The 135,661-nt window shown below is 37.6% G+C and overlaps 3 protein-coding genes across 9 annotated transcripts; all 3 read left to right on the forward strand.

The window, feature by feature from the left end:
• The first annotated feature begins 9,812 nt into the window (after window positions 1-9,812).
• Window positions 9,813-46,217, forward strand: Nhe1 (Na[+]/H[+] hydrogen exchanger 1). Its single transcript, XM_083144192.1, has 15 exons — window positions 9,813-10,529; window positions 11,839-11,975; window positions 15,545-15,625; window positions 19,147-19,205; window positions 21,557-21,640; window positions 23,618-23,719; window positions 24,619-24,797; window positions 27,385-27,523; window positions 28,376-28,481; window positions 32,018-32,134; window positions 34,353-34,547; window positions 35,530-35,672; window positions 37,797-37,877; window positions 39,532-39,675; window positions 42,337-46,217. The coding sequence occupies exons 1-15, from the start codon at window positions 10,117-10,119 to the stop codon at window positions 42,445-42,447; spliced, it is 2,091 nt and encodes a 696-aa protein (XP_083000318.1). The 5' UTR covers window positions 9,813-10,116; the 3' UTR covers window positions 42,448-46,217.
• Window positions 46,218-55,134: 8,917 nt separating this feature from the next.
• LOC146004619 (uncharacterized) lies at window positions 55,135-99,180 on the forward strand. Of its 7 annotated transcripts, none has more exons than XM_083143494.1 (4): window positions 55,135-55,266; window positions 56,720-56,771; window positions 61,677-61,749; window positions 97,956-99,180. In XM_083143494.1, the coding sequence occupies exons 3-4, from the start codon at window positions 61,735-61,737 to the stop codon at window positions 98,985-98,987; spliced, it is 1,047 nt and encodes a 348-aa protein (XP_082999620.1). In that variant the 5' UTR covers window positions 55,135-55,266; window positions 56,720-56,771; window positions 61,677-61,734; the 3' UTR covers window positions 98,988-99,180. The 7 variants fall into 7 exon arrangements, with proteins under 7 accessions (XP_082999620.1, XP_082999622.1, XP_082999621.1 ...); XM_083143496.1 differs by having other exon boundaries at window positions 97,962-99,180; XM_083143495.1 differs by lacking the exon at window positions 97,956-99,180 and adding an exon at window positions 87,996-89,256.
• On the forward strand, window positions 80,444-81,265 carry TORIP (Torsin interacting protein). Its single transcript, XM_083143499.1, has one exon. The coding sequence runs from the start codon at window positions 80,520-80,522 to the stop codon at window positions 81,159-81,161; it is 642 nt and encodes a 213-aa protein (XP_082999625.1). The 5' UTR covers window positions 80,444-80,519; the 3' UTR covers window positions 81,162-81,265.
• Window positions 99,181-135,661: the final 36,481 nt, after the last annotated feature.

The raw sequence follows: 135,661 nt of genomic DNA on the forward strand, positions 1-135,661 counted from the left end.
TTGGTCAGTTGTGATATTTCTTCCAGAGTTCCGCAGTGTGTAGCACAGTTTCTTCACGACGTTGCTGACGAGGTTCTTTTGAACTGGCTTTCCTGGCTGTCATCCCAAGTAGATTAGACCGTCTTTGGCGTAAAAGTTATCAGCATCGCACAACCAGAAGATCTTGATGCCGTATTTGGCCGGTTTACTTGGTATGTATTGCACAAACTTGCATCTCCCACGGAAAGGCACTAACTGTTCATCAATCGTAAGAAAGGCGCCGGGTACCGTGATTCTGCGACAGGTTTTGATAAATAGTGTCCAAATATATCGAAATGCAGCCATGTGATCAGTCTCCAAACGTGCAGCGCCAGTACGTTTGTCATCAGATCAGAGCAGCCTTCTGATGTCTTCGAAACGATTTACTCCAAAGGTTGCTTTGTATTGTTACTTCGGGTTGGAAAATTTGTTGAGAAAAAGTTCATGAACAGGAACATCCCAACTTCTCTCAGTTGGCCTCGAACCGCGCCAAATACATCTGCGCATGCGCACTTTGCAGTGAGTCATGGCAGGGTGGGTGGTTGACCTTGAGATGATTTAGTTTATTTTTTTCCGTAATTGATCATAATATGTTAGATCAATTTCCCTTTATGAATGTTTTCCTGCTGTTTTCAGGCTGGGGTCAAAATGACCCCACACATGGAAAGGATGGGTATTGTTAAAAAAACGTTAAAAATATAATTTAAAATAAATTGTAAGAAATTTATTTATACATGTTCCTATAGCTGAAGTAGCATGGTAAGATGTCACAGAAAATCAGAATTATGTATTTAGATTTTATTATAATACCAGGAAATAAACAGACAGTGGGGTCAAAATGACCCCACACATGCATCCGAGGGTTAATTGTTGCGACAGCAGTTATGAAACAAAATTATGATGCATATCGTACATCAATGTAAAGATGAGATTTCGGAGAATACAACTATATATATCACATAACTTACAGAGAATAAGGTAGCGAATAACCAGAGTAAGAAAATCATGCACTTTCATAACATTCCAGTTTCGAGCACAGCCGAAGCCGACCCGATCTCAAGTCGGCCACGCTGCCGCTATGGATGTTGGGAAACCAGCAGCCTCAGGCGATTGAACCGACGGCGCCCATTGGCTGAGATTTCTTTTGGAGCATTCGCTTTACTCGATTTTCTACTCCATTTATTCTTTACATTTTCATCTGTAAGGTATATGTTATATATAGACGTATTCTCCGAAATCTCATCTTTACACTGATGTACGATGCACACACAATTTTGTTTCGTAATTGCTTTCACAATAATTAAAGCTACCTGTTCCGAAGGAAAACAGCATTGAATTGGATAGGAAAAAAAAGTACGTGTTTATTTGTTTACTCAGTCCCAGCGCGTCGCCTGCTGTAACATCACACTATTGGACTCCATACTCCTGTAAAACTTCAGAAAAATTATTAAACAAACAGAACCACTACCAATATTGTAATCATGCAATCAAAACTTGGGCCAATAAACCTCTCAAGTTATAAAAATTAGAGGTAAAAAAATCGAAGGTGGACATTTATCAAGGTGAAGTGTTTTTTTTTTCGTGATATCAACTAGGTGATTTCCAGATAGGCTTCTGAGAGCTAAGGTCACTCTCATCTTCAGGGATTGAAGCCTATCCGAAAAACACCTAAGGTCTAAATCACCATCCCTGAGACCTTCTGTAAACAAACGGTCTCACCGATTCGATGTATCACTCCGCGTCAGCTGATCCATGACCGCAATCATCTGCTGTTACACTCATAGTTCGCCGCACCTATTCGTTTTATATAAGAGCCTCTGAATGTGAGAACCCGTTCTCAAAACATCAGATGAATATGCATCCGCATACATTGGTACTCTCCCGGTCATTCTCTCTTTCATAACCCTTAAAACTGCAGACACTGACACACCACTGCACTGGGATACCAACTTAACCACTTCATTTACTGGTTTCTCAGGATAATACTGACAGAACGTTACATAAATATTGAGCAGAATCTGTTTCTCACCCCTTTTCAAAGGCTGTCCTTGCTGCTGTTTTGAAAACAAGCTCGGAGTAAACGGAGACTTTCCCTCACGCATAGAACTCTGCATGTTATTTTTCTAAGGCTAAGTCAGGCAATATTACTAAGTTGCACTACTTCCTTGCTGTTCACATGATTATTTTTAGAAAAGAACCAATGTTATAAAATATCATTATGTACACAAATCTCTAAGCTCATTGAAAGTTATATTACTACAAATTGTTCACACTTATCTTGCCTTGCCATGTCACCAAGTTATTTTACGAAGTGCACTATATTTGGCGGAACAAAAATCGTTATTAGGATGCTTGTCAAAGTTTCCAACCGCAATTAATTTTACGAACGTTTTGTCTTGTTTTCATCATCATCAATATATTTATTGGACTTACAGCAATGCATATGGCTGTTTATGCCCATTATATATTTTATTTACATAAGATACAATTTACATAAAATGTACAAACAAATTTCAAATACACTCCTATCTATATCAAACCTTAGAAATCAGCGGCGTGCATTCTGGGTACGCAAGGTACGCACTGAGTACCCACAACACCGTAAGAAAAAAAAAAATTTCCCCACCTTCTCGGAGCATGAAAATTCAACTATCGTCTCTCCGAAACCCCTTCCACTGCCAGAAATTCTATCTTCCGTACGAGAACGCTGCTGCCTTGCCCTAGTAGCCTGGCCCTCCAGGCAGTCCCGAACGTCTGCCCGAATGATCCCGATTGTGCCTTCGGTGTTGCCCGCACCCACCCCATCCACCGTGGCTTCTGCCGATTTCCACGAGCAAAAGCTGCTGCCTCTGTTGGGTACCCTAGAAATTCAGAGGGCAATACCCATTGGCTCCGATCAGCCCCCAACATATGTTTGGGTCTTCCCGCGCTCGTCCCACGCTGCATTTTCCTGTTCAAAGCACATGGTTCTAAGAAGCCAGGGTACCTAAGATTTTGGCAGCGTCTGCAGTGTTGGTAGTAGTCAACATATATTTTTTCTTTAATGTTTAGTTTACTAACATTGTACAGACACGCTTATTTTATTTTATTGCAACCAAAGCTGTGCTTTGGTTGCAATAAAAATGCGTTATAAAAATTTATTACTGACATAGAAATCGGAGCGGAAGGCAAGAACATGTTTATCGGGAGGTGAGGGAAATGGAGTGATCGACTGAGCATTGCGTTTAACCTGAAACCCTTTTCGGCGTCGTCATGTCAGTGTATCAGAGGGAAATTATATGGACAATTTGTATGTTTCACACCATTCTCATTATCTGTCTTTCTCATTCTAGAGATCAAAATTGTATTCGTGTCACTTTGCATTTCAGCTTATGATAAGGATGGGTGTTGACTGTTGACCCGACGATATAAATGAACGAAAGAAAGAAACATAAACACAATGCTTACTATGGGATTCGAATGTACCCCCGCTCCCTTACGTTGCAAAGTTATGTAAATGGACGTTCTATTGTGCCGAACATAAGGGTGCAAAATCATATTGGTGGTTGGGGAATATCTCAACCTACACACACGCGCGCATATTGTACATATATAAATAATATTATTATCATATACATATTTATAATGTCATTCAATATAAAAAAATAATGAATTTCTAAATATTTAAAAATGCATTATTAATAAATACATAGAAAGAAATCAATTTGTTACTTTTATATACATCAGATATTTAAAAAGTATCAAACTAATTCATTTACTAACTGGTTAAAGAATAAAGATGTCAATAAATTACAAAAATAGTTGGAATCGTTTTATTATGCAATAGTTTTTCTATTAACATCATATATATATTTGTCTTGCATTCTTGTTTTACTTCTATTGTGCATATTTTGCTATTGGTGTGGATCTGTTAAAGATCTCTTGAAGAGGTGGTGTAAGTTTTTAATATTATCCTTCATCTTTCATTGTTATAACAAAAACTCTCCCTCCCCCCGGGAAATTTTGGTGTGGGGATTTTTGAGGCCAAGATTATTGGTAGGGGGAAATCCCTCCCTTTCCCCTCAGGACTTCGAACCCTGCCCAACATTTATTTGAGCTTTTGACGTGTGTTGGGATTAATACCATTCTATTCTGATGCATTTTTTACGAGAGTCCGTAATTTCTTCATTCTACAAAATATCTCGTCGACTGACAACCCTGATCCATTCGTCTACAAATGTGAGTGGCTATTTCGAGGGAGGAGACACTTGTTATCGCGAGAGGTTGACGTTTTTTGTATCTTCCGTCTTGCGTGTGAAATTTGCGGTGTTTCGTTCTTATTATTGTTTTGTCAGTGCGGTGAAGAGGTGAAATAGAAATAATATGGAATCGGGAGTTGTTGATGACGATCTGGAGAGAGTTTTTTCGTCATATAGTTATGAAAAGAAAGTGGAAATAATCCGAAATGGAAGGCCTGTTCCTGAATTGAAGGACTTGTCTCCGGCAGGAGTTACGAAGAATGGTAAGCAATATGTTAGGCATTTTCAGGAAAAAACTTACTTATGTGTGTATTTCTTCCTCAACCCTTAACTAAGATATTACTTATTTAAACATTTGACTGTCCTTTCGTTCCCGTTCAAGGTGCATCGCGCTGCATGAAGAAACTAATCAAGGTTGAATTGTTGGACTGCACGTTTTTTGAGAATATATTCGCGAAGCAGGTATATAAAATATAAAATATCGTGTTACATCTGAATCTCTCCAGTAGCGTTTTAAGGTTATATCTTTATATAAAAAAAATCCTGAATTAGATCCCATTTCAATTCAACTAACTTCAATCAGCTTTAGTGTGCATGTTACGCGCTGAAACAGGATCAACTCAACTCAACTGGACTAAGCAACGCAACAACGCAGAATCTCTCCCGTGACACCTGTCACGCGGATTAAACATTACATGAATTATAATACCGTCAGGATAAGTGCCTACAGTCGGAGTTACCGAGAATAAACCTAGGAGGATTTGATTTTAGTACCTGAAATGACGTTACATAATACTACGGTGGTTCTGAATATACACATATATTAAAGCACAGATAAATACACAGTACATCTTGCCCTCTTTCACTCGATCTCACATTCATACACTCATTCCATGGCATATTGCGACAATATGATAATTACAAAGGTTAGATTAATTAATATTTTGACTGTACTCATGCTATTTCTTGGCTATATTGCCGTTTACAATTTACCGTTTAGGATTTTAAGTATAAAGTGAATAATTGTTCCTTGTGCGAACTCCTTTTATCTTTTCTGAAGGTATAAATATATTTCAATGAACTTTTGTTTGCTGTTAACATAAACTCTGATCTACAACATTGATTGTCAGCCGGAATACCGATGTCTAGTTATGCCCCAGCACTGATTTAAGTTATGCAATGATTTGATTTACGCAGATTCGCAGTAGATTGGCGTCATCTCTCTCACACACGCACATGGTTGGATCTTACCTTCGCTGCATTCCCTCTGACCTGGGTAGGGTGAAAGTGGTCCTACAGTTTTGGAAGACGTCTGCACTCCATTGTTGCACTTCGCGGTCATACTGGTTGGCAAAAATGGGTCTCCCGGCAGTTCCGTATGGCATCATCGGATCCTGACTTCACTCGTTCACTTCTCGCGGTTTCCGATGGACACACGTGGATATTAAATGTTATTAACTTCTGCTAACTTAGGACGTTGTTTCGGACGATTGACACAGGTGGACGTGTCTGGCGTTATTCTCACATATCACGCGTATGTGCACGAATGCGTTGACGGTGAGGGGGAAACGACCCCCCTGGGTCTACTGCTCTACTCCATGGCTCTAAAACACTCACTCGAGGAAAAAACAAATCCAGACCACGGGTCTGATCGCGACTCCTAGCTAGGTCGCACGTAGCTCACACTCCGGTGGCGATTGTAGGCAAACTGTTTTCTCGCTATTCCGAATCATCCCTTTTATTCCAGATTTGAACGAAGTAACGCTCTAGCCTCTGTGTTTAGGTATTCATTTATTGTTTCTGGTGCTTTGACCGTTGTCCTTCTATCCTGGTCAACGCTCACTCCGGTACTTAACCTCTGGTAGCAGCCCCTCGTGCAGAGATTAGGCTAAATCCTCGGCTATTGTATTCGACACGTTCAGTAAGGCCAACTCACCAGGATACCGTCTCCCATTGAATCCAGCGATGAATCTTTAATAATTCATAACTCCTGTATTTCTGTTCTGATTAGGCTCAATTCTTGGAATCAGTACTTTCATGATGTGGTCTTCCGCTGGTTAAAATCTCATCCAATTCGGTCCATTGGTTTAGAAGTTGCTCTTTTCCTGCTATTCCCCATTTGAATGCATGTAAATCCGAATTCGGGCGAAAAACGGTGGTTGAGCAAGTTAGTGTTGGCTAAGACAGTCGCTAGACACCTTTATTCGCGACGAATTTTAATATTACCAATTGTAATTAATTCTTAATAACGGGCAATTAGATTAATTACCTGTTACTCAATATTTGACCGTTATATGCATAAAGTAAGCTTAAATTCTGCTTCCTTTAACATACCAAAAAATTCGGCAAAAATCTCTTTTTTTTCGTATGAATGCATTTGATACAGCCACTAGTATTGTTTTCAAAGTTTGGTAAATTATCCACTAAGGATTTCACTTACGTATTTCTCTTGCGTACCCTAGTCTAAATGCCACCGCACGCCACTGTTAGAAATATACATTACCATGTTATATCATTTTGTCTAAAAATTGCAAGTAAAATATATTCAAAGAAAGAAGCCAAATTTATGGGAAATGATTACTGGTGCAAAGAGTTAACCATAAAGGTGAAGCAATAAGTAAAAAAAGAAAGAGCATTGGGTTTAAAGTGAGACGTCATTTGCGGCAGCGTATCCCATACTACAAATTTGCCATTGTTTTACCTTACGTAATGAATCCTGTAACAACGCTGGATTTTCTTGCGGATTATTTTACTTCTATGAGTTGCAATGCTTTCTGCATACAGGTGGTTTTGTTTACAGAAGGTGTCAGGGTTTGTGATTTGAACTATAGTTGATATGCCAAGAAAACCTTTCATCATAAATAACATTTTTTTCGAAATCCAAACAGTGCACATTACTTTAAGGAAGATTCAAATTTTGTGTGACAATGATTGCCAAAATTCTACGATAAATAGTCTTCCTGCTAGGAGAATTTGAAAAAAAAATCATAAAACAATCGGAACCCTTACCGAGGAAAGTTGTGAAAAAGAAAACATCGGCAATTTTATTATACCTTCTTTATCTTTCCAAGATCTTCTCAGAAAAATAGTTGTGAGTGATACAACTCATTAAAATATATGCTAGGAGATGTAAAAACGTAAAGTGGGAACTGGAAGTGATTAGGGGTGGGTTCGCTTTGGGTCCAGTGTTGCCACAATCTGTAAGCACAATTTCCCTTTCCAAGGGGTAAAATTTCCCTTTTTCACCCATTTTTTCCCTTCATCTAAAGAATTATTTAGTGTATTTATATATATTTAGTATATTATTTAGTATATATTATGTATTTAGTATATTATTTATTTAATTATTATTATTAAATACTAGCGTTGACCCATGTTCGTATGTATGTATAAAATGTTAATCAATTTAACTTTTAAATGCTACGACGCCAGGGGTACCGGGTTCGAATCCTGGCCTGGGCATGGCTGTTTGTGAGTGTAAATTCATAAATTTAATCATATCATTACTCATCCCCATCTTTGCAATTAGTCAAAAGAGGCAGAAAAGCGAAGTAAAATAAACCAAATCAATAAACAATAAATTCAATAACTTTTAAATGTTTTTTTGGAAGATTTAGATTTTATTTCTAAACCAAGTTAATTTTTTTGTTTTGAGATGAAAGCTAAAACTATGTTATAGTTGGCAACTGAAAATTATCATCATTAAAAATCAAAACACACAAACAGAGATTGGATTTAGGGAGGCCAATGCCCCTTGTCTTCATCACACCATCAGAAGAAAATTAAAAATATTCTACACAAAATGCTGTTCTAGTAAGGCGCACATATGAAGAGTTTCTGTGGAAAATCACATTTTTGCCTCCCCATAAAAATGTTAAGTTCGGCGCACGGATATACGCGTCTTATTAAAAAAAGATATATAGTACATACCTGAGCAAATGTTCTATTCTGGTAAATTTCACATATTAGGTGGAAACTTCTAAAACACAGCAAGTTTCTTATTAAAATTTAATCCATTGTTGGTCACTTCTTGCCACTCTGCATGGAATTTTTTAACTTGTTTCTGCGGTGCTTTTTCGTCTTCCGATAATTCTCCACGACGTTTTCTAATATATTCTGGAGTTGCAGATAGTTTCCTTTGCTTCCCTTGTTCTCGCGTCGTCCAAGACGGGCACAGCCTTCCAGCAAACACTCGTACACGACGAATAACCCACCCAGTGTCCAATGAAGGTTTGCGACAAAGATAACTTTATGGTTTGCACGTGTAGTGTTTGAGGCAAAATTCAGAGAACCGGGGAAAGCTTAAATAAACAATACCCTCGGACTCCCACTCCCATAAGGGTGAATGGCCAATGACCTCCGGCCCCAAACGGTAGACAGATGCGGGTCAACCCAAATTCCACCCTTCCTCTCAGAACAAAGTATACGACAAAATAAAAAATAAAAAAATTCTCATTTTCAAAACTGGAATCTGTTATAATGTTTAGTCTGTCTTAAAATTTCCCTGAAAATTCGCTATTTTTCATCGAATTTCCCTTTTCCCTTAAAATTAGCTCCAAATTTCCCTTCAAAAAGGGAAATTTCCCTTCATGTGGCAACACTGTTTGGGTCAGTGGGATGGTTCTCACTTATCGCACAACATTTGAGCAACCTAATGTTCTGACGTCACGCGAGACCGTTTTTAATTTTAGGCTAAATGCCTACGTTGTTAGGTTAGGCTAGCTATAGTTAGTTATCTTGCCCTAAATAATAATTTTTCATTGTATTTATGCTAATGGAACCTAACCTAACCTCATAGGCCACAGATTTAGGCATTCCTCGTCCGACGTCGGAAAAACAAGATAGCAATACTGTTGTGCGACAAGGCAGACCCCGCCGTGGGAAATCGTCAAATTGTCCATTATTACCATTATTGTGCGATAAGGGAGACCCCGCATCGAAAGGAGTTTCTTCATTGCACAACGCGAGGCTAACTTCGTGTTCTGACGTGAGTATTTTTTAGGTTTGGTACCCTTTAACATAAATATACGGCAAATATATTACTTATGCTCTAACAAGCCTAACTTAACAACCTAGGCAAACACTGAAATCTAATATAGCATAACAATGAAAAGCATTATGCGATGACGTCAGAACGTAAGGTGCTCCCGCGTTGTGCGATGGGAGAGAATCCTTATCTAATTGTAGTTTCACTGCACTATTAGTTTTATTTGCATTTCCTTTAAATATTATTAATATACATATATTAGCATAAAATCTCCCCATTACATAATTTATGGCATAAGATGCACTTGAAGAGAGAATAAATTACAACAGTTACCCCAGTTGTGGTACTGATAGCAACACTGTTCAAGTATTACTTTATAGATTCGTCCCACACCACGGTAACTTAAGCGAGGAACAAACGAATTACATAGTTTTATTCATTATACATCATAATTTGTTGCATTTTAGTTAGGTTACATCGTATGAAGTTCATGTAAATAAGATATGTTTATTCCCCCTCAGAAGGAAATATTTATGATTTTCTAGCAACTACTTCTTTGCTCTTTGCTTTCTCCACGGGACAATCGGTAGCTTTCTCAGCTGTTATGAGTGAACTATAAACTATTTTTTTTGTTGTACAGAACCAATCACTTTTTTACAGTTCATGTAGTAATTCAGGCTGAGTGCAGATAAACAATAGTTTTATGCTTTTTGACGTGCAGTGTGGATTAGGTGAAAGAACCGGACAATATGCAAATGCTGAAGTAGAATCAAACATATTGCATTATATAAACTGTTCTGTTATTAACAGTCTGTCAGCTGACAACTTTCATCAAGTAGAATCTGTAAAATATATACGTATATATATTTAGCAATGATTAAGTTATTACGTTGGACTTACAGATACTATAAACTATACATTTTAATTTTCTACATAAGCATAATTTCTGTACAGATTGTCTCTGCATCTACTGAATGTACAGACTCATCACATTTGTCAAATCATAAGAATTGTGCTGGAGGAATTGACAGTGACAGTTCTGAAGTAGTGTTGCTTCGTTCTCGTAGAGAAACCAATTCGAAGGAATTGCCAAAACTTCAAAGTGATACATACCAAAGCACTGGAAATAAAGTAACTGGAAATTTGCAGCTTCAAATATCCACACCCAAAAAGGAAAGTGATTCAAGTGCTAGTCCATCTAGTGTGAATCAGAATGCACCAGAAGTAATCAGCAATGCAACGAAATCCACAAAAAGCAATGTTACAGAATCTTTGTCAATGACAGAGTAAGTTGTATTTCTAGTTTGGTTATTTTACGTCACTTTTCCACTCCTTGGATTAATCGCTAAGATGATATGAATGATGAAGTAACAAAAAGGCGATTAGACAAACACGACAATGCACATTTGCCTGACTAGGATTTGAAACTGGGACATCTGGTATCACAATGTGTTTTGCTGACCACTCTGCCACAGAGGCAGAGTAAATGTCAATAGATAATACTGTTTCGGCATGAGTTTACAATACCAGACCACTCTCCAATTTCTATAAAATTTCGTCTACTTACTAATTTCGGTGTCCTAATGACGTATCTGTAGTTCATATTTGGCAGTCACTTGTTGAAATTGTACATTTATGTGTAGAACTTGTAAAATAACCTTGCGATTTACCACGGTGATTGTCCATACACAGCAATTCAGAACCATCTTTCTTTCGCAATTCATTAATGGTCTTCCTTTACGCACAACAATCTGGCTATCTTGAATATTGACGTCAGACGAGGAATGCCTACGAGGTTAGGTTAGGCATGTTAGGTTAGGTTCCATTAGCATAAATACAAAGAAAAAATAATATTTTTGCTAAGAGAACTATACCTTGTCTTTCCTAACATGAAAAAGCTCTCTCCCGTGACATCAGAACACAATGTTGCTAAAGTGTTGTGCGATAAGTGACACCCATTTGGGGAAAATGGTGTGTTCCGTGGAGCTACTGTTCTTATGATAGGGTTACGTTACGTTAACAAAACATAGTTTATTTTGTTTTTTCTCGATTTCCATACTCGACCGCCAATTATTACATGCAGATTCGTGATTAGGATGTCTCAATTAGTGAGTAGGCGAAATTTCATAGAAATGGAGTGGTGCAGTATTGTAAACTCGTTCCACTGTTTCCATACCATGCAGGTAGTACTGGGGCCAATGACCAACTTCACACTCTTGAAAATTTCAACTTTTCATTTTATTGAATCAGCAGATTTTAGTGTTTTAATGTACAGGTAACAATAACATTTATTTCAAGATGTAGTACCACAAGTAACCAAGGTATTTAGTTCTGAAATGTGACAAGCATTCATCCAATTCTTCATATCCCAGAACAGTTTTACTGGTAATGGTTACATTTGTTTAATGATTTTCACAAGTTTTATGGGAGAAATAAGGAAGTCTTGCAGAATATGATTTATGAAAGTAATTTTGAACATTCAATTTCGATTACTGATGCATTTTCATGCTGGCTTGTGTGACAGCCACCAACAACAATTGCACTTTAAATTAAAAGGTGATAAAATTGGTTGTAATTCTTGTATTGATTTTTCAGTGTTCCTAAAACAAACACAACCAATGAGACAACTGTTACGACTCCAATTTCTCTGGACCCAGTGTTGCCTGAAAAAGGCTCGGCTGAACAAGAACACAACAGTTCCATGGCAATCTTCTTTGTACTTTGTGTGTTAGGTAAGTTTGATCAATCTTACAAACCTAAAAATATTTGCATTCAACTGTCTGTGGGTATGATATTTACTTTCTTTTTTAAATCTTGAACTCTTCTGGGTACTAATTTACTATTCCACAACAAGATTTCTTCATTTTTACACAAGAAACTACTTACGGTAATAAGTTCCTGTAGCATTGTCTAACATCTGGAAGATGTTTTCTGTCATGTGGGAATGTATCATAGCGGAAATTCATTATTTTTGTTGAAAATTAATTCTCCGATGCACAATAACCTTTGGCGCATACACCTCCGTAGATTATCGCACGTCGTTGTTGTGTTTTGTCGATTGCAGGGTTTCCAACCACGCCATTGTTTTCCGAAAAGATGACGTGTCGTGAATGCATGGTGAAATTCATACCGGGTGCGGAAGATCCACTGGATTTTGTAATTGGGTACTTGAAAAATGGGTAGCCTCACAAACCATTGACGGATAGCCCCAAAAACCATTCATGCATAGCCCCATGAACCATTTTCTGCTAGGCTAGGTTAGGCAAGCATAGTTAAAATTTTCTTTGTAAAATAATGCGAAGAAGCTTTAAAAAAAAAATTACTTGAGTATTTTTTGGGTTACAAAGGTTGGAAACTCTGCATCGACAAAACACAAGCACGGCGTGTGATGATCTGCGAAGGTGTACGTGCAATACTGTTTGTTATGGAAACGAAACAATGGAAATAAAGAAGTACTTGTAATGTGAAAAATTTACACTACTTTCATAAAAAAATGTGAATACACCTTCAAGAATGTTCCGCGAAGCAGATAGGTAAGTTCGTATGTTAAAAGTGACGAAACGAAGAAGTTACAAGTGTTCGTGTAATAGTAAATTTTTACCCTCTTCTGTACATAGCTAGAGGATAAATGTAACTCTTGACACCTGCTCAGAAGTGTGATTGTGAGACCACTACTCCTAAACGTGTTTTGACTATCCGTAGACATGAAAGGTTTAACTAGACATAAGTTCCCTTATGTTTATATTGTTATTTTATTTTATTTGCAATGACAGGGTGTCTACCAGTCAAGAAAGTCAAGAGAAAGTAAAGAAATCAAAAGGTAGGTTAAGAAGTTAATAAAATAAATTATATTTGTCGTCAAGAATTTTTGCTATCACAATGACAGATCAATTGATTTTGTTTGTTTTACTTCAATTTTCTATCTCTTTTGACTAATCTCAAAGATGAGAATGAATGGTGGTGATATAAGATGAATGAAGGGATGGTCATGAATATATAGCGACAACAACACCAGTCCCACACAAGATTATACTGGCTGTGGGTAACTGTTTCATACATCGGACACACATTTCTTCAATTTTACACAAGAAACTACTTACGGAAATGAGTTTCTCCAAGGTTTACAACGTTCGTTGAGGTATTTTCTTTCATCGTGGTATATATTTGACCGGGAAATCATGTATTTCCAAGAGAAATATCTCACGGACGCACAATTGCCATTGCTTTCATTTGCTTGCCCTACGACAACCGGATGCTGCGTACGTTTGATGACATAAGCCCCTGTCAGTGTTTCAAACCCCTTTTTTTTTACTATGCTTGCCTAAAGTAACCAAACCTTACCTAACCTTATCGGAAATGGTTCGTGGGGCTATCCGTTAGCTACCCGTGCATAATGTATAATTTCCACCGATGACGAACACGATAGTAGGTATTTTTTGGTGAAGAAGGTTGAAACACTGCATACCCACAACGTGAGTCAAGATGTGCCCACCATATTGTGTGTTCCGGAAGCGAAGAAAGGAAAAAAAATAGCACTAAGAATGTGAAAAATTGTGTTTGTTTTCGTGTAAATAGCATAATGGCACCTTGAAATACGAGGTGTGGCTAGAAAAAAACCGGATTGATGTTGCTGTTGACAAACTGCAAGCGCCTCAAGGTCAAGCAGTGCATGAGTGTATAACGTGATATCCTGCCTATCGACTGTGTGATTTCCCAGGGTGCGCGGCGCTCAGTTCGCTGTAGCTTGTGGACGAAGTGAACCGTACATCTGTGCTCCGTTGGAAAAATGTTAAGTATGAAAGTGGAACAGCGTATCAATGTGAAGTTTCTTATGAAACTCGGAAAATCCGCCACAGAAACTTACGGAGATGAGTGTTTATCACGCACGCAAGTATTTGAGTTGTTTCAAAGGTTTAAAGAGGGACGAGAAGTGATCGCGGACGACTCGCGTCCTGGATGGCCTTCCATGTCTAAAACGGAATCAAACATTGCAAATGTCGGTGAATTGATTCGGAAAGGTCGTCGCTTGAGTATTCGAGCTATTGCAAAACAACCAACATTATTAAATTACGGTGCTGACGACTCTTCGTGAGCGAGTAAGAAGATGACGACCTGATTTGTGGAAAAGCAAGTCATGGATTCTTCATCAGGACAATGTTTCTGCCCACACGGCATTGTCAGTCAAGGGTTTATTGGCCAAGTATGGGATCCCAGTGTTAGAACATCCACCCTATTCGTCTGATCTCGCTCCGTGTGATTTTTTTTTATTCCATAAGGTCAAATCAGCACTAAAAGGAACCTGATTTACGATCGTAGAATCTGTGAAAACAAAAGCGACGGAGATCATGAACATGGTTTCAGAAAATGATTTCCATCACTGCTTCCAGCAATGGAAGATTCGTATGGAGCGGTGGATCGATAGTTCAGGGGAGTACTTTGAAGAGGATAATGTTCGTATTGTACAAAATAACCAATAAAAGATTTTGTAGCAACAGTCCGGATTTCTTCTAGCCACACCTCGTATGTTCCGCAATACACAATTGGTAAGTACGAACCATGCGAAACACAAAATATGTGATTTTAATATGTCTCTGATCTATGAAACTGGTACCCTGGCTGTGAGTCCAGACGCCAGAGCCTTGTTAGTCTGCCAAATGCAGCCCATGATGCATTAATAGGTAAAAGAAGTCTAATTCCTCTGTTAAATACAGCTTCAGTTTTCATCTTAACTGATCTTTTGGTAGGGATTTTTCATTAAATAAATATTTATTTTCTTAATTGCTAATTTCTAACTTTAAATTGCTAATTTTTAACTTTACCTAGTAGGGGTCGAATAAATAAAGATTAGAAAAATGAGAAGAAGGTAAAAAGTCAAGAATTTTGTATTTGTTATTTTGGTTGACATCCTGAATGATAAAAAATAATTAAAAGTTTATTTCTTGTTATAATTTAGTACAGAACAGTATAGTTAGCTAAAATTGCTTTTGAAATGTTTAATTTTCAGGCAGTAACATGTACAACAAGAAAAGTTAATACCTTCATAAATCGACAGTTAAAAATAGTAAAGAGTTACCATATGTTTTTAAAGAGAATCTGATTTGATTCAGTGATATTACTTGCTTAACATTTTCCCACATACATCATATTGGCAGAGGGGATATACAACCCATTGTTGCTTTGTGCAATATTACCTCCCCATTCAATTAACAATATTAATGAAGTTTCCACATTTTAGCAATTTCTATTTCAGATATTTATGCATAATGATAATGTTTTTTTAAACTCTTACCTTTCTTTTCAGCATTATGTATTCTGTTGATTCATTTGATGCTCCAGACGAACTTTCAGTATCTGCCGGAAAGTGTGGTTATTGTATTTTTAGGTATGTGTGCATTTTTTCTATGCAGTTGTCTTTTACTCAAATCATTCACTCCTTATATGTGATTATGAAGTTTGGCCAAATATTTTTAATTTGTGCTTAACTCGTGCATATTTGAGAAGAAAATAAAACAATAAGGTAACGTTAAACTTTTCTTGTTTGCCAAACACTAAAAGGTTACATTTTTATGAACTGTTTTGTTTCGTAACAGTCCTAGAGGAATGTTACGGTTTATCCTATTAAATTACCTGATGATATTTTATAGGCCAGTATTGATATTTATATTGTGCAGTAACATTAGTTCTAGTTCATTAGTTATCACTGCTAAATTTTGGAGCATTTAAATTACTATCTCCATGAAATATATGGCTCAAGAGAAATGTACGAGGGTGGTTCAGCATGCTCCGCCCCTGACATAGAAGGAACCCTCGTAGGAAAACCAAATCACTGTCACTTTTCAACATAGTCCCCTGCAACATTAACACACTTTTCCAATCGGCCTTCCAGTGCTTCAATCCCAGCAGAAAAAAAAATATTTTTGTTGGTAGTGCAACCAAGCATTCACAACATCCATAACCTCGGAATCACTGGCAAAATGTTTTCCACGAAGGTGTTTCTTCATGTTCGGGAACAGGTGGAAGTCACTGGGGGCCACATCTGGAGAATATGGGGCATGAGGGACAATTTCGAACCCTGCTGCGTGAATTGCAGCCACCGCAACTTGGGATGTGTGGGCGGGAGCATTGTCACAATGGTACAACACACCATGGGTCAACATTCCGCGGCGTTTCTCCTTGATGGCAGTACGTAATTCTTCAATTAGGGTTGCAAAATAAACACCTGTGATTGTCTTTCCCTGTTGGAGATAATCTATCAAAGAAATTCCTTTTGCATTCCAGAACACTTTGCCCTTTGATGGTTGAACCTTGAATTTCTTTGGGGGTGGAGAATGGGGGTGTTTCCATTGCATGCTTTGGCGTTTACTTTCAGGATCGAAGTGGTGAACCCACGTTTCATTCATTGTAACAAATCTCTTCAGAAACTTTGGCTTGTTATCCTTTATTGTCCGTAACAGGTTCTGACTTGTCACACAACGTGTCCTCTTTTGGTCGACCGTCAGCATTCTCGGGACCCAACGTGCAGAGATCTCTTTCATTAGCAAATGATTATGAATAATTGAATCCACACTGCCAGTTGAGATACCACATGTGTCTGCTATATGGCGGACAGTCACTCGCCGGTCTGCCAAAATCATGTCATGCACTTTTGTAATCATTTCTGGTGTGGTCACCGTTGCAGATGGGCCACCACCATGCTCATCTTCACAGGTCTGCCGACCACATTTAAATTCACGGCACCATCTCTTCACTGGATCATATGAGGGGCTAGAGTCTCCAAGAGTTCCCACCATATCTGCATGGATGTCTTTCGGCGTTAGATTTTTCTTGAGTAAATATTTTATCACTGCTCGGACCTCAGATTTTTCCATTTTTTCACATGTGGCTACACTTCTTACTGATCATCAACCAGTAACAAAATGAGAAATTATTGTAAATTCTTGAAACTTTGTGGATATTAGTCTAAAGAATGAACAATGTTACATATAAAATTACAGTCTCTACTATCACTGGAAATGGGTCAGGGGCGGAGCATGCTGAACCATCCTCGTATAGGTGTCACATGGGATAACCCAAAGCAAACAAGACCCTATAATTTGTGGTTCCTGTGCACATTGTGGCAGCATTCATCATATAGTGTTGTGTGATCCAAGTGCCAACCCTGATCTTTCCAACAAATTGTACACTGAACTCCAAGGGGACACGAAAAATGTTTGAATTAACAGACACATTTATCGTTAAAGATGGTTTCAAGGGGAATAAACTTTTTTTTGAATTAGCAAGTAATTTGAGTTATCCAACTTCAAATTAAGAAAAGTCCACTGTATCATGAAATTACAAAGACGCGTTTCAAATTGAGAATGCATATTATTGCAACCCACCGAACAAATTCTGTTGTGGGCAGGTGAACCAACATTGAAGCAGAACCATGTACGTGTTGCTGACATTAATAACGGTTTATTTGCAATACTGTAGTATAACAATTGTTCAATTTAAACCCTTTTATACACCAACAGCATAATTAACACTGAAATATGCCCCTGATTGGAATTAGATTTGAGCCTTGTATTATGTTTTGTTCCAAGGTGTTTACCAATCAAGAAAAAGTAAAGAAATCAAGAAGTTAAACTTTAAGATTTTTTTTAAGAATTTTAAGATAAAATTAAGAATTTTTGCTATCTTATGACTGAATTTTTTATTTAGTTTATTTTACTTCACTTTTCGGCCCCTTTTGGTTAATCGCGAAGATGAGAATGAATGGTGGTATGATAAGATGGATGAAGGGACAGTCACAAATATGTAGGGATGACAACTCAAGCCCCACATAAGATTATACTGGCTGAGAGTCCAGACGCCAGAGCCTCGTTAGTCTGCCAAATTCAGTCCAGGCCACATTAATAGATAAAGCAAATCTAATTCTCTTGTTAAATACAGCTTCAGTTTTCATCTTAACTAGCCTTTTTGTAGGAATTTTTCATTAAATAAATATGTATTTCCTTAATTGCTGATTTCCAACTTTACCTAAGTAGGGTTCGTATAAATAAAGGTTAAGAAAAATGAAAAAAAAAAAAAAAACTCAGCAAAGTCTTGAAAAATTCAAGAATTTTGGATTCGTACATCCTGTGTTCAGATACTATAGAGTCTTAAACACCACCTTACGAACACACTGTATGTAAATTGTTCTACACCTGGTGGAAAGAATTAAAAATATGTACAGTAGACTTACGATTATCCGAGCTAATTGGGACAGAGACAAACTCTGATAATATGGAGATAATGTGCTAATAGGTCTTAAATGACGAAACAACACTTAAAACTGTATAGTATTTTTTTATTACCAGTACAGCATAAATGAGAAGATTACTTTTTCAAAAAGTCTTTCATAGTTTTTTGGACTGCTCATATTCACTTTCTTCATCGTTTTCCACACTAAACCCCGCTCCCACTTTGACTCACCCACTTTTCAATGTCCTTCCGCTTACGTCTCCAATCTCCAACAGTCACTTCCCCGACTCCAAAAATCAGCAGCAACCTTTTTAATAGACTCACCTTTATCCAACCTTTTTATTGCTTGGAATTTTGTTTCCATAGAAACAACACACCTTTTCCGTTTGCCACTCATACTACATTACTGGCTTAGAATAGGCCTATACACAGATTTAAACACCACCGTAACAATCGGATACACCGACAATGTAACGAACACGTGCATCGCGGACGGTGACTTGACTCCAACTTACTAGTAGTAAACAAACAGGGGGTGCGTTATGAAGTGCAATGTTTTCCAACCACTCCCTCGGTTAACCTGGAGCCTCGGTTAATCGTGAGTCTACTGTATGTACATTATCTTACAGTGTCATTTTCCCATTATTGATGTACTAATGCCTGCCTGCATTTTTCCAACAGGTGCTTTGATTGGTCTAGTCATAAACTTGATGTCCAATCAGAATATTGCAAATTGGAGGGTAGGTAACATTTTTCTCCCTTTTTATAAATCAGTTTTTAGCGAGTTGTACATATATTAATAAACCTGACATTGGATTGCTAAACCAATGCTGATGTAGGCTTCACTGCAAGATTTATGTATGTACATTCTATTCACTATAATTTTTTACTTGTGGGGAGGGAGGAGTGTTGTTTCTGTATTGTAATTGCAGGTGCCAAATTTTACAGTTTGTTGTCATTCATCTAATGTTTCAAATAAAGTTGGTTCAATGGGATTGGATTGGATTGATTTGTTGTTTTAAGTCCACTTTATGCACAGTAAGGCTAATGGGGACTGGACCTACAGTTTAAAGTGAGATCCGAACCACTATGTGCCTTCACCAGGAATCGAATCCGGGACCCCTTGCTTACAAGGCGACGACGCTACCACTGCACCATCGGGGAGGCCTTTTGGTTCAATGGGGGAAGGGGTTATGATCTCTCATGTCATCCCTTTGAACTGGTTCAACTGTTAATATTGTTATTGTTGGCCAGGAACAAATTTAAAACTTAGGAATTGCAATGTTGCCAGATTAATTGAAATGAATATGTTATAATGTAGCTTTGTTAAACAAAAACAGAAATCCAAATTATTAATAACATTGTACAGTAGTGTTGGGCGATATATCGTGATATTGAAAAAATATAGTCCGGGCGATTTCAACTAGACCAGTTGTTCTCAAACTGTGGTACGCGTACCCCCAGGAGTACATAAATAACTTGAAAGGGATACGCGATCAGCTTGGAAGAGAAATGTTGAGAATACCTACACAACAACATTTTTACTGAGAGTGTGTCTAGAGTGGACTTCATTGTTTCACTTCATGGCCTTAACACTCAACAGAAAAGTAAGGCTTATTTTGTCACTGACACACTTATCTTTATCCGTATGTTTTGAAATATAATACTTGTTCGAAATCTATAATAGACTAAATTTAGAGCTGAATCTCCGCTCGAAAGTTTTCAAGTCCAGAACCAGACATCAAGAAACTGTCAGGCTATGCAGGCACACCCTTCTCACTAGAAACTCTGAGGATTTACAATAAAAACTCCAAAATTGTGCTTCACTGTTTGTTTACAAATTTATTTTTGATCTTTACTTTTTCTTTTTCAACAACTCTGGAAATAATATACGAAAATTAAAGTTCGTTACATACTTGTTAGCATACATGTGTTGCACATTTTTATTCTTGTAACTAAATATAAAGATTTTAAACATAGGAACACCCAATAAAATAATAAACTAGGATTGTAATGTTTATTTGTTTAACATCTTTCCACATACAGCCCGAATGCCATTTGTATCTATTTGCAGATACACGCCTCCAACGCATCAAGAACGTCCCACCAATCAGGCAGCCAAAAAAATTCCACATAACCCACTATTCGGAAAAAAATCCTATGATGGGGTTACATTAGACGTTTAGTTAAGACTAAAGTGTACAATGAGGAAAAAGTTTGAGAACCATTGAACTAAACTATATATTGTCATGATATTATATAATGGATAAAAGCAAGGAGGGCCAAAAGGGCTAAGTAAAAATCAAAGAAGGTAAAAGGAAACACTCCCTGGACTTCCGGTTCCGTCTATTTCTTCTCACACCGATGATGCTATGAAATTAGCAAAAATTTTGAATTTTTCTACTGTCCGGTGAGTGTTTCCTTTTACCTTCTTTGATTTTTATATATATATATATATATATATATATATATATATATATATATATATATCGTGCCGGTGATATATTGTCATGACAGTGGCAATATATCTTGTGTAGATGATACATTGCCAATATCACAATATGGAAAAAATATTGTATCGTATCATCTGTGACGATATCGTCCATCCCTAGTGTACATTGATTGACTTGGTGTTTTAAGTCCACTTTATGCACAGTAAGGCTAATTGGGGCTGGACCTACAGTTTATAGTGGGATCCGAACCACTATGTGCTTCCGCTGGGTATCAAACCCAGGACCCATTGATTACAAGGTGATGATGATACCACTGGGCCATCAGTAAGGCCCCCTAGTGTACAGCGGAACCCTAATGTTACGTTCCTGGATTTTACACTTTCCAACATTATACGTTCGATGTTCATGGCCCCATTATTTATAAAATACGATAAAGTTGTGGTTCCCCCTCCCCTCTGTTTGTGTGTATGTTTGCATTTGCATTTGTGATTTTATTTCTTATTCTCAAAATGTTCACACCATGCCTGTAATTTTGTTGATAAATTCACCAAACTGTGAAACTAGTGTAATTTAAAAATATACTTTGATAACTTATTGCTGTAATAGTTAATCATTGTAATGGAACTTTTATTTTGCAGAAGGAAGAGTCATTTTCACCCACGGCATTTTTTCTTGTTCTTCTGCCACCAATTATATTTGAGTCAGGATATAATCTTCACAAGGTAGGTAATGCAATTAATGTAATTTTGTAGAATCATTTTGGTACCAAATCTTGCCAGAATGGCATCTCCAAATGCTGGATGGTGTCAAACAACTTATTCATTATAAATTACTGATGTATCTGAATCAGGGATAAAACCTGTGTCTTTGGCATTTTGAGCTGCCATCGAGCTACCAGGCAAATCTTTGGTCTTCCCACAGTTTCCACCACACAAACTCCCAGTTGTCGTCGTAGCTTTTCTATCTCTCCAATTTCCTAACGATGGTGGATGACCTCCAGTCCTATACACACCCCAAAATCTCTGGAAAGCTGTTACGTTTCTCCCAGGAGAATCAAACCTGCACGTGTCCCATAGCCGGAGCGCAAAGCATGATGCCGTAGACCGCATGGCCACGGTGCAGGACATTGTGGTTTACAGTGGTCCATAAGTGTAGACTCCTGTGTAAGAATGCAAGGTGGTCCATAAGTGTAGACTCCTGTGTAAGCATGCAAGGTGGTCCATAAGTGTAGACTCCTGTGTAAGCATGCAAGGTGGTCCATAAGTGTAGACTCCTGTGTAAGAATGCAAGGTGGTCCATAAGTGTAGACTCCTGTGTAAGAATGCAAGGTGGTCCATAAGTGTAGACTCCTGTGTAAGCATGCAAGGTGGTCCATAAGTGTAGACTCCTGTGTAAGAATGCAAGGTGGTCCATAAGTGTAGACTCCTGTGTAAGCATGGAAGGTGGTCCATAAGTGTAGACTCCTGTGTAAGCAAGGAAGGTGGTCCATAAGTGTAGACTCCTGTGTAAGCAAGGAAGGTGGTCCATAAGTGTAGACTCCTGTGTAAGCATGCAAGGTGGTCCATAAGTGTAGACTCCTGTGTAAGCATGCAAGGTGGTCCATAAGTGTAGACTCTTGTGTAAGGATGCAAGGTGGTCCATAAGTGTAGACTCCTGTGTAAGGATGCAAGGTGGTCCATAAGTGTAGACTCCTGTGTAAGGATGCAAGGTGGTCCATAAGTGTAGACTCCTGTGTAAGAATGCAAGGTGGTCCATAAGTGTAGACTCCTGTGTAAGAATGCAAGGTGGTCCATAAGTGTAGACTCCTGTGCAAGTATGCAAGGTGGTCCATAAGTGTAGACTCCTGTGTAAGCATACAAGGTGGTCCATAAGTGTAGACTCCTGTGTAAGAATGCAAGGTGGTCCATAAGTGTAGACTCCTGTGTAAGCAAGGAAGGTGGTCCATAAGTGTAGACTCCTGTGTAAGAATGCAAGGTGGTCCATAAGTGTAGACTCCTGTGTAAGAATGCAAGGTGGTCCATAAGTGTAGACTCCTGTGCAGGTATGCAAGGTGGTCCATAAGTGTAGACTCCTGTATAAGCATACAAGTTTTTCCATAAGTGTAGACTCCTGTGTAAGCATACAAGGTGTTCCATAAGTGTAGATTCCTGTGTAAGTATACAGGGTGGTCTATAATTGTGTTAATACCAGTTTTACAGATTGGGGAAACATGAATTGAACATCTCAGTACATGATATAGGAAAGGGGCTGGGGTGTATTTTAAGGTGTGTTACCAACTTGGAGGCCTTCTTCGAGTCAATTTAATTTTCTTAAAGGGAAAGGTGGTAATCTGAAGTATCAAAATGGACTAGAATGCCACATTGATACACATAATTTCAGCCCCTATGCTGCTGGGCCGAATAGTGTTTTTCATGGTCCATGAGTACTCATTCCGATGTTGATAGCTTTCATTTTGTAAGGATATTAAGTGAATTAATGAGGGTTTGGAACACATCTCAACTAAAGTTCAGGAATTTTTTATCAATTTTCCTTTGACGTGTGCCATATCTTATTTTGGTTTTATTCCAATGGGATCGTACACCATTTTAAGGCAAAGTAAAGCAAACAGGATAAATTTTAATGTGAAATCTTATGAATATACCCACATGTTTCATCGGCAATAATTGAAATTAAGTTTGTATTTATTTCTTTTTTTCCAGGGTAACTTCTTTCAAAATATAGGCTCCATTCTTGTTTTTGCTATTGTGGGGACCGTGATCTCTGCATTGGTGATTGGGGGTGGAGTGTACCTGTTGGGTCTGGTAGGTTTCTTTCAGTTGTTGTTATTATTAATATTGCATGCAGTTATGAACTAGCTAGCTTTCAAAAAGAATCCAGATTATATACATTTTTTTGCGTGGAAACATTACCACTAAATTTTTTTTCAATATATTTTTTAATGCTCTTTTGCTGTTGTTTAAAACAAAAATTGAAAGCAAAATCTGGCCAAGTGTCTGAATTGTAAAATGTACACTGTCCCAGCTATCTTTGGAGCAAGTGAACGAAAAGAAGTCTCTGCGCAGACGTGAGATGGCTCCACCAATGAACACGTGAGACGGAATGGGATTGGGTGGAGGGGGAAAAGCAACTGCAGTTATCAGCCTTCGAAACAGCATGTACTGCTTTGCTCTATCTACTCGATTCCCTCCCTTCTCAGCTGCTATGCACGGCCTTTCTCCAGAGATAGGCTGGACAGAGTATAGTTCACAACATACCCTGTTTTACTAGGATGGTAGTAGTAGTAGTTATATAAATAGTTTTATTTAGTAAAGTTTCTATTGTGTATTATTATACAGTGGTTACAAAGCGCAATTCTAAATTGTGGAATAGTATAATTGAAGTATACGGGTGTTGAACGACTCTCTTTGTGTGTGCTTTTTTTTAGTAATTGCAGTGATGATGATTAGACGAAAGAAATGAAGGAACATTAAGATACAGTGACTGTGCAATAAATGTGAAGCACTGAATAGTTAATGTTTGAATAATGAAAAGAGGATAACTATTGTATTCCTAACAAAATCCAATTTACTTTTTTATTATTTTTTTATGTATGGGATAACTTTTCAATGATTATCTTCAGATTTCTTCCCCGATATTGACGTGTAGTGAATGAGCATCGTGATTATTTGATGCAGATTTATGTCTAAGTTGTTTATTGCAGGCACAAGTTGCATATCATCTTAGTTTTGTGGAGAGTTTTGCCTTTGGGTCGCTCATCTCGGCTGTCGATCCAGTGGCCACCCTCGCCATCTTCCATGCCCTGGATGCAGATCCTGTTCTTAACATGTTGGTTTTCGGAGAAAGTATTCTGAATGATGCTGTCGCAATTGTGTTAACAACGTAAGTATTGATAATGTTTTAAGGATAATTGATCTGATGCAGTTTCTAGAATATGATATTCCTAATTTCCTGCAGTATTCTGTTGTTATAATTAGGGAACGGAACTTTATGTGCTAAAAAAAACTCAGAAATATTTATTTTTTTGTGTCTCGTAAATGTTGAAAATATGTGATAAAAACAGGAAAATATGTGACAAAAATAAAAAAAACATTTGGAAACAAAAACAAAGTATTACATGCATTTTAAACACCTGAAATCAGTTTCTAAATGCTTACCTCTTAGCGAGCTATTTTTTGGAAGAGTTGCAGTGGATCACCATAGTATTTTCCAAATTCTCCATTGTAAATCTGGGACGATTATGTCTAAAAAGGATCTTATATTGTGAGAAAGATCGCTCCATGTCACAAGAAACAATTCTTGCATATTTGAAGCACGAATTGTCACTAACGCTGAAGTCTTCGAAAGCTTCCTCTTCCTCTACTTCACCTCCTTCCAAAACACATTCAATTTGGCACAATGTTTGAAACCCTTGGTTTTTCCCAAAAATATCTGTACATTTAGACATTAGCACTTGTGCGTTAGATCCAGTGGGGGTAATATTTTCCCGCAATAGGATCGTAGGCGAGGCACCAGAAGTCTGGCAGCGAGCATGTTCAAAGAGAAAGTAAACCTAACACTCTCGATATGAAAAAGGTGCGGAGAATAAACATTTTTTCCTTCGAGGATTTCAAGATAGCTGAAGTCAATGAGCGATTTTATGTATTTAAAATGAAAATTCGCAAAATATGTATTTACATACGGAAAACTGTGTTTCATATAAGGCTATGAACAGAATTTTGGCAAATGTTCTGTTCCCTAGTTATAATAATTTGCAATTTTTAATTAATCTTAGTATAAAAAATGTTGCAGCAATATAGTGTATAGAACTGCTACAGTGGAGTCTTAATCATGTTTTTCAAGAGCCTGATATGGTTATAAAATCCTCCTCCGTGGCTGTGCAGTCTACTGCGTCGTGCTTTTGTACTCCAACTGCAGGATGGCATGGGTTCGAGTCTGCCTGGGGTTTCTCACAGGTACCCATTTCGTTGAGGCTGGTGAACCCTAGAGCTGCTTTATGCAGGGATAAGGCTGGAAACATTCCAACCTTAGATGACCCACTTGGGAATTGAACCTGGGTCTCTCATGTGTGCCGTCAAACACCCTACTCACTAGACCACCATGGCTCCAGGTTTCCACTATCCATTAATGAATGACAGTTTCTTTCTTGTTTGTTTCATTACATACTTTATGTTGCTTTTATTCCACTTTCAGCTAACATGAAGATGAGGATAAGTGATAAGAAGAACATCCATGGCCAGGCCAAGAGTCGAACCTGTAATTGAAAAACAAGCACTTAATTTGCTGGACCACCGAACCTTCAGTTCTTGTTTCCTATTGTATAAGGTATGCCCAAATGAAAAGAAGACTACGGTTATATCTAGGGAGCGGAAGTTGATGACCTAAAATATATAGGTATATGACCTATAGAATGTCCTAAAGAATGACGTAAAAAATGACCATTAATTTGTTAGTTTCAGGTTAAAAATTGAAATGAAAAGGAAATTAAACAAAATGCAATCTGGCTTTCAAAAAAAAAAGGCACCAAATGATACCACATGGACATTCAATTAAAATATGCAACAAGGATTTCCAATGGAAAAAACCGAATAATTTTAAAACAATTTAATGAAAAAGTCGTATACACTGCATGAATTGGTGTACAATGCATTAATTCACCTTGGTGAAAAGACAAGAATATTACCAAAATGAAAGAAGTGTTATGACAAAACAATACACCGAATATTGTGAAAAATGACTGAAAAATGCTGAAAATCGCGGAAAATTACCTAAAACCTGAAAATTGGCAAAAATGCAAAAAAAAATGCACTTTAAAATTGCCTTTTTTGAGTTCTAGACGAAGTGTAATATTGTGTATATTTAAAGGGCATCATGTCCGAGATGTCAGAAAAAAGATGACATTTCATCAACTTTCGCTCCCTAGTTATATCTGAAGAATATTATATTACAGAATATTTGCATTACATTTGAATTACAGTTAATGTGTAACATGATACCTACACATAATTGCCCTTGATATTGATGCACTGATCCCAGTGCATAGGAAGCGAGTGGATGGCTTCAATGTAGAAGCTCCTCGGTTGCTTACGGATCCAGTTTTCCACGGTGTTCTGCACTTCCTCGTCACAGGTGAACCGTTGACCTTTCAGTGATTGTTTTAAGGGGCCGAAGATATGGGAGTCACATTGGGAAATATCGGGGCTGTATGACGACGTGTGTGAGAATGTCACATTGAAATGATCTCAGCATGCATGAAGCATGCTCGCCTTCTGTGCACCCGTCTGTGCAAAACAACTCGCGCCATCTATCGGCAAACATATTTACCTTCTTCGATTAGATACAACGCCGCTACAGCAAAGGTCTCCTTTTCATTTGGGCATACCTTATATATCATGAACCTATAAGTATTGTCCTCCATTGTGTCTTTGTTCTGAGATAGAATTTATATTCATATCTTTCTTCCTCTAAGGACTGTCTTAGAATCAAACTCTCCCCAGATGGCAGCAATGTCCTCATCAGAAGCTGTCATTTCTGGCATCGGGAGATTCTGCTTGATGTTCTTCGCCTCGGCTGGGATTGGAGTGCTTTTCGCATTTACAAGTGCACTGATATCCTTTTTTGGTCATACATTGGTAAAAACAGCATTGTTACAAAACAATGACATATCCATTATAACTTTATAAATGGTTTGTTAAATTTGGAAACATTACATCAGACTTCTGGTGAATAAAATCATTAGATTTAGGTCATGTTATGATTAGTACTCTCATCAGTATTGGTATAAAATTAATTTCAGTCCATTCGTTCAAAATATATATTATACTAATTAAGTTCTAACATAAAATTTACCAATACCGACAACGAACATTCTAACGACCTGTTATAAATTTGCAAATGGTCCTTGAAGAACCTAAATGGTTTATTGATATTACTGGATGACTATAATGCAAAAGAAGTTACACATTTACACATTTACTTTAAAGAACTAGGGCATGTAGATTATGTTTATATCCATAAAAAGTATAACATAAAATAAAATTTAAATAAAATAGTATAAAAGCTATGGATAGAATACAGATTACTCTGCCCCATGCCTGCTACAAATATTGTGTAGATTTTAGAGTCTGACAATATTCTGACAGCATCATGATTGGCTAAGAAATAATACTTATTCATAGAATAGTATGTAATGTAGACATAATATGAACAATCTTGTAGACCTGCATTACATTTTCTAAAAGTGTGGTGTAAATTCCTTAAATATTTTAAGTGCAGTAGCTGACATAATTAACATAGTTTAGTTTTAGTACACTAAAGCATTAAAATTGAGTTGTTTTAGTTTTAACATTTAGTTCTAAATGTTAATTCAGAATATCAATTGAAGCTACGAAATTCTTGTTTCACAGAAGAATTTTGTCTTACATATACTTCACTCATGTATTTTTCTTAACTGGTTGTACTTGCTAAAGCATGCTGACTTGCGGAAGAACCCGTCGCTGGAATTTGGCATGATGTTGGTCTTCACGTATTGTCCATATGTGCTAGCTGAAGGATTACATCTATCAGGTAACATTAAAATGTTTGTACACGTCTTAGTGATTGTATTATATAATTATATTCATCATTGATGTCATGTTAGATAAGTTTCTGTTGGTTTTGAGTCATATGGCCTTTAACATTGAATTTTAAGTTAAACAGGGTGGCCACTCACCGGGAATTCTTTGAATTCTGGAAATTCTGCATGAATTATTGACTCCAGGTGTTCTGTGTGAATTTTTCTCCGTAGACGTGAAAAATTGCAAGTTTTAGTAATCCAAATCCCATTGAATTTATACATATTTATAAATGCCCTGAGCCACTTTTTTCAGTTTAGATTTTATTTTTATAGAGAAGGAAAAGAAATCTGTTTACGAGGAGGTACCCCAAAAAAAAAAAAAATGGAATTTTGTCACCTTGTTTTATTTTGACCATACATGTACATGTTGTAGGTACATTCAGGTAAGCATGTCTACTCTAGTCACCTTCAAAGTATTGCCCATATGCTTTAATGCAATTGTCCCAACGTTTTTCCCACTGTTGAATACAGTTTCGAAACTCCTCTGGTGCAATACTCTTCCAGGTTTTGTCCGTAATGTATTTGACCTCATTGACGTCATGGAATCGCTTCCCTTTCACATTCCTCTTCATCCGCGGGAACAAAAAAAGTCACGGTGCTAAATCGGGTGAGTATGGTGGATGGGGCACAAGCACCATGTTGTTCTTTGCCAAGAACTGTCACACTGACATGACCGTGTGGGCTGGGGCGTTGTCATGGTGCAGTAACCACATTAGCAGACACCAGTCTCATCTTCAAATCGTCACTTAAAATGTGCTGGCAGGTACTCCAGGACAACTCCACTTCTTCAGAAATTTGCTCGATGGTCTTTCGACGATCTTAATTAATGGCATCTCGAACTTTTCCAATGTTTTCATCATTTCTACCTGTCGAAGGACGGCCAGGCCTTGGCAAGTCTTCAGTTGACATGTCGCCATCTTTGAACCGGGAAAACCACTCATAGACTTGTGTCTTTCCCAAAGGTTCATTAAAAGTTTGGCGAAACATAGCAACGGTCTCAGCAGCCTTTTTTCCCAACAAGAAACGAAATTTAACACAGGTCCTTTGCTCCTTGTGGTCCGCCATCTCAACAATCACTCAAAAATTGCCACTCTTGCCGCAACACCACAAACGAACCTCTCAGCACAGAATAATGCCAACTTGCAGATTGATGCAAGATATCCCATACTAATGACACCTAGTGGCACAAGCCTTAACTACATCGGTAATCCACGCAACATTATGATTGTTTTTTTTTTGGGTACCTCCTTTTATGTTCTTAGGGTTCTTTGCAGAACAATCTATCTGACAAATGGAAGATTATTGCAAGATAAGATGCCTTGAAGTTGATTAGATAAATGTGAGTTTGAAATTCTTATACAATTGACAATTTTTATAGATGAGTATATCCTGTAAAATTTGTGACTTGTGTTTGTACATGTTTTTCAAGACTGAATAAGTGAAAAGCTAATTGTAAACTCCGCACCTGAAATTAAATCTTACAAATTTACAATTCATGATGGGTTAAAACAAGGAGATGCATTATCTCCATTGCTCTTTAATTTTGCCTTAGAATATGCTGTTAGGAAGGTAAAAGAAACTAAAGAAGGACTAAAATTAAATGGTGTGACTCAGTTGTTAGCATATGCAGATGATGTAGACTTACTGGGGGATGATGTGAATACAATTAAGAATAATGCTAAAATATTTTTCAAAACTGCTAGAGAGATAGGTTTGGAAGTTAACAAAGAGAAAACTAAATATATGCTTACAGGCCGAAACCAAGTGTTAGGTAATAATCAAAATCTAATTATTGATAACAACTCGTTTGAACCAGTTTCCAAATTCAAATACTTAGGAGTAATATTAACAAATGAAAATGATATTAAAGAGGAAATAAAAAGTAGGCTTAATTCAGGAAATGCATGTTACTTCTCTCTTCATAAACTTTTGTCTTCTCGTTTAATATCTAAGAAACTAAAAGTTAAAATATACAAAACAGTAATTTTGCCTGTAGTATTATATGGATGTGAAACTTGGTCCCTTACATTGAAAGAGGAACATAAATTGAGAGTATTTGAAAATAAGATCCTTAGGAAAATCTTTGGACCTAAAGGGGATGAGGAGACAGGTGAGTGGAGAAGGTTACATAATTTAGAACTACATAATTTGTATTCGTGTCCAGATATTATTAGAATAATTAAATCAAGAAGACTTAGGTGGGCAGGCCATGTGGCACGAATGGGAGAGGAAAGAGGAGTTTACAGGATTCTTGTTGGGAAACCTGATGGTAAGAGACCTGTAGGAAGGCCAAGACGAAGATGGAGGGACAACGTTGAGATGGACCTAAGGGAAATCGGTAGGGATGGAAAAGAGTATATAGATCTTGCTCAAGATAGGGAAACATGGAAGGCCTGTGTTGCTGCAGCCATGAACCTTCGGGTTTAAGAAGGCTAGAGAGTTAGTTAGTTAGTTATTTTCCTTTTCATCCTTTTCTTTCTCTTTCGGGTGTAAGGGGTGAACCCTCTCTTCTCTCTCTCTCTCTCTGCTCTCTCTCTCTCTCCCTCACTCTCTCTCACTCTCTGGAAAGATTGGTTGGGGCAGGAAGGAGGGGTATCTTTTTCCTTTTCTTTCTGCTATTCTTTTCTTCTAACCCAACCCACCACCAACCTCTTCCTCCCGGGTGAAGAAAAAGCAAAAGATACAGAAAAAAGTTGCTCTTTTTCTCTTTCCTTCTTTTCTTCTTTCTTCTCTCCTCTTTCTGAGAGGGGGGGGGGCAAAAAAATAAAGAAGAACAGAAGAGATGCAGAAAAGAAGAACGAATTTCTCTCTCTCCCTCTCTCTCTCTCTCTCTCTCCCTCCCCCCTCAGAGAGAGAGAGAGAGAGAGAGAGCATTTTCTTTCTTTTGATGCCCCCCCCTCTCTCTCTGCCTCTCTCTCTCTCTCTCTCTCTCTGCCTCTCTCTCTCTCTCTCTCTCTCTCTCTCTCTCTCTCTCTCTCTCTCTCTCTCTCTCTCTCTCTCTCTCTCTCTCTCTCTCTCTCTCTCTCTCTCTCTCCCCTCCCTCCCTCCCCCTCCCCTTTCCTTCATTTTATCCCTGATCCCTGTTTTTCTGTATAAAGAAAGAAAGACAAATAGGAAGAGAGAAGGAAAGGGCTTTCCTCCCCTTCTCCAATGGGGCACGAGTACAAGATAACATTTCATTGAATTGAATTGGAATTTTTTTGTACATTTGAATCATGCAAACCCTTTATATTGTTAATACATTTGTGTGTGTGTGTGTGGTGAGAGGCAGTAATATGTAAAGTTGAAGCAGAGAAAACATCTGCTTATGTGCTTGAATTTTTGGAAAGAGTGCCCACCCTGTTAAAACATGTGGGAATTATATTGTATTGATAAAATGATGCCCCATAATTCTGTTCATTGTGCTCATTGTGTTCCAAAAGAAACATTGTTGCAATGTGACAACATTGTGAATTTTAACAGCATAGACTAATTTTTACTTTCTCAGGAATCATGGCGATTCTGTTCTGCGGAATTGTTATGTCTCATTACGCTCACTTCAACCTGTCTCCTGTCACCCAGATAACAATGCAACAGACGATGAGGACTTTGGCCTTTATTGCAGGTAGGTTATTAAGCACCATTGACATTATCCATTATCATTATGCATTGTCTACCTGTTATACCGGGTGACCAGAATTAAAGTTACCCAACTCAGAGGCCTCTGTAGCCTGTTTGAGGCATCGTAGAACTCTGAAATTTGGTGAATCCACTATGCAGACCATGGGGAAGAGGATGGCGATAATAAAATATAGTTCAATTTTCTGCCACCAGGTTGAAATGTGGCACTGTAATAATGAATATTGAAAAACATAAATAATTTAGCTGAGTTATTAATTAGAAAGACGTTTGTTAGTGGCTGGAAGTTGCGAGAAAATAATCTCTCGTTTATTGCAAGATTGCAAGGTAAAGGCAAATCCATAACCAATTGGAGCAGTTTACGTCATTATTACAACCCATCATGGAAGTACAGCCCTTCATTTCAACCTGGTGGTAGAAAATTTGCCTGTTTCTTTATTATCGCCATTCTCTTCCCCATGGTCTGCATAGTGGATTCACCAAATTTCAGAGTTCTACGATGTCTCAAACAGGCTACAGAGGGCTCTGAGTTGGGTAACTTTAATTCTGGCCTCCCAATACCTATTCAAACACCATTCTAGACATTCTACGTTCTTGTGTTATTTTGGTAGTGGGGATCAAACCTATGACACATCTGTGATTTTGCCGACCCCCATGGCAGAGTGGTTAGCACATTGCGCTACAATGCCAGGGGTCCCAGGTTCGAATCCCAGCCTGGGCATGGATGTTTGTGAGTGTCTTTTTATCACAACGTCACTCATCCACATCTTCGCAAATTAGCCAAAAGTTACGCAACGAACGAAGTAAAATAGAGCAAATCAATCAATCAATCAGACGTCTGTGATTTTACTACAATGTGGTGGGCCTCCCCATTGGTGTAGTGGTAACATCACCTTGTAATCAAGAAGTCTAGAACACGAAACCTGGTGCATATTGCGTCTGATCCCAGTTTAAACTGTAGGTCTAGTCCCAATTGCCATATCTGTGCATAAAGTGGACTTAATTCAACTCCAAAATGATGCATCAACTAACTCTTCCACGGTGACACCTTTCCCGTCCATCCTTGAAATTCTGAATTACTTTTTGTCTCAATTAAGTTACTATTTTATTTACCTAATTGTTCACGTAAAGACGAGAAGAGGTGCTCTCTCGAGACATACTGTTAGACTAAGTATAAGAACAGCAGGATCACTAGAGAATGGTTAATGTCCAATTAACATTGCATGCTAATCAAGAACCAATCGGTGTCTTTAACATTTAGAGAATTCAGTTCTTAGATAACATGTATAGTGTTCATTAGCAACTTATCATAACCCTATTCTTTGCTGATTTTCCAGTGATGTTTTTATTTTTGGTCTTTTCATGAATTCGTTCATTGTTTTTTAGTGTTTTGACTTTTTAAAAACAAGGAAGGAAAATGTTCACTGTCCCCAACATGTATTTTGATTCAGATATTTGCCTTGCCTAGTTCTTTTTCCTTGTAACAGACTTTGCTTACGTATTGCATGTAACACACTCTATTTTACTCACTTCTTGCCCACTATTTGACTATTTTTGGTTTGTTATAGACAACTCAGAGTCACGGTGGTCTAGTTGGTAGGGCGTTTGACTGCCACGCAGGAGACCCAAGTTTTGGTGGGGGGGTGATCTAAGGTCGGAATTTTTCTGACTTTGTCCCCGCATAAAGTGGCTCTGGGACTCACCCAGCCTCAAATAATCAGTGGGTACCTGTGGCCAACTCTGAGGGGTAAAGGCAGTCAGAGCATGGTGCTGATCACATCACCTCCAAAATGGCCAAGATTGAGAACTCAATTGTCTTTAGACAACTCAAGGGAACTCCTGTTTTTAGACATCCAAAGGGAAGAGAGTCGTCATTTAGTCACATGTTAACTATTAATTTTCAACATCCCAGTATGGGAAAAAGTCTGTAAGTTATTCAAGTGCTTAATAAAAGAAACTGTTCATAAATATTTAGCATAAAATGTAAATGCATATTAATTTTTATAACAACAATTGTTAGTATTTTTCACCTGAAATTCGTGAATTTTTTCTGGGTCATGGAGTAGCTGCCCTTTGACTACACTACGACAAAGGATTTTGGGATCCTCAATTATCATATGTACAGTGAAAAAAATATTGTACCATATAGAAGTACATGAAAGACATGCTGGTGATTTTTTTTATCATGTTACTTTTCTTTTCAGAAACATGTGTCTTCGCGTACCTGGGCCTTGCCATATTTAGTTTCCGACATAGAGTAGAACCGGCGCTCGTGATCTGGAGTATTATCCTGTGTCTTTTGGGCCGAGCCCTTAACATATTCCCTCTGTCCATTCTTGTGAATCGCTTTCGAGAACACCAAATAACGAAGAAGATGATGTTCATCATGTGGTTCAGTGGTAATGATTTTTAGTTTTAATCTGCTGTTATTTTCGGCATTAAGTTATCACATAGCTTGCTTTGCAACCTACTCATTCCCATATAGGAGTAGCAGTACGGCAATTATAATATTAGACCTAGTTTTATGAACATTATATTCTATCACTTTTAGTCTGAGCCATTATGAATATTCTGAGACAGGGCAAACAAATATGAAATGTGTTTTCTTATTTATTTTTTTACTTTGTTTCCATACATATTTTCTATTTAATTATTGAGATTTGTTTCTCATCCTGGAAAAATATGATTTTGAAAATGTAATACACATCAACTTTTTCACCTGAAGTTTTTATTCATTTAATATCAACTATTTCACTTGTCATTTGTTATTCATGTGTAAAATGTCCATTTCGGATATGACACAGAAAAAGTTGTTTCAGCTATGAGTGCAATAAGTGTTTGGTTTAAGGCTTGGCTATGAAACTATTTATTTATTTATTTGATAGAAGATTCTAAATACAGCATTCACCATCTCATTTTGGAACGAATTAACAAAACATACGGACAAAAATAATAACATAGAATGAAATTACATGTGTTTACAAAACTTACATATTTTAGTTAACTTTCTTTTGAAACGGTCCAGATTTTCAAAAATGTCTATTTGGCTTCTATATTCACTGGGCAGTCTATGGAACAGAGAACACTATTGAGAATATATAGACGACGGCAAAAGCAAACCATATGAAGATTCATATAAATGCTCTAGAAGGAATTCTACATATGTTACTTTTCAGATTTTGGAATACCATACCTGTTTTTCGAAAGGAGAGGAAAATTCAAAAAAACTGCCCTCGCATCGGCCAAAGATCCAGCCGAGCCTTAAGGATGGGGTATGGAAGAAAGCAAGGAATTATGGGAAACGTTAGAGATACTCATAATCATAAATAGTGACCATCATAACATGAAGTATTAATTTGTAATATTTAGACCTCCTTCCAGGTTTGCGGGGAGCCATTGCATATGCGTTGTCACTGCATCTTGAATTTGGGGATGACACAAGACATGTCATAGTCACAACAACGTTAATCATAGTTTTGTTCACAATCTTGATTTTCGGAGGGTCAACAATGCCTCTGATGAAGGTAAGCTACATTGCAATTAAATATAAATTAGTGTTTCGTGAAATAATTATAATTTTTGTGTGCTACCCACTGTTGAGAGAACATTTTATGTGTTATGCTAAATGGAATAGCATTTGTTTGTGTTTTCCTTAAGTTCGGAATGCTTTTCTGTCCAGTGAGGCTATTTGTGATCATGAGGATGAATGATGAAGGATATTGATGAAGGTCAGGACCTGACAGAGTGGTTAGCACAGCATGCTACAGTGATGCTAGGTGTCCCGGGTTCAAATCCCAGCCTGGGCATGGGTGTTCTCTGTGGGTGTCCCCTTCATCTATTTCATCATATCATCACTCATCCTCATCTACGCGATAGCCAAAAGTTGCAGAAATGCAAAGGAAAATGAACCAAATTAATCAAGACTTGAGCACAGAACCTTCAGTGGTTCACAGAACTACCAATGGAGTATCATTTGCACGTTCCTTGTAAATTACAATCCTGTATTATTTGTATATACCGTATTTACGTGCACCCTGGTTTTTGATGGGGAAAAGTAACAATAAATTACATCTTGTGTATAATGCGCAGTATAATCCAGGTTCAAGAAATGGCTTTCTTAGTTGTAGGTCATAAAGCTGTTGCTATGCCATCATACCTATTCAATGAGTCACCTGTTGCTATGTGGACCAAGAGGAGAATATCCTCTTGTGTAAACAGTAAGTCACCAACCCAAGCCACCTTCCCCCTCTCCCTCCACTGTGTTTAACATCCCAAAGCTTTCACCCTTTAACCACCTTATTTATTCTGTAATAGTAGAAAGGGAGATCAAAATTACGTTATGGATTTGCAGTGCTCAGGAAGTTATTTTCTGTTATTTCTCGCCCAACAAATACCGCTGATATACATCCCATGTGATGGGAGGTGCATGCTCGAATTCTGCCAGAACAGCACTGCTTTTCTTGTGTATCAGAACATTGTATTACAAAGTGAAAAATCAAGGAAAATGGCCTTTAAAATTTTATGCGTGGTTTTGCTAATTTTGTCTTTACTTTTTATAAAAAAAACCTTCAAAATATATACTTTTTCCATGACTGATGTAAGAGGCCCATTCAGGACCCTCAAACTAGCAGTTAGCAGAACAAGATTTCTCTCATTAAGGCATTTACAATCCATGTATGTCATATTATTTGGCCAGTAATACATTTTAATTATTATTTTCTTTCTCCTTATCTTTTCTTTCATCCAAAGTACCACAAAAATCTGAACGTTCCTTCATTTTGTGATAAGTTTATTTCAACTGCATCCATATTAGCATCACCATCTTGAATGGAATACTGTTGCCATGTTCAGAAACTACAGAATTCAAGTTTTAGAATGATATATAACATGATAGGGTTCCGTAAACATGAAAAAATATTCCATGCATAATACGCACCAAAGTTTTTGGGTGCAAACATTTGGGAACAAAGTGCAAATTATACATGAGTAAATACGGTATATATATATATATATATATATATATATATATATATATATATATATATTTTGTTTGATGCACATTTATCACAAATGTTAAAAAAAGAATGTATTACTGGTAGTAACATTTCAGCATTACTTTTACCATAAGTGTGTTTCTTATAATCCTATCAGAAACCAGTGTTCGTACATAGAATTTTTAGCAGTGCTGATATAAAATTTTCTAATGCTGTAACATTTAATGTGCAGGCACAATATAAAATTAATAAAGTTTTGTGTTGAACATGAGTTGCTGTTCCGTATGTGTAATTTTGATTTTTAGTACTTCTCCCTTATCATAAGCTCCTTGTGCTATTTTCCTGTACAGTACGGTGAAAAAACTGCAAGAAACCAAATGTCCATAATGCTGTAAGTTTAATAAAAATAATATTTGTACTTTTATCTGAATGTCACAACTTGTTCATTCAATTTTATTAAATTCTTTAAGGGAGCATATCTGTAAATGTTTGTTGAGTTTGAACAGCAAATTGAATCTCACATTCTCCAGTGTTCAGGCAGACTATGTTTTGAAGTATCTTTACACTGTTCATTTACTTTGTAACAAATAAATGAAGTTTGTTGTGAATATTATTTCGACAACTATTTTGTTGAATGTAATTTTTGTGTTGCAGTTTCTTCAAGCAGACAAAAAGAAGAGAAGTCGAAGGAAGAGAAGAGAAAAGGAGATAACCTTGAGCAAGACAAGGGAAATGGTGAGTGTGTAGTACTCCAGGTTAACGATAAATAGTGCAGTGTCCACAATGTTTTGTTGGTAGACTTGTTGTTTTCTGTGAGTGAGCTAAATTTTAAGTTTTGTGTAAGTACAGTTTCATATTTCAGTGCTGGTGTGTTTTATATATTATTTGTCGGATTAATTTCTTAGAACTACGAGGGACGTTCCGAAAGTAAGATTCTTCTTTTTTTTCCACAGGGAAGCTTCATTACAAACAGAAGAACACAATGTCATAACAAAATACAATCTTTTGGCTATTTTTCCACATAGTCGCCACCGACATTGAAACATTTGTCGTACCGTGAAATCAATTTCAAGAAACCCTCCTAGTAAAAATCGGTGCCCAGCGATTTAAGGAAGTTCTTCACAGCCTGTTGCACCTTTTCGTTGCTTCCGAAGTGACGTCTCAAAAGTGCTGACTTCAGCACAGGAAAAAGGTGGAAGTCTGATGGGGCAAGATCGGGGCTGTAGGGTGGGTGATTCAATCTCTCCCATTCCAGACAACAAATGTGTTCTGCAGTGACCCTTGCTATGTGGGGTCTTGCATTGTCGTCCAAGAACAAAATCCCTCTACTCAGGAGCCATGGTCTCTTGCGTCAAATGGCGGACTTCACTTTGCTTGGTGTGTGGCAATAGCGTGCCACACTTCCATTTGTGACCACGTTTCCAGCACACGTCTTTCTGCCATACTGGTTTGCACTCGAATGAGCTCCTTCACGTCGGTCTGCTGCTTATCTCTATTCTTCGGCACACTGCGCATGCGCCATCGCTCCTCTGCTCTCGCTCCTCCCATCGTGAATACAGGAAAGATTGTATTTTGTTATGGCAATGTTTTTTCTCACTTTGTAATACAGCTTCCCTGTGAAAAAAAACTGACTAAACTTACTTTCGGAATGTCCCTTGTACTAGCTTCATGAACACAAGTTGCAGCATCTAGGATGGAGTTGGTAGCATATTAACATTACATTTTGCTGTTATAATATTTATAATAACTGTCACCACTATTATTATGATCATTAGGTATTTTTAGGATTGAGGGCTTACAGATTACTTTATGGTGAAGTAATTTGTGGTTCATATTTTTCCCACTAAGCTTTTAAACATAGTAGAGCCCCAAATTTACATTCCCAGATATTACAATTTTCCACATGATATATTCAATGTGGTCCCAATAGAGCATAATATTATAAAATATTCCTGCATCTTTCATTTTTCTGCAATCATTCTCTCTCTTTCTCTCCCCGACAACATACACGGAGAAAGACAAAATCAAAGCTCAGTGCAACGTGGAGCACTTGAAATGTAAATTTTGCATTTTCTCTGTGTTCTGATAGGTATTTTCAAGTTGTGTGGTTGTAATACTTAACCATTATATGTAGTATTCTCTATCTAGTGTAACATAACCATACTATTATCTTGTAAAATCCTGCAACAGAACTGGAGGTTGTAGACTAGAATGCTGGGATGATATCTCCAACAAAAATCACTGCTGTTTCTACTCTTTCCGTTATCAGACTTAATCCAAGTAACAGGAATAAGCAGCATTAAATGAACTATTGAGCTGTATACTGATCAGGTTAACATTTAGTACCATAAAGTTACAAAGCAGCTAAGAAGATTTGTATTTTGCACAGGGACAAACGATTGATTCGGAGCACTTATCGGAGATAACAGAGGAAGAACTGGAAGTTGGTTTCTTGCAGAATCGAATCCGAGGCTTTGCCAAGTGGGACTTGAAATACTTTATTCCTTTCTTCACTCGCAGATTTACACAGCAGGTAAGCCTTACAGAAATTCTTGGTTTTAATTATGGATTAAAATTATTTTTCATGCTGATTTCTTTTATCTTTATTATTTACTTGCTGAGTGACGAATTGGTGATCTTGTTGTTGAAACAGGAAAGCAAATGCAAATATTCATGTCATACGAGCAGTGAAAACAAAAGAATAGATTCAGGAAACTCGCCCTGGTTAGCGTATCGTGTACCATCACCACTGTTTTTTGTGACTTTCGAGACTGGGGTCTTGAATTTCTAATTTTCCTAATGATACTGGGTCAATTGAAATTTGGAGGATCCCAACTGGGGAGCACTAACCATTAGGCCTCATGCAAACCCTATATTGGCCGCACAGCGCTGACAGACTTTTGCAGCATGTAGAGAGCATCAAGATGAACAAATTTCGTTTGTTAATGCCTCATTTTGACACTTGAGTTCATGCAGCCGAGTGGTACAAGTTTTTTCTTGACATTAATTCATTTGATTTGTTTTATTTTTTGCTTTTCTGCAATTTTTGGATAATTGCAAATGAAAAGTGATGATGAAAGGACATTTTCATCTTATGGTGAAGTTTGTAGCCTAGTTGCGTCGTACTGCAGTGTAGCCAGACAATGGGAAAAGATAGCACCAGGTGTTGGACAAAACAGTGCTCTCACCAGTGTTGGACTGCTGGATGGCCGGCCTCCATGAAGCAGTCATTGTCACAGCATGCTACGATGCCAGGGGTCTTGGGTTTGAATCCTGGCATGGGTGTGTGTGCCTTCATCAACATCATCACTCATCCTTATCTTTGTGATTAACTAAAAGTGGCAGAGATATGAAGTAAAATATACCAAATCAGCGATAGAAAATACTTCTAGATGGTGGCCGAGTGTTATGGAATTGTCAGAAATATGTGGTTGAGATCGAAGGGTTGGGCATATGTTAGGGATTAGACTGATCGGCTAGGTTGTGTAACTGATATGTATGATCTTTCCCTTCATTTCTGAAAGGATGTGTTGGTTGAGTTTGTTTTTCAAGTTCATTTTATCCCCAATTGAGACTGAACCTACAGTTTAAAGTGGTCTCTGAGTCATTATGTGCCTCCACTGGGCACTAGGGGGCCTCCCCAATGGTGCAGTGGTAGCGTTGTCTCCTTGTAGTCGAGGGGTCCCGGGTTCGATACCTGGTGGAGGCACATAGTGATTCGGATCCCACATTAAACTGTAGGTCCAGTCCCGATTAGTCTTACTGTGCACAAAGTGGACTTAAAAACATCAAATCAAACCAAACCAGACTGAGCTACCGTGGCTCATACTTTATAAAAAAGTAAATCTCTAAAAAAACAACTTCTTTTGCATTGCAGTCACCTGGAAACACACATTTATTAAGGAAGTCAATTGGCTTAAACTTCATATCGACCCATCTCTAGCATATTATCGTTTTAGTTTATCATCTGACAGAAAAATACAACGTGACTACAAAAACATTCCGTGATTATAAACACACATAGCATTGCTCTCGGTACTCATATTTATATGAAATTGGTGCCATTAGAAGCAGAAATTCAAAAATTTTAATACCTAACTACCTACCTCAGTGGCACTCAATGTGTGAATAAATCAATTTTCCGAGAATTGCATAACTCTCAGGATAATTCAGACCTCAGAAGGTGCCGCGTCGGTGAATAAACCCTAAATTTCGTGTTTAAGAGTTAATTTCGCTTTTTGCAGTTCATTTCGCATTATTTCGTGACAAAACATGGCCACAAAATGCATCTCACACCTTTCAGAAACATGAAAATTTAACACTACAATGTGTTTTTTCAAATTTCGTTTTTTCATCAAAAACGAAATATGCATGCCCCTATTAATACATTAATGTATTTAATTGTCAAGTACATTTTTTTAATGGTAATTTTTTAGATTGTTTTGCGAGATGAATTCAATGTCTTTCCTTTACATTGGAATGACATCTCGTGAGAAAATTCAGAATCAGAACTGTTAATGATTGCGAGCTGGTGACACCTCTTGTGAACTTTCTTAATTAAGTGTGCATTCAATGGACAAAGCAACAATTGAGTTACAATATCAATATGCTGATAATTCGTAATAAGTTCAGTCACTGAATGCTTAAAAGAAAAGAATCTCCTCTCAGGAGAGTAATTATGACCCATACCGTCATAACTGCAGTTTGTAGGGATGAAACTCCAAACGAGTACGGAGGATTTAGGGATGATTAACTGTAGGCTAGCTCTATGCACAGACTTCATAGGATTACGTACAAATGTTTCCCGCACCTGTTCTACAAAATCTCTGTACTATCTCAGAATCTTCTTGTCAGTAGGTGCCGCATGTCTGAAGATCCGTCGGAAGGCACGCTGAACAGTCACTACACTCTGTGTGTTATGGTATTCCAGTACACACCAACTACGTTTTTGCTTCTAACAGCAATGCTATTTACAATACCACATTGACAATCTAAAAATTCATTCTTTTATTGTTATGCAATCTATTGTTGTAGTTAACGCCAACAATTACACATCAACTAAAATTCTCTGAGCTGTTCTTTCGAATGGTATCGGTATAAATTTTGTAATATACATAATTAAAATTTTGTGGTCGTTTATAATCACGGAATGTTTTTGTGGACATGCTGTATATCAACATATTTCTTTCTGCAGGAATTGAAGGACTGCAAAACCCAGATGACTGACTTAACCAACCAGTGGTACCAGGCAATTCGGGTTTCTCCAACTGAATCGGAAGAGGACATTGAAGTCCCTCATGAATGACAAATGGAGACGAGGAGTAGGTGGTCGCCAGTCAGCGTACAGGATTGATAGACGAGGAATCCATACATAAGAGACTGAACTTCTGAAGAAATTTACAAATGAAGATGCTTTTTTTTAATATTTGCTCGCTTATTTCATGGGCTTTCATGTTTATCTATTATATTTTTATATGTTGTATTTAACATTGTATAATATTTAAAGGTCTTTCAAGCTGAGATCCAATGTTGTCTAATGTACAATGTTTAATGTTAATAATGTACTTTAAGGTTAACTTTTCAACATTGGTTTCTTTCCTTTTTTATAACTTTATACTTTTATTGGGTAGCTTTCATAGCCTCCTTTCAGAGATTTTTAATATTGGTGTATTAATGTAAAGCTAATAATCTTTACCTTTCCTGTTCAAATGCTTCACCTGATTTGCACTACAGTAAAGATATTACCAATATTTTCAGTATTTTGCTTGTTGTAAACAAATTGGGTTTTTGTTTGAAATAATTTATTGTTCATATACTTTTATTTATCTAGACTATAAATCCTAAAATATAGGTCTATATATCTACGTCTACGGATTTTACATATATTACTCCCATAATATGCATTTGGTGGAACATTGTCATACATTTTTTTAATGTAACAGTTTTGCACTGTTACATCATAAAATTTTTCATTATATTCTGTGCTTATCCCACCTTTCTTGTAATATTTCTTCCATATTTCAAACCCAATTTTTGTTCATATTTCACTGTCCAAAATTTTGTCTGATAAGTTTTTTTTTTTGCTTGTTTACTTCTGACTGGTTTCAATTTTAACACTTTTTGTTTGTCAAAATTTTGGATGTAGTTTTATAGTAAAGAATAAAATATTCTTGTTAATCAACACACAAGACATATAAATAGCATGATACAAGACACTGTTTTGTGTATTGTTTGACAAGAATGTTGCCTGCACGTGACGTAAGAAGTTTTGTAACAAATTAAATATTGTTAGCATCGAAAGTCAATTTATAAGATAGTTAAAAAGTAAAACGTTTTGACATGTAAAATATGAGTGTATCGTACTAACAGAGAGGAGTCTTTAATATATTTATACTTGTGTAAGTTTATTGTGATGTACAGTTGATATAGCCAATGTGTGAATCTATTCTAGATGCATTTGTTAATAAAATACTATCAGTAGATACGCATGGAACATGCAAAATAATCTAACGCAGTTCTTTTTAGTGGTTCTTATTTCATTTTATCTGTGATGTTTCGTTTTGGTATCCCAAAACTTTTTCAAGCTACACATCTTTGCACCATTTCTGGTGACAGGTAATTACAGGTGCCACAGATCTTCTTTCTCGTCTGTTCATCAGGATGCTTGCTTGCACTGGTGTTCATTAGTTTCCATAAAGCCCCATTGGGAGAAAATTTTAAGACAAAAAAAACTGATTTCATCATGAAAGTAACGATAGAGTTATAAAATATTTGGATGCCTATTTGAAGAAGTCGTCTGTTTTCCGCAATTTTCACATACCGACAAAATCAAAATCGTAACATACAATTACTTCTGCAAATCGTCAAATGTTAAGCACTGATAATAATTCCATAGATTACGAAACTATTCATGTTAATTTTAAATACAAAAGGGGCTGTTACATTATTTTGCATGTACAAAAAGTAGTTATGCGAACCTTCAAGAACAACACTGATATTCTCGGATGGAACATTCCCAGTGTGTTGTATGCTGTTAATATTTTTTTAAAAAAGTATGTTTTCCAGCTTGCAGAATGGTGACATCTTTGCTTTAATTTTAGAAAGTTTTGTCTGCTTTAGACACACATCCTTCATATGTAAAATATATATTCACCAATTGACTAACTGTGCAAGTTCTGTATGTAGACAATAAGTTGGGAAACTTTTATTCATGTAAAGATGGTGGCTCACTAAAGTTAGCAAATTTGCTGATAATTTATGTACCTTTACCATTACAAACTCGACCCTTTGAGGTCAAGTGGCTTTACATTCGGTGATGTGTGGTCAGTGAGTTGAGTAGCATCACCATAATTTGCTGGCTTTCAAGACCAGATTTCAATACTGCTACTCTTCAAGTACCTCCATAATTATCCTCACAATTCTGGGTTAAATTTACATTTTAAGATAGTGCGTTTACTCACTTTATTATAATGAAAGAAAAAATATATAATAAACACTTACGTGAGTGAGTATCATTGTTAAGACAATCTTGTAAACGACGTTTCACAAGTTCATCACCTTACGAAGTATTTTATGTGCTGATAAAAAAGAAACCTGAAGAAGCGGAGCGTAGCTCTGCGAAACATCGTTTACAAGATTGTCTTAACAAAGATACTCACTCACGTAAGTGTTTATTATATATTTTTTTCTTTAATTCTGGGTTGAAGTCTTGAAGTATCAAAGAGAGGTCCCCTTGTACCGAAGGTGACAGCACTAACCATTGGAGTACATGGGAGCTATGAAAAGATGCCAACAGCATTTGCTGTTCACAGACAATCACCCATTCAATTTCCTACCAGGCCTGTAGCTGCATGACTTTGACGATCGAATGGCCATTGGCACCTTTGGCAATACAGTATTAGATATTATTACAGCACCCGTTTTCCACAGTACCTATTCAAGGTGCTGTAGATATTATACACTATCAACCAAAACCTCTTGGTGCAATTCTTCTCTTGGGATTTTCTGATGCGTGATCAGTATGCTGCAGTTATTTGGGTTTCCTGGATGGATATCCGCCACTATACTTTAAAATTACTGAAATAAGTAGTACAGTATAACTGTTTGAAGTAATTCTCCCAGAATATTAACAATATTAAAATACCAACATAGATTTAAAAGATATTTCAGTGTGCGATATGCGTTGAAAATGATTATGAGCCAGAAAGCTGTCGGCCACTTTGTGATTAAATTACCAAATAAGAAATTCCTAAATAAATTACTCTCAAGCACTTACATTCCAAAATATTATGCTTTTAGAAAAGATGAGTGCCCATTCACCAAATACAAAAGTCTTTATTTTTTCACTGACAGTGAAGGATCTGTCATTACATCTGTATTTTCCCTGACGGTTATTTAGTAAAGGTTTCATGTAAATTTTATACCTGTAAATAATAATCAAAAGCATACTATATATGAATAACTAGATCGACTAGATGTTAGCAGTAACTAAAGTTTGTAAAGAAATTACTAATTTGAAATTTATATTTAAATGCCTATTGCTCAAAGTTTTAAGTGTAAGTTAGCATATTTATTTGTTAATGAAAATTCCTACAAAATGTGTTTATGAAAACAGTTTATTTATTGCCTATTAATTTATCTCTGGAAATATTCCGTATGTTTGTCATTTGCCAAAATGCAAATGTGTTGCATAAAGGTAAGTAATGTTATTTTTCACTAAAAATGCCTAGTGGATTTGTATTTTAGCATCACCATTATTTTTTTTTATGAATTGGGAGTATTTTTCTACATGGTTGTGGAATATGGGGTCCAGTTTTTTTTTTCCAGATCTCATTAAAAAAAAAAAAGAAAACTGGGTTCACAAGTAACAAAATTACCATTTCATAATGACTGTACATAGTAAATGGTTATTTTTGTAAATTTTGTTTAGCCTTTCTTCTGAAGTGTAATGTAAATAAGTTGTTTGTATGATAAGATTTTAAATGATATTCCTAGTCGGTGAATTCTTAAAAATTGATGTTACTACATTTTGAATTCTGTACCTTTTTTTTCTTATAAAGTATTAAACAGATATGCTTCTTATGCTAGATGTACTTTCTTCTTCCCTTCCCGTCATCTGGTTTATTGTCACAATGAAGTATTGAATGTGTGGCTTAATTTTTTCAGGGTATCTACTGACCAGAAATTCCTTGAATTTTTGGAATTAATGGCACCGGGAGTTCTACTTGAATTTGCTTCACATAATGTTAAAAGATTGAGGCATGTAATAATTCATATCTTAAGAAATCTAGGCATTTGAAAATATTCTCATGCTTATTCATCATGGTAATGCTCCCATTGATGGAAGGCCAGGTGTGAAAGAAGAAGGGTTGGAGTGAGAAATACCTCATTTCAGAAAGCTTAAAGCTATGCAGACTTGTCAGGAGACAACTGTACTGTGGGGAACACTCCTCCAGAAAAGCAAGATTTGTTCAACTCTGTTTACTTTCATTCATTTAACCCTAGAATGGACGGACTGGGTCTGTGAGATCCAGGTGGTTATATTTCTCTGAATCCCCGATAAAGTTTTCAACGTACTGTCGCGCTCAGTACCTTCGGTCTATATTCTGTAGGTGTCAGTAGTTGTATCATCGAGACCATTCTGCTACATGTGTTGAAACTCTTCCCTAGGTCTAGGAAAAACAGCCTGTCCACCCATATAAGTTTTTGTGTGTGTGTGTGAATTTTGCAAGATCGACGTTGTTCTCAGCCCATTTGTTTTGTATGTTTTGTGAGTAGTACTTTGTAAACATTGTGTGCTGTAATCAGTGTTTACGAGATGAGTTTTCTCCACAATGGTGCATCACCTGACAGAATAAGAGATTGGTGATCTTTTGGGGAGTGATGTCTGGTGAAAAAAAGTCTCTAAAATGGACAGGTTGGACCTCACAGACCCAAAATGAAATTTTTGGTTCAGAGATACTAAAAACTTTATTTTATTAAAACACATATTTTAAAACAATATTATGCTCTAGTAGTATGCACTTGTAGTAATAAAATTGAAATAACCTCTGAACTGAATATTTTACTTTGGGTCTGAGAGACCCAAACCCATCCGCTTATGTTACTTTTTTTCACCCGCCCGAGTAACATTAAATACCTGTAATGCAACACCCACAGAGTATTTGCAGGCTACACTAGGCATGTCCCACCTAGTGGTTGCATGACCTTGTAGTTGGTGGTGGGGCTTGCATATTCTGATGATCCACTAGGCCATGGCTGTATTTAGAGAGGAGGTTTCTAGGGTTCAACCCCCCCCCCCCCCCCGAAACTTCTGACATGTTGGATTAATTGATGTTCAGAAACCAAAATCTGTAACAAATTTTCAATTTTTCTTTCGAAGCATCACAAAAATAAATGGAGACAATGTTGAAACGATCGAGCTAGAATTTTCATACATTTGGAATTCTGAAACTTGAGTGAAACAGGATTTATTCTCAGAATCGTAGCCCACCGGCGACCCCTCCATTATCACTTCTGCTGTCATCTTTCCAGTGTTGTTCCCGCATCACAAGGAATATAGACTGAAGATTCCCTTATGATTGTCCCAAAATTCCCTTTCCAGCTTTTAAATTCCCTGTCCGATAAAGTCAAAAATACCCCTTGATAGGAGTTCAAACCTATTATCTCCAGTTTTGTAGCGCATTACGTTCGCGATTGAGGTTACAATCCATGCACCAGGCTAAGTTTTTAAAAAGAATAACTGCTTCCACACTTTTCAAAATTCCAAAAATTTAATTTTAAAGTCAAACAACAAAAACTTTATGACTAAAATTTCCATCTAACTTTTAAAGCTTTTCTCTTGAAGGTATCTAAAGTTTAATGACGGAGTATAATAATTGTGCATTTCAGTACACACTGTATGAAACGTAATAAAAGCAAAAAGAAACTTGTGCTGGATATTCACTCATCTGCTTGATTGAGTAAGCCACCTCAAGGATATAACAATAATATAATAATTATTATTATTAGTATTATGGAATAAAATTGTTTTATTATGAAATTTTAATTATTATTGTACAATTATTGTTCTTATTTCTATTATTCAAATTTCTGGCGACACCCATGGGAACAATTATGAATGATCCCCCCGAAATTTTTTCCTGCCTACGGCCATGCACTAGGCTATACCAGCGGTAGCATAGCTACTGGTAGGTTCTCCCATGCTGGACAGGCTAGTGATAAAGAGTCAGACTAAGAAGAAACCTACTGGTAAATGGCGGAAGAAGATGGATGGCCATCTCAACTGCAAAGGAGGTGGAAAAACCAGGAACCAGGTGGAGTAACACCTCTTTAAAAAAACTTGGTTTAGCTGGCACCGGCTGGTAGTACCTTGTAAGGGCCCCTTGCCAGGGTTTTGGTAAAGACCTCAACGGCAACTATGGTGGAGAAGGAGACCTTCGGAACGGCATAGCTGGCGGAAGAGACACTTATTCTCATCGAGTATAAATATGAGAAAAAGCCACTTGTCTGTGGAGAGGAGGGATCCTCAAAGAAACGGGGAAAACACCCCGACAGAAAATTAGCCTGCTTTGAGGCTTGGCAGCCCCATCACCAAGCTCGGGTGCTGTGGGCCAATAACCCGCACACTTTAAATCGCACTATTAAAGAAACATCAACAAGAGGAAGCCGAACTGATTCTAAGACGATGACACTTGGCCTGAAAAGGACAACGAGAATTGGAATATGGAATGTAAGAACCCAGTGGGAGAGTGGAAAACTACAGCAGGCAGTGGCCTGCATGAAGAGCTATGGTCTGAACATCCTAGATATAAGTGAAGTCAGATGGTCAGAGTTTGGAGAGGTAAATAAATACCCATGAAGGAGTTACATTAATATATTCTGGAAGACCTGAGGGTGAAGCAGGCCCATAGCCAGGCAGGGGCCGAGCCCCCCCTGGCACTGACGTCAGCCCCCTTGACATTAGGTAAAACTATTTTGTGTAGTTTTTTGCAGTGAAAAGTGAAAATGTAGGCAGCAGATCCCGATTTCTCAGTCTGGTTCAAGAATTTAAGCACGAGTTCATAGAAAGTCATGGAACTGTTATTCGATGCACGGTTTGTGATACGGGAATCACATTAGATGAAAAACACCAGAGAGATCGCATTCAGCAACATATTACCAGCTCTAAGCATCAAAAGAACAAGAATCTGCAAGGAAGTAAATCTCGGCAGCCTCTCTTACGCAATTAATTTGAGCAGTGTTCTTCCAAGAACCAAAATTTAAAGGAATTTAATGTTGACTTGTGTGCATCGTTTACACACTCAACAAGGTGAACCATCCGGCCTTGAAAGGGTTCCTTGAAAAGTACACACGGTTGTCAGTGCCCGATGAGAGTACGTTAAAGAAAAACTATATTGAACCTGTGTATGAAAAAACTGTTCGTAAAATTAAGGTGATTTGATTTGAATTTAAAATTTTGGGAGCGTCAGCACTTAGGCTATTTTGCTCCCGTCACATTATACGGGGGCCAGCCCCTTACCATTACAAATGAACAACTCTAACGTTGCATAACTAAAAAATTTAAAATGTTCTGACTTCTGTTAAAAGCTGAGGCTGTAAAGAGGCACTCAGCACACATAAGGACAAAAGAACAGGACAATACAAACAAAATTATACTGGCCATGGGGCCAGTCGCCAGAGCCTCGTTAGTCTTTAGTCCAGGGTGCACTACGTGGAAGTGAGGTTGACATTTGGGTGTACTATGTGGAAAGTCACCCCTTACACCCCGTAAAATTAAGGTGAAAGTGTCAGATTGCGATATAGGTGTAATTCTGGATGAGACGACGGACTCAATGCAACAATATGTTTTGAACATTTTGTTTTTTTCTCTGACAGGTGAGGAAGTTAAGCCCATGTTACTAAACATGTATGAGTTGCAGAAAACCAATGCCAGTACAGTGATGCAGTCATTTCTGGATTTCTGTCAAAAACTGTGGCCTGGTGGAATTCAGTTCGAAAAAGTTGTTGTTGCAGTTACTGACCAGGCTCCCTACATGCTTTCGGCATTTAACCAATTGAAGCCATTGTTCCCTGAGTTAAAGCATGTAACCTGTTTGGCTCATGCCCTTCACAGGGTTTCTGAATCTATTAGGAACGAATACAATATTGTAAATGAGTTCATATCTGATGTGAAGAAAATACTCCTTAAGGCCCCGAGTCGCATTCTTGCCTACAGAGAAACTACCTGCCTGCGCCTGCCACATTTCCCCATCATTACTCGCTGGGGATCATGGATTGAGTTTGCTGCATTTCTATGTGAAAATCTTGAAAAAATTAAGGAGTTTTTGCTTTCCCTGTATTCAACCGACACAGGTGCAATTTCCAAGGCACAGCAACTTCTCCTCCCAGACAAGATAGATGATTTGCAAAAAGAACTATTTTGTGTACATTCCTACAAGTACCTGTCGACAGCCATCAAAAGCTTAGAAGAACAAGGCGTCGAAAAGGAAAAGCAATGGGATATCTTTACTACTGTGAGGGGGCAGTTAGATGGTTTTGCCAGAGACAAACTTGAGGCTAGTCTTGACAAGAATCCGGATGTTGTGGAATTTGCCACTTCCACAGAGTTGCCATTCTGAGTGAATACTAAGTTTGCTCCACTTGTTTCTGTGGATGTAGAGAGAAGCTTCAGCTTATATAAAGATATTTTATCTCCGAAGAGAAACAAACTCACTTTTAAAAATTTAGAAATGCTTAATGTTGTAAGGTACAACAGCTTTGTGTTTTTCCCCGACTCTGGTGAATAACTGTAACACAACCTATGTGTGTGATGTGTACACAGCTTCGAGTGAATAGCGTAGACTAATAAAATAGGAGGGAAAGTTTAAATAAGTATAATTATCAGCACCTTTTTTTGCCCCAATCAGCACCTTTTTGGTCCCTTTTTGGGTCTTATTTTTGCACCTTTTCCCTTCCTTTTTCCCAATGAAATTTTCCCCTAAAAATCCTAACTCTGGTTATGATACAGTGTTATGCACCCACAGAAGCAGCAGAGCCTGAAGATAAACAAGAGTTTTATAAGCAGCTCAATGACACAATAAAGAAACAAAAAAGGAAGCATATCATAATAATTTGAGGATATTTAACTCTTCAAGCCGGTTCGACGTACACATGTACGGACCCTCATAGTGCTTCTAGAGGTGGTTCGACGTACACGTATACGTCCCGTGTAGTAGTGAGGAAATTATGCTTATTCTGCCATCTGTTGTTTTCCCACATGAACGAAAACGTATGTAACTCAAGAGTAGACTGCAATGTAACTCAAGAGTAGATTGCAATGTGCTGCCATCTGTTGGTTTTCCTTCCAATTACATGAAATTATGTGCGATTGCATCACTTTATTACGTTAAAAAAAACAGCTGAGAAATGGCGTCGCACGAGCGGGTAAAGGCCATCGAAGCAGACGAAATTTGTGCGTTTTTAGAGGAAAGTGACAGTGAAGGTTCAATTTATTCATTTCTATCTACAACTGAAAGTGAAGTAAACTATGCAGAACAGGAAGTACATAGTGTCAGTGATAGTGAAAGCGAATTAGATGGCATTACATCCTCACCTGTTGCGTCATCGAATGTAACCTGGAACTGGAAAGAAGTTGAGGACTCTTTCAAAGCAAATAAACTTGCGTTTTGTGGATTGTGCGGAAAGAAAAGTATTTATTGGTGTTCAGATTGTGAAGTAGGACTGTGTTTCGAAGCATGTTTTAAACTGTACCACACAACGTTGGACTTCTAAACTAACAAGAACACAAGACAGAAGGAGTACTATGTAAGCCCAACATGTAAGTTTTTATTTTTATTATTATTTTCGTTATTATAGTATAAATGTCATTATTTATACATTTTTGCGTAGTGTGAAGTTTCGTTTACAAGTCGTGAAAAAATTCATTGTAATTGAGCAAATGGTTTTTAAGATATGTTCAATTTTGTGACATTATGCGAAAATTGCTGTTTTGGTGATTTAAAATTACCGCCTCTCGCAGCGGCTGATGGGTATTTAACTCCCGGCTTGAAGGGTTAAACGCAAAGGTTGGGCAGGACAAGGAAGGCCTTGAGCATGTCACGGGTGAACATGACTTAGGAGAGTGAAATGAGAATGGACAGCTTTTTGTGGACTTCTGTGCTAGCCATGACTTAGTTATTGGTGGCACTATATTTCCTCACAAGAAATGCCATAAGGTAACATAGGTGTCAACAGACCATAGAACAGGAAATCAGATAGACCATGTGGCAATTGGATGAAGGTGGCGATGTTCGCTACAGGTTGTAAGAAACAAGAGAGATGCAGATATTGGGAGTGATCATCATTTGGTAGTGGCTAACTTTAAAATGAAAATTCATGGACAGAAGAAGAGAACAGAACAGGCAAGAAAGCGGTATAATGTTAGTAAGTTGAAGGATAAGAATCTCCAGGAAACCTTCAGGATTGAATTGTAAAATCTGTTCCAAGTATTGACCGATGAAAGTGAGCAGAATGAAACAATTGAAAGAAAATGAACAAAAATCCGATCTGCTTCACAGAAGTAAGTGAAAAGGGTCTGGGCATTAAGGATAGGAGGCAAAAGGTTGGATGTCTCTGCAGACCTGGAAAAAAATTAATGAGCTAAAAATAATTAAGGAGGCAATGAACTGAAGCAGGACAAGGGCAAGGAAAGCAGTATTGCAAACAAAGTATACAGAAAAGGATTGAGAAGTAAAGAGTAGTGTCCGTAGGAATCAAAGATATTAGGTAGACAATCTGTCCCAAGAGGCGGAAGAAAGCAGCAAAAAAGATAAATCTTAAAGAACTATACAACATCACAAAAGTTCTGTCAAGGAAACAGATGCAAAGAAATCGACGAGTGAGAAGTAAAGATGGTATCCTCCTTACGAATACTGAGGGTCAACTGAAACGGAAGAAGCACTTCTCTGCAATCCTTAATCGCTCTGTGGATGCTCAGATAGACCACAGGGGGAAGAGGAAAATGATAATGATGGTGATGTTGACCACAGGTAAGAATTAGGAGTGATGTTCCAACAGTAGGAGAAATTAAACAGGCTCTGAAAGAGATACGTAATGGTAAAGCAGCAGGTGTTGACAACATACCACCGGATGTGATGAAAAGTGACATAAACACCACAGCAAATATGTTGCAGCCCTTATTTGATTTGATTGATGTTGTAAGTCCACTTTATGCACAGTAAGGCTAATCGGGACAGGACATACAGTTTAAAGTGGGATCCAAAACACTTGTCCCTCCACCAAACTTCGTATTTTTTGATTGAAGTAATGTTAAGTGTGTACTGTTATATGGGTCTGAGACATGGAAGGTAACAAAAATGATCACCTCTAAACTACATACCTTCATCAATCGCTGCCTGAGAAAAATTTTGAATATCTTTTGGCCAGAAATGATTCAAAACCAAGAACTTTGGAGAAACCGAGGTGTTCATACAAATGAAGCAGCAAAAATGGAATTGGATAGGGCATACGTTGAGGAAGGAAAATGAGGCTGTCGAGAGAGGTACTAGACTGGAACCCGCAGGGAAGAAGGAAAAGTGGGAGGGCTAGACAGACGTGGTGAAGACCTGTTCACGCTGAAGCATTCGAGGAAGGAAAGAGCTGGAATACAGTGAAGAGAATTGCCGTCAATAGGACCAGGTGGAGATGCTTTGTTGATGCCCTATTCCACAGGGAACAACAGGAATTAAGTCACACTAGGCATGGATCCATGGGAAAGGGGAAGCGATGATTTCCCTTTCCAAACTGCCCAGACCATGGGTGTATCTAGCAAGGAGCACTTGTCCCACCCCCTTGAATAACATTGATAATTGATAAGTGTTCCCCTGTACTTAGCACCACACCATGAAGGCATATAGGGGGTGAGGGGGTAACGCCCCACACTTTCTTGATCCGGTCGTGAGTGGGGGTGATGTGATCAGCACCACGCCCCTGACTGCCTTTACCGCCCCCCCCCCCCAGGGTTTCCCCCAGGTACCCATGTTATTCGACGCAGGGTGGACGCCGGGGCCACTTTCGTTAGAAAAGTTCCCGGATTTGAACCAGCCTGGGGATAGAACCCGGAACCTTTAGCATGGTAGTCAGACGCGTTGCCAACTTTTTATTTTTTTTATTATTAAAGGAATACCCCTACGCCGTGGTATCCCCCGTCATTCACACTTTTTTCCAACTTTTTACACTTTTCAATTTTTACAGTATTCTCAGTTTTTCACGTTTGGACAAACACAAATACCCATGCCTTACCCGGGACTCGAACCCGGAACCCCTGGCGTTTCAGTGCGCTATGCTAACCACCCTGCCACGGAGGTAGACGCTCAGCCACCGCGACCACAGAAAACAAGTGGTGACAAATTTAATATACACTTTATGTTGGAAAGTAAAATAACTGTTATTCACTTCTCAAATAATTCAAAATACAGCAGTGCCACAATTTCGGAGTGCATCTGTGTCATCCCTTCCTCCGAAATATGTCTTGGTACGCCCATGGCCCAGAGCAAGCTTTTATCGATTAATACTATCTACTATGAGATTTTTGGAGGCATTTACATAGCATTTATGGGAAATGCTTTAGTCTAAAGCGGACCTAACGAATGCACTTATGTTAAACGTATTCCACTTTCGGAACAAGCCTTTGTTTCATCGTTCGGCGATTCAGCGGAAGTTGGCAGGGACGTGTTTCCTTTCGGATATACGTATTTATAGGTATTTGCCGGGTCTCACTTATCGCACAACAGTGGAGCAACCTTGCGTTCTGACGTCATCGGAGAGTATTTTTAATGTTAGGTTAAATGCCAAAGTTGTTAGGTTAGGCTAGCTAGATTTAGTTCTCACAGCATAAATAAAAAATCAGCGTATTTATACTAATAGAACTAAATCTAACACAACTCAACAAAGTACAAATTCATCGTCTGACGTCAGAAATCAAGGTTGCTCTAGTGTTGTGCGATAAGGGAGATCCTGGCTCTTTGGTAGCGTAAAAGCGTGATGTACGCATTTGGTATTTTGCTAAATATTTTGATATCGTTTGAATAACATTATCTATGAAACGAAATGATCAAGTTTTGAGCACTGGTTAATAATTCTAATGGTAAGCATTGAAATATTGTCAGGAAAATGTTAGGGCTGAATATTGAAGTTCATAGACGTCCCTGCTACTCAAACAATTTATTCTGACACTGATTTTGGACTTAATGTAGTGGTATATTATTGTAACGTTGACTTGAAGATGAAAAGTACAATGTTGAATAATTTTGGAGGTAGGTGGATGATTCAAAACATTGCTTGCATGTCCTAGTGCAAAGTACGTACCAGCAACAACATTGTACACAAGAGACATTGTATTCTGTATGTCGTCTACAAACTTTTATAGGTTGATTGAAGGGTAATATTCTTTATTAATTGTATTATTGCTGTCGTTTTCCAAAAGCAAGCTCAAAATTCTTCGGAATTTTTGCCAAAAATGGGATTTTCCCGTTCCTCTTCACTGCACGGACGGTACGTGGACAATGTGACAATACAGTGTTTAGTTTTTATGTTCGTTTTTCCACATTATGCACCGTTATTATCTATTACAAAGGGTCTGTCGTTGCGTAAATTGTGTTTAGCCTATAAATAATGTGCATATTTCGATTGTCAAAAATGAGTGTTTTTGTTTAGTGTTCGTGCTGTTTCATGTACAGCATTTGGTAAGTTTCATAGATCGGAGACACATTAAAATCGGATGTTTTGTGTTTCGCATGGTTCGTACTTACCAATTGTTAGTAAAGTAGTATCCCAATGGTGTATTACGGAACATAGTTCAAGGTGCCATTATGCTTTTTACACGAAAACGAACGCAATTTTTCACATTCTGAGTTCTTTTTTTTTTTTACTTTCTTCGCGTCCGGAACACAATATTGAGGGCACATCTTGACTCAAGTTGTGGGTATGCAGTGTTTCAACCTTCTTCACCGAAAAATACCTACTATTGTGTTCGTCACCGGTGGATATTATACATGGGTAGCTGACGGATAGCCCCATGAACCATGCACGGATAGCCCCACGAACCATTACGCACGGTAACTGACTGATAGCCCCACGAACCATTATGTACGGTAGTTGACCGATAGCCCTACGAACCACTCACGGAAAGCCCCACGAACCATTTCCGATAAGGTTAGGTGAGGTTTGGTTACGTTAGGCAAGCATAGTAAAAAAAAGGGGTGGGTTGAAACACTGACTGGGGCTGACGTCATGAAACGTTCGAAGCATCCGGTTGTCGTAGGGCAAGCAAATGAAAGCAATAGCAATTGTGCGTCGGTGAGATATTTCTCTTGGAAAATACATGATTTCTCGGTCAAATATATTCCACGATGAAAGAAAATACCTTGACGAACGTTGTAAACCTTGGAGAAACTCATTTCCGTAAGTAGTTTCTTGTGTAAAATTGAAGAAATGTGTCTCCGATGTATGAAACTGTTACCCAGCATTTTTATTATTAATGTGTGTTGTTGTATGTCATTGTATGATAAGTTCATACTTTATTTTTCTATTATTTTTAGGTAATTGGAGTGCTTGTTTTTCATGAGGACTGTACCTTTGAATAGGTTACCGGTATGTATTATTTACAGCTTCTATAGGATTCTTGTAACATTTTTTCCTTCGTTATTGAGGGCTTTTGTTGCCATGTATTATCAAACACGATTTGCACACAAATTTCTCTTGTGAAGGAATTTGTTAATCCATTACTGGTGTATGTGTTCCAAAGTAACAAGGTTGGAATACGTTTGAGTATGGTACTCACGTTAGAGTTAAATTTTTTTTCCGGATTATCTTTACTTCGATCTCAATAGATAGTGTTTGGTAAGACTGTCAAAGCCGGGAATAGGATTTCTTCAAATTTACAGGAGAAAGTACTTACGGTTTTTTCACTATATTGCCCAATCTAAAGCAACCTAACCTAACCCTACTGTGATGGTGCGTGGGGCTATTATGAATGGTTTTTGGGGCTATATGGGAATGGTATTCAGGGCTATGCAGGAATTTTTCTGTTAAGAAGGTTGAAACACTGCTTTGCCATTTGAAACACAACGCTAGTCTAGATTTGCCCGCCATTTTGCATGTTCAGGAAGCGAGAAAACAACAAACAATAATTACTCGATATGTCGACAATAGATACTAATTCGTTAAAAAAAAAAAGCGAAATCCCTTGTTAAACAATCTTTTCTTTCGCAATGCTGAATAAGTAAGTACGAAAGTCAACAATTATAGAATAAATGAGTTACGTCCGATTCCTGGCTTTCACAGTTTTACCGATAGTTTATAAACATTTATTGTCTGAAATAATAACGTAAAGTTTCAATTTATCCTTGAGTGTATGAAAACAAAGGGGTATTGTTGTATTACATTTCACCTGTTGAGTTTCATCACGCTATTTTGAGAAGAAAGATCAAATAATTCTGGTTCATCTTCATCGAAGATTGATTCATTTTGCTATCTTGGTTACTGCTGAAGGACTCAAAATCACTACCTCCTGATCCTTGAGAATCAAACATTGTGTGCACAGCTTCTATTTCCTGATCAATTGGTTCAGCAAGCCAGCTAGGATCTGCTGTTCTTGATTCATGAGGAATATGCATAGTCAAAGACACAAAATGATGAGTTAACATGAATACCAGAGCTAAGCTGCGCGTCAGGCTAAGTTTGAAGCAGGTTTTATGTATCAATCCGCGCGAGAACTGAGCTCAGAATCTTCCGTGCCAGTCTTGCCTCAACCGCCAAGCTGCTTGCATCGCAGACACTGAGCAAATCCACAGTATTTGCCAACCGCACAACACATCAAAACCTGAATGCATGTCAAGCGGAATGTATTTTTGTTTCTTTTTGTCTCCTGAAACATAACATTTTAGAAGTACTTTCGGCGCATAAATTTTATTTAAAAAATGTGTCATTACTTAATATAAATGCGAAATATCTTCGAAACATGAGAGCATGTGCATGGACGTCTGCAGGATTTCTTCCAGGGAGGGGTAAGGGAGGCAATTTTTTCCAGGGGGCCAAACAAGTCACATTTTCCCCCAAAAGAGTGTAGTTTCCTAAAAAAACATTGCTTAAATTAGAATTTATGGTGTTAATGCAATAATTAACACATTATTGTGGCTAAAATTAAATTATATGTGTGAAACACCCCCTTGCCCCCCCCCCCTTTCCGGGCGCCCATGAGCATGTCTGTATATTTCGAGCACGCAAAAATAAAAATATAGGAAGATATAAGTAAACAGTGATAGGCCCTCTTGAATTTAATGACATTATTGTTTTTGGTTTATAAAAAAATAAATTGATGAAAAACTTTGTTACTGTAAGACACATGCACTTCAAGTTATACCAGCAAAAAAAAAAGCATGATTTGTTATTGGTGATATATACAATCAGGTGCATTGTCTGCTGCTATTACTCTGATTTCAATTTATGAATCACTTCACTAAACCAGAATTCAAATCTTGGTCTGTCCATTTGTTGCTAATCATCCTTCTCTTTCGTTGCGCGGAACAGTAAATATGCACCTTCAACAAAGACTTCATTGCTGCCAGTGGGTGAAACAATAAGCCTCCCCCTTCCCCTCTCCCTTTCTTGTCAGTTTCTTCAGTCTTGCGGTGGTTTTGCACGGTGGTATATAAAAAAAAATTCAATTTACACCCCTCCACTCACCGAGTTAAAGCACATCTGGTCCAAATAATAAACATGTTTTTTTTTTCTCACGGGGGTGGGGGTATCTTTTAATACCGTGGACATTCTTTTGTCGTCAAACAACAAACAATCGTTTCCTCTTCCTAAACTCAAACCGCAAATCATTCAACACCCGGGATACAGTTCGTGTGCACATTGACGGCAAATCACCTCACGCTCTGTTTTACTTTGATCTTGTTTCCGTAAGGAGGATTATGCATTTTAAACAACTTGCTTGATTTGAAGAGCTTTTCCCTTTGGATGAAGCCCACAATAACACTCGCTGAACAGGAGACCTCCATTCAGCCATTCTCACCACTGTATAGCACGATTATTAGCCACAATAAACATAGGGTTAAAATAGTGGGATGTGCAACACTGGTATCACAGATTCCATATTGGAATCAAGACGTATTCAGTCTTGCTCGACTAAAACTTGGTTTTCATCGATTCCTCAGCGCAATACAAACTCCAGTTGGCGAATCTGCGGATCCAGGTTCGTCTGCACAGTGATTGCAACGGATCAAGTCCACGCCTGCAAATGGATGTATTATGTTGTCTGTATTTTACAAATTAAATAACTGTTTTCTTGCAAGTATGCAGTTGTGTCTGAATAGAACCCGTCTCAGTGGAACTATATTCTGCATGCACGTTTGGATCTACATATGCAAAAACCTGCTGCAAAGTTAAACCTGACGCTTGGCTTAGGTTATAGCATTTGGTTATAAAGAAGAATGTGAAAAACCTATGTTGGTTGTTTTGCAGTTTTCCATGTTGGTAAATTTCTTATATCGGGCAAACGGCTGAAATTTGCTAGTTCATTTAATTTGAATATTCATACTTCTTATTCTGCATTGAGAAACATTGTTGAAGGTGGCATTTCGCTTATTTCACAGAAATAAGCTGTATTTGTGACATATCGAGTAAGTTTTCTTAGTTTCTTTTAGCCTTCGGTAACACACAAAATGGCGGCCACAGTTTCACTACCGTACTCGACATGCAGTGTTTCCACCCCACTGCACCCAAAAATACCATTTACCTTACCATTTCCGGTAAGGTAAGGTTAGGTTAGGTTGGGTCACGTTTAGGTTACAATAGTTAAAAATTGGTTCAGAAAAAACATGCATAGCCCCACACACCATTCTCGCATAGCCCCACGAACCATTGACACATAGCCCCACAAACCATTTGCAGAAACGTACCTTCTTCAGATACAAAAACATGTGTTTGGAAACATTGACCGGCATTAACCGTGATTACGTCATCACACACAGGCAACATCCTGCTGGAAGGAAATGGATGAAAGAGCTTTCGTGCATCGGTCACACATTTATATCGAAAAATGGATGATTTACTGGCAAAATTCAATGAACGATCTGATTAAACACTTCCCCTAACTTCCAAAACTATACAAAACAGTAATTGGTAATAATTTCTCCTGTAAGTTTGAAGAAATCCGTTTGTCCGATATAAGAAATTTACCTTTACCATATTTCATTTAACATTTTTGCAATCCCTACTCAAAAAATCATAAACTCTTCACAATAACGAAACTATTAAACTTTCTTAGTGAATACTTGGTATATTATCTTTAGTTTGAGTACACTTGTTCCAAATTATTAACTTAACTTGCAATCGCAAGATCAAACACTTAGTTTGTTTTCGAACACGCAGATCTTACCAGTATCAATGTCTGTGCCAGACTGTCTAACAGTGAACCCCAACAGACACAGAAGCAACAATTAGCTGATACAATTTAAGTTTATCGAAGAGTAAGTTGACTTTTGTAGGTTTCAGCTGTCCATATCCAGGTTCGGTTACATGCTGCCACCTGCAACTGATAGCATTTGGCACCAGACATGACAAAAGATAGCTTGACAAGACCAGTAAATGATCCCACAATTTCGAAATGAGTCTAGATTGAGCAATGTGCTTACACATATACCAATCATGTGTTTTTTATGGTTCACTCTGCTTTAACAAGGAAAAAGTTCTCCCATAATTGCAGCAAATGTGTGTTTATGTTTGTTTATTTACTTTAAATATACAGTATCATGTAAGATGCAAAAGAGACTTAATTTATTTTTAATTTGCATATCAATTTCAGGGACTTATTGTCATCATGCAAAAAGTGTCTTATTCAATGTAAACAAATAGGTGTAGCTTCGCAGTGCAAGGGGGCACTTGCCCCACCCCCTCAAATTTCGTGGTTTATAAAACTTGACATCTTTTCAACGCTAAGTTACGCTGCTAGCAGTGAGTCACCTAGGTTAATAGGAGAATGATCTTGCATTTTTAATCTGTCAATATGCACAAAGGGTAGTTTTTACATGTTAAAAATTTTCCAAGGACAGCCTTGTTCAACTCATTTGAATTATCTGGTTTACTATCTCTTTCATGCTTTTTTTCAATTCTTGGATCCCTAGTTTAAACATTATAGCTGCCTACCTCAATGCTGGAGTGGTTAGCACAGCATGCTACAATGGCAGGGGTCCCGGGTTTGAATCCCAGCCAATGGATGTTATTTGTGAGCATCCCTTCATCCATTTCATCTCATCATTACTTGTCCTCATCTTTGCAATTAGCCAAAATTGGCAGAGAAGCGAAGAAAAATAAACCAATCATTGTAGGTCAGGTTGGTGAAGCACTCTCGTGTGTACAGTGTCAAAATGCCCCAGGGAAAAGAAACTGTTATCTTTGTACATTAATTGTGACCCAAGGTGAATGGCACTATAGTTCAAATTGCGGAACTGTTACTATCATCGAAAAACTAAAATAGTATGAATTTTCCAGGACTTCATGTTACGAGGAATTTTATAAGAAAAAGGAATCTGGATCAGCAACTTTCACAATGTCACAGCCCCCGGTAAGACATTTGAGTTATTCATTGAATGCTTTGTGAATGCACCCTGCTCCACCCTATGCTTTCTTTGTTGCTTTGTGGGTATGTGAATGCAGTATTTCAACTAATTGCGTGTTTCACTGTGGTGTTCTTTGGCACTAATTCTCCATATTCAGCTCACTGCTTATGTGCTGGGTGTAGGGCAGAGTATATTGAGAGGAATAATATTTTGTGGTGATAATATTAACTAGAGCTGCATCCAAGGTGGCTTGATTTAAGTCACTTAATTTATAGAATAATGTACATAAGGATTTTGTAGATATCATAATCGCTTTTGGTGAAAGTACATTAATCTCGTTTAATGGTGTTTATTAGGGTGTAAGAAAGGAAACAAAATATGTGTAGTGATGGGGTGAAGCTCACATGAAAGGAAATGTAAAATTAAAATTCTATAATTTAGGCTATATAGGCAAAAATAGCAAACGTTTTGTGTAGAAGAATATACAAAATACTAATTTGTTAATCTGTAAGTAGTCATTATCATTAAGGGCATGCGAGACAGTCTCCCCCAGATTTCCCCTCTGAGTCACTGTTGCCAACTAAGCTGTCTTGGAGCCAGACTGCTCTTTCGTGCACTCGTTTGCCTGTGAACTGGGGCACCTGCCCCCGTGCCTCACTAGGATACCATCACTGGTTCCAGCCCACATAGACCAACTTTTGCCATGATTATACATTTTGCATGTGACGTGATATATTGGCTGTGTCGCCCCATCCCCTCTTATATCCCCAGCTATTTTTTTTTATAGTGCCTTGTTGACGTGAAATTGACATAATATTGTTATCAGGGAATACTTTATATTCGATTTCGTACGACCATGAGATCGGTGATGCTGCCAGATCTAGATGGTGAAAACTAAGAATAAATTGTCATCAATTTAGAGTTAACGGTAATAGCAGCACCCCACCCCTTTGACAACTAACATTACTCTAGGAAGCACTTCCTAAATCTGGCTTCTTGAAATTCAGTTTTAACTCCATTTAAGGTTAAATTTAGCTCATTGTGTACACCAGGGTTGGCAACACTGCAAGGAGAAATGCTTTGGGCATATAGGAGTACTTTTTGATTTGTTATCTTGGGAATATCAAACTTCCAATGGAATAGAGAATGAGATCAACGGGAAGAGCGCACTTTGAAGAAGTGATAGCCCCGCAGAAAAGTCGGAACTCCCATTTGATTGGCTGTAACTTGATGTTGATTCCCCATAAGGAATACATTGAATTCCGAAAATTCTTATTCGTCATATTTTTTACAGGTCGTATCTAGCTTAATAATCAACTTTGAAAAACGCTTCGACCTGCCACATGTGGAGAAATTCATACTCTCTCGTATCCCCACGTTTTTCTTCAGTAGCATTGCCCATTGCGACGATATTCAAATAAATGCACACATGGTGCGTAACTGTATCTCCTCGCTTTAAACAAAATAAACTTGACAGCTGATATTTTGCAAACTATAATTTTAAAAATTACCAAAATTCAGCTACAAAGACTTTAAAAAATATTTTAAGTTACAATTATAGAGTACATTCAGACTGTTTTATTTTCACTGGAAGAAAGGTTACTGAAATTATGTGTTTTAGTTTCATGAACACACTCAAAAGTATCTGAAGCAGAAAAAATTATATATATTTTTTTATTTGCTTTAACCCTACGTAACCCGCGCAGCGGCACTCAGTGCTGCCTTTTCTGAAATTTTGAATTATTTTCCTTATCAGTGCAACACTGGCCTAGAAAGCACTAGGTAACTTATCTACACTACTCCCACGAAAACAGAAAGGCGTTCGTTCCTTTTTCTGGCGTTCTTTCAGTTGTTTACATGCCTCAAAAGTGACCGGTCCCCCTTAGGTGGCACTCAGTACTGCGCGTGGGAACATTTCCTATCTTCAATCATAGCACTCCAGCCATGAATTTGGCGGATATAAGAAGAATAAAACGACTGTACGTTGTTCGGAATGAAAATTAATTGTATGCAGAAACCATTGCAGTACCCATACGAAATGTCAGAGTTGTGAAAATAACGATATTGAAAAGTGACAACATTCTGTCCGTTTCATTTGAGTTTGTATATCTCTTTTCACGTATATCTCGTAAAAGTAGAAGAAACATATTGAGATTTGAAAATTTTAATATTTTGTAAGTATCCTAGAGTTGTGTTTTACTCATTTGATTGCTTTTTCTGTGAGTCAGCAAGATTTTGACTGACAATTTTGAAAAAAAAAAATAGTTCCTTTCTAAGCTCATATAAGTTGTATGATTTCAATTCGATTTCAAAAGTTGAAAATTTTTGAAAAATACGTCGAAAATTTTGTGAATGATGAGTTCATTTTTTAGTTCCTTTATTATATGGCAAAATTTTAATTGCTTTGGGAATAATATTTTGGTGCATTTGCTTCAAGAGTCTAAGCGTGTACTTCTATGTGATATTTTCTCTACTGTTTTTAGTTTAGCTAATAAAAATGTCCGAAATGGACTGTTTGCGTTCATATATATATATCGCTTGATTTCCTGTAAGCGCCAAGATGCTTCAACATCAATTTGCTTCAATTATTCATGTAAATAAAGTTGGTTTTGATTGGGCGGCCCTGAGGGTTAATCAAACTTCAAATATTTTACAGGGCTGTTTACTACAAAAAGCCTTTGTTTAAAAAATGTATGTATATATCCATTGTGCCAAAAAACATGCAAGCAATTTTAAGTGTGTGGTTTTTTTTAAAAAAATCATGTTGTTTTTTTTATCCACTCTGGCCGTAACACTTGTTCTTATTTATTGCCAAACTTTGATTGGCTGGTTGCCAGTCTAGTCTCTTCACTACACATGAGCTGTGCAACGGCATATTAATTTGCTACATGTATATTGTGTAGGCACAATTAATACATACTGTGCCTTTCTTGCAGCATAAGATTTATATCCCATATGTTGATGAACTAATACTGCCATCTGTGCAGGCATGTTCACATCTGATGTGCAGAATTTTACAGATTTCGTAGATGTGTGTTACTTGTGTGAAAATACCTACATGAGAAGGTTAGGTAGGGTAGGCTGCCTTTCCCCCCTACCTTTTTTTTTAAAAAAAATTCCTTCTTTAATAAAACATTTCTTATAAGCAAAACACATCCATCAGCTAATATTTACAAGTGCAACCTACTTTTCTGCACAAAATGTGAACATGATTTGTGTAACTTAGAATTAACTACCGGTAATTGACATTCTCCAAACTCCAAACATTGCACACTCAATACCAAAGTTTTAAGTGCTTTCTTCATCCTCCAATACATTTTGCTAAAAATATCTAGCATATGGAAGTCAGACCTAAAACTCGGTTGTTGTCAAAAGCAGTCATTAAATTATATTCAACATTGTTTTGTACATGTATGAATTAAAATGGCATGATGGATATTAGGATAAAAACAAATGACTAAAGAAGGGAGGGAGTATGTATGTGGAAACATAAAATGGCCAATAAGAAAGAGCAGTGTGTGTGTGTGTGTGTTTTCCAAGTGCTTCACATGAATGTGTTTTTCTGAGAATGCATAGTTTTAAACAAAGATACGCTCTGTTTTGTCTCGCACTGGATATATTTGCACAGAATACTGATATGTACACTCACCTCGTTTAGTACTCTGGCAGTTTGTTTCTTTATGCAGCATATTTGCAGAAGATATAATTAAACCTACAAGTGTATCAACATACGCTGTATAAAACACACCTTGTAACCAGGGTTTCTGGGGTTCATTGTTGGTGTGGGCATATTTCACTTTTTCAAATTCACTTTTAAACTGTTAGGTCCAAATCTTCGTAGCCTTTATGAGCATAAATTAGACTGAAGACAAAGTTTGCCAAACTCTTTTATAGGTTAAACCTTTAATAAAAATCATTTTCTGTGACCTTAAAATGCTTAAACACAGATGATATAATGTGAAACAGGAAATGGAAGAAACCAAATGGAGCTCAGCTAATTATCTGCATTGGAATTCAATTCTGTGTAAGTACACTGTGCATTGTAATGCAGAAACAGACAGAGCTATATGCTTATCTTTGTGTTAGTGTACAAGTACAAAGGGTACTCTTATCTTTTAGGGTGGGGGTAATTGTACTCTTGACACGTATGCAATTCCATGCATATGCTGTTATTAGTACTTGAAAGATAGCTTTGTGCCTGTGCTGACTTATCTGAAAGATAGGACGGACAATGCATTTTCTGATAAAAGTACTTCAGTTTGGTGATATATAATTATGAAATCTTGCAATACACGTAGTTGCACATCATTTGGCTACATTAACTCCCAAGAAAGATGGCTATGGGAATGGGGCATGGCGAGGAGGGGAAAGATGTAAGTTTTTATTTTGTTGGAATAAACCAAGTAAAAGATTTTCTTTTCTTTCAAAATAACCTACATGGAAGAGCATGGTAGTGTTAAGCCTTAAAAAACATGTCACCTTCACATATCGTATACAACCAATCAACTCCCAATGTATGTAAAGCGGTACCAGCTCTGTGGTCGAGTACATTAAGTGGTCAACGTTGAAAGTTAGAATCCTGGGTGTTATTTGTGAATTCCGTTCATCAGTTTTTATCTAATGATCACTCATCCTCATCATGAAAAGTGGTAGAAATGCATCACTAAATATAAATACAAAAGCAAGTGCAATAGAAGTTTTTCAAGAATAGCTAGTAATAATAATCACAAAGTTCACCAATGACATACTAAATATAGCATTTCCGTATTTTTGCAGGCAAGTTGTTCTCAGTTGCACCTGTTCCAACAGTGATGTATATGTTAGTGCAAAGTGTAGTGATTTTTTTTTAATTGTGAGAAGTAAAATCAAGTGTACTCTTACTGGGTGCTTGCTTGTTCTTTGTGCAGTGATTAAAATGAATACGGAAGTGACAAACACAGATCTGAAGTCAAATTATTATAATCAGTGTAAGAAAGTGTGTTTTGTATTCTGATGATCAGAAAACTTATTTTATTTCTGTATAATTTTGTTGTACAAATTTCTTCACAGCATATAGAAAAATAAGTTGTGATGACCTTCTTTAGAACATATAGTAAATTATTTTCTCTCTTGATGTATTTTGCAATGTTGACTAGTGGCGTGGTTGTATTAGGGAAATCAAGTACTGGTAACTTACATTCAGTTGTATTGTCCAATATGCATGGAGAATACTTTCGACTGCAAGATGATTTCAGGAGGCATTCTGAAGAAAAGCAGTGCAGTATTCTTTTAAATGGTGAAGTACAGTTAATACCACTAGAAAAGTCCTTCATGAGGGATTCGAAGCATAAGATGGTGAGGATATTTGGACAGGATCTGCACCCAGCTTGTCCTCGATTTGTTGATTTTGATAAGAAAACAAAAGCGTGTAAGAAAGTAGATTGGCCGTACGAGCAGAGAAGATTCCGGAAACGCATCAAGCAGCTTCAGGAAAATTTTCCACTTCAACGAAAGGCATTGTGGATCAATGTTGTTTCGGCAGTTAATTCTGTACTTGTTGAGGAACCTGCTCAGCCGTCGGTTCTGTTGTTTTTGCACAAAGAATCTCCGTCCACTAGTTTATGCATAGCTGAAAGCGTTGCATACCAGTTTTCAGACGTTATGAACGATACCAGTCCCGACCCCCTTACAATTGATGCAAATATTGACACGACAGAATCCGTGAAAGATGTTTATTCCGGCATTTGGACTCATTTCGAATCTCGCCACTACTCGCTGGTGGTTCGTAACTTTCAAAGCATAATCAGAGAGTTTGCCATTCTCTTCCATGGCTTGTGTGATAATTTTTACGCGCCCTTCAAAAGAGCGGTTTATCTGTTACTGCTTGATTGCTCAGGCATTTGGGATGAGGATCTGTCGTGGGAGGATAGACCAGATAGAATTGCTGAATCAGTGCTTGAGAAATTATGGCAAGCAAATCTTAAGAAGGATACATACTTCTCAATAATCTCACGTGTAACCAACAATGTAGTAATAATTTCACCGGAGGATGATGATACTTTGTTAAAGTCTTGTACATAGATTTATATTCAATTTTCAGTGCTAGAATTTTATGATGCTTAATGCTTATTTCTTATTATTTGAAAGATCTGTAGTAAACTGAATTTGTAGAACTACTCTTTATAAATTAAAAAGAAAAATGGGAAAGTTAAATAGAACTCTGTTCAACAGCTCCAACAAACAAAATGTTTATATTTGTGTAATGAACCTGTTCATATTAACCCACTAGTGCCCAAAGTTGATTTTTTCATGAGATTTTAATCTTATTAGTAATTTGTGTTTGTTTGTGTATAAATCGACCCAACAACTGATATTTGATCCCAAGTTGCCAATCATTGTCTATATATAATGGGCACTCACCTTAGATAACTGTCATGTTTTTCAAGAAAGTCTGTATTTCTTTTTCCATCATTTTTTTTATTCTTTCCTAGACTTGGAACATCACAATAATTGTTTTACATACAACATGGACTGCTGTTTCTACTCTATACATGTCTAAAAACTTTTCATAAAATATATTTGAACAGAATATCATATCAACCTACGTATTTTTGTTACACTTGAAAGCAGATTCACAATGTAGAAAAAAGTGATAACTTTTTGTACTGCATTCACGTACATACATTATATATAAGAAATTATTTTAAGAGTACTCTCGGCATTTTTTCAATACCATTTTTTAAAAAACAAGACATATGCAGTATTTTTCATTGCTCCTTGCTACTCAGAATAGATATAGGCTAATGATACTCTCATCATTCTTATATAATGAAATCAAATTTTACTCCATTTCACAGATTATTGTGATTTCTTTGTGTTTTGTTATAACTTGTGATGATACTTCTTGAAGCATTCAGCATGGAGTCCAATATCACATTTTCACATTTATATTACGATTTCTTCCCACACAGTTGACATTTTCTTTGAGTTGCACCTTTGACGATCCAGTGATTCAGTCCATCAAAGCGACCATTTTGTTGAGGTGTTGCAGATCTCCTGTCTTGTCCAGAGGGACAACCATACTGTTTCAGTAAAGTAATGGCCAGCCCTCGGCGAAACTGGAACAAACTTTCATTTGATCCAGTTACTTTCTTCTTTAGGTACCAGCAGTTAACCACAGCTACATAAAAAAATACACGAAAATTCGCCACCAGCATTTCCTTTAACGGAGTCTTTTTCTGTAAGCTGCAACTTGCTGATCCATTTGATCAACACCTCGCATGCCATTATTGTAGAGTTTGAAAGGGCTGGGGCGAGATATTTGAATGCGCTATTTTCAGTACGTGACCACCTTGATACAGTGCCTTCCTCTACCTTTCCAAAGTTAGCAGCTATATTAGGAACATTATTGTCTAGCCATCAGACAATAACCACCCTTCCACTGGACATGCATTCATAGCTTCCTCTGGTTTTTCCTTGCTTTGTCAATGGACAAAGTGAAGTCCCATTGTCATGTATTGTTCCCATGGCTTGGTATCCTCCCTCTTGAAGATGTGCCAATACGTGGTACGAAGTGAAGTAATTATCGAAGTATAATATATGTCCATTATAACCTGGTACTGAAGCTTGGTCCACCAACCCTAAGACAACATCACCTGCCAGACCAAATTCCAGAGATGCATCTTCAGATTTCTTCATGTAAACATCAATTGCATACATGTTACCATCAGACGAACACAAAGCCCAAATCTTGTGTCCGAAATTTATTGGCTTTCCTCGTATAACCTGCTTAGCATAATGACGACCATAATATGGTATCATACTTTCGTCAATAGAAATATTCTTATCGAGGGTATTGTTTCTCAGAAACCGTTCCTGCAGCATGGTAAGGAATGGGCGTAGCTTATAGAGACGATCATTTGAATCTAGCATGCAATTATCAGCCAAATGAAAATTCTTGATTATATCGTCAAATCTGTTTCTCCTCATAGATTTTGACAGAAGTTTGTTACAGACAGCTGCTCATTTTTTTGTGAGGAGTACAAATTAGTTTGTGAAATAATCAGGTCCATCATTTCACTGGCAAAAAGCAACTGGAAGTATTCAACAGAAGTTTTTATATGATTTTCAGAAAACTTTGGTGTTGACAACTCTTTGACATTTATTTCCGGCATTTGTCTCTTTTGAATTCATCCATTTGGGGTGAGGAAAAGTTTTCCTTTTTTTGATACGTTAAGTGTAGTATCATTTCTTACATTATCAGTATCACATTCCTCAGGTTGCACACTGTCACAATATTCCTTACGAATCCTTACTTCACATTTTGCAATAAGTGTTTGACGAGGAAAGTGGTTGGGATTTTCCTTGCACTCGTCATTCGAATCATCGGAATCTGCATCTGTCACTCCACCAGACTCTTCTGTGGGCTCCTTGAAAATATCTAAACCACCATCACACTGTTCTTCTTCCTCCAGAATTTGCAGGATTTCTGCTACTGAGCTACAAAGTAAAGAAAAATATTGAGAGAATTAGGTACATCTATTATGTAGATATGCGCATGCGCAAAATATGTAGCTACTACTAAACGTTTTGTTAAGTAAACCTCTTTAAATTATTGTTCTTTTTCTGTCATAATTTAAATCAGAATTGAATTTATGGCTATGTTCTGCCCTCACTTTTATTCATCTGCAAAAAGAGAAAATAAAGGTTTTTTACTGGGTCAATGCCCAGCGTCCCTTTAAAGGGACACCTAAATTGTTGTTGTTGTTGTATTGACAGTGTTAAAAACTTTTTCACTTCCATGATTTTAGTTAACGGATGATCCATTTTACTGTCATTAGACGTAAAAAATATTTTAGAAAAATAATTAAAACTATTAAATATTCATAAATTACTTACCCATATCGCCCCATAGCTGCCATATTGCAGAATTCTAGACTTCAACTGCATGTAAAACACAAAAACTGGAATGAATAACAAAAGCGAACAATGGACTAAAGAAACCATTGTTCTGACAATGCAATCATACCAAAAAACAATCAACATAACAATCGGTGTAGAAATTTTCAGTTTTATTCTAACGTCCTTTTAAAGGGACGCTGGGCACTAATGGGTTAATATGGAGTTACAGTGTGTGTATTTTTTCCTTTTGTAAATAGAAGTGTGTGCATGCTAGAAGACACATCTAGGGTGTTGAGGAAAAGGCACATAAGTCACAAACTGCAATTTTCTGTTGTTTTCATTTAAGTGTCACTATATCAATTAATGAAAATATTATAAGTATACTTTTATTTTTGGCATGTGTAAAGATTCTGAACAGTGATGATACAACTTTGATATCATTCCTGTAATGTTTGCTAGTAAGAGAATGAGCATAAATATTGGTCTGCTGTAGAACTGGATATTTTGACTTAAGTGCTTTTTCCCCTCAAAACAGCCTAGATATTTCTTCCTTTTTTTTTTCTTCTATTTTAATTCCTTTATCTAGTAACAGGTACGCTGCTTAACCTTGCATTCATCATTGCATGCTTGGAAAATGTGTAATGAAGTAGATTTCTAATGCATGAGTATCAGGCAAAGTTGTCAGAATCACATTGCAATTACTTTTTTTATTGTATATAAAAATTATTTACACTGTATTTGTAAAGTACTGTTCTAAAATTATGTAGTTTCATTATTAAGGTGGAATCCATTACTACACTCTCACACTATTTATTTATTTATTTAAAGACATGACACTACAGGCAAATGCCCACTTCAGTGTCTTGTATTATAACACTGTTTGGTACACACAATATGCAGCCAGCAGAATTCATAAGGTACAATACTATGATAATATGTGTTACAGTAATATAAAAATTAATATAAGATTAGATATGAGAAAGAAGTATAAAGTATTAACCTGACAGTTTGGGTTAGAACTTACACATGATAACCAAGAAAATAACCAAGGAAAAACATATGAGTTACACCTTACATATATATAGATGTAATGATAGTAATTAGTAAATAACACAAAAAGAAAAAAATAGGATGGACTCTTTCGCCTGTACATAAAGAGACCGAACTACTAAACAAAGTTAAGTCTGGTGTTGGAAGTAAGTTTCAGTCTCCCTTCTGAACCTTCGAAAACTTAGGAAGATGTCTGTCTATCTTATCATATGTCTTTGCAATTTCATTATATAACCTACACATTCTCCGAGTGGGTGCCACATTAGCTGACTTTGTTTGAGTTCTCGGTACTTGAAACAGCTCTTTCCGTGGTCTTACCTTATTATATGGTACATAAAAAAGGATTTCTGAGAGAAGTGTAATGAGTTGTTTAAAAGTTTATGTAAGAATAGTAACTATCGCCTAGGGATTGTACATTGAAGTATTTTTTTAGGGTATGATAAGGAGTATATTTGGGGTAAACGTCGTATTTTTTCAGTCTTAGGAATCAAATGAACTTGTTTTGAACGTTCTCTATTCTGCTGGTTTCATTTAGGTTTTGTGGGGACCAGACGATAGACGCGTATTCCAATTTCGACCTTCCGTAGGTATTGTATTGTGTAGCATTTGGAATGTTTCTGACTTCTTAAAGTCATTTCCCATTCTCATTATAAACCCAAGGTTTCGGTACCCTTCTGGTACAATGCGGTCGATGTGCTTTCGGAAACTGTTATTTTCTTCAAACTGAACACCAAGATCTTTATAACTTGAAATTCTTGTCTAACGTGTGACCACAGATTGTTTAAGTGTGCGTGTAGGGTTGTTTCTTTCGAGTGAAAGTCATAATTTTGCATTTGTTAAAATTTAGTATTAGTTTGTTTTGAGCGCACCATTCTGCAAGATTTTCAATGTCTTTTTACAGTTCCAAGGTATCATTATCGTTCGTTATAGACTTAAATATTTTCAGGTCATCCGCGTACAGGAGTTTCTTGGAATGTAGCAGGCATTCTGGGAGATCGTTAACAATCACATGAAATAGCAGTAGTACAAGGTTCAATCCTCGCGGGACACCCGAGGAGGTCTGAAATACAGTAGACATGCTATTATCATATCTAACATACTGTTTTCGGTCTTTCAGGTAGGAGGAGATAAGTTTTAAAACACAGGTTGAGAGGTTAAGATGGTGAAGCTCATGGTCAACAAGCCTTTGAAAAATCAGTATAAATTACATCAACTTGCCCTTTCCTGTCCAGCATCAAGGTTATATTGTCGGAGATTTCCAATAAATTTGTTACAATGGACCGTTTAGGTATGAATCCATGCTGGTGAGGGGGACAGTACCGGATGAAGGTGCCTGGAAATGTATTTACATACGGTTTGTTCGAAGAGTTTTGCTGGAGTTGAAATAAGAGCGACTGACCTATAGTTGTTGATATCAGCTTTGTCTGAGGTCTTTGGGATGGGACACACCTCAGAAAACTTCCATATTTCCGGGAAAACACATGTGGAGAGTGAAAGGTTGAATAAGATGTGTAGCGGGTACTTAAGGCTTTCCGAGCATCCTTTTGTCACGACCAACACATCTTTTCGGTTTTAGTGATTTTATTGCATCTTCCACGTCATTTAGGCAAATTTCACCAATATGGATCATGTTCAATAGTTCGTTAGTGTTATCCAGGGGGAATGTTTTGTAGCTTGATTTGTCATCGCTATAGACTGACTAGCAAATGCATCCGCAATCTCTCTTCCGCTTCGCAGAGATTTATTTTGGTAGGTGGTGGGGTGGGTAGGTGTTTTCTTTCTTTTGTTTTTTTTACAAAGGACAAAAATCTTTTGGGATCGTATTGTATACCTAATTCAAAGTTTAGCAGGTATTCATCGTACGCCTTGGAGATGCATTTTTTAACGTTCTTCCGCAATTCTTTAAATTTAGCTTCATGAAAGACTGCATCCCCGATCTGTCTTTTCCATTTCCGATGATGCGTAGCTTTAAGAGCTATATCTTTTTTATTTCCCAGGTGAACCAGCATAGATATAGTCACGTTCGTGTAGGGGACGCATTTATCAAATACCGAGTTTAAAATGCCATAGAATGTATGGACCGCATCATTTATATCTTTATAATTTCTTAATACATCCCAGTTTACAACTTGAAATTCTTTGAATAGTTTTAAAAAATCAGCCTTTTGGAAATTATATCGTTTTTGTCTTGCCTCGGGTTTGATTTTGCGTGGTTGAGGGTGAGAAGGACAAAGCATTAGTGCAAGGTGATGCTTATCTTCAGGTACTATCGGAAACTCATTCATTTCAACAGATACATAGTTCAAATTGATTATGATTAAGTCTTAACATTTAGCCATAAGTGTTTAAAACATCGTTACAGTTTTTTAATGAATGGAATTCGAGGAAATTTTACAAATGTAGATACGTGTTTCCTGAATTTAGTAAATCTGGAAGTGAGCTGACGATTTCTGGAATATTAAAGTCGCCTGTCAGAAGTAATCGACACCCAGTCATACATTGCGAGGTTATGTGATCAAACAGTGTATCGTATGTTTTAGATGGGGAATCAGGCGGGACATATACTACACACATATTCAAGTTAGTTTCATCATCCTTTTTAACTTTAACAATTAAACATTCAACAGTAGGGTCCTCAAGATTGCAGTCTATTTTGGAGGCTTGGAATTTCCGTCAAACACCCAGCAGGACACCTCCACCTTTGGTTTTCCCCGAGGAGATCAGGTCCTGTATACGACGCATCTGTCATCAAAGAGTTCCTCGTTAGCATCCGCAGACATTAACCAAGTCTCGGAACATGCCAACGCATCGTAATCATTGGATAATACACTTAGGTGAAACTGTTTTGTTTTTAAAACTGTTTTATTTTCGTTCCTAGCCCTCGTACGTTCTGATATGCAATATTAAAGTGTTTGCTATTGTCATTGTGAAAGTTTAACTGAGCAAAGGTGTTTCGTTTTGGATTGCAATTTACTGAGTCACAGGCAACAGGGTTGCTTTCCTTGCATTCCTGAATCAAGGGGGATCTCCCAGCCACACGGACACACTTGGCGTCAACTTATCTGGATGTTGCAGACTATGGGCGTGGCTACGTGAGGGTCCTCAAGGAAGTTGACGGTCCCTCAGCCCTACTCTTCCTTGTCCTCTGGGATCCCTGGGGTGAGGGAGGGGAGGGTTCTGACATTGTCCAGCCACAGGATGACCTTGGGGGTGGTGTTGTCGTCAGCATTCTGGGTGCCCGGACAATCCTGCAGGTCTTGTAGTATATATTTGCGACCGTCAATAATGAGATGTCTGAAACTCAGGTGGGATCGATGACCTTTCCTTCGAGCGTTGTTCATGAACAGGAGCAGCAGTTGGTATTTCTTCCTCACACTGAACAAGAAATCTTCTTCCACAAACACTCTAGAACCTTTCAATCTGTGTTTATTTCTTAGAACTTCATCCTTCTTATTGTAGTGAAGAAATCTGCAGACAATCAGGGGGGGGGGGGGGTCCTTTCTCTGAACGTGTTTTTATTCTATGACAACGTTGAATGTCATCCTCACCTAAATACACTTGCAATTTCATTTCAATGAGATCTTTCACTTTCCCCTCCATCCTCTCCCAATCTTCCTTGCCATCCTCCTGGGGGATGCCAAAAAACACCAGGTTCTCATGCCTACTAGTGTTCTCTTGGTCATCCAGACGATTCTCAAGCCAGTTGCAGTAACCTTGTAACTCGCTTACTTCGTACACAAGTTTGTTTACATCGCTCTCCATGACCGAAACCCTATCCAACAAATGTGTAAATCTGTCGTTCAGTTGCCTCACTTCCTTAATGATCGATTCATTGGAGCACTGCAATTGTTTCAACAGTTCACGAATTTCACTGATTTCCACTTGTTCTAACATCGGGGGGGCCAGGTTTTTTTTTTCCACATCACCGATAACTAATAACGTAAACACTATTGCTCCATATGCATAGAAACATTTGGAGGTTGTCAGTCCCACACCAGAGGTCTTGGAATAGCCCAAACAAAAGATCCCAATTCTCGCCCGGTAGATGGCTAGGCACACTCCCATCCTGGCGACACTCGGCTTAGCACCCCGCGGACCACGAGCAACGCGAAAGCACGTCAGTTCTCTTCAACATCTCACTCATGAGGCATAACTTATATGTTGGCACATGTGCATTAAAGTTGTTGTGTAGTAGCATTTTGCAATGATGATTTCAAACAAAATTTCAGTGGGGACAAAGAATATATCTATTATGTATTTTTACAGCTTCAAATAAACAAATTAAACCACGTACGCTTTTAGAAGGAACATGAGTTGAACCAATACACAGCCAGTGCTACTGTGCTGTTGCCAAACTAACTGCTAGCGCAAGGGAAAGACAGAAAATTATTTTGATAATGCAGGCACAGTATATATGAGTACAGTGAAAAAATATAGTGAATATTTCTACACAGGATTATAATATATCACTGCAGCATACAAGAGAAACCCATACCTGAAAGATGCTTGAAGGTATATATTGTAGAGGAACTGCCAGATCATCATCATCGCTCTCGTTTCTTTTTTCTAGCATGTTTCACAGGAGATTTGAATAGGTGATCACCGATTTCTGTGGTATATGTTTTATCTTGTTTTACAATACAAGACACAATATGAAAACTTACACCACACGCTTTAGCCGTATTGTGTCTACTAGGTGAAAACACTGTTTTCGCATGCAATTCTTCCAATGCCAATTCCTTGAAATATGAATACACCTTAAAAATAATATTTCTCTCTTGCGAATGTATTATTTTACCCTTTCTTCCTGTACTACCGGTGCTAGGTTTCGAGGGTGACATTATTTAAAAAGAAAATAATAACACACTGAAGAGACACTATTGCACGAGAGGGCTGTATTTAATCTTCTCGCAACTGTTCTTTGTGGCGCACGAGTGAACGATAAGCGAATAATTTTACACCACGCTTGCTACAAAAACACTGAGCTCAAACTGACCCATACTCGCAATGTTCAAGAACGCCTACCACAATGGAGGGTCATTGTGTATATCCAGATGAATTTAACACCCATCGTTTTCCCTTGACACAACAACTCAGCTGTGTCAACATTGTGGCAATCGAAAAACATACGGAAGGAAAATGAAAGGGTTATTTATTGTGTGTGTGTGTGTTGAGATGTGATATTTTCCGTGTTTCTTCAAGGAACGATAACTCCGGCTTTAGGCAACGGAAATTCATGCGACTTGGACAGTCAGGTTCAAAATGTCTTTCCCCATCTTATGATGAACCTTAGAGTGGTAAAAACTTCTTGCGTGCACTGCATGCTAAGAACAAGAAGATACACGCTTGCTTTTTCACAGCTGAACACACAATGGTCAAGAGTGAACTTCAGCACAAGCATGGTTCATAAGCCCGAGTATTGGATGTACAGTCCAAGCCCAAAGTTTGTAACAGTATTTATGGCAGGACTAGTTAGAGACAGTAGCATAGTATACACACGCACAAAGTTTCTTGCAATTAGAATGATATGATTTGTTCATTGAATGCATTGCTTCGAACCCAAGACTGCAACTAAAAGGAAAACATTATCAGTGTTACAACAAGGTGCTGTTATATTATCATTAACATTTATATTGTCGTCAATATAATGAGAGTTCATTTTTACTGTTTAGTCAATGGTATCCTACAATGTTGTTCCTTCTTACATATAGCACTTTGTTCTTAGTATGCAATTCTGTTTTATATTTTAATGTTTATTAAGGGCATAAATTTACACTTTGCATTATATGTTAATGTGAAGTGTATGTTTTCCAATATGTTGGTATTTCTGCTTCATCACTGCTGGGTGATATTAACGTTATTTTAATAAATTAAAGTGTTTAGAAAAGTGCATAAATCACCTTTTTTAAGTGGAACAATATAAGCAGTCTCACTTTAATTTCAAGTCTTATGAAATGAATGTTAATAATAGTTTAGAAAATAGATTCTTGTGTCATTGTTAGACTGAGCGAATACCGCTTTCAACCAGTACTGATTGGAATACTCTTTTTGGGTTTCTGTCAAAACTTAAACATTTATTAATTGTAATATGTAACTCTTTCATTGGAATTTCACCATATTAATGTATCAGAGTTTTATTTTGAAATATTCATTGTGGTTTAGTCACACAATTGTGATGCAAAATTATTTGAAACTACATATTTTGCATAATTTTTAGGACATTAAGACTACGTGAAAGTTTTGCATTGTGATACCCTACACTATGGAGAAGTGTCTTGAGTAACATCATTAAATTCCAACCAATACATCAATAACTGATCAGCCATAGTCCTTTGTTATAGGGTGTTAAAATTTGTTATAATGTGGAGGTGAAGTCTACTGGGAGAGAGATTAATTACGGCTAGAAATTTGGCACTCAATGGGAAAGAGATTAATAGTTTAGTTCCTGTCGAGAAAAGTACTTGTAAATTCAGAGAATAAGTACATTCTAATTTCATATTTTGACAGTTGGTCCTGAACCAGTGACATATGGATTTACTCCTCTAGGATTTACTCTGATCATATGATTGCAAAGAATCAGTTTATCCAGTATCTTATCAGAGAAAGGGGGGCGGGGAGACCTCATACATTTTCTCGAAACAATATCAAAGATGTAATAATGTTTTAGGAGTTGCTGTATTGGAAAATAATAATTGGACTAAACTGCAAAAATTTTGCTTTACATTTTACTAATGGAATGGTAAAGCTTTAAAAATATTTTAATTCTAAGGTTTTGAAATATGAAGCTTTTTTTTATTGTTAGTTTATATTGTGAATAACAATTACTAATCTTGCTACAACATATTTTGATGCTACATACAAATTCACTGGAGTTGGAATTATGCCAATTCATGTTAATTTTTATAGCAAGATGCATAAATGTAGATAAATCTGGAAATAATTATTTCAATTTGGTTAAGTGGGAGGGTCGGGGTAGTTTGAGTAAAAAGAAAACTTATTTTGAAAGTTCAAATGCACACAGTATTGTGCAAAATTATTATTTGTTAATGTTTTTGATTTCATGTTGGCAGTAGGACTTTCTAAACTGTTTCTATCCAGTTGTGCAGATTGCTTGTTACTCGAATGGCAGTCAAAAATTTAAATATACCCAAATTACCCCAGGGTTTGTTGCAAAATGTGATTTGGCATGTAAAAACCTACTTTGGACTCTATGTACACCTAGATTATGCCTGCCACAGGCAAGTTTAAATACTGCTTGTCGAACTCAATATTCTACATTACATTTTGAATAGCTTTATTGGACAAACTAGACTTCTGTCTACAAACTTTAGAACTGGAAATTATTGAGTATTGTACATGATGGACATGTTAACACTTGCACGGTGAAAGTAAAAGTCCTACATCAATTCTATTTTCCACATTTTGAGAAAAATGAGGAAAATCACACACAAGAATTTTTCATACTTAGGAAATATTGCTACCACAGTTCTTCTGAAGTTCTTTTTTCATGCAAGAGGGAAATATAGAGAGTTTGGTTCATACATGGAGTCATAAACTATATGTCCTTTCCATTATCTGCAAAGAGAAATATACATTTTCTTGTGATACAAAAATTTTGGTGTGTTTGTACCCAAATTAGTCCACTTTTGTTAATTGTAATGTGCTTAATATGTTTTTGTAATACAGAAGCTTAGTAGTTAAGTGAACCAAGAAATACTGACCTCTAGTGTACTCCACACTTACTTTCACCTGACCCACTCTACAAGGTCACTCACAGGGCAGCCTTAATTAGGTGAAGCCCTTATACAAAAACTATGGAAGAATTTAAAATAGAAAAATTGTTCGTTGATGAACCATGACCAACATGATTTGGATAAATACGGAGAAACTAGTACTCACTTTATCTGCAAAACTGTTTTCTTCTTCTTCGTTCTATTAATTTCAGTGGCCACTGCCACCATCCTCGTTGGAACATGGCAGTGGTTGGATGGTGGAAGTGGCCACTGAAATTAATAGAACAAAGATAAAATAAACAGTTTCGTGGATAAAGTGAGTACTAGTTTCTCCGTATTTATATCATACCGCGTCTCTCTTTTCCCAATTATGAATGATTTGGATGTTATGTCAATGGCAGATACAATATACACTTCTGAAAAAAATAATTAACTTCTCATAAAAAATTGTGCAGTTTCCAGTAGGAAATATATAATTTATAACAAAATTTCCCCCTATTGCCCCTACATCATCAACTTGGATGTGTAGATAGGAATATCTCTTTCAAGAAGTCTGATTGAATTTTCTATTTTTGTAGCAGAAGCGTAATCTCCGTAAAGATGTTAGGCGTGGCAGAGAAAGTCCCCAAGACCGAGGAAAGGAGGACAGATATTTCCCCCACGAAACAAGGATACAATGATATTTCAAAAGATAATTTATAACAAAATTTCCCCCTATTGCCCCTACATCATCAACTTGGATGTGTAGATAGGAATATCTCTTTCAAGAAGTCTGATTGAATTTTCTATTTTTGTAGCAGAAGCGTAATCTCCGTAAAGATGTTAGGCGTGGCAGAGAAAGTCCCCAAGACCGAGGAAAGGAGGACAGATATTTCCCCCACGAAACAAGGATACAATGATATTTCAAAAGATAATTTGCCATCAAAGTCAGCTGATACGGGATATCTTACAGACAATATATAAATTGCAAGAGAACACTCAGCAAGGCAGTTAGTGTTCATTACAAGCACTTTGATAGCTAAAAAATGCAAGAAGATAGTAGTAAAAAATTCCAGGAAATTATACCCAGATTATTTTGGTTTATATTAATCCCCCTTCTAGTTTGGATATTCATGGCAGAGTCCACAAGTTCAGTGAACAATTGGAGCTTAAGGCAAAAAGAAATGGCAAAATCAATTCAGAGATTACAGGAAGTGTTTCCATCCCAGAAACGAGAATTCTGGAATATAATTAGGTCAGGGATGAGAAATCTTCTTTACAAGGAAGAACCAGAGAAACCTTTTGTGCTGTTAATAATTCATAACCCAGAAACCAAAAGTAAAAGCATTTCTCTTGCAAGAAACGTAAGTGTTTTGTTTGCAGAGCTCCTTGGTGATGCTTCAAAATATCCCGTAACAATCACTGTCGCGGATGTAGGAAAGTCTGTGCAAGAGGAACCACAAGAGCTCTGGGACAAGATATCTTCTCATTTCCATCTAGGCTACAATGTAGCCTTAATTGAAAGCCTCTTAGATTTACCAATCCGTAAAGTGTTCAGGTTTTTACATGCTTTATGTGACACTACTGAAGCACCTTTTAAGAGAGTGATGTACATATTTCTCGTGGAGCGCACAAGAACACCTAGCGTGACGTATTCTAATTCGAATGAATTTGCTGGAGATATTTTGAAATGTGCATGGCAGGGAGAGCTGAATAGAGATGAATATCCGTCCCTCATATCGCGGTTAACAGACAGTGTGGTTGAAGTGATTTAAGAAATGGTATGCAGTGACTATAAGTAATTTTAAAGGCTGTTCTTACAAATGTGTGTGTGCTGTTATACAAATGAAAAAGATGTGTGTTACCATGACATGTTTAATTACTGCAAATAAACTTTGTTTTATTATGGAATCGCCTGTTTTTCTAGTGCTTCTATGAACTGTGCTCATTAATGAAGTGTGAATGGAAGAAGGAAAACTTTTTGGGAACATCTGCACATACAGCCATTTTGCACCCTTCAATGTACTCCTTATCTAAAAACCTTAATGTTAACGTAATACAACTTATAATAAAGAGGAAACAGACGTTATTAAACATCAACTTTAGCAGTAACATTTGAAGGTTAAAACTCATAATTAAAATAGTACATATAAAAAATGAACGTTAAGAAAAAAAATTAAATTGTGTTGTAGAGAACGGTCACAACCCGAGTGTTAAAAGGGGTGTAAAAACCCTTGAGAAAGGTAAAAACTACAAGGTTGTAAAGAACCTGCACAGGACAAACACAGCACTTTAAAAAGGTCACCACATAATCAATTTTGTAAAGTTTCCATAAAATCTTTTAAAAGTAGAAATTCAAGGATTCTGAGCAACACATTACTAACATTTCAAACAAAAGTTTTTTACATACATATATATATATATATAATAGGGTGATTTTTTTAAAACTCATGGTTTTTCTTTGTTGTGTAAAATTTGTAAATGAAGTATTATTTCCATGCGGTTTGTGTCAAATGAATACGGAAGGATGGGAGATTTATTGGAGTATGTTTACCGGTTTATATGCATCACGGGTAATATCGCCCACGCCTCAACAAAAACAGAAAATATTCACCAGTGTACCCTACAATAACATTGAAGTATTGGATTTTTGCTAAACTGAATTAATGAAAATGAGTTCTTTTTTTTTTTGTATTCACTCAAACATAAATAAAACATAAAAATTATGGCACAGACAGATGACATAACATCTCACCTTTAAAGAAGGTGCTGAAAGTGTTTACCTCCTTCCTGTAAACAAAGTCGAACACGCCGTTCCATGTTAAGGGCTGTCTGACATAGTGTTTCTGCGCTAATGTTCGCAATTTCCATGATAATGTTCTGCTTCAACATTTCCAGGAATGTAGGGTTGTTTGTGTACACATGTCCCTTTAGGAAGCCCCACAGAAAGAAGTCAAGTGAAGTTAAGTCTGGAGACCTCGGAGGCCACAATCCCTTTGAAATAACCCTATTCGCAAAGAAACTTTCAATCAGTGCCATACTGTCATGCGATGTATGGCATGTAGCACCAACCTGTTGAAAATAACCCTTTGTGAGTTCAATGTCATCCAAACTTTCAACAAATTCCATGAATATTGCCCTGTACCGCTCTGTGTTCACTGTTTCATTGAAGGAGATTGGACCCACTATATGTGATGCTGAGTCAGCACACCATACCCCAACTTTCTGTGAGTGGAACGGAATTTCGATTACACTATGTGGATTTTCAGCTGCCCATATCCGTGTATTCTGAGAATAAACATAACCAGAGAGATGAAACCAGGTTTCATCAGTAAACCACGTTATTTTCAGGATATCAGGATTACGCACAATAAACATTAAAAACCAATTACAGTAATCTACACGTTTAACTTAATCTGGATCCTTCAATTCTTGAACAGCTGTAATTTTGTACGCCCTTAGTTTCGCAGTTTTTGCTGCCTTTTTGACATGTTGAATAGCTATAGCCGATTTCTTGTGACAAACGACGGAGAGATTTCTTGGGTGACCTCAAGAGTCGAGCACTGACATCTTCCACAACACCTGCCCGCAGGATCCGATGCTTCCCTGTCTCACTCAGAAGCGATCCTGTTTCTTCCAATTTCTTCACTAGCGACAATATTGTGTTCCTGTCTGGGGCAGAACATGAGGCAAATTTGTCTCTAAATGCCCTTTGCCTAGCAACAACCGAATGTTTTCCAAAAACTTTTCACGATAAACACACGTTCCTGCAAGTGCACCATCCTTACTGTGTGTCCTGATCACAATAATGCAACTTTTCAGCACAACAATTACGCAAAATCACACAACTTTCCAGTACAACAATATAAGAGCTCAGTTTCCTGGTTATTGTTGACAATGACAACGGTGCTATCTACAGGAGGAAACTTAAACCTCCGCACTGCATCCAAACCCCCAGGCCATATAGACGCGAAAGGTACACTGGTGAATATTTGCTGCTTTTGTTGAGGCGTGGGCAATATTACCCGGGATGCATATAAACCGGTATACATACTCCAATAAATCTCCCATCCTTCCTTATTCATTTGCCACAAACTGCATGGAAATAATGCTTCATTTACAAGTTTTACACAACAAAGAAAACCATGAGTTTTAAAAAAATCACCCTATATATATATATATATATATATATATATATATATATATATATATATATGGGACAAACATAAAAATTTAAGTTCATTTTATGCTAAGATAGCCTAATGAGGTCTGGAAGTACAGTTTTAAAATGGAATTCAAACCACTTTGAGTAGGCACATTTCAAATTATTTTATTTACTTAGTTGCAAAATATGGCATTACAAACATCTGATCACACAACTGAAACTGGAAGCAAAATAGGTTAGCTGCAATTAGCAAACCACAATTTCTGCTTTTTTACCAAGCCAGCTTTTTATCTGAAAAAAATATGCATTTATAAAAGCCAAACTCCTTTGCAACTCTACAGGTATTCAACAAATATTTCACCACATTAAACATGAGAAGCCCACTCAACATAGTTGACCTTAGTTTTTGATTCGAGTCCATAATTTTCACTCCAGACTCCTGCAGTATATTGATTTAAAACTTCTTGACATGGAATCTCATATTCCCTCTTGTAAGAATCTACAATTTAGTTTTGTGATAATTTTCCTATTTCTGATTTGGTGTAGTTGCACTAGCTTTTCAGCTACTGTGAACTATGTTCAGAGTTTGTTGAAGTTATCACTTTATATGTAGGTCAGTCAAATATAAACTGGAATTTGAACAAGGAAACACATCCACTTAGGACCAATCAGAGGTCAAAGTGGGTATGTCTGAGACTCGTTATATACCATGCAGTTCACATTTGAAACGTTCAGTCAGTGACTAAGTGACACACAAAATCAGAATAAAATTAAAGCAACAGGTAGCAAGGAACATAATTTATATGCACCCAGAAAATTTTAAGGGTGTGAATGGAGCACAATATTTGTATTGCTCTATTCCAAGGGGTTACTAACCCCTCCTCAGAGCATCTATGTTTCCTCGTGATGGTTGAAATATGAAGCAATACATCATCAGGAAGATATGTCTAGGGGAGGACTGCATTGTTTACAACAGTAAAAGAGGCAAACCAAGAGAATTGAAAGACAGAGCTTCTTATTTCATGAAACTTTCTGAAAGACTCTTGCTGTCACAATTACAAATGTTTTCTGTTTGTGGGAAACAAAGAAATAAGTTACTATGCTGATGTCTGCTTTGGTGTACTTGCAAGTGAAACTGGACCAAAACCTGCTTTTATGTTGGTCTACTTGCATTAATATAATGTGTATGAAGTAGTGTAGAATTTTTGTCATGTTTGCATGTTTTAACTGTTGCCAAATTGCATGTGTAATACTGGTTTTGCAGAAATGTGTTTATACATTGTATAGCATAAAGTAATAGAAAGAAGAGGCTGTTGAACCACCACAAAGAAATTAAGTGGCCATTAGCATTCAACAATAGTAGATTTTATCAAGTAGCTTCATAGTTTACTTGCGGAGCTGAGTTAGCATGTAAACTAGGTTCTGAAATCCTGTGTGGCACAATCTCAAGTAAAGAATGTTACCCTAAGAATGTTGTTGTTTCTATTTGATTCTGTGGCAGATAACCAATTTTTAAGAAAATGTGTCAGTAGAGATGAGATAATTGAAACTTGAAATGTTCATACTTCAATCGCAATGCTAATCTGGAATTTATATCATGAATGATCTTTATTGTTTAATTTTGAAGAAAAAATTGACAGTTCTCGGCAGGTACGAAATGGCATACCACAAGGATCGCCTCTTAGCCCCCTCTTATTTAACATTTATACTCATCACATTCATTATCTAGAAACATATGGATATCAATTAATTCAATATGCTGATGATCTATGCTACTATTAACAAACTCTTGATGCAACCCAAGGTATAATAACCTTAAATAAAACAATTACAACCTTGGAAAATTATCTTCATCATCTAGGGCTAAATATTTCCCTTCCTAAAACTAAAATCATTATTTTTAATTCAGGTAACTGTTCTCGTTACCCAAATAATGTCAAACAAATACATAACATCCAGGTAGTAGAATCTTACAGATATCTAGGAGCTTTCCTTGACAGGAAACTGAACTGGCAGATACACATAAATTATTTAAAAGAGAAAGGACAAAAAATTATAAATCTTTTATGCTGTATCTCGACCACAAGGTGGGGTAGTCATTTTTCCACAATGTTGTCGTTTTATAAAAACTGTTTTAGAGCCCTATTCGACTATGCTGGCTCTGCTTATCATGGAGCAAACACAAAGCTTTTCAACGCCTTGTATGTACTGTCTTGGCTTGATGTCATCAAGTCCTAACATGAGCATGTATCTAGAAAGTAATGAACAAGCATTATACCAGTAACGGTACAATATCTACTCAAAACATGTGAGACATTTCCACCCTTTCAATAAAATCTTTGCTATTCAAAGACAGTGGAATATCGAAAAGGATTTAACTTCTATTCCCACACGTTATTTTTTCTTATAGTGTTATTTAATTGATCCCGAAGCCTACCACCTCACCTTCACGCACATAGAATCACTCATCTGACAATTCCTACTGAATCACGTGTAGAGATACACTACGATGACCACGGCAAACATGAAAATTATAAAGAATTCTGGCCTAAGTCGATTTTTATATACACTGACGGTTCAAAATCCAATGATGGAGTTGGTTGTGCATTTCATGTTCCATCGTACAATGTAATTAAAAAAATTACATTACCACAATATACATTGATATTTTCGGCTGTGTGTTATGCCATATATCAAGCACTCCTCTATGTTGCAGAACTAAGAAGTAATCACTCCCTAATCCTTACTGACGCATTGAGCATCTTGCAGGCTTTGTCGAGAACAGGCAGTGCTGCTTACAAGTTAACAACATTTGAATACTTGATTTTATGCACGATTAAGCATCTTCAACAAGAAGGACAGAAAGTGGTTTTCACTTACATCCATGCACATAGTAATCAAAATAAATATCGTGACATAGTAGATGCAAATGCAAAAAAAGCAAGAACCCAGGATTATGCAACACTTTTTCGACTACCTTATACAGATCTCTTACCCAGAGTAAAATATAAGTTACAAAAGCAGTGGGAGGAGTGGTACAAAATAGAGCTACAAAATACCACATCCTATAAGTGGCATGGTCAAGTCAGAAATCATAGACCTTGGTACCACAACATGATTGTTTTTATATTAAGAATGTGAACAGGTCATGTATTAGTAAATCAACATTTGGCTCGTTTAAAGATTGTGCCATCAACTTCCTGCCAATACAGAGAAGCTAATCAAAAACTTAATCATTTAATTTTTGAATGTCCCTTAAGACAACAATACCGAGACTCTCTATATAAAAACTTACAACATGCACAGGTACCATTTCTGATATCCTTATCTACACTGAAGTTATTTGGATTCTTTATAGTTTCACTAGAAAACATAGGTTTACTATTTGAACAACCACAATGATTCACACTACAATTGAAATTAATAATCACACAAAACTGTTATACCATAAGAACAGGAAGACATTAGCGTTTCGAAGAAAGTGAACGATATTCAACAACAGTTTGGAACATAGATATTAATAAATGAACCTGAACTCAGCAACTTTGGCTAGAAACTGCAAATGCAGTGTGAGCCATAAAATAAAGAAGAGAAGAAGAAGATGAGATAATTATTTAATACCATGGACTTTCACACAGATTGAGTTGTCATCATTTTCAACATAGGAAATTTAGCATTTAAAGTTTAAATGTAATGAAACAATTTCAATTAAAATTTCCATTAATCGATAACCGTTTTTAAACTTCTTAGGATGTGTTAATTGGACATTACTCATTGTCTAGTGCAACTTCTTTTAACTATTTCTAGAGAGCACCTTTCCTGTTATATCCAGATGAACAAATGACTTTTTGCTACCCCCCCCATCCCCTAAAATGTGCCTTCATGGCATGGTGCTATTTACATGAGGAAATTACCTTTTTTACCTTGGTGGCGAGGGACCTGTGATTTTACTACAAACCTGTGATTCTGGCAAATAGAAACGTGTTCATCTGAAGATGAGAGAAGCTCGCAAAATCTTGTGTTGTAATAGTTGAAAGGATAACATTGTATGGTAAAAAGAACCATTTTCACTAACAATCAGAAAAGTATTATTGTTAATCTTGCTACCATATCTTCACTTCAGGTGTCAAGAATGTGTACTAATTCACCTTAGTAACTGAGCGCAAACTTAAAGAATATAATGTGCAGTTATTATGATAAGGATATTAAAATTTGTAGTGCAAACAAAATATTTATTTGTGTCCCGATGTTTTGTATGTGTTGGCTGTCTTGATGGGAGAGCTCATCTACCAGAGGTTCTGGGTTCTGAGTCCCATTCTGTCTTGGCTAATGCATGCAATATTCTTGAGGAAAGTAGTTAGAAGCACTGAGCGATTCATTGTTCAAAAAACCTGATTAGGTACAATCGATTATCAGCAATATTTTCTATTTTGTTTGCTTTTAGACTGGACCTAAATGTCGAAATAGTATTAGAAAGGCAGAAGAACAAAGAAGAGAAGATGGTGGTGAATCAACTTTGTATCAAAGGACAGGAGGCCACCCTGAAGGAGGTGAATCAACTGTGCATCAGAGGACAAGAGGCTACCCTGAAGGAGGTGAATCAACTTTGCATCAAAGGACAAGAGGACGGCCTGAAGGAGATGAATCTGAGAAAGATGAACATAATTCGGAAGCAAGTGATTCACAACATCAGAATAAAGTTAAACCAACAGGTAGCAAGGAAGGTTGCAGTATACGTGTGAGGTTAACTATATTTGCAGGACTGATAATGATAATTATAATTATAATTACGAAATGGTTACACTCTAATCAGAATATAACACAAGACAAAGATAAAGATTGGAATTCTACACAAAAGGAAATGAATCAAGTGGTAAAAGAATTACAAACAGAGTTTCCGTCACTGGAACGAGACTCTTGGAAAGTTATAAAGTCAGGCATGAGAAATCTCATGTACAAGGAAGAACCAGAAAAACCATTTGTGTTATTAGTACTTTGTAGTGAGGCCACGAGAAGTAAAAGTGTGCATTTTGCCAAAAGATTAGGCACCTCACTAGAATATCTCTTCACAAACAGTTCAAATGATCCACTAAGGATTACCAGTGCTAATGTAAGCAAGTCTGAAAGTGATCCATCGCATCAAGATGTTAAGGATTTAAAGGAGAAAATCTTTTCGCATTTTGAGCAAGGTTTCAAGACTGCTTTAGTTGAAAACCTGTTAGAATTACCTCCTCAGAAAATATTCCGGTTGTTCCATACCTTGTGTGACACCACCGAAGCACCATTTAAGCGAGTTATGTATGTAATTCTTGTGATGTATGAACCAAAAAATGTTCAAGAATCGAAACCTGATAAAATTGGGCAAGTCGTTTTGAAGTCTGCATGGGAAGGACAGTTGTCAGACGATAACTACCCATCTTTGATATCAAGACTAACGGAAAGTGTCATTGAGTATCATCATGAAATGCATTGAGATAAAGATAATTGTGAAAATATTATAATTTCTGGTGTCGTGCTTCTTAAAATATTGTAATTCTGGATTGACATTTTTTGATGTGACTGAATAATTGTGATAAGGATTATGTGGTTATTTTTTTAAATGTTGGTAACATGCCATTCTACTGATAAGCATGTAAGATGTTAGTTTGTAATAAATACCTTTTTAAGCATGTAAGATGTTAGTTTGTAATAAATACCTTTTTAAACTTGTATTATAATAATCTTCATTTTATGAATAAGTCCCCGGAATATTAAATGCATTTTAAAATGAACAGAAATTTCTTGATTTTATAAAAAGTTCCTATATGAAGTATAAGCAGGTTAGAACTGTTCCAACTACATAACGTACTCTTGTATCAGTTTTCATTTTGTTATTTCGTGCCCCATTTTCCTTCACTGAAACATTAATGAGAATGGATGATGGATGCATGAAATGGTTAAAGCATCCATGCTTACGAAATCCAAAACCAGTGGACAAGAACAGCCGTTCTATTTACTATCCGTGACAAAAATATTGAGCCCTCTGTTTGCATGCTTGTAAAGTTGTACTCCATGGGAAGAAAAAGTCAAATATAACTCATTGGAAAGCCAGAAGTATCTGCTTTTAGACAAAAGCAAGACAAAGTGATTTGAACTCTTTCTGTTCTCTTTTCGTAAAAGTTTAGTTTTTTCGTGTTTTTTTTTAACAAGTCGAATTGAATTGTGTGTAGCTTCTTGTAAACCAGTTGTAAAAATATAAAATTTCTTGTGATTGAAGCTTGTTTATGTATATATAATTTTGCTATCACGCGTGGAAAGCCACAATTAATGTTTAATAACAGTGTTTCAATCTTGGTAATGGTTAGCCCAATGACTATGCAAAGGATATCCAAATGATGAGCATGGTATAAAAATCTTTTCACATTGTACAAATTGAAAACAACAGACAGAATTGTTTTCCTAGCAACCGGCTTGCATGTTTTCCATCTCGTCGCTATGAGCAAGTCCGCTTTGTTGCCGCATGCTGCCGCCAGCCCTTTAAACTCTACGTCCAGCCAGCAGGTTTGACACAGAAAGTGAGCCGAAAGTTTTGGTTACTAAGCAAATTGTTGTGCACAGGGAAGCATTGTTGAGATGATGTAATCGACTAATACAGATTTTCTTACTGTGTTCCTACCATGAATTATTACCTGAACTCGCACACATCCATAACAATCCTTAAGTACACTTTTTCTTCCCTGTTTTCGTTTATGAAGTTGCTGTACATCAAAGGCATGTTATATTTCTTTTATATATACACAGAGGAGACTAGAAAACCAGAAGTTACGGGTTCGAATATTTTATGAAATCTTGTTCATCGTTGTAATTACTCTGCTTAAATGAGTGACTTAAAATGATGTTCGCATAAAGATTGGATAAAAGCTGGAAAATGTAACATTGTATACAAAGAAAATGTATTTTATTCATAATATGACAAATTGTTTATTCATTATTTTACACTGCCACAATGCTTTCGATCGGACCAACGGAACGCACTTCCAGTATTTCCGCAGGCCGTGTAGCGAGACGGCAATGCTGTGGAAGTCACCTGCAGCCAGCAGACTGAGATTGGCTGTATCTCGTCATACATCATCCGCACATTTACCATATTAGGAGCGGTAAATAATAATTAATATCTGTGCTTATGCTTGAGATACACAAGATAAATTTGGATCATATGTGTATTTTAAACAGTTTTTTACAATTTAATTAAATTTGCAATTATGGATTTCACGTTTCCCTAAATCTTCTATTTTTGAAGTATCTAGTGAAGATATGCATTTGACTTTTTCCGCAGAGGTGCAAGAATAATCCGTCTTCAAAACCAAAAAATCTCAATATTATATCAACAGTTAATTGTGAACTGTATGATGTTAGGTTCCCCATTCTTGCAAAATTGAAGAAAAAACTATATTTTTTAGTGAATTTTTCCTTATAAGAAAATGCAACGAAGAATAATTTTCAGATGATGCTTATTAAAAAATAAGACACTTGAAGCTTTCCAATGAGGTATATTTGAGGACAATTTCACAAGCAAATGAACAGAGGGCTCAGTATTTTTGTCACGGATATTAGGTCATCTAGACACTTTGTGCCAACATAATGTATGTGACATCAGCAAAGTTATATTATTTTGCTTATATCTACACAACTAAATTATATACACCAATAAATTTTAGCAGTTCCATGATACTGTATACATTTTATTGTTCCAGTGGGAAGTGTGTAGGAAAATGGGATATTGTTATTTCATATTTTTAAAAATATGTCAGCTGTAAGATGTGTTCTCAGGTTTTACAAGAATTTATTGCAAAAGTACTCTTTTTACTTGCTGTCAAGGTACACCTGTTTTTGTTTTTTTATTTTAACAAAAGTTTCATCCAACAGCAATAGGCAGATTGTGCATCGCTATTTTCATTGTGTTTTTATTCTGAACACGTTTCCAAAAGTTAAGCACACGATGGTAAAATCAGCAAAAATGGAAAAGTAAAGCTTTGAATAACACAAAATTGCACATGAAGGTAGCAAATGTGTTTATGCATTTGCAAACAAGAATTGTGTACAAAGATTAAAAAAATATTAACTTTTCGTAAGTTATATGATGACGTGACATTGGGTCATTAACAAAATGGTGTTTAAAGGCAAACAAACCAAACAAAACTTACATTAATATGGTGTGTGACCACCCCGGACCTTCACACAAACTTTAGAACGATTTTTCATGCTTTCAATGAGGTGATCAACCATCGCAGATGCGAGCAATGGCCATTCTTCCATTAGGGTAGTTTCCAACTGTCTGAGACTGGCTGGAGGAGGTAAACGTGCAGAGGCAGCATGCCCGAGGACATCTCGAAGGTTTTCAATGGGATTAAGGTTGGGGGAATATGCCGGTCACTCCATACGAGAGATGCCATCACTTTCCAGGTACTCGTCAACGATGTTGGCTCGATGGAGACTGGCATTATCATCCATAAGGAGGAAATCAGGACCAACTGCTGCAGCGTAGAGTCTCACAATGGGGTCTAGGACTTCATCCCGATACCGCGCAGCCGTCACAGAACCGCCTTTAAAGATGTGCAGCTCGGTGCAATATCCCATTGAAATTCCAGCCCACACCATGACATTGCCACCTTTGAATGCGTCATGTTCTTGGCCTGATTGCGTGTACCTTGTTCTCTCCAGACCCTTACATGCTTATCATCTGATTTCAGGGCAAATCCGGACTCGTCTGTAAACAGAAAGTTGTACCAATCTGAGACAGTCCAATTGACATGTTGAAGACACCACTTTAATCTTGCCCCTCTTGCTTGGATGGTTAGTGCAACACAAACATGTGGTACTCGGGCATGCAATCCCTTCATGTGGAGCCTTTGGCGCACAGTACTGGCAGATATTGTCTTACCAAGTGCAGCTGCAACCATGGATGTAACAGTTGTGGAGGTCGCTTGTCGATTCTGCTAGGCTACTATCGCAATATATCGATCATCGGAGGGGGCGGTAACCCTTGACAACCGGGCACAGGTTTCTGAACAACTGTTTGACTTGTTTGGAATTGTTTCCATAATCGAGAAATTACCGAATGATCAACACCAAAGAAAATAGCGACATCTTTGATTGACTGTCATGCTTCAATGCATCCGACAGCATGCCAGCGCTCACTATCTGTCATTTGTCTTCTTTCAGCCATAGAAACACTAATATTATCAAAAATAATCCTACAAAAGTTATAAACACTTAGTATCAGTATCAGCTTTTAAATGCACCTCAAACCCTTCAGAATGCTGATGTCTTCAACGAAAGTGTGATGCTTCTTGCACGAAATCCTTGCTTTTATGCTATTTTAAGAGCACAGATTAAGCACCTAGGTACAGATGATTCACACTCTACTTACAATAAGGAAGCTACACATAAAAACTGACATCTACATCTGCAGCGATTTTCAGCCACTCAAATTCAAATATGCTTTCGAAAATTTGCATTGCCTGCTTAACTTTTGGAAGGCAGTGTACATCCTGTATTGTTTTAAGTAATAAAATTATGTTGATTTGAAGCATGTATTGTCCTCTACTGATTGAAATTTTTATTTCAATTCATTTTCATCACACTGTAAAACAGACAATGAAAATGGTAATGAACATTTTGCTTACTGTCTCTCCTGCTATTGGCTGTACATATTCACTTGCTTCTTAGTTCAGTCTTGGGTTCTTGGCTTAGCTCATTACTTTCATTATGTGTATTTTTTTTTTTTTTGTTATTGTCTTGAATGAAATTGGTTTAATGGTTATAATTTGCTTATTGCCATTAGGGTGGGTGGAGTTCTCTTCAAGTTCTAATAGTGTTGAGAAAATTGCATTATGGAAGTGGTAACCAAATCAAAATTGGATAACATTTTCAGTTCATGTATACATTCAACCAGTGCCATTGCCAACAGCATGTTTTCAGAGCATGTAAAGAAAGCATTCTTATTTTTTTAGAAATGATTGATCCTGATTCAGAAGAAACCTTTCTTTGCTCACTCACCTTGAAAATATGTTGGCAATATCAACTCATCAATGTATACACATAATAGAGGCTGTTAACAGTTCAGGCACCAACCTTCAAAATGTCAAACTAGAGTTTTTCAGCCTCTGACCATACAGAACTAATTGATTGGTGAACTTACAAACTCTCTCCACCCCCAATGATGCACTATGTGACAACAGAAAGTATTTTGTCATCCTTGGTAACACCAGGGGTGTCAGGTTCAAATTCCTGCCAGGATAAGTGTCCCTTCATTAATATTGTCACTCATCGTCATCTTTGCGATAGCCGGCCCCTCTGGCAGAGTGGTTAGCAAATCGTGCTACGACGCCAGGGGTCCCAGGTTTGAATCCTGGCCTGGGCATGGATATTTGTGAGTGTCCATTCATCAATCATCATCCCCATCTTCGCAAATTAGCCAAAAGTGGCACGAAAAGCGAAGTAAAACAAAGCAAATCAAATCACAAATCATCTTTGCGATTAGCCAAAAGTAGCAGAAAAGCAAAGTAAAATAAACCAAATCAATCAATCGACTCTGTCAGTGCTACTGCAGTGGGATCTGTTTCCTTTGAAACACTGTAGACATTGACATTGCCTGGTTCCTCCCAGCATAGAGATGTAAAATACGTGAAGATTTGGCACACACAGGAGATGTACAGTGGAATCCATGAGTATTACCATGTAAATTGTCCATCCCCATGTTCATGCACTTAATTTGACCCAAAAAGAGCTTCAAGAATTAAAAGAAAACTCAAAACAACTTCTGCACCAGCAAACATAAAAATCCATCGCTTAAAAACACACAGGATTGAAGAGAAAAATTAATGAAAATAGTCATGGACAATTTACCGAGCAGTACTCGGATCCCACTGTTCTATGTAGAATTTTCAGCGAAAAATCAGGCGAAGCCAGGCTAGCTTGACACTCAGTGGTACAGCAATTGCACTGTTTGCCAGAGACCCTGGTTCGAGTCCTGGTCTAGCCTGCATTTTTCACGTAATCTTTCTTAGTATAGAGACAGCTTTATTAGAACAATCCCATTGTCCTGTTTTGTAATACCAACATTTAATAAGAATTCAGACTTTAAATTTGTGCCTGAAAACAAGTAAATGAAAGAGACTCTCTCTCAGTGGTTGAGAAGGACATGGGTAGAAGTGCAGCAACCTTTTCATGGTGACTTCTGGATAATTTGTAGAGTGCCACACACGTAAATTTGCCGTTGCGTAGAAACGAATTTTCGTTTCGTCTCCCTCTCTCTTAGTATCACGTGTTCTACCCTGCTCGAAAACCTTCGCTATTGTTGCCACATTGTCATTCCATTCCTGGACACACTCGCGCAAACATCATTGAAAACAATTGAATAGCGCTCCAGCTCGCGGTTCCCACCGTTCGGTAGGGACGCTAATGTGGCAATATAGCACGGCGTAGTGCTTGCTTCTTTTATGCAGTGCATGTTCATTGGCTAGCTAGTAACTAGTGTTGCCAACTGTAATAATGAAGCACTATTTCTGTCACGGAAGGGGAAAAGGCAGGTAAAGTGGCGGTGAGTTTTGTTGGATTGGAAGCACCATATTTTTATTTTATACTAAGTATTTGACCGGTTTGACGTTGTGTGCGTGTATTGCGTGTGTGTATGTAAAAGTGTGTGTTTGCTAATGAACGTTAAATTCCATAATGCCTCCAGTTCTGTCGAAGTTGAAATCAAAAACCTTGCATAGCCAAGCTCGGGAAATTCTAAGCAACGTGCACGAGTTCATGAAGGAGGAAGCCAGTCATGGTGTTAGCATCCCAATAAAGCATTTTGGCAAGAGAGCAGCGAACAGCAGCAACAAATTGTTCATATTTCATAATTTTGGAATTATTCAAAATAAATAAATTATGTGGCTCCAACATCATTTCAACTCTGGCTCCGGCACGTGTTCTTGTAGAAATTGCATAGAGGAGGCTGTCATTTTTGCTGCTTAATGCGATACATATTGTTTTCTGTGTTAAAATTGCCATGCTTTGATGGGTGACCAAGTTCATAGCAGGGCCGGCGGAAGGGGAGGGCGAACCGTCCCATCGCCCAGAGCGGCAAAATTTGAAGAGAAGAAAAAAATAAACCTATTGAAAACTGTGATCGAGCGAGATATTCTTTTGCGCTGAATAGTATTGAAATAGCATAAGAAGTCTCATTATTTATTTTATATTTTGATGTTTTAGTTAGGAATATATTGATTTTCAATTTTCCGTTGCTGCGTAATGACCGGGGCGGGGGATCGAAATAGAGCGGCATCTGCCGCCACCTCCCAGGGAGGCAAAATGACTAGCGCCGGCCCTGGTTCATAACAAAAGAAAAAGCCTCGCAGCTTATCGTCTAGTGGCAGTATATGTACTTGTTATTGTTGTGGAAGCCGGCATCCTTTGTAAATGTACAACAAAGGCAACCGACTGTCGCCGATCTCAGAGAGGAAATAATAATACTGCTTCAGGAGGAGTGTTATGGTGCAATTGTAGCGGTTTAACACGTTGGCATGTTATTATCTGCCGTTGCAGTTCCATACCAGTGTATACGGGTTTTGGGAGTGAAAAGTTAGAACGCCACCAGTGCATTAATGCAATGAAAAATAATATTTTTTTATTTTGTTTGAAATCACTCAAATAAGGAATCGTATGAAGAAGTCTTCTTTGCAGCATTTTTTGTAATTTTACTTATGTGTTAGTTCATATTTTGCGAATTTTTAGTCCATATGTATGTAGCTACATACAAAGCCACTTGTTAGTACATATTAATCCTAGTCCTGGTATAATGCATGACGTTTAAAACTCAACGTTAGATAGACCTGAATTCTCTAATTTTATTGTTGTACATAACAGCTGTGCATTGGCGCACTGCAGCGATTTTTCTATCTGCTCCATTAGCAACACTGCTTCTTTAGTTGTTTCGCGCATCGCACGGCAGAATTATCTGCGCTGGACTCTAAGGAATGAAATGGGCAAACAATAGAAACATTGAAATAGATAAGTAGATTAAATACTGCTTATTTCATGTGCAATTGTTTTGTTAATATTTGTTTATTATCAAGCCAAGCAAACAATTTGCAATAAAAAAGTTGATTAAATAAATTATACAAACAGTCAAAATTGAATATTTTTGGCAAAATTTTCAAAATTTTCAAAATTGAACCTTAATGTGCACACTGAAGATGTTATCTGGTATGTTTTTCCTCTAAGTTACTGCCTGCAATAATGCAACTTTCCTGCACTATTACAACAATGAAAACCTGCTGGGGAGTACTGAAAAAATTTTCAGATCCAGGGTTCTCTGGAGTAAGAAAGCCACTTACAGAACTTCCAAAACATACCCTGTGTCTCAAATTAAGAAGACCTGCCCATCCCTTTGTGGTATAAAAATTGTGTTCGCACAAATGCAATGCAGAAAGTATGAGGCGTATTCGTAAAGTAAGTACCATTGGCAAATATTTCCACTGTAGCACTGCGGTCGCGACCATGTGAGTTCTTGCTGACATCCATCCGTTAGTAAGCCACAGGCAGTCGTGGGAGCAGGTCATGCTTTTTCTTCGTAAGTTTATGAAGGTGTGAAATCCGGTTTATCTTTCATTTTCTCAATGAAAGAAACGTGAAACCGGTAGACATCCACCGTCAACTGTGAGAGGTCTTTTTTTTATGTTTAAAGAAGGTCATGAGACAGTTCACAATGAGCCAAGGAGCGGTCGGCCATCTGTTGTGACCGAGGATTTGGTGAAAACAGACGCTTCACAATATCGTCGCTTTCCATGGAATTTCCACAAATTTCAAGAAAACAGTCCTGTACGAAATTGTGACAGATCGCCTGGAATCGAAAATTGTGGTCAGCTTTTCGACGAGGATGATGATGTCGAAGCAGAAGTGCATGGATGACTTTCACAGGTGGGAACATTCTATGATTATGGGATACAAAAACTAGTGCCACGCTATGACAAATGCTTGAAAAATGGTGGAAACTACATAGAAAAGTAGTTTAAGGTCTGTAGAATGCAATGCAAATAAAAAAGGTACAAAACTATTTTACTTTATTTCTTACACCCTTTCGGTACTTACTTTCCGAATACGCCTCGTATGAATAACAGAAAATCATGGTTACATGCGTTGTACAGAGTTGTAAATGTGTTAAAACTTTAGAATATGCTAAAAGAGTATATCAAGTGCAGAAAAGGTGGCAAAATATAGGACTTGTAGCTAAGTAGACACACCCCCCATCCATTGCCACACCCCTAATCTTCAAGCAATATAATCAACAGAGGACAACTATTACAATGAAAAAATGCAAATTTATCTGCTTAATTTTTATGTAGAAGTGAATGATATATTTTTCTGTTCTTGACAGGAACAGGCGACACCTCGAAAACCTCTTCGCGATGGTCAGACGAAAATTTCAGTAATGGGACAACAAAGAGCATCAGCATGGGAACAGCATGAGTCTCCCGAAAATGATTTGCCAGATGGTGCTGTGTCATCTTCTGCTGGTAAATTATACCCAGACTTGACGGATTACATGGTACCACATTCTTCTCATCAAACTATGAATCACATGGTACCATTTTCCTCTTATCAACCTACAGCTCACATGGTACCATATTCGTCTTATCAAACTAAAACCAACAATGGATGGAGTTTCAAAACACGTTCATGTACCTGGATAATACCTGTTCTGGGTATTTTGTTGTTGCTCTTCACTGGAGGAGGTGTATCATATAATATGTACCGGTCTTCAAAAGATTGGAAATCCATGCAGGGCAGGATGGAGGAATTGGTGGGAAATCTGCAAATTGTTTTTCCTTCACAGGATAAAGAATTATGGATTGCAATAAGGGCAGGCATGAGATCCCTCCTTACTAAAAAAGAGCCAACGAAACCTTTTGTGTTGCTGATGCTTAGTAAAGGGGCAAGGAGTGAAAGTTTGTGCCTTGCAAAGGAAATAGGCAAATCATTTGCAGAGGTGATGAGTGGATCAACAAATGATCCACTGATAATTAGCGACCCAGTGATAATTTGGAAAGGCAGTCCAGAAGAAGAGTCAAAGGAGTTACGAGACATGATACATTCACATTTTGACTCAGGCCATTATGTCGTAGTGTTAGATAACTTGTTACGAATTCCTCCTCGTAAATTTTACACACTATTACATGGTATGTGTGACGACTCACGAGCACCATATAAAAAAGTGATGTATGTATTTCCTGTGGAGTATGAGAGTGGTCCTGCCAACAGCACAAAACCGGAAGAGACTGCAGAGTATATTTTGGAACGTGCATGGAAGGGACAGTTGGAAAAGGACAAATACCCATCATTAATATCAAGACTGACAACTAATGTCATAGAAATATCTCCAGAAGAGAATTTCAAAGAATGTAATTAGCTTTAAAGAAAAATGTGTGTGCACTTTTAGTATTTATAACAACTTGCAGATGTAAGTTTAATAAGATTCAACACCTGTGATATGTTAAAAAAAAGTCAACTATAAATTTCACATGATTTGAATATTTTTTTTAAAAAAAATCATACAATTATATATTTCTCTTGTACAAATGGAATATGTAAGGATGTGATAATAATAAATAAAGCTCTCTGTCCACAACCTGTGTATGGTTTATTTGTTTTGGATCATATTTTTTCAGGGTAAAAAACAATATTATTATTCCCATTCTGAACATAATCCTATAGAACAGTGGTTCCCAAAGTGTGTGCGGGTGCCATGGCTGGCTTACAGGGGCACCGCGAAATGTTTCAATATTTTCAGTGAAATGATATGATTGTTTCAAATATGTGCTTATTTAGTACCTTTTACACACAAAATGTTTCTGAATTTGAAATTTGTGATTATTTTTTAACTTCAGGCAAGTAACCTAACCTAACCGCTAACTGAGCATTGCATGTGTTAGATAGGCCTACATTCTGACTTGGGTGCCGCGGGAATGTCTTGAAACACTAAGGGTGCCGTGAAACGAAGAAGTTAGGGAACCCCTGCTATAGAGGATATGAACATATGATTTAAAGCAGATTATGTTGGGAAATACAGTGGGCACCCTCTTAACCTGCCTTGGACCCACCAGTCGTCGGTTTAACTGCCTGCTCAGCAGAGGGAAAAAAATATTGATTTCTTCCAGAATACAGTACAGCCTTCTTTAAATACGTGTAGTACTGTGTGTATTTTTAATGATGTAGTCTACAGTTGTTTAGTTTAAAAGATGTATACACACTGTACAATGATACACATACAGTAGTTTTCTGTGCTTTTTTTTCTGATCCTCTTGTGAAGTGATGATTACTGCATCCCATTACATAATTCGCTTTAACTGGCCATTTCGTTATTTGGCCAGGGTCAGGTCCCGTGGCTGCCGGTTAAGAGGGTGCCCACTCTAATATAATATTAAAACTAGTCGAGGCTGCCAATAGCATTCAGGACCTCTGTGATAGCATAGTGGTTAATGCTGGAACCTTGTAATGAAGTAGTTCCAGGATTGATTTTCCAGTTAATAGGACATATTGTTCCACTTTAAATTGGAGTTTAGGATGTACCAAGTAAAGATCAACACCATAGAGTAATTGACACAGCAAATAGCTACATCAACAGGGGAGATCAAGCCAGCTGTGTTGCAGCATGTGTTCAAGTCTACGTAAGAGAAGTGGGTGCTATGCCTAGACTTAAAGGGCCACCACATTGAAATGTACAGAGTTTGTTTTCTATTCCAGAATACTTTTCAGCAGTAATGTCGATTTTGTCAATGAAATGCTTTTCGAGTAAATAAACTGTCAAGAGACTTTTGAATCACCCTGTATTTTGATCGCATCCAGCGTGTACTTTTTTTTTTCAAACTAGGCCCTGTAGAAGAGTACACAGAGCCACTAAAGGTTGAGCCAGAGTGCTTGGGTGCTTGTGGAGAATATAGGAGAAGGCAGGGGTTTATCCAGGATTTTTCCCTTTGGGGGGGGGGGTGTTGGAAAATTTTGGGGGGTGTAAGTTTGGGGATGTTAAGTGCATGTTTTGGACTGTTTTAAAAATGTTCGCCGTAATTCAATTTCTTCAAGGATGTTTCTAGAGATTAACCCCCCCCCCCCATGCTTTCCCTTCACGTAACATTTCAGAAGAAAAAAGATGTCAAATACAGGGAAAGATGGAAAATAGATTTATGTTAACATTTCAGTTTAACGTTTCGAGTATTGCTTTCCTTCCGATAATGTTCAGTACTTGATTTCATCAATCGTTACACAAAACACAAGGGATGACATTAAATAACACAAACTTTTAACATATAATTACCAGGAATCATTTCATGCAATTCTTCAGCTAGTTATAAAGAAATTAGGAACACTTGCTCAATATTTTAACTGTATTTGTATCGTTCTTGCTGTAGGTGTAACTCGGAGTTCAACTTGGGGGTGCCAATTGGAATATCGGTGAGAATGCATTGCATGGGTGTGCGCGAACTTGCCTGTCTGAACTAGTAGTAATAAATGCAGATATAATATGACTTAAATAAATTATGCTACTGCCAGCGAAGCGAGCAAGAAAATTTTTAGAACCATTTCTTTGCAAACTGATTATGCATATTATTAGTTAAACATAGCTACAGTATCCCATGATGTTTACTCTTTACAATCTTGCTTTGCTCGTTCGTTGAAGACATCAATATGAAATTCCTTGACCGATTTCATTCAAAAGCAATATCAGGCATCTATCAAACGTGTATCCCAACTTCCCACTATATTTTAACGTCTTCATGGCCATGCTCTAAATATATCGAGTTTCATTACTTTATTTCAGTTTGTGAATCATCGTTTAAACAGAGATTTGAAAACACCAGCAGAATTTGGAACTCGCTCGCTACATAGAACTATTAAAATTATACATGCATATTTTCTGTTAGAACAGGAGGGGGCAGGGGCATGTGGTGAGGTAAAGAGGATGCCGAACGAGCAAATCAAGATTGTAAAGAGTAGGCTAAACATGGGTACTGTCGCTGTGTTTAATTAATAATATGCATATGCATTATACCCTTACAAAACTTTGGAAAATACGCTTGTCGCTTTTGAGAGTTTATCTTTCAAATACTAAATGAGAGACACTAGGGAATTAGGAGTCACGTGCCTCTTTGCCAGGGGCGGCGCGTGCCTTTTCAGTCAGGCAGGGCACATTTTTCTTTTGGGTGGGGGGGGGGGCAGTTTACCTCTATATTCCTCTTTAAGGTTTTTGAGGGGAGTTTCTTGATATGGAGTAAGTAAATTGTTCGAACAATTTGGAATAAAATTAACATTCTGATCAAGATACCTCTCCAAAGAGCATTAAATACCAGTGACGTGCACTGAGGAGTAGCTAGTCTAGCAGAGATAGATCAATCAATCTCACATCTCGAATTATATTCAAATCACAATATTTATTGTCTTGTTAAAGCCACCACAGCTCATACTCTTTTCCACGCGCTTCTCGTCCATCGGTGTTCTCCGCGGGCAAAGCTGGCTGGATACCCTAGCTCGCTCTTCTTCCGCCAGACCAGTTTCCAGGTAGAAACTGCCGGCCCAAGGAAAAGGAAGATTTCTACCTCTACCTCCCTTGCCCCACGCCCCCCGCTGCAATGGTTGAAAGCCCAGGCTTTCAGGTCCCCCAGTCTATCTCCTATAGGACAGATAGGGGATTGGTTTCTCATAATTTTTTTGTAAATCCTCTAAAGAACACAGGGTAAAATTTTCTGCAGTACTTATGTTCTCTGTATTTACACAACCTTTTACACGTTGTACAATATGTGTGTATGTATGTATGGCAACGTGTTATGTGCAGACAATAATGTTATGCTTTCTTTCTTTTTTTCTTTTTCAAATATGGAATATATAATGATTAAATTACAAATATGTGCTCAGGCTCTCTCTTACTCTCGTTTTAGTAGTGTTTTATTTAAATATAATACTCTTGGTCTCTAACAGTCATAAATACGGATGTATTTATTTGGGCAAGAGAACGCGTGTTCATATTGTTGCTGGTTTGGTTTATTTTACTTCGCTTTTCTGCCACATTTGGTTATCGCGAAAATGAGGATTGAGTGATGATATGATGAAATTGGTGAAGGGACCTCATATGAACAATCCAGGCCAGGATTCGAACCCGTGATGAGTGCTCATTCTTGTCCTATGTGTTGCAGTGAATAATGAAATAATTTGGAATGAAAAATGTATCTCAGAACTCAAAAAGTCAAATGAATATCATTGAAGAAACTACAAAAAAGTGTGTTGTGTTTTGTTACCTGTCACCAAATCAACCAAGCGTGGGGGAGTGGTTATCACAGCGCGCTACGATACCAGGAGTTCCGGGTTCGAACCCCGACCCGAGCATGGGCGTTCCCTGTGCTCGTCCTTTCATCAATTTCATCGTATCGTCTTCGCAATTAACCAAATGTGACAAAAAAGCGACGCTAAGTAACAAAAAATCAAATCATTGATTGATTGCTCAATTTGGTTTATTTTACTTCGCTTTTCCGCCACCTTTGGTACGACAAAATTGATGAAGGGACACACACAAAGAACACAAATGACCAATCCGAGATTCGAACCCAGGATCTCTGGCTTAGAGTCAAATCAAATAGTTTTTTTATTTTCGAATGTGGGTTGGGGTTACGTGTACTTTTTTCTAGTCCTCATTCATAATTTTGCAATCTTTTCCTGTTATTGAGATTCTTCTTTTTTGTAGGAATACTGGCCCTAAAGGGAGGAGGGGTGTGACCCACACCAACCCCCCCCCTTGAGCACGCCACTGACTGCTACCCCCAAGTGTCGACGTCACCGCACGTCACTGTTAAATACTCACTACGTAGGAATACGAAAAATCAGCAACATATGGAACAAATTACATGAATAAAAAAAAAAACTCGAATACTGACGTCGGAACCCTATACGCTTGCAGTAACTAAACTTTGGGTAGATACTGGAATGATTAGAAAAATGTTACACTGCAGTTTCTCTTCCATTGTCAATGAATTGAAAGGCGTAGATATTAAAGTTTCTACATGATTCAATGTCATATTCACCAAGTATCCACTAATATCAATGACTAACTAGGAAGATGATGCAGCGTTAAGTTCAGTTACAACACTTTACATTGGCCATGTACCCCCAAAAAGTTCGTTTATACTTACGAAGATATTCTGCATGTCAAGTTGCTGGAACACAAACACAATTACACAAATAAACAAACACGTACAGTAACTATAAAATCGCGAAAAACTAATTATTTCATAAGCGACCAATACGCACAGACGGAACGCAACGCAAACTCACACACTAACTCAAATCCAAATCCGTATTACAATGGGAAGAAAGGAGGATCTTTTAAAAAATACGAGGGACTAGTTTGTGCAATAAAAAGCGTTGTCAACTTTTCAGGTCGCCGGAACAAGCGCGAAGAAAAGTATTCGAGGGATTTTTTTCTATCTTATTGCAGCAGGCTGGAAGAACGAATGAACTGCCTGCCAAGCGTTGGAAACACTGAACGGTGAACGAGGCAAACATGAATGGGCAGGGCACCTCGTTCACTGCCCAGAGACGGCTACGAATTTTGCGCTTTTCCATTGTGAGGGGACCGTCCCTTGGGTCCCTTGCCTATGCTGTAAATGTTTGGATCAGTCAGTGACGTCACGTCTCCGGGGCAGAGCCGAGATTTTACTCTCTCCAACAGGACGTAGAAATATATTAACCTCGCACAGGGTGCATACCCTGTAAGTCTGGTTGCAGCAACGTAGGGGTTGAGGGAAAAAACAAAAAAAATATTTACGCGTATATACCGATCGTCTCTTCAGATGAACTTTTTATGTTAAAATTGTTGTGGGGCAGTGCCCTAGTTGCCCTTTATGTAGTATCGCCACTGCTCTTTGCCTTAAAAGAAAACGAAATAACGTGTGGAAATAAACGCACGGCAGTGGCGATTTCTCTGGGTGTGTAAGTCGTGTGTCAACGGCCAAAGGAAAATGAAATAAAGAAGAAAGTATCTGTACTTTTATAAATTACGATTTTGAGCGTTTTTCTTTAATTGTCAGTCTCGAGCGCCCGGTAGTTTTCGAACGCGGCGCAGTGCGCAGTGGTTGTCAGGCAGGCAGATCGGTCCCGGACTGCGAGGACGTTAGAGAGGAAATACAACGTCTTACCACTGTCGAAACATAGGATGACCACGCATGCGCACCCTGCCACCCACCACCATGGTTAGCTTCTCAAGGCGTTGTATTTGTTCCCAACGGTTTGACTTTCATTCACCCCGCGTTCCGCGTTGTTTTGCTCGTGATTGTTGTGCATTATTTTTTAAACGTGTGGTGTGAAGTGATGTGATTATTTTAAGATGGAGAATAGTGAAAGTGTTGTGCAAAAATATTTAAATAATTCCTTTTCTTCGCTTTCGTATTCAGAGGAGAAACAAGTGATTGACAATGGTCGACCATGTTCGAATCTCACGATGTCAACATATGTTAAGGGAAAAAGTGGTGCTGGAAAAGGTTTTGAGAGACATTTTCGAAAAGAACTGTATGAAATATCAGACTGGCTTTGCAAGTGTGACGTGGTGAATAAATTTTACTGTTGAACATGTTTATTATTCTTAGGGGAGTGCGGGATCCCGAAAAGTCGGGACCGGGAGCGGGAAAAAAAATTCCCGTCCCGATCCCGACTTCTGGAAATGACTTCCCGACTTTTTCGGGATCCCGAGCAATCGGGAAATACCGAATGGTCATTTTAAAAAGTTGTTAATTCTCGATGTTTTCGGCAGTGCAAATGTCTGGAACTTATCGGAAATTCTTAGTTTTTGTATCAGAAATGCAAAAACAATCACTTAAGGTGAAAATGACGTGTATAATTCGATTTTTCTAGAGCTTCGGAAAATTTCGAACATTTTCCGTCCCGAAAATTTCCCGACTTTGTCGGAAAATTGAGAATTTTTCCCGTCCCGAATGTCGGGATTTAAAAAATATCATGTCCCGACTCTCGACTAAAAAAGGTGTATGGAATTATCAAGGGTATGCGGATTTGAATCATCTCAACACTGCAGTGAAAAAAACACAGTGAGTTTGAATTTCATCTTTCTATTTTCTTTCAATTTAGTAGTTTTGTTGCCACCCCTACTAGAATTGACGTTATTTTGGATACTCAACGAAAATGTGAAACAGAGCTACACAATGAAAAAGTAAAAAAGAACGGAAATATTAAAGAGGTCGATTAACGCCGTCTACTATTTAACAAAGCAAGAACTGCCATTCCGAGGCCATGAGGAAAATGCAGCATCTCTAAATAAGGGCAATTACATGGAATTCTTACTGCAAGTGCCGAGTTTGATTCCTCATTAAAAGAACATTTATTAAATTCTACAGTTTTTCGCTGCACTTCGGCAGGCATTCAAAATGATTTAATAAATTCAGTTTCGATGTTCTGAGAGATGAAATCTACAATGAAATTCAAAACACAGACTTTGTGGCTATCATTGTCGATGAAACATCAGACATTAGCAATAAATCTTGATTTATTGGGTTTCATGACATGAGCGCCGATAAAACTGCAGGAGCTCTTTTTAGTCACGTGACTGAAATAATGGATAAATATAAGTGTGGGGATAAATTAATTGCCCAGACATACAATGGGTCTTCTGTAATGAGTGGTCAGTTGAATGGCCTTCAAAGTAAAGTTTTGGAAAAGTATCCGAAAGCTTTCTTTACGCATTGTTATGCTCATGTCACTTTCACTAACATGTTCAAAAAACGTAAGTGGAGACTTCGGTCATTTGACTGCAATGACTTCAAGAGGATTTTCTAGCTTCCTGAAGGATTTCGAAAATATATTTTTAATAAAGGCTTTATCCAACTTGCTTGCCTTTTCAGACGTATTATTCAGTATATTGCAGTCTAAAAATGTTGATATTTTGTATTGCATTTTGTATTGCAGTAATACAATAACTGAATTTCAACAACAGCTGCAAAAGGAAATTGAGAATTTCGAAACACTATGGAATTCTATAACTGGTGCAGTAGAAGAGGTTGTTGAAATGAAAAGGAGGCGACGGAACAACGAATCACAGAAATACCACACATTGTTATACACTAAACAGAATGACAACACACGAAGGGAGATGCTACACTGAGACTGACCTAAGGCCAAAGGCATTTGACTGTTCTTTTCTCTACCACTCCAAAATCATTTTTCTCGCCAAGTTACAGAAAATAGTGTTGCTAACCATAGTAACAGAATTTACTACAAGGAGTCAAACCTGTATCTTTTAATTTCTTCCATTACTTTTATCGTACATTTTTCACATGAAAGAATCGAAAGGAAAATGCAACAAAATGTAAATTTCATTGACTCAGGGGTTGAATAATTGAATTTACGAATCTGTAACGTATTTAAGAAATATATAACGTATTCAAATGCTGAAGTGTCAAAACTGTGCACGGAATGTGCTCCCTGTAAGGAGGGAGACATGTCAGAGTTTGACATTTTCCGGATGGCAGTGTCCCTTCCCTCCCCTTTAGAGCTGATTGAAGCCTTGTCAAGGGAGCTAGTGTTTCCAGGAAACTTCCATGCTTGTCCATCACCATGTTGAGGCAATAAGAGCTTCCAGAATTAAAAGAAAACTCAAAACAAGCTATTGACAACTTCTGCACCAGCATACATAAAAATCCATCGCTTAAAACCCCATACGATGTAAGAGAAAAATTAATGAAGATAGCCATGGACAATTTGCACGTTAATACTCATGGATCCCACTGTACATAAGATGTAAAAGAAATGTTCGCAGGTTCTCTGCAATGGAGTGCTTGATTGATTTGTTGTTTGAAGTCCACTTTATGCACAGTAAGGCTAATCGGGATTGGACCTACAGTTTAAAGTGAGATCCGAACCACTTGTGCCTCCACCGAGTATCGAACCCAGGACGCGAGAATTTTTTTTACAAACAGCTATGCCATATCTAGGGAATTATTCAATCATATGCGAGGATTTGTTTCCCGCGCTTTTCTGTCGTCTGCACCTCCGGCCCATTCCCCCGTAGTTCTTTCGTCCGCAATCCAACTTACGATGGATGGATGGATGGTTCTGGTGAAGAGTTTGTTTTGTTTTAACCTAATACTCTTACTTAGAATTTTTTTGTAGAGGAATGTTATCACCGTTGTCAAATAATACGTATTATGCTCTGAAAGAAAATAAGCATTTTCAAGCTGTCGAAAGTTCCAAGCAACCACGGAAAGACGCATTATTTCCTATGTAATTGAACTATCCAACTTCGTTCTCTAGCATTCCCTTTTGTTATTAACACCCCCACATACTTTATTCGTTACTTATTTCAGGGTGGGTCATCCTTTATCAGCAGCCGCCATCTAAAAGCGAGGAAGTGGGGGTAGAAGCCCTGAAGATGGATTTCTCTGTAGATTACAAATAATTGTACAAGATGTTTATTCCTGCTAAGGAAGTCAAATTAATTACCACTACACACTATTTAAATTAGATATTTGTAGGAATTTTGGGGGGTTCAGCCCCCGAGTCGTCCTCTTGACTACGTACCTGGTGGGGGAGTGAAGAACAGTTTGATTGTTCTTCGTAGACAAGGTTTAGCATTAAGAGGCCATAGTGCGGGGATAGAAACGTGTGTGTGTGTGTGTTCATGTATAGGTTAAATTCCTATTCGTATATGTAACTTTTTCAATTTTTTATTCCTTTGTAATTTTTATATATATATATATATATATATATATATATATATATATATATATATATATATTTAAATATTTCAATGTAGACTACTAACTTCCATATTCAAAAATTTTGTAAATATGGTCAGGCTCCACAGCCTTAACTTCGCCATGTAATAATAATAATAATAATAATAATAATTTTTATTGTAGAAACATGTGAGAACATCACATGTATTACAATCGTCAGAAATATACATATAAAGTATCTATAGATCTTACAAAAAAAAAAAAACATCCAAAAAGCATTTTAGAAAAGTAACACCACTTACATAAATTTAGTAGTTAACATTATTGTTTTCCAATCATAACTATTTTACCTAATACAATTAATTTCAAAGAATTCTTCTACTCTATATATACAGTTTTCGGTTAATATTTTTTGTACTTTTCTTTTGAATTCTAAAAAGGGCAGTTGCCTTAAAGACAGAGGGAGAGCATTGTGAAACTTAACTGACATGTAGTAGAAGGTTTTTTGTGTCTTCTTGTAATTACATCTAAACAATCCTAAACAATCCCTATTTCTGGTTTGATAGGCATGTGAACACCCTAACTCCTCATACATGTGAATGTTCTCTTTGGAACAGTTCTTTTCCACCACTGTTCATATCTATAATTCATCTCTAATTATTTACTAATATCAGTCAAGAATTCTATCATTTCTTCATATTTCTAGATCTTTCCAGCATTTCTCCGATTTCGCAGCAACTTCTTGCCAGTATTGCTGTAAGATTCCCCCTTCGCAAACCCTAATTCGCCACACATGCACCATGACGGATTCGCCCCGAGTCTAGCCTCGCATCGCAGCCATCTTTACTTCTGAAATCCCTATGTCTTTACACTAAACGTTCTTGCGAATATCTTAAATCTGGCAACTATCGGCTAACCCAGCTCTCTCTTCTATTCATCTTTCCACTAATGGCCCAGAGGCAGCCACTGCTATTGTCAACTGTGTGTCTCTCTCCAGCCATTCTGGCGACACAAGTCATAAAACTCATTGTCTCACAATAACCCCTTTTATACGTCCCGATCATCTGGTCTGCATCCTCCTGTACTGGTTGCAAACTCCAAAGATGTGTCACTAGAATTATAGTAATATAATAATATGGTTGGATACTTTGCTTTGGTGTAGCGGGGATATATTGCCTGAAGTCATAGGAGGTTTGACATCACTGCAAACTGTCCTTTGCTGCTTGTAACTTTTCCCTCCAAATTTCCACCAATAGAATTCAAAAAGTCAACTCAATTTCGGCGTAACCATAACATTCTAAATTTTGTGGAAACAGTTTTGGCTCGAGTACGGTGAAGGACGGAGGTGTCGAATACCATCGAGATCCGTCGGTGACCACTAAGCAGTACCGAGCGTAAGAGATATTATGGTGGACAGTGTTAAGATACCTAAGTGTGTGAGGTGACAAAAACAAGTTGACGTCCAAGTTGCTATGCTTATTTTCAGTACAAGTTTATTGTGCGGACAGTGTTATAAAATACATAAGTGTGAGCAAGGAACTAAATGCACCAATGGATTGGTTTGACCAGTGTAGAACCGGTGTTTTGATAAAGGATCACAGGACGCAACAATAGGAGCTTCACCACGGCAGTGTCGTCCAGGAACCCATGGAAGGGGTAAGAAAACGAAATTAAAGAACAGTGCGCCAGCCAGGTGATTCAGTAATCATTCCCTCTCGAAAATGTCAATCACAAAGAACTAGAACTTTTGTATCTAAAAACTTTCTTCTTTACTTATTTTAATCAGCATTAAACTCAAGTAAAATTGTTTCCAATCTTCTTTTTTTTGTTTTAAGTAATTATCTTTATTTGCAATGAAAACCTTCAGTGGTGTCCCACCCCTACCGACTAGCTAGCTGGAGGCGGACTGTGGTGATTGTTTCATTGATATTAGGTTGTATCTACCGAAGGATTAGTCCTTAATCCTGAAGGTAGCGGCACCCTAATATCCGTGCATCATTGGCAGTGACCACTGTCCGCCGATGCAATGGAAGAGACCATTGCATCCAAGGATGTTGAATTGTGCCATCGCATCTTTTATATAGAGTAGGCATTGGAATATAAATATAGCAGGAGCTGTCATAATACCTAGTCTAACAAAACTTAACTTACAGTGGCCACGGCTTGGAAGACCACACATTAATCTTACACATGTTTTTTGCATTTTTAATAACCTTTTTATTGAAGGCTGATGACCCCAAAGTAAGGTACCATAGCTTAAGTGACTGTGTATCTGTGCATAATAAACAATTTTTAGAACCTTCAAGCTTACACACAATCTTAACCTACGCATTAAATAAACCCCTTTGCTAACTCTGGATTCAACTCTACTGATATGATCCTCCCATTCCAAATGATGATCTATTAAGAATCCCAAAAAGGTGACAGAATTCTTTCAGTGGCGTATGCTGGTTCTAACGAGTGGGTAATCTCCGACCCTTGATCCTCAAACTCCAAAAGTTTCCGTGCAATTTATGTCAGGATCCATATTGGATTTAGGAATATTGTGTCGGAATGTTTGTCTTATTGCTACGACCACAATCAATTAATTCTCGTTATTGCAGTTTAATATACGTGTAGAATTTCAAATAATAAAAAAAGATAGTATTTTAAAGCTATAAAAAAACAACCTGTAAAATATAAAATGAAAGACGTGCACTAGTGAAATAAAAACCCGCAATATTAATTTAAGTGCAAAATTCAACTTACTCCAGGGCTAGTGTTGCCCACGAGACGAGACGGGACAGGCTTTTAAAAATTTGAGACGAGACGAGATTGACCATGTGTCATAAGACAAACGAATATTTTCGAGACGAGACAGCATTTCCACGAGACTCCACGAGACGAGACAGGCCAAAGTCTCGTCTCGTGGGCAACACTATCCAGGACCCGATTATTTGTGCTGTACCACATCCAAAGCATGCTTTTTGTCCAGTTGCACGTCAATACGTGTCTGTGCGAAAGATTGCAGCTTAACAAAGGAAGTTATGTGACTTTTGGATTTTTCATGTTTGGCACAAGCGTTGCAAAGATTACAGTATCCGCCACGCGTCCATACATTCTTCTCAGTCCCGAAAAGTAAGCACGGCCAACAAAAAAGCAAAGCTTATTAACACTTATACTTCCTGTCAACCATGGTGTTTTGTCATAATTTGCTTGCGAAAATGCCTCACATATCCCCGATTTTTGTCTTTCTGTGTAGAAATAAGTTCAAGCAATGACACTGGCCTACCTGTATTTACAATTTGCAACTTCTCCTGAAAAGATCTTGTTCCAAAAGGTTTCACCAGCAAATCTTGTATCACATCCATTACCCTTTAACACAGCACTATCACGACAAACACTAACACCTAAATAAATAATAAACACGAAGCACAGCACGAAGCCAACGACTACACGCATTCAGTTTCAGGCGCCAAACTTCGGTTGTTGTGTTCCTGGCTCAGAATGAAATTCCCTATGAATGATAAAAAAAAATCCCTTTCTGAGCTCGAAATCACAGGTTTTCAAACTTCGAATCATTGCAGGCCAAAGCCAGAATTTTATTTAGGGATGGGGATCATCCCTTATTAGTTTTATTATCCCGTTTTATGTTTAATTCGTTCATCTTCACTATTAATCTAAAGAGGCGGAATATAGCAACTTAAATTAACTAATATATATATAATTAATTTATTTATTTTTGATATCTTTCCCTTTCCCTTTAAAAAGATATTCAGTTCCGTGAAAGAAGTATTATCGCTGCTTTTGAAGATTAGAGAGGAGAAACAATCACTATTTTTGTAAATACAAGGATAGGGGGAGTCAGCAAATAGGTGCTTTAATTGTTTAAGCTTTGAATTTTATTTTAGTTTGCTTCATCTTCAATATTTAAGCTTTTTCCTTTTGATAAATTTATGTTCAAGTAACAGAAATCAGCAAGACAGAAGCAAATGTAAAGTGAAAATTAGCGTAGAATTGGTTTGCCCATGTTATTCAATTTTCCTGTTCTTCGCATTCTACCAGGTATGTTTTCCCTAGTTCAGCGGAGGGAACGGTAAAGGCTCTGAAGGTTGACAGTGCGACCGGTGGACTCTCACAAGAAGGAGCTTACCCTGGGCACGGAATCACCGCGCCTGAAAAGCAGTGTTTCCTCCCCCTCTTTCCTCTCTCCTCTGTCCTCGCCAAGGGTTGTAAGGGAAGCGGGAGGAATTACGTCAGGGTGAGATTCCCTAACGTCATTCCACCGGCTGGAGAAAGGTTCCCGGACATTCAGCGGCAAACGGTTGGAAGCATTCGCGCGCTGGAAGCAAATAAATGTATGCATCGAAATTGGTTTGGAAGAATATTGCGAAGAAATGTGTGTGTGTATATATATATATATATATATATATATATATATATATATATATATATATATATATATATATATATATATATATATATATACTTTTTTTTTTTTAAAAAAAAAAAAAAGAAATACGGCCGGGTCATCTGCGATTACCTAGATGACCCAGAGTATACGCCGCTGAATTCTTTTCATGCCCTGTATTATGATTAGATGCTTTTGAATTTGAATTTGAATTTTATTTTTCTTCCGTTGACCCTTGTTTAAAAGGGCATGGAAAACGTCAAGATACATAATGAAATAATAATTAGTTAAGTACATCATAACAAAAAAGAAGAAACATTGTGTAGTACAGTGGGATCCATAAGTATTGCTCGGCAAATTGTCCATGACTACTTTCATTAATTTCTCTGTTGCATCCTGTTAGTTTTTAAGTAAATGATTTTTACTTATACCGATGCAGAGGTTGCCAGCAGCCTATTTGGCGTTTTGTTCGAATTCTTGAAGCTCTCATTGCGTAAAATAAAGTGAGTAAACTTGGTGATGGACAATTTGCTTGGTAATACTCATAGATCCCATTGTACATTACATCACTACACCAAAGTAAAAATGAAAAAATACACTTCATTACACTACAATAAAAATAAAAAACACATTATCATTGTTGCATGATTGAAATAAGAATACAATTAAAATACATATTTTTTAGTACATTGGCCTTGTATTGTCTTGTTCCATGAATTCTCCGATACTGTAGAGAGCTCTATCTGTCAAATATTTTTTTATTGTTTGTATTTGTTTATCTTTTAGAGTGGTACAAAACAGCACTAAGAAAGTACCTGGTCACAAACACAATGCGACGACCTACCAGACGCTGTCGGCAACTCTTCGTACGCAACAATGAAACTGTAGAAACGAACTGCAGAAATAACGACCGACTCACACGCCGCCTCATTACGCAATAACTGGTGGCTTGTTTCTCCTCGATCCGCGCCAAATACATCCGCGCATGCGCACTTTGCAGTGAGTTATGGCAGGGTGGGTGTTTGACCTTGAGATGATTGCGTTTAGTTTGGGCATAATTGAACATAATATGTAGGATCAATTTCCCTTTATGAATGTTTTCCTGCTCTTTTCAGGCTGGGGTCAAAATGACCCCACACATGGAAAGGAGGGGTATTGTTAAAAAAAAAACGTTAAAAAAATCATTTAAAATAGATTGTAAGAAGTATAGCTGAAGTAGCATGGTAAGATGTCACAGAAAATCAGAATTTTTTATTTAGATTTTATTATAATACCAGGAAATAAGCAGACAGTGGGTTCAAAAGGACCCCGCACATGCATCCGAGGGTTAAGTTGTGTAACAATTTGTGTTAAATACTCAAATCATGAGTTTAAAGGCTGGTTTACATTGGTCGACTAGACGGGAGAGTAACTGGAGAGAGTAGGGTAAAGCGAGCTGCTCTTCGGGGTAATATACCCCATGGAAAAATACCTTGCTTGACCCTCCGTTGAAAAAATCTGCGGACGTCTGCAACTCCACCCCCCGTGCGCACGCCTATGGTAAACAGCTACTCGCCATAGAAGGGTCGAGTCGAGCAGACAGGCCAGTAACTCTCCCGCTCATATTTTATATGCATATTACGTGTAATTTAGCTTGACATGGTAACGGGGAAAGGAAGTGCAGTGGCGCAACCATAGGGGAGCCAATGCCCAACCTTGGACGGGAATCAATTGAAGGGGGGAAAACAATGAGGTAAAAGAAAGTAAGACTGGTAGAATATAAGAGTAGCAGGACAAAAGGATACTGAACATGGAATAAGTTTTCACGTCTTTCTTGCATTACTTCGACGGCCAAGTGCATCTGCAGGGTGGCACAAAGGGAAATCCCCCCCTCAATATCAAATTTTATACAAATGAAAAAACATTTCGGAAAATTTTCGTGCTGGCTTTGCTCGCAGTTTCTCCTTTCTTACAGTCAAGCTGTAGCTAGAGGGCGACGGGAGTTTTGGCCCTGGGCGCCGACGATCTAAATTAAGAAAATTGTCAAAGAGGATGCCATGGCGCTCCATGAAATTTTTGGGATATATTAAATCAATATTGGTTTGCAAAACTTTGGATCTAAAGATTTTCTTGGTCGCTTCGCTCCCAATTTTGATGTTTTCTATATTGCATTGTAAATAACCGGAGAGAGAAGTTACAACCATTAAGTTCTTTAGATTGAATTGTCTGATCGATCATTTTTGTTTACTCAGGAATAACCCCTCACAGACAGTGGCGTGCCCAGGGAAGGGGTTGGGGGGTTAAACCCCCATTCGTTTCGTCATTTAAAAAAATTCAAAGCAAAAGTGAAATAAATTTTATTTCATAAATGTGTTTGAGTACCAAATCGCCAATATTGTAAAATGTTTACATTTGGCAATGAGAAATGTATTTGCTTCTTCAATCACTTTTGATAATATTGGAGTTGAGCGACAGCAATGCACAGGCATTCATTCATTCCTGAGTCACTGAAAAAGGAAGGAAAATTTCCTTCTCTCAGTATGGTCAAGAAAAGAGCCTTAACCCTTGGAATGCGAACTGAAGGAATCGCTCCTCCCCTTTTTTTCACCCTCTTAGGAGAATGACCCTCCCTTTCCTGTTACGACAGTGCTGCTAACTTCCCTTTACTTTCTTTTCCCTTCTTATACCATTTATGCCACCAGAGCAAAGTTCTGTGAGATTTGAATCACTACAATTAGTAGGCAAAGTAAGTCAAAATCTTATCTCGCACCTGGATGCATATTTATTTCAAAATATCAATAATTATAATAATAATAATTGTTGCAGGAAGTAGCGAAGCATGGTTTTATGAAGGAGGCAAGCGATGTTTTGTACAACAGCATGCCGGGAGGAAGGGAGGGGTGAGGGATGTGTTATATAGCCCAACTGGCCCAGTCAGTTTCATAAACAAAATAAAAACGATTAATATGCCAAAATATTATACGTTTTACTCTTGTGCTCTTTACAAATTAGATCTTTTTTTCTCAACCAATTTCCAGCCTTCAGTTTATTGAATTTTCTTGTGAAATTTGTGAAAGATCTCTCTTGAATTTCTGCGTAAATAATTTAGCAGTTGTTAACACTACTGACACTGACACTACTGGTTGCTGTCAACACTGGTGACGTAATTTGAGCTGGACCAAGTTGGATGCATGGTTCAGACATTCCAAACCACAAACACTCGCCCGGTATCTTTGTCCCAAGTCCTGGTGTTCACTGGGGTTGTAGCGAGTTGCAGTCTGCAAGGTAGCAAGTCGAAGTGGTCGTTTTGTGTGTTATGTTTGTGCGTGTGTAATAGATTTTTGACGTGGAACTAAAGATGGATAGAGAAAAGAGGAGAAATACATTATTAGATTATTTCCAAAAGAAACAAAAAATTGAAGTTGAAGCTTCACCTTCCACAAATAGAACCTCAGAAAAGGTCGATTTAAGTTCAGAGGAATTCCATCCGAATTGCGAGAGTGAAACGTGCGAACTTTCAGACTCTGATATTCAACAAGAAGGCATAACAGAAGATATTGCAAACCTTGTTGCAAAATTATGTCAAGGAACTGTCGAGGTAAGTGACGTTAATTATTTGATAGCAGATATATCCATAGGCGGATTTAGAATTGTTTTTCTGGGGGGGACACAGCATGTGCTGTAAGCATACAAACGTGTGTTTGCAGGGCAGGGGAGTGCCCGCGTGTGTATGTCTGGAAGACGTGTGTAGGATGTCACCCTATATCACCAATAAACTTTCACATGGCGAGAGAACAAGAAGTTGAACAAGTTTCCTCAATGATTTCAGGGGCCTCACCGATGGTGGTGTAATCAATGAGGTCCTGGGTTTGATCCCCTGTGAAGGTGCATTGCACAGTGGTACGTATCCCGATTTAAACTTTAAGTCCAGTCCCGATTAACGTATCGGAATATAACTTCATGAGAAGAGGTTTTGATAGTTGATAGAGAGTGTGAACAGACCGACTGCACGTCGGGGAGTGGGTTGGTTGAAGCATGCGAGGTGAAGTTTTCGTGAAAGAAACTGTTGAATAAGTGCACTCTTTTATCTCCACAGGCTGATTCCGATTTGTACTTGATTTCCATGGGGACGCGTGGTTTTTGCTTTCTTGAATTTAACAAAGTAAAGAATTTCTTTGGATTGGTAAGGCACTGTGCTGTTACGTTGTCTACGTAGTCCTTATATTTCTTCTTAAGTAAATACTTGGAGTGACGTCTAATGCTACAGAAGGTTTGGTGTGTATGCACATTGGGGCTTTGTTTCCACAGGTTCCAGGCTTCCTTTTTGTTTTTTAGCACCAGGAGAACTTCATTGTCAAACCACAACGGATATTTTGTCGATTTCGGTTTCCTGGCCGGCACGAAGTCATCAATCACGGCGTGCAGTACGTCCACAAACATCTCCACTGATTTGTTGACGTCATCATCCTGCACCAGACACCACGGGTAGAAATGAAGAGCTCGGCGAATGTCCTCCCAGGGTGCATTCCGCCACAGGCGATAAGGCTGCTTTTGCGGTCGAGACTTTCTCTTCTCCACGGGGGGCAGGTACACAAGGACATCTAGCGAGTCGTGGTCCGATGGTAAAATGTTTCTTTCCGGGGTTATTTCTGGATCAGGCAGGGTTGCCAGGACGTAATCTAAGTTGCTGTTACCGCGTGTCTTATGCATGTTGAATTGCTTCAGACCAATACCATTCACGAATGTGTCCATGAACCATTGATCAGCCGGGCAGTTTGGAGTACCAGACGTGGGGGTGTTCCAATCGATGGAAAGGTTAAAATCACCAAAAAGCATTACGTCACCACACGTTAAGGCTGCCAAGACTGAATCCCTGCAGGCTTCCAGAATTTGCACGGGAGAGTTTCTGTTCGGTCGATAGTACGAACCAATTAAAATTTTTCTACCTTTCTCAATGTTAAGTTCAACCCACACGATTTCACAGTCACGGTTCAGATCCTTTCGAATTTTGCTTTTCCACTTCCCATTCACGCACACCATCACACCCCCTCCTCTTCCAACTGGCCGATCATTTCGAAAAATATTGAAGTGACTCGCAAAAGGCAATTCATTGTCTGGAACAGTGTCGTTCAGCCAGGTCTCCGTAAACACCAAGCAATCATAGTTTAACAGCTCCGTCAGATGAATAGTACAGTCGGTGAGTTTATTTTTTATGCTTTGAGCATTTTGGTAATAAACGGAGAGGGAGGTAGAGTTCCGTTGGAGGGGCCCGGGGTTCAGATGAACGTCACCACAAAGGAGCGCGAGGCACAGGAAGTGACGGTAGCTGGCGAGGGTTGTTGACTTACCTCGAGGGTGCGGCGGCCGAGACATGGCTGCGCAGAGCTCGGGAACGATTTGAATAGCAGGAACAAAGTAACTTCTATAACCAAGTATCCAGTTCGTGATTACAGGATCCCTGGCCCACATTGACGAGCCAGGGTGTAACTTAACAGTCTCATGATGTTGAATAACACAAATGGTACAAAACACTACAAGAATACAGGCTGAACTTGAGGAGCGAAGAAACGTACTCCGTCTACCATCCGCCATCTTGACTTTCCAGCCATGAAGTTAAATCTCTCCTTGCCTCATTACCCATACACCGCTCTTTAGGACCAGATGAAATTCCCACAATTTTCCTCCGTAACACTGCCGACTTCTTGGCTCATCCTCTCTCTCTCTCTTGCTAAATAGGTGCTTCTCTGAAGGCGTGTTTCCTCAGATGTTCAAGAAAGCCAACATTGTACCCATTCACAAATCTGGAGACAAAAATAGTGCTACATCATACAGACCAATATCACTCCTGGCACCTCTGTCTATAATCTGTGAAAAAATCATTAACGACAGATTATTCAGATTTACATCTCCGCATATCAGTACTGCCCAACACGGGTTTCTTCCAGGTAGCTCTTGCTTGACTAATCTTTCAGTTCTCCTTTCACATGCCACTAGGGCTATTTCCAAAAATTCCCAGCTAGATGTGATATACTTGGATATTTCAAAAGCCTTTGACAAAATAAACCATGCTCTTCTTATTCACAAATTACGAACTAGATTTAACATACATGGCAAATTTCTCTCCTTAATCCAGGATTATTTACACTCACGGACACAGCGTGTCACCCTTTCAGGCGCCTCTTCTGATTTTCTTCCTGTCCTGTCTGGGGTACCACAAGGGAGCGTCTTGGGCCCTCTCTTGTTCATCTTATACATGGACGATCTCCCTCAAAGACTTTCCTCATTTCCTGTCAATTTACTCATGTTTGCTGACGACTGTAAACGTTTCAAAGAAATCTCAACCACGCAAGATGCTGTGATTCTCCAGAAGCTCTTTCCGAACTTGTCACATGGTGTAACCAGTGGAATCTACAACTTAACCCACAGAAATGTTCCTCCCTCACAGTCTCTTTAAAAAAGAAAAAAATACATTCTCATTATGTTCTTGAAAACAATTATATTACTACAGTTGCGGCCCAAAAAGATCTAGGTGTTATCATAGATGAAAAGCTGAACTTTAAGGAACACATCGCAGCTACAACTAAAAGTGCAATGCGTCTCTTAGGCCTCCTGTACAGATTCACTGAAATTGATACTCCAACTTCTCTTATCCTGTTTTTCAAGTCATTTATTTCTCCGATTCTCGAATACTGTTCTCCAGTCTGGGCCATGGCTTCCAATACAAATCTTTCTAGCATGGATTCCGTCCTCAGCTTCTTTACCGCCATTGTTCGTCATAGAATTCCTTATTTGCGGCATCTTCAGAAACCTGACATCCTGACTACTTTGAACATTCAGTTACTGCAGACCCGACGCGATATGGCCGATATGATTTTTTTCTATAAAATCATCAACGGGAAATTAAGATCTGAATCTCTTCTTACAGAATTCAACTTCAGAGTTCCCTCTCGATCGACCCGAAACACTGAATTGTTCCACACCTCCACAGCTAGGCTTTCTCTTATACAGCGCGCTCTATTCCACAGGCTGCCCCAGTTCTACAATAATTTACCCATAAACATAGACATTTTTGCCCCTGAAAGTATTTTTCGATCTTCCCTAAAAATGAATATGTAAATCTTTGTTTCCTTGTTTATGCCTTATGTTTATATTTAACTTTTCTTGTTTTTACCTTAAACCACCTTGACTTGTTCTTGTTATTTGTTAGAGTTTTCAGTGTAAAATGGCCTTAAAAGTGCTGTATCTGAAACTTTGAATAAATAAATAAATAAAACAATTTACTTTTTGTTTTGTTCACGAACCCTCGGAAAACGATATTACCTATCCTATAGATCCACCAAGGCATTTGAAACTAGTGTCGCTAGTTAAAGCCACGGGGAAGGCTGTGGTTCACGTATTTTCCGAGGTCCCAGAAAGCTTGGTGCTACTATATATGTATGCAACCACATTATAAAATCACGGTTGCCATGGACAGTTTTATTATTTTGTAGGAAAGGGATAAAATTTGTATTACGACACGGGATAGACTAGGTAGGCATCCTATGAACTGTAAATATTCCTTACAAATCTTCTGAATATTTCACTTGTACAAACACAACAAATACAATAAGTAATATGTGTGCAGTAATAAATTCATTTTCTGAAAGAACCTTTCCTGGCATCAGTGGTCGAAATAGGGGATGCTGCCTCCAGTTAAGAAAGTTTCACAAAACATACCCCCAATTAGAATAATTTGCATATTAAGCATCCTCCACCTACTGTATTGTCTCCATGTTGATCCATACAAGGATGTACCCCCTCGTATCTCCAAAATCGATCAAACATCCCCTCTCTTTTCGGCTAGGAATTTCCATTTCGAGCACTGTCTGGCAAGATTTTGGGTGCGTTCCGAAAGTCTTAACGAAACGAACGCATTCAACGAAAATAACTGGGCTCGTGAATCTGGTGAAACCAGTTATTTTACGGACTTATGGGACACTCTAGGCGAAAGCGCAGGCGCAGCGTTTTGTTTAGAGAAAGTTTCCGCATGGCGTCAGCGGAAGGAATGTCCTTATGGCAAAAATAAACTCTACTATGGCCACTGTTACTCATTTTAATCACATTCTAAGAACGGTCAAACCATACTTATCTTGTGCATGTTGCTTCATATCGCTATCTGTTAAAATTATAATACATTTTCCGAACTAGTGCAGTTTGAATCCACCAGCACGCGCTTTGTCTGCAAGGAGCAGACGATTTTCACGGAACAAACCAGCATCCTGGCCCGTGCGTTTGGTGAATCTCGTTCTTGCACGAAACGCACGGAATGCGACTTTTGGGACAGCATAATGAAACTCACGAAACGCACGGAAGCACTTATGGAACGGCCAGTTACCATAACTCGTTTAACGCGTTAAACTCGTGCGACTTTCGGAACGGGCCCTTTGTCGGGCTCAGTGATAGATCCTGTGGTGCGGTGCTGGGCTTCGGAGGGGGGGGGGGAGTGGCCCCTTCAACAGTTGGTTTTGCAGTTCCATAACGTTAACAACATACAAAATTCTTCTCCATAGACCTAATATGAAAATGAATATGACACATTAACGACACTAGTAGAAATTGTTAATTACTGAAGGAGTTCGTATTTGTTTGTCGACTGTCAAACAAATGTTTTTACCAATAATATAATAATTAGAGCCCGGATTTATATGCGAAATGCATGTTTCATGTAGCATGCAAAAACTTATGGAAAATATTTTTTTCTTTCCGACGAACTTGTAAAGAGTCTTTTGACATGCATATGATAGCGCATATAAGTGCATATTTTGAGTGAATTTTGTTGTGCATGCATATTTCTTAAACTTTGTAGGATAAGGCATATTTCGAATTTTATTGCTACATACTAGCATATTTCATAGTTTATCAAGAGAAAATAACATTGAGTTTGTCTCCCACAATCGTTGGTAAATTCACTTTCGACTGCACGGCGATAACCGAATGGCGAACATACCAATATAATATACAATATACACTATAATTTTTAGTTTTTTTCAGCATTTTATGTAGCGCTTTTTAAACAACAGCGATATAGCGCCTTCCTCGCGACTTGGCAACTATGTAGAAAGGGTTTCTGCTGTCAGTGTCAAAGGAGTTCAAGAACGTGTAAGTGTTATTTTGTGTTCAGTTAAACATGCCACCTGAAAAATCAAGTAAGGCGGTATTGTTGCGTAAATACGTACAAGAATTTGGAAGTAGTGTATTTACAGAAGATGGGTCAGTTTTGTTCTGTGTGGTGTGCGAAAAAAGAGGTTCAGCAGAGAAGAAATTTCAAGTTACTCAACATGTCAATACAGCAAGACACAGGGAAGCTTCAGAGAAGATCGCGCAGTAAACAACAACTGCTTACTACTGCGTTCACTAATTCAACATCTGAATGCACAGTAGTTGATACATTCTATGTAGATCTGTGTTCTGCGTTTGTGAGTGCTAATATTCCTTTGTGGAAACTGAGCAATGCCCATCTACGAGGTTTCCTTGAAAAGTACACGGGAAAGAAAGTGCCAGATGAATCAACGCTACGTAAAAACTATGTGCCTGTTTGTTTTAATGAGGTCATGGGAGAAATTCGGGAAGCGTTGAAGCACGAGAAAATATGGGTGTCTATCGATGAGACTATTGACGCGGCAGGACGTTGTGTTTGCAATGCTGTTGTTGGTGCAATAAAGGCGAGTGGTAAACCCTACTTACTGAATATCGAGGTGTTTGAGAAAGTGAATCATTCCACAATTGCCAAATTCTTTAACGATTCTTTAACTCTGTTGTGGCCAGATCACATCCAGTGTGGCAATGAGTTACTGTTTGTTACTGACACGGCCCCGTACATTGTGAAAGCAGCATCTGGTTTGAAAGTGTTGTATCCTAAATTAGTCCATCTGACTTGTCTTGTACACGGTCTTCATTGTGTAGCAGAAATAATCAGATACCAATACCCGGAAGGAGATGCACTTGTATCAAATGTCAAGAAAGTATATGTGAAAGCTCCTTCGCGAGTACTTCTCTTTCGCGAACTGGCGACAAAAGGTTCCCTTACATCCGCAACCGGTATTAACACGATGGGGCTCGTGGCTAGAAGCTGTGTCGAATTATGCAGAAAATTTCAATGAAGTGAAGGCAGTCATAGACTCACTAAAACGATGCAGCCGCTATTTGTGTGTCACAGAAATGTTTCTCTAGAAGTGGCATTGAGAACGAAATTAAGTACATACACGACACCACTTCTCGAGTATACCTGCAATTATTACACAGAGTCCCGTAATAATCCTTTGCAGCATTCATTGTCCTTGTTGGGCGAAGTATCGCAAACTTTGTCCAGTGAAACTCACGGCGTCAGAAAAACTTTGCCAAGTATTAGACAAAAATCCCGGGTACAGAACAATCTGTGACATTGCAAATGTACTGAATGGTGAAAATGTTGACTTAGAAGAGGACGTAACACAGGAGGAAGTTTGGTGTTTCTCATAAGCACCAGTGACTTCTGCTGATGTAGAAACGAAGTTCTCGATCTACAAAACGTTTCTCACTGATAAACGCAGAGGGTTTACAGAAGAAAACCTAAGGAAGACGTTCATAGTTCATTGCAACAGAGGTCATTAAGGTAAGATGTTTGGAAAAAAATGTATATTGTTCATGCATATCTTAGTGCATATTTTTGATATTTTTCGTGCATATTTGCATGCATATTTTGCTGTTTGTTTGTGCATGGAAATCCGGGCTCTAATAATAATGCAATGCCAAAAATGTACATACACAATATTTAGCAAAATCATCTCCACAACAAGTAACAATGTTGATTGAATTGATGGTTTAAGTCCACTTTATGCACAGTAAGGCTAATCGGGACTGGACCTAAAGTTTAAAGTGAGATCCGAACCACTATGAGCCTCCACCGGGTATCGAACGAGGGACACCTTGATTACAAGCCGACGACGCTCCCACTGAAATGAAACTGTGGTATCGTCATCTTGCAGCAATGCAAACACGTCCAGTAAATGCTCTTGAAGCAATTGATATGTGCAGTGAAGTAATATTTCCCTGGGTAAACACACGTTTGCGCATATTATGTACAATCCCGGTAACAACAACATCAAATGATAAATCATTCTCAACTTTGAGGCGGTTGAAGACCTATCTTCGAAATACCATTTGGGAAGAAAGATTAAATGGGTTAGCTGCTCTGAACATTCACCGGGATATAAAAGTTGCTTGTGACGACATAGTCAGAACTCGCACAGAAACCTCGATGCCGAAATTTCAGAATTTAAATTGTTGAACTGTGTTACCTTATTTATCACTATCTTTAAGACATCAAGTAGTCTTAATCTCTTTAATGTTGTTACAATGTTGAGTGTACATATTTTTTGTTTAAAAATTATATTTGAGCAATTAAATATAAAATATTAATAATTGAAAATATTCAAGCAGGTGTTTTTATATGATGCTTTTCTTCTTATCACAAGCGTGACTTAAAAAATAAAAACATGAAGCATCCATAGCAAATAGATTGATTGCGTTCATTGGGGTAAAACCAAAGTATATTAATTATCAAATTTATTACAAGAAATTTGACCTGTGAACTGGAAAATGTGTTGGATTCATAACCCCCACCCCCCCCCCTTACGAAAGTCCAGGGCACGCGCCTGCTCATAGACACAACACAACACAAACTCTATACTGTCCTCGGAAAGAGTTTACTCGGTCGAGTCACTGTCCTCCGTGGACAGCCACTCGACTGCTCTGACTGGAGCGAGTACTGGTTCCAGTGCTCTCCCCAGTTGTTTGTTTACACGAGGAGAGTAGCTCGCTTGACCCTACTCGCTCCAGCTACTCTCCCGTCTAGTCGACCAATGTAAACCAGCCTTTAAACTCATTATTTGAGTATTTAACACAAATTGTTACACAACTTAAGATAAAGATAGAAAATTCAACCTTACCAAACCAAATAAGGTGCGTTGCAAAATGATAAGAACGGTATGGAATTTGAACATATCGTGGGAACGAAAAGGAAGCAGGAAACGAAAGTGATGCAAACTGACAGAGAGAGGAAAGCATGTTATGAGAAATGTGGTACTGTTCAGGGAGACGTGTATGTGTAACAGCAGGCAAGGTCAAAGTCAAAAGAGCGTTGCAAAATGATAAGAACGGAGTGCGGTTACCCCAGTAGATGTGGTTGTCAGTGGCTACAGAGGGCGCTGTTGCAGCTAGCGTGCAGATCGCGAGGTATTCATGCCCTGTTGAGGAGTACGGCAGCATTGATGAAGGTGCAGAATGGGCCGTCGAGCAGGATTGTCGGAACGTGAAAAGAGGCAGATGTTGACATATAAGGAAGAGGGAGTGTCTTCGAATGAGATTGCACGCCGAATTTGTCGCAGCGCCTATCTCCTAAAACTTGGAGACAGGTATGGAATGAAGAAAGCACCGGGAAGGCTGCGGAAATTGACGCCCCGACAGTAACGTGACGTCCTGAGGAAGCTGGCTGCTGGTGAAACATCCCTCAGACAGTTGGCTCGTGATCCTCATATTCATGTGCAATCAACGCTATCACGGGCTGTGAAACGCAGCAATCGTCTCCGATATCGCAAGGTCAAACGACAGCCACGACTCGCAGCACAACACAAGGAGCGTCGCGTGTCCTGGGCCAAGATGCACATGGCGTGGAAGGAGGAATGGCGGCGGATAATTTTCAGTGATGAAAAGAAATTCAATTTGGATGGTCCCGATGGCTGGAGAGACTATTGGCATGATCTCCGCAAAGATGAAAAGATCTTCTCCAAGAGATAACAAGGAGAACAGTCTGTAATGGTGTGGGGTGGGTTTGGTTATCATAGGAAAACGAATCTCGCCTTTCCCACAGGCCGTATGAATGCGCTCGGATACCAAAACGTCCTAACAGACAATTTATTGCCATTTGCCAATGGCATCAGTGGCGATCAGCAAGACAAAGGCCACTATACACGCTGCTGAGTCCACTATCTTCTGGTTTCTTGACAGGAATGTGCATGTCATTGATTGGCCTGCGATCTCCCCTGACATTAACCCCATGGAAAACCTATGGGGTCTTCTGTGCCGTTCAGTGTATGCCAATGGAACCCAGTACAACAACGTTCATGACCTGAGGAATGCTATCGTTGCTGCATGGGATGCCCTTGATGCTAATCTATTGAAAACGCTGGTGGACAGCATGTGTGATGGGGTCTTCAAAATGGTGTACTGCCATGGTTCGTATATTGGTTATTAAAGCAGATCTAGGATGCCGTTCTTATCATTTTGCAACACTAAACATGGTCACTTTTAAGGTTCGTTGCTTTGTACTTTCTCCTTGCCTGCTCATGACTTCTGGTCAACACGTTTTCTCTTTCTGTACATTCTATTTGGAATGCTCTAGTTGACGCTGGACTGGCTACCCATTTGCTAGTTTTCGCCTCACACGGTACTTGTTATACCGTACTTGTCGATAGTCTTTCGTTCCCATAATGGCGGCCGCGCGAGATGTAAACAACGTATCACTTCACACTTTTAAAATACGATAACTATCCAACCGAGAGGAATATCGCATCGCATTAAATGGTTTTAGGTAGAGAAGAACGGCGCTGTTAAAATACGTACTTCACAACGTTTACTATACACGTATGGAAGAATATTTTAGCTTTTTCAATTGTAAACATGCCTTTCGTGTTGTATGCACTCGGAAGCCACAGACAAAAAAAGGCTACTTTACAAACTCACAGAATATCTTCACATGGCCAAACTTTGCTCTGATTGGCTGTTCCACAGAATCTAGTCGAAGAAGTTAGTAGCAATTAGAACATGTCCTATTCCTCAAAACCAGTCAAGCAGTCAGACAGGCGGCCATGATTACTACCCAGAAAGTCAGTTCATCGCCAACTAGGGCATTCCAACTAGAAATCCAGTTCCGTGTGATAGGGGCTTTACTTTTTGATTCGTTCTTATTATTTTGCAACGCACCTTAACATGCCCCAGCCGTATGACCGATTCATTTATTGTTTCACGAGACATTACAGAACCAGGGACGGTGCAAAGGAGTGCTTGCGCATCCCCTAATTTTCTTCCGCACCCCCTATTCAAAACACATGTTGAAAACATTAACTCTTACAGTGTCATATGTCGTAATCACAACAGTCAGGCATTGTAAGAGAAGCCGCATATCTTTTCCTGTACTGTCGGCAGTCTCTAGAAAGACCTGAGGCCGCTGTTTTTCTTTCGTCAGTATTGTTGTTAAGAATTGTTTCTTATTTTAAGTAGCCTGTTAATGTTTTTCGATATTTGCCTACAGCTCAGAGCGTTATTTGGGGGGGGGTGCTTGTTGTTCCTCTTTTCTCAAAGTTGCACTGGATCAAAAAATTCAGGTGCTGTCAAGATATCATCAGCTTGTGTTCCGAAAATGATTTAACGCGAGTTGTATCGTGAGTGGTAATTTACCTGTTGGTACGTTCATTTCGCAGTAATTTCAGTTTGCCCTGGCCCCCTCCCCTCGATGTGGAAAAAATCAAGTGAAAATTAAGCAAGTCTCTAGTATTCTTCATTTCCATAGGTATAATAATAATAATAATAATAATAATAATAATAATAATAATGTATCTTTATTGATGTCAACTAAAAGTTGATTGGTATTTTATTTAGAGGCGTAAACATGCTTTCCATACAAGAGAAAAAATTATGAAAGTAGTCATGGATAATTTGGGATGTATGCGTCACTGTAAGCCCAAAGCCCAAAGGGTCTCTTTTATTGCACAGCAATTATGTCTATGGTTATGACGTCAGAAGAAAAATGATTACGTTGTTAGGTTAGGTCTGTTAGATTTGGTTCTATTAGCATAAGTACACTGAAAATTTATTATTTATGCTAAGAGAACGAAACCTATTTAGCCTAATTTAACAACTTAGCTATTCAGCCTAATAATAAAAAGCATTCCCCTGTGACGTCAGAACGAAAGGGTGCTCTAGTGTTGTCCAAAAAGGGAGATCCCCAAAGGGAAAGAAAACTCGCAGCTTACGTCTGCAACACAGATTTGGTCAAATAATTTCGCTGTATTGCACGTTATCTTCCTAAATGAAATGTAAGACTGTATTTATTACTTACGGTAATATGCATGATATCTGAAAGCTATGTCAAGTTTGTTCTTGCGCTAGGCTAATGTTTCGCCTTGTACTCTTTTGTGGGTAGAATAGGATCTTCAGAGGTACCTAAATCATATTGGAGAAAATCAATTAATCAATTAATTTAGGACATACACTCTGTTACAGTAATCAAGTTCAAATGTTTCAAAGAAACTCGTCAGACGAGAGTAATATTTAATGTTACTTTTATCTCATTTAATGTTATTTAGGCCTAGAGTTTGCTAAGTAGATTTGCAATTTTTCTAGTATGTACGTATTGTTTGCATCGTAGAATTATTTCTATTTCAGTGTATATAAATGTCTGATGAAGAGAGAGAGTGTATGTTCTCATGATACGTTACATCAAAAATTGTGTTTATGTGCTTGTATTTTAAGCTTATTTTCTTTCCTGTGCGTGTATACGTTTTTTTTATATATTTCTCCACAAAAGAAAAAAAAATTGGTAACAGTATGATATAGTGAAAAGACATTTCGGTAAATATGCGATATCGCCCGGACGGATTTCTTCAAATTTACAGGAGAAAGTACTTACTGAAATGAGTTTCTTTAGCATTCTGGACGTTCTTGTAGGTATTTTCTTTCACGGAAAACTAAAAACTTCGTATTTGAATGCTGCCGAACAAGAATGAATCACTTTTTACTTAAGAAACTTGCATTGCCTGCCATATTATGCCGTTGTTTCCGTTGTGTGCGTGCAGATGGCGAGAGCGTCGAAAGTCACACGGTCTCGTCAGTGTTTCCAAACGTGCATTTTTTTTACGAGAATTTTGTTTTCTTTATTTTTAACTATGCTTACCTAACCTAACCTAACCTTTCCAGAAATGGTTTTTGGGGCTATCGTGAATGGTTTTTGGGGCTATCGTGAATGGTTTTTGGAGCTAACATGAATGGTTTTTGGGGCTACCGTGAATGGTTTTTGGGGCTATCCGTCAATGGTTTGTGGGGCTATCGTGAATGTTTTTTTGTGGCTATCTGTCAGTGGTTTGTGATGACATAATGAACACGAAAGTAATTATTTTTCGGTTAAGAAGGTTGAAACGCTGCATACCCACTCCAAAACTACAAAACACAAGCACGGCACGATGATCCATGACGAGTGCATGCCATATTGTCTGTTACCCAGACAAAGACAAATAATCACTCGTAATATGAAAAGTTGACACTATTTTATGGAAAAAGGCATAACTTCACCTTAAAGAATGTTCGTTCCGCAATGCAGAAAAGGTAAGTACCAGTGGTAAAATTAAGGAAATAAATGAGTTAAAGGTGTCCGGGCATTATCGCATATTTACCGACATTTCTTCAAATTTAAAGGAGAAACTATGGTAAATGTCTGTTATATCGGAGACACATTTCTATCGGATATTTTCAGTTTCAAATGGTTCGTACTTACCAATTGTGTATTGCGGAACATAATTGAAGGTGCCATTATGCTTTTTACACGAAAAGAGGGCTAGAGTCTAGTTTACGTCCTTCTTGCCCACTCCTTCTTACCCGTTTACGTCTTTCTTGCACACTCCTTCTTGCCCGTTTACAAAACCGTGCTAGCAGACAGCCGGCGCTTTCATCCGTAGGGTAAGTAAGTTTTTCTTTTTACACTTTCTGTCACTAACCATTCACGGGAACGAGGTATGCCTACGAGGTTTGGTTAGGCCTGTTAGGTTAGGTTCCATTAGCACTCAATTCACCCCTAAATATGTGCTTCATCATCGAAAAATGTCCTCAGTACGTTCAATCACGCATATCCGGACAACATCGGTTTTTCTCGATTTTCTCCTCCAGGAAATTTTTCCTCGCCTTGGAATTTACTTTGTTGAATTCCTTATAAAATAACCTTTCCAACGATATATGACACGTATTCCTTAGGAAAAGGACGTAAACTAGACTCTTGCCGAAAAGAGCTTCAATTTTTCACATTACTAGTAATTCTTTTGGGTCCTTTCTTGTGTTGCGGAACATACAATATGGCACGCACAGCTGTGGATCATCGTGTGTCGTGCTTGTGTTTTGTCGATTTGGAGTGGGCATGCAGTGTTTCAACCTTCTTAACCGAAAAATATCTAATTTCGTGTTCATTATGTCATCACAAACTATTGACGGATAGCCACAAAAACCATTCACGATAGCCCCATGAACCATTCAAGATAGCCCCACGTACCATTGACGGATAGCCCCAAAAACCATTCACAAAAGTCCCACGGACCATTTCCAACAAGGTTAGGTTAGGTAAGCATAGTTAAAATAAAAAATTCTGGTAATAAAAAAGGCACGTTTGGAAACACTGGCGAGACCGCGTGACTTTTGACGCTCACGCCATCTGCAGGTACATAATGGAGACAACGGCATAATGTTGTCGCTTTGCACAAAATGCAAGTTTATTACATCAAAAGTGCTTATTTCTTGTTGTGCAGCATTCTACGGTGAGAAAATACCTCCACGAACTTTCAAAATGCTACAGAAACTCATTTCCGTAAGTAGTTTCATCTGTAAAAATGAAGAAATGTGTCTCCGATATAACAGACATATACCGAAACTACTTATGGAATCGAGTTTCTGTAGGCCTTTGGAAGCTCGTGGAGGTGTTTTCTCCCTTCATTCAACTTATTCTGCCGGCAAATCATGTATTTTTCGACATTAATGTATCTCCGATGTACGATAGCTCTTGCGATCATTACCGTCGACTATGTGAACTTTTCTAATGTCGGAAGCGGCCCCGACTTAGAATAACAATGATAACCGTCGCTGCGCTTAAACTTGCAGAACAATTATCAATGCAAATAAAATTGCGTAATTAACGATAACCATTATATTTAAAATAAATACAATACAGGCGCAGAAAATCTCACAACTTCCATCACCATTTTTAGTACTTATTATTTCTCGTTGCTATGGTTACATCAATTTCATTTCTTGTATTTTATACAGCGTGACAAGATGATTATAACAATATCTATAAAACAAACATGCATAAGTTAAAAACAACATCAATAACATAAATAATATTAACTTTGAACATGACAGTTTGAGAATAGGACAGTCTCAATCTCTCCCCTTCTCCTGGGAAAAAAATGAACATAACATTTTTTTTGTACATAATATATAAGATTTGAGTCCTGCTTTTAATATACACTCGTCAGGATAATGAGAAAGTTCTTGACATAATGAACCAATTCACAAATTTACAATACTCTTTTTACTAAAGTTCTGAAAATGTCATCTTAGTGTTCGAATTTACAGCTAATTATGCATTACTTCATAACAATTACATTAGTTTAAGCAATTCTTCCTTTTCTCATCAGAACAATTAAATTTCTTGATATTTGACAAGTTCTGCCTTGTTGTTATCTTATTTCCGTCCATAGACATCAAAATTGTATAATTGTTTTTCACAGCATCAACTATATAGGGTCCAAGCCATAATTCCATAAACTTATGAATTTTCTTGTTAATTGCACTACTATGTTCATGATTTTTCACTAAAACAATATCACCTGGGACAATCTTCAATTTATTAGCATCACACTCAATAGTTTTGGGCTTATATCTTTCCTTAATACGTGCTTTGGCGATAAAATACTTATGTTTCCAGGGCACAAACTTTAAATCATCTGGCCAGTTAATTTGACTGATAATTGAATCCTTTAATTCGTGATGAAGAAAAAGTTCACTAGGTGTGAAACTTGTTATTTCCGAAACGGAATTATTAAGAAGTCCTGTTACATGATTCAAATATTTTACCCAGTCCTGATGATTTTGCGAAGTATATAATCGTAAAAATCGTATTAACTCTTTGTTGTACCTTTCCACAGGATTTGCAAAAGGCGAATAAACTGAAGTGGTGATATGTTTTATATTACAGTCATTCATATATAACTTCCACTCTTGTGATTTAAATTGGGAACCGTTATCTGATAATATTACCTTACATGCTGGATAGTGGTAAAAATACTGGAGCTTGAATTTGTTAATTATTTCACGTGACGTTGCCTTCCTTAACGCATAAGCCATTAAAAATTTGGACATCGTGTCAACTATTGTTAATATGTAACTATATCCTTGTGATTTAGGTAACGGTCCAACAAGATCTATTGATAACATATAATGTGGAGTAGTAGAATATACATGCAATTCATCCTTACTAATTTTTGTGTGAGCTTGTTTAGTTTTTGCGCATGTTAGACAGTCGTTCAAATACTGCTTGATACTAACATTCATTTTAGGCCAATAATATAAACTTCTGCACTTATTAAATAGTTTATAGTATCCAAAATGACCTTGTAAGTCATGTAATTTATGAAGAATTTTGGGTACAACAATAATAGGTACTACAAGTTTCCACTTGTCTTCTTTCAAATGTTTCAGGAATAATATATTATCTTGAATCGAATATTGCCTTTTTATATTCTTCGACAAATTCCCATTTTGTAACTTTTGTACAATGGCACTGCAATAAGAATCCGAATTTTGACTTTCTTGCCAAAATGTTACACTATCTTCGTCAAGAAAATCAAGACTTATGTTATTTACATATAGTTCCGATAGAGTTGGAAAACCTGTACTTAAATCAGGATATCTGCTTAAAGCATCTGCAGCTTCATTAGATTTTCCCGGCACGTGATATACATTATAATCAAACATTTGTAATTTCAAACTCCAACGATTTAATCGTGGATTCAAAGTTTTAGTAGATTCTAGCCAAGATAAAGATTGGTGATCGGTAAACAATTTCACCTTAGTTCCAGCTATGTAAATGTAGAATTTTTCGAAAGCAAATAATATCGCTAAGCATTCAATCTCGTGAGTATTGTATGATAACTCATTGCCTTTAAGAGATCTGCTAACGTATTGAATTATACGTGGTCCTTCTTCAGAATTTTCAGTTGAGTCTTGCCATAGAACAGCTCCTATTCCTTTCTTCGAACCGTCTGTGTTGACATTGAAAGGCTTCGTGAAATCTGGTTGATACAAAGCCTTTGGAGATATCAGTGACTTGCGGAGGTTTTCAAAACTGAAGCATGAACATCATTCCATTGCCATTTTGATTCCTTTTTCAACAGATCATACAAAGGCTGTGCCATTTCAGCAAATCCTTCAATAAACTTTCGCCTCCAATTAGCTAATCCTAAGAACCTTCTCAAGGAGCGTTTGTTTGTTGGAATTGGAAAATTAATAATTGCTGAATTCTTTGCAGGATCAACCATAATTTTATCACCGGACACTATGTGTCCAAGGAAGCAGATTTCTTTGTAAGCAAACTTACATTTGGAAAATTTAATAGACATATTGACACCCTTTATCTTTTGTAAAACTAGTTCTAAATGTTGCATATGTTGATACCAATCTTTGCTGAAAATTAGAATATCATCCAAATAACAAACAACAAAATTTCTGCAATCGGTGGAGAATATTTTATTCATCCTGTCCTGGAACACTGAGACTGCTGAACGAATCCCAAACGGAAGATAGCGGAAAAGATATTGTCTGCCTCTATAAGAAAAAGCTGTGTAAGGATATGAATCTTCAGTCAACGGTATTTGAAAATAACCACATGATAAATCAATTGAAGAAAAATAAACACATCCTAGGAACCTCTGTAACAGTTCGTTGATTGCTTCTACTCTCACTTGTGGAGAGATAACATGTTGATTAAGTTTCCTAAAATCGATCACAGGTCTCCAAAGACCTCCTTGCTTTGGCACTATATGTAGAGGGTTAAGATATGGTGAAGAATCTTGGTAAATAATTCCCCATTTCTCCCACTTGGAAAGCTCTTCTTCTAAAGGAAGTCTCCTTGATATTGGTATGGGATAAGGTGTGCTTGTAATAGGTGTTACAGTATCTAATTGAATCTTGTAAGGTTCAACAATTGCTTTTCTAGGTTTATCTGAAAATTGTACGTGATAATACGACAGAAGTTTGAATAAATCAGCTTTCTGCAAATTGTCTAAATTATCATTTCTAAAAACAGACTCATAAATGGACTTCTTAGCTGGCATATATTCTACATCATCATTCAAAGTTGACGCATCACGTAACAATCTACATGAATAACTTTCATTATCATTTAATGTATCTTCGGAACAAAAGTTAGACTTTGTACAATACTTCAAATCTTCTGTAGAAGAACATTGCCGAGTTAAAACAGAGGAAATTTCCATTCCTTTATCATTTAGCAAACTTACATTCCCTTCTTTAAAATCAATTACAGCTTTATATTTCCTCAAAAATGGAACTCCTAAAATGACATCGGCATTCAACTCTTTAAGAACAAAAAATTCCATACAAAAGTATTCGTTCTTTATCTGCAGATTAATAATTTTACTGCCAACAACTTTACACTTCTTGGATCCAGCGAAACCGGTGAGTTTTACATCTTCCACGTTATCCAGTTTAATGTTGCCAATCAAAGACGATAGTTTACACCAAACGTCAAAATTTAGAACATTTGCCTGACTTCCAGAATCTATAATACAAACTACAGGTATTTGACAAATAATTCCATGAATAACTGGAACTTCAGTTAATGGAACCGGAATATCATAATCACTAACAGTCCATTCAGGTTCTTCTTCAAACCATTCCAATAAAAAATTCACTTGTAGTGGTTCCGATATTAAGTCTTTATCATCACGTACATTCATAATTTCCTGTGTTTGAAATGAATTTCGTTTGTTCAAATTTGGCCTCTCTGAAAGAAAGCAGAGTGAACGAGGCACTTCCTTCCGCTCCTTTAATTTAAATTTGTTGTTGATTGGTAAGATGTTCCAATACCAGATTGTCGTGTAAAGGTCCTTGATACATTTCCAGAAGGAGAATTTGATATTCCAGAAGTTGTAGATGCATCTTGTGGTTGTAATGAAGTCACATTAACAGGTTGACTGTAAGTAGGAGCGAGAGCAGGCTCACTTGTATACTGCGCTTGCCTATTGTAGAAAATCCTTCCATTCTGACTACTGTTAGGTAACTGAGAAGTTATAGCATCCTGATTATAATTCCTATTTGTAATGTCACTGGAAATACCAGAGTATGCATTATTTCTTTGGAATCTGAAATTATTTCTGTTATTATATGTAAATCCTGAATAGCCACGATTATTTCTACATCCTCTAAAACTACCATTGCTACCTCTAAACTGTCCATATCTTGAATTAGCATTGCCAAATTCATTAGTAAAAGGTACTTGAGCATCCATCGACGAAGTCTGAGTAGAAGATGAGCAAGTGTTTTTGGTGTGTTTAACATTAATTTGCTTGACACTAAATTTTGATTTCATACTGTCAGGATTCTTGTTGGGTTTAACCTTACTACTATTATCGGTTTCTTCCGGTAGGAAAATAAGTCCTCTTCTACTAGTTCGGACAACATCTAATTTCCTTAACATAGTTGTTAACAGGTACATAGAACGTATCTCATGACAAGTTATGTTATTAGCTATATTATTTGGTAACTGGCTAATAACTAATTGAATAACATCCAATTCGTTTGGATTCTCAACTAAATTGCAATAATTTGAATATGTTTTCAACGCAAAGCTTTCTAAATCACCATGTACTGTAGGGTCATACTTCCTGTTCCTTAATACTGATAACTGAGACTGTAGTATTTCCGGACTTGCAAATTGTTTCATGAATTCCCTTTGAAAATGATCATATGAAGAAAACATACGTTTGTGAGTTCTATACCAGTACGCAGCTCTGTTGGTGAAACACTGCTGAATACTCTGTAGCCTTTTGTTAATTGGAATGCCCATAAGATCAAGCATAGAATTAAGATGTTCTAGATATTCTCGAGCCGATTGGTCTTCTATTTTTCCAGAAA

The sequence above is a fragment of the Lepisma saccharinum genome, chromosome 22 (assembly GCF_977018435.1).
Source record: "Lepisma saccharinum chromosome 22, izLepSacc3.1, whole genome shotgun sequence".
NCBI lineage: Eukaryota > Metazoa > Arthropoda > Insecta > Zygentoma > Lepismatidae > Lepisma > Lepisma saccharinum.

Excerpts from the sequence above, each read along its gene's own strand:
- Nhe1 (XM_083144192.1), top strand. The coding sequence starts at position 10,117 with ATGATTAAGTTATTACGTTGGACTTACAGATACTATAAACTATACATT. Across the intron at positions 32,135-34,352 it reads GACTTTGGCCTTTATTGCAG|AAACATGTGTCTTCGCGTAC; the intron begins GTAGGTTATTAA and ends TTTTCTTTTCAG. Across the intron at positions 34,548-35,529 it reads GTTCATCATGTGGTTCAGTG|GTTTGCGGGGAGCCATTGCA; the intron begins GTAATGATTTTT and ends ACCTCCTTCCAG.
- LOC146004619 (XM_083143491.1), top strand. The coding sequence starts at position 56,742 with ATGAGGACTGTACCTTTGAATAGGTTACCG. Across the intron at positions 56,772-97,955 it reads TACCTTTGAATAGGTTACCG|GAACAGGCGACACCTCGAAA; the intron begins GTATGTATTATT and ends TGTTCTTGACAG.
- TORIP (XM_083143499.1), top strand. The coding sequence starts at position 80,520 with ATGGCAGAGTCCACAAGTTCAGTGAACAATTGGAGCTTAAGGCAAAAA.